A 144,179-nucleotide genomic window follows, 5' to 3' on the forward strand; every position below is an offset into this window, starting at 1 on the left:
TGAGCTGACCTTGCTCGCCCACCTTGGAGTTCCTTACCGAGTGAATTTTGCTCTCCAAGATGCAAGTTGCCGAGCTGACCTTGCTCGCCAACTTTGGATTTCCTTGCCGAGCTGATTTTGCTCACCAAGATGCAAGTTATCGTGCTGACATTGCTCGCTAACTTTGGAGTTCCTTGCCGAGCGAATTTTGCTCGCCAAGAAGCAAGTTGTCGAGCTGACTTTGCTTGCCAAATTTGAAGTTCCTAAACCGAGCTAAAGTTGAGTAATCTCATTCATGTTACAACATAAGGGATTTAAAGCGAACTACCGAGCAAAAAGTCTAGCCCGGCCTTGTAATGTAATTCTGGTCATGCGAATGCGGACGAAATTTAGGGGCAATTGAAAGGGGAGTTTTCTCCAAGCAAACAGGCTAAGCTAGTTGTGACTTGGGCCTTGCCGTGGGATTACGCGACCGAGTTGGCATAACCGAAAGCAGTTTGGCCTAAGTTATAGATCGTGGCTGAATTAGCCCGAGGTCTGGAAGTTGGACCGAGTTACTTGTTCGGTGTGGATCTTTTGCTGAACTAGGTGAAGCGATGGTTCTTCCGATCGGGCTAGATGCACCTGTTGCATACCAAAGCCAAGCAAGGTTAGCGGGGACGAATGAGTACGAATGAAGAAGTCAGCTAGATGCCCTAGATCTTGGCTGGTTGAGAGTAATGCGGTTCCAAAAGGCGAGTCAATACCGTTTGGCGGTTTGGCCAATGTTGTTTGGCAGTATTAACGCGTACACGTGTAAAGAATATAGAGGGCAGTTGTAGACACCCCATTTTTGACCGATCTTAAGACTCAGACGTCACCAGTTGAGCGCTCGGTGATGTTGCATATTGTACTCGTTCTGAGGTTTCAGAGTCTCGGCTGCGAGCCTTGCCTCCGACTTCGGGGCTCTTTTGTGCTTTGCCTCAGTTTGCGAACCAGGTCCTGTTTTCTCAGTTTTCTCTTCCCAAAGGGAGGGAGAGGTCTCGTTGACCATCTCTCAATGGCCGTAGGCTATGTTTCGTGGTCGTAGGCCATTTTTCCCATTTAGAGCCTGATTTTCGATTTTCGGAGCCGTCGGCCGTGTACCTCGGTTCGGGACCGCTTAACTACCTCCGTTTGCTCTGGGTTTTGGTACACATCTTATTTCCTCCCTTTAGAGGGACACTGTGGCCCGGGAGACCACCTTCGTGGTCATACGCCACTTCCGGTGCCTAACAGCCTGTTTTCCGGGCCCCGAACCGCGCGTTTTGGCCCCCGGACCTCCGTTTTGCATCCGTTTTGGTCCATTTTTGGTAGAGACTCTATTTTCACTGTTAAGGAGGTGGTAGGATGGTGGCCGGCCACCTCTTCCCCTGAAAAGCCAGTTTTCTCATTTTCTCTCTCCAAAAGCCGATTTTTTTGACAAAAAGCTGATTTTTCCCACTTTTGAGCCACATTTTCTAGCTTTTCATACCACCATTGTGATCTACTCATCTGGGAGGCCACCAATATGGGTAGGCCGACCAGTAATTCCTCTTGACCCTTTTGAACCCCTCTAAAAAGCTAGCTTTTCTCTCTCTTGGGTCACATTTTCTGGTTTTTCTCCACAGGGCTGTGTTCTACTCATCTGGGAGGCCACCTTTCTAGGTAGGCCGACCAACAATTGTTCTTGAACCTTTTGACCCCTAGTCGGCCGACCAGGGGGAGTGGCCGGCCGGCCACTTGAACTGGCCGGCCTGCTTATTGCTTTTGTCCCTTTTGAGTGTAATCCAACTGTGCCAGCTGGGGACCATTTGGTGCATCCTCCATACACGTATATGGAGGATTTTTGAAGCTTCCAAGAGAAGCTTTGGCCTCTCTTCTCTATAAGAAAGGCCCTCCTCTTCATATCTTAGGTTAGACACTTTTGCTTAAGGCTCATAACCTCCCTCCTCCATTGTTACTACTCAAAGCTCCAAAACCCTCACTTTCTTGGTCCATTTGCACTACAACCCTTAGCACCACACCTCCATCATCCATTCCAACACCTTGGAAGTCATTTGCAGAGGTTGAAAGCTCACCAACCTGGTCCAAAAGCAGCTGGAGGTCGGCTCTTCAAGGGTAAGTGTCCATTTCCCTCAAATTTACATTTTTTTGCATGATTGGTTAGCCTTATTTACAAGCATTTCTGGGATTCGACCCAAACTAGAAAGTATCTTTTTTTGAGCCCCTCTTCAACTTTGTTCAAGGGCTCTTTTTTGTTTGAGGCCTTTTTCTGCCCTATTTGCTCAATCTCTTTTTTAGGGCTGTTTTTGCATGATACATTAGCCTTATTTGTGAGCCATTTTAGACCTCGACCTAAACTGAAAAAAATCTTGTTTTGATATCATATTTATGTTTGATTAAGTTCTATTCTCTATTTGGGGTCATCTTTCCTTATGCATGCTTCATTCCTTCATGATTAAGGCTATGTATTAGAGCACTTGCATTGGCCATGGTTTGGCCTCTTAGCCACTGAAAGATGCATTTTTGAGGGCCAAAATTAGAGGGGGTTGACCCCCTCTCTTCTTGTCTTGTTTGGGGATCTTTTAGGCCTTCCAAAGGGACCCTATTTTGCATGCATCGAAGTCACTCTCTAGGCCTCATTCTGAGGGTTTTGAGGTCTGCCTTGGCTCTGTCTGAGGCCCATTCCACCATATTTTAGGTCTATGTTGCATGTGTAGACCAATCCCATTCAAGGCCCTTCAAAGAGGCCTTTCTTTGCATGTTCCCTAGACCAATTTCAGAGTCAATTTGGTGAGTTTTAGGGCTTTCATATTTGATTTCCAGAGTTGGTTGTTCCATGCTAAGTGTCCTTGATGTATGTGCTTAATTACCCCTTGTATGCCCTTCCAAAGAAGCCCCTCAATTTTGCACATGTTGGCTGCATTTCAGTGATTATTTGGACATATTTTGGCATGTTTTATTCACTGATTTTTTCTAGTTTGGTGAGATTTCATATGCTTCATATGCATGCCATGTAAACCATGTTTGCTAGTCAAAGTTGCATGCTATTTTAGTCCATCACGCTAGCATCTTTTGGTCATGCTTTGAACTAGAAATGTTTATGTTTTGGGACTACCTTGGCTCTGTCTTTGTGCTTCATGGTCAAATAATACATGCTTTGTATAGCTACAAGTCAATACATGTGCCTAGTTTTGAAGTTTCGGGGCTCATCTCATGCATCGGGTGCCATATATCCATGATTCGGGATCGTTTTGCATCATATTTCAGTGCTGAAATTTACATGTTTGAATGCCATGTTGCATGCCTTACCATGCCTTGTTAGAGTTGCACGTTGTGCCTTAGGTTCGGTCCTTGGTATTCGTGCATGTATGCATGCATTTCATTTGTCTCATTTTCATCTAACGGCTACTGATGTAAGTGTGGCTGAGGTCCACTCATGTTGGTGTAAGCCCATTATGCATTGTGTATGCCTTTTCAATTCATAGCATTGCGTATGCTAGGTTGCGTGTTAGAGCATTGTGTATGCCATTTCATAGCATTGCGTATGCTAGGTTGTATGTTAGTCGCATTGTGTATGCCATCTCATTTGTATCGTGTTTGGGATAGGAGTTAGCCCAAGCACGGGAAACGAGGGACGTTTCGTACTCTGAGTGACGGAACATGTCTCAATTCCCTGTCGCCGACACTTCGGATTACCCATGATAGAGTTTAGGTCTTGTTGTGTTTTCATATGCATTCATTTCATATTGAGTCGTGCAATTCGACTCCTCGGCCATCATGCATCGAGATGCGTGATTGGTGACACGAGGATCGAGGACTACACTTCCTGAAGAGTAGTCATGCATACATATGTGAAAATACTTTGCCATGCCCCTTTGTTGTTCTCTGTTGCAGCAAATCAGAAATCAGTGGCCTTCTGGAGCGTTGCACAATATTCCGAAAACAATTGTAAACAGAGGCGAATCGGGGCATCGCAATGGATTTCTGCGCCAGGCAATTCAAGCATGCATCATTCCATCATCCGGAACAGAGCTGAGGTAGTCCATAGGCTTACATGCTAGTTTATCGCTTCCCTAGTTAATTTGTTAATTAATTAGGGTTTTGTAATATTTAACTATTTATTCGGACTGTATATTATTTATTCGGACCCTCCGAGCGAGGGCGCAATTGTAATAAGTGTGCGTGTGTGTGATGTATGTCTTCCAACCCCACGTCTTTCTCCCTTTTATTTACCAGCTTATGATGGCTAGATTAGGGCATGTTTCAATTAGCATACAGTATGATAGCATGTTTGCATTTATTCATCTGTCTTGCATGCACCGGGCTCGGCGCATCATACTAACTGCATTTGTATTTCAATTCCGAGTTGAATACTTGTTAGTTGTAGCATTCTACATGTCATTTTAGAATAGCAGAGCCTATTGTAGTTGCATTTTGCATGTGTTGCATTAGGCATTTCTGTATAGTTAGGATCATGCATGGATTTCTAACATAGCTTCTGTTTTGGCTTGGAGTACTCGGTAAGTTTTATGCTTTAGCATCCTTGCATGTGTGTGAGTGACTGCCATGACAGCATGCTTACCATGAGGCTATGTGCTTATGTGATATACCTGCCTGAATACCTGTGGGTGAAGGTTAGGTTATTTGAACTGGAACAATTCATTAATTGGGAGTTTTACGCCCACTAGATAGTGGCAAAATCATGTTTTCTAAGCCCACCTGAGGGTGGCAAATCCACGTCTTAGCCTACTTGCGAGTAGCACCATCAAACCATTTTCAAATAAACAAACATGAAATGTTTTGTTCCACTTCAGGCGATCCAGTCTATACTTGTATACTCTGCGCATCACATAGTAAATCTAGGCTAATAACCGGAATAAAAACGCATAATGTTTTCAAAAGTAGATATCATGGTTAGTAGAGGCCGATCTTTGATCGGGCGGGAGAGGGTGCTCACGAAGTGACCTTCCCCAATCGTACCCAAGTTCTCGAGCCGAGGCAACTTTGGGGATGACGGACACGTGGCCTTAGGCAACGAGTCAGGGTTTCCTAAATTTCTCAAAATAAAATATTTAGGTAGCGACTCTGTATCTGGCAAAGCAGTCCATGTTTGGCACTTCTTTCAAAAAATCTGTTTTCAAAAATGATTTGTCGGATTTGGACTCTTTGATGATTTCATCGGTCTTGCATTGCACACTACGAGATTAGATACAGGACCGTGACATTGAGTCCTGAACTGTAGTGGGCCCAATGAACAAAACGGGGGGGATTCCCTTCTGGGGCGTTCGGGGACGTCTACAGTTTCTGGCGACTCTGCTGGGGATTTAGAGAACTTGACTCGAACTCATGATATCTTATTTTGACTACACTTATGTGTTTTTTCCATTGCATTTGCATTGGTGCGCCTAGGACACCGTGTTTGCCATCTGCTATTCCTGAATGGTTCGCCGGAGGCTGCGTGCCATAAGGCTGACCGGTTATGGGCTCTGCCAGTATGGGAACACAAACCCTGGTTTTACCAAGGCACCCTTTTGACCATTCGACCTAGTGCATATTCGGAATCCATAGTGACCATTCCAAGCTAGGACAGGTTGCTTACCCAATAGGCTGTTTGAAACCACTGTGTGCGTAGTGAAACCCTAGCTCCTGACAAAATAGGACAGGGAAACCCTACCCCAACATAGGGGTGTTTTGGCTCTTACTTGCTTGCTATGTGCTGTTAGAGTGTGTCTCTACAGGTTGTGTGTATCAGTTTGCAAGTCTGAGTATCAGGCCTGCGGGCATCAGTATTTTGGGGCAATCAGTTTTACCTGAGGGTATCGGTTTACAGGAAGAATTTTGGGCAGAATTCAGTAGAGAGCACGGTCATTCAGCTTTGCTCATATCTGTTTCGGTGAAATCGGGCTGAGATGCTGCCTGTTTTCTCTTTTGCTAGGTTGTCTGGGAACCATAGCTTCAGAAGGCTCTGATATCCCCCGGGTACATTGGACTAGTGCTAATAGACTTTGTTAGGTCAGAAATTCAATTTAAGGGCAACTAGTGTTCTTTCGCTGAGGCAAGACAAAGAAAGGCCAGTCGGGGCTCACCGGTTCATCTGATCCGTCAGTCGCCAATCACATCACCTTTGTTCGAACTCAGCAGACCGTGATGGCACAGGGTTCGAAAGAATTTGTGGCCGTGATAGCAGCGTTAAATCAGGGAACTGCCACGCAGGCCGAGACCAGTATTGAAACGCAGCGCCCATCTGGGGCATCTGCCTCACATCCAGCTTTGGGACCCCAGCCGAACTTTGACCCACTTTCGCCAGCTGAAGATTTGCAGGGTCCAAATCCTCGAGAAGGGTTGGCTCAAGCCCGAGTTTTCAGACCCCTGGTGCAGCCTAATGAGAGGCTTTATCCCCTTGATGTTAATGAGCTCGATCTGACCGCAGTGAAAATTACAAACCTTGAGAAGCAATTCAAAAAGGTACATGGCCTTAACTCCATTCCCGACATTGAGGATAGGTACACCGAGGTTGCCGTACGGCTCCCAGACAGATTCAAAATGCCACATATTGACCGTTTCGACGGATCTGGAGATCTTATGGTACATATCTGGCTTTTCTTGGATATCCTGAAACCGATGGGTCTGACTAAGCCATAGAAACTCTCTCTGTATAGAAAAACCCTGTCGGGTGTAGCAGCCACTTGGTATGCCAAATTGGAGGATACAGTGAAGTGAAACTAGGAAGAACTGGCTGAGGCCTTTGTCAATCAGTATTCCTACAATACCCAAGTTGAAATGACCATCCAAGAGCTTGAAGCAACTCACCAGAACCCAACAGAGCCTTTTGTGGAATTCGTTGCGAGGTGGAGAGCAAAGGCAGCACAAATGACAGATCGTCGCCCTTCTGAGAGGGATCAAGTGCAGATGATGGTGCGAAACGTCGAGCATGATATGTTGCAAAAGTTGATAGTCGCTCCGCTATTCACTTTCAAAAGTTTGCATGAACTAGGGTTTGAGATCGAGAATGCGTTCAACAGTGGGATCATTCCCAGAACAAGTGAAGCGACAAGGAGGGTGATTTCAGGGAGTGCCAATGCTGGTAGTAGCGCTATTCCCAAACCCGCAGAAATCAATACAATCGCCACAGCCAACCCTTTTCCCAATCCAAGCCTACAAACCGCCGGCCCAGCCCGAGCTCAGGGCAGAACTTTCACCCCTCTCTATATGAGCCTGACTAGCGCACTACAAGTCTTGATGAAAAGAGGGTATCTAAAACCCCTCGATCCTCAACCTCTGCCTGACCTACTCCCAGCCAGACATAACCCCTCCAAGTACTGTGTGTACCATTAGCAGCGCGGTCATGGCACCGATCGTTGTTACCGCCTTCGTCACGAGGTCCAAAATCTCATCGACGACCGGACAATAGCTCCACCTTTAGACCCTAATGACCTAGTACCTCATCCACATCTTAATCTAATCTATACACTGGCCGTCCCTTACGACCCCAGCATATACATCACCCCAGTCTATCTACCCAAGCCTGAGGTGTTTATCCCAGAAAGCATGGACTTATGCATGATGGGTGCATCTGAACCCCAATCATCTCAAACCTGTGACCCACCACTTCTGAGTTGATGAGAATGATCGAAGATCTTCAGAGAACTGTGGTAAACTTAGCCTTTGGAATTTTGGCTCCATCATCGACCACATCACAGGCTAGAAGTTTCAATCCAAAAGGCTCCTTAATCTTGGAGCAAGCTGCAACTGAAAAGGGCCAACCTGAAGCCATCTCAGATCTGGGTGTTGGCGTGTCGACAATAACTGGGCTCCGCTCGGATATAGCGACCCGATCCTTTGATAAAGTGGAGGCCAGTGGTAAGAACAAGGTAGGGGTAGACATTGATCCCCATGAACACCTCATATGGGATGTTGAGGCTTTGAAAGCCGAAGGACTGAACAAACAGCAAGTGATTGCAGTTGTTGCAAAGGCTGTGGATGACACTTTCGCTACTCAAGTTGGGGGCAGTCTGAATCAAAGGGAAAATCGGGAGAAGGGCCGTCATACCAGAGACGATCATGTTAGCTCTAATCCTCCACTCGGAAGAGATCAGCAAGCCAGGCCAGCACCTGCCAATCTCTTTTCTGGTGCGCCCAGCAAAAATCCACAAACCTTGAATACAAACCCTGAGGTCGGAGGGTCTTTCATGCCCTCTATATGCCTTTATCCAAAGCTCTCCAAATCCTTGTTGGACAAGGCCATCTCAAACCCCTTGAGCCTCGGCCTCTCTTGAACCCTCTTCCGGCTACACATGATGCTACCCAGTACTGCGCGTACCATCAGCAAACTGGCCATACTACCGACAACTGCTTTCGTCTTCGCCACGAAGTACAGGATCTGTTTGATAACGGGGTTGTCCTCCCGCCAAGCTCTACAAAGTCTATCGGCACTGGATCGGTGAACTTGGAGGATAATGTGAGTATGTGATCAGGGGATGAACCACCTACGGACGGCGCTCGATTAACTCCAGACGTGGGAATAGCACGCACTGTTCAGAGCAATATGCAAACACCAGTTTTTGTGCTTTCTAACTTGGGTATTGAGTCAGTCTTGTTGTTTTGTATAGAGTCAGACTTTTTGTTTTGGGTCTGTCTTGTTGTATCGAGTCAGTCCTATTTTGTTAGAGTCGGGTGATTTCGGGGGTGTTACCTCGGACATCACTTGCTTGTTTTGTGTTTGTCTTTTTGTTTTTTTTTTGAGTCTGTTTCTGCCTTGGAGCCAGTTGTGCCAACAGATTCTGATTGAAATAGCAGTGATTTTCGCACTCTTGTGTTTGCTTCTGCCGTGTGCTAGTTGAGCCGGGATTTGAATGAAACGGCAGTGCATTCCACCTGCTCTCTTGTGCCTTGAAATTATTGCATTGACCTAAGTTTTTCAAAACCTTTTTTGAACACTGCGGTGAAAACGAAGAGGAAGGAATTCCTCGGGTTTTGCAAAAATTTGATCAATTGAGAGAAAGAGAGGCATGCTAAGCCCTTAATGAATAAAATCATGTTTGTTAATGTGAGTATTGAGAAGGACCTTGGGCTGATCCAGATTGGTTCTACACTGTCTTCAGCACAAGCGATTTGTTGCTTTCTTAAAAAATTTTCAAAAAATGTTTTGCGCAGTCCTGCGAAGACCTGTGTGGAATCGCTCTTGAGATTGTGCAGCCTAGGATCGCTCTCAACCTCGAGACTCGACCCCTTGCTTTCAAACCTTGAACTCGAACTCAGAAAGTTCAAAGGTCAACCATAATGTAAGGCCTGAGTGGCCAGATTCGAAGCAGCCCTCGAACTAGAGGCAACAAAGTCAGATCAAGAAGGTCATGCGTCGTCAAAAGAAGCTTACAGAGCCAGATCAGAAGCACCCCTCTAACTAGGGGCAAAAAATGTCAGATGCACTCGAAGAGTCAAAAAGTATGATATTTCTCAAGCTAACAAAGACTGGCAAGAATGCCAAATCCCAGAAGGGAAGAAAGAAGAAGGTATTGCTGAAGGACAACTGAGTTCCGATCCACAACACTAGGGGCAAGTTCAACCCCCATGGAATGGACTCCTGCATCGTCAGCGAACAACAGTCACTCTCCTGGATTCAGACGGATTCGAGATCTCAGAACCATTTGCATGGACAAAGCTACACTTTTACCCTTAAGAGGCTCGCTGGGCCGAAAACCCGAAAGGGCGACCCAGGCAAAAGTTAGAGCAAGAAAAAAAGAAAAGAGAAAAGAAAAGAAAAAATGCAAAGAATGAAAAAAAGAGATAAAAAAAAAGAGAGAGAGAAAAATAAAAGAAAAGAAATGAAACGAAAAAGAATCGAAAAGAAAAGAAAAGGAAAACATAGCTCGCAAGGTTGAAAACCCAGAAGGGCGGCCTTGGCAAAAGTTAGAGCGCAAAAGGAGAGGTTAATACCCAAGTGTACCTTAAACCCCGAACTACGTAAGGCTTGATTCCCATGTTTGGGATACGTAGGCAACTCCATTCTGAAGTCCAGCCGCAAAACACTTCAAATTCGACTATGTCCATGTGATGGCTCTGATCATCTTCTGTATCCGAGAGTCTGGTTGTATTCGTCACTCTGAGGACTGACTACAATGCGCTGCGGTGTCGTTCAAACAAGGGGCAACTTTCCGTTGCCATGCAGTGTCCTTCAGATGAGGAGCAGTTCGCCATTGTTATGGATCTGAGGTTGTGCATCTCAAGAGTAGGTTTCGTGCTTGTTGAGCAGTGACCATTTGCAAAAACAGTTTTTGAAATTTTTTACTGAGGTTGACTAATTTTCTCAAAAATTGTTCTATCTTTTCCAAAAACTGGACCATTTCTTGGACCCAAAAAATGAAAATTTTCAGTGCTCACAGCCTGACTCGCATGATTTTCAAAATCAAAAAGTTGAACAAGCATGTTAATCTAACTCTCATATTGGTCAAAATTGTTTTAGTAGAAAGCCAAAACAAAAAATGGTCAAAATGATGAACTAGGGGCACAGTTGAGTCAGGTGTTCTGTCTTTTCCCCCATTGTCAACATACTTGCCAGAAAGGGCACTCTACTTGCCAGAAAGGGCACCACTGAAGCTGACGACAATGGGCAAAAAGCTCTCATATCCTCCAAGCAACGAGGTATCAAGCTAAGTGCGAAGCACGAACTGGAATGGGGCAAGATATTCCATTCCCTCATCTGGACAGATCTGATCACGTCCAAATTCCCCAGCAGAGCATCGTCAACCGATGTCAGCTGCAGATTTGCTACACACCCAGCTGTAGCACAGCCCCTCTAAGGAAGAAACTCACTGTTGCAAACAAGAAAGAGAATCTAGCAGAATGCTAGAGGCAAGAGCCCGCAACTTCTTGTTTATCCATCAACCACCCAGGGGAGGGATGAAAAAAAAAATGAGAGATTAAAGAATAGAGAGACGTGCGCTAAAAGAAAAAGTGAGGAAAAGGATTTTGTGAGAAAAGCCGAGCCTGAGGGCCGAGTGATGTAAGAATCACAAATAAGAAAGGGTGGGAAACAATACCCGGAGAAACTGGCTCCTCGTGCACCGAGAGGTCTCTTGCCTTTGTAACACAGCTGAGTGTTGTGTCTGTGTGTTTTGTTTGTCTCGATTCTTGTTTTGAGTCGTTTGAGTGTCAATAAATGTGTTTAGGTTGTTTTACCTTGTTTTTCCTTTGTTGAGTTGTGTTTAGGTTGTTTTACCTTTTGTTTTCCGTTGTTCAGTCTTTTTCGCTGTGTTCAGTCGTAGGCTCAATACCCGGTTAAGAATTCGTTTCTCAATTTCAAAAATCGTTTTGTGCTCAGAGTGCCGTGTCGTTCTCCACATTTGTGCAAAACAGGATTGGTTCTTTCATAAAGCCGTAGGGTTCAACCCAGGTCATGTCAGAATAGTAAAGCAAGGACCTATCTGAAGCTATTTAGGTTCCGGACTGCAAAGCAAAAGAAAAGATGGAAAATTTGGAGCATCTTAGTCTGTTTCAACTTCGGCAAATTCCAAGACTGCACTCCAAGTGCACCTTCTCAGGCCTCGCCATTTCTCTGGAGTATGTGTGTATCTCAACCCCAAATGTAAGCCTGCTTCAAGTCAGAATGGCAATCCAAGCAGCACTCGAGGGTTTCACATGCAGATGTTATCTCTCGCCAATATGAACAGGGTGTGCCCTTTTTGAGCTGAGTGTGTTGCGAAGTCCTCTAAGAGGCAAATCAGAGGCACCAGAGTATATATTTGATGCTCCTCTATTGCATAGAATGTGAACTTTCATATACACTGTTGTTGCATGCGTGCCATGCATCGTTATGATTCATGCATAGAATATGCTTGCTTTCGATTCCGCATAGAATATGCTTTGCTTGTCTCATACATAGAATATGTTTTCCCTGTTACGTAGAAAATGCCCTCGTACTTGCATAGAAGATGCATTTTATCGCACTGTTTTGTGCAGTTTACATTCGCGCTATTTTGCGCATCGCACTGTTTTGTGCAATTTATCATTCGCGCTATTTTGCGCATCGCACTGCCCTGTGCATTACATTCATTCGCGCTATTTTGCGCACCTCAATCGCACTATTTTGTGCAGTTTACATTCGCGCTATTTTACGCATCGCACTGTTTTGTGCAATTTATCGTTTGCGCTATTTTACGCACCTCAATCGCACTGTTTTGTGCAGTTTACATTCGCACTACTTTGCGCATCGCACTATTTTGTGCAATTTATCATTCACGCTATTTTGCGCATCGCACTGCCCTGTGCATTACATTCATTCGCGCTATTTTGTGCACCTCAGTCGCACTGTTTTGTGCAGTTTACATTCGCGCTATTTTGCGCATCGCACTGTTTTGTGCAGTTTATCATTTGCGCTATTTTGCGCACCTCAATCGCACTATTTTGTGCAGTTTATCATTCACGCTATTTTGCGCATCGCACTATTTTGTGCAGTTTGCATTCGCGCTATTTTGCGTATCGCACTGTTTTGTGCAGTTTATCATTTGCGCTATTTTGCGCATCGCACTGTTTTGTGCAATTTATCATTCGCGCTATTTTACGCATCGCACTGTTTTGTGCAGCTTACATTCGCGCTATTTTGCGCATCGCACTGTTTTGTGCAGTTTATCATTCGCGCTATTTTACGCACCTCAATCGCACTGTCTTATGCTTTGCATATTGCATCGCGCTATCTTGCGCACCTTACCTGCACTTGTTAGTGCATTGCATCGCGCTATCTTGCGCACCTTATCTGTATCGCACTGTTTTGTGCATTCACCATGCTCGTACTGTTTTGTACACCTTTAGCATCGCACTATTTTGTGCATCTTCTTAGCCCTATTTTGTGCATTCACTCTGTATCGCACTGTCTTGTGCACATTGTATTTTTGCATCATTCGCACTGTCTTGTGCACTCCTTGGTCTAGGAGACCTTAAATCTTCTAAAGGTGCAATTCCTTTGGTGTTTGTCGTGCCCGAACGACTTCCAGTGGTCTGGTATAGCCACCTGCTTGTGTTTGCGGTGAGTTCCTAAGAGACCAACTGAGACTGTGGAAACTAGAGTTCGAATGGCTCTTGCCTAGAATGCAAAGGTTCGGTATTTCCGAGACTAAAGTCTGGTTTAAATACCCAGGGGTGTATCCTCGGCTTGAAATCTGTATGGCAGTCCCATAGGTTGAGATAGCATGTGTATGCGCCTCAATTCTGGATACTGAGCCAACCTAGTATGTCACCCTGTTGGAGAATAGGGAAAGCTGCAACCATAGCCAGGGAGAAAAGTATCACTGTGGTTCAACTGAGAAGAAGAGGAAGATTCCTACATCAGCTTGAGGTAGGACATTGCCGAGGTAAGTCATTGCCAATTGCCCCTGTAAGGTACCTCCATTTTCCTAGCTATCACATTGCATTTTAGTCATTACAGTGCATTGCATAAATCCTGAATTTTCAAACTGGCTTCGCGTAGCGTATAAGTCCAATTTTCAAAACCGGCTTCGCGTAGCGTATAAGTCCAATTTTCAAACCGGCTTCGCGTAGCGTATAAGTCCAATTATCAAAATCTTTCTGCATATCATTTTGCATCCTGCCCCTGAACTACGTTGGTTTGATTCCTTGCAAAGGGATACGTAGGCAGCATGCGGGCACAACCATTTATTTATCTATAGTTTGTTTGTTTGTCCAAGTCTTCGGCCTTGTCAAAAATGGGTCGTCTCTGGGCTTTGACACTCACTCCCGTCACTTCTTGACTTCCGAGTTCTGTCAAAGAGGGGCAACTGTAGACACCCCATTTTTGACCGACCTTAAGACTCAGACGTCACCAGTTGAGCGCTCAGTGATGTTGCATATTGTGCTCGTTCTGAGGTTTCAAAGTCTCGGCTGCGAGCCTTGCCTCCAGACTTCGGGGCTCTTTTGTGCTTTGCCTCGGTTTGCGAACCAGGTCCTGTTTTCTCTGTTTTCTCTTTCCAAAGGGAGGAAGAGGTCTCGTAGACCATCTCTCAGTGGCCGTAGGCTACGTTTCGTGGTCGTAGGCCATTTTTCCCATTTAGAGCCCGATTACCAGTTTTCGGAGCCGTCGACTGTGTACCTCGGTTTGGGAGAGGGACACTGTGGCCCGGGAGACCACCTTCGTGGTCATACGCCACTTCCGGTGCCTAACAGCCTGTTTTCAAGGCCCCGAACCGCGCGTTTTGGCCCCCGGACCTTCGTTTTGCATCCATTTTGGTCCATTTTTGGTAGAGACTCTATTTTCACTGTTAAGGAGGTGGTAGGATGGTGGCCGGCCACCTCTTCCCCTGAAAAGCCAGTTTTCTCATTTTCTCTCTTCAAAAGTCGATTTTTTTGACAGAAAGCTTGTTTTTCCCACTTTTGAGCCATATTTTCTAGCTTTTCATACTACCATTGTGATCTACTCATCTGGGAGGCCACCAATATGGGTAGGCCGACCAGTAATTCCTCTTGACCCTTTTGAACTCCTCTAAAAAGCTAGCTTTTCTCTCTCCTAGGTCACATTTTCTGGTTTTTCTCCATAGGGCTGTGTTCTACTCATCTGGGAGGCCACCTTTCTAGGTAGGCCGACCAGCAATTGTTCTTGAACCTTTTGACCCCTAGTCGGCCGACCAGGGGGAGTGGCCGGCCGGCCACTTGAACTGGCCGACCTACTTATTGCTTTTGTTCCTTTTGAGTGTAATCCAGCTGTGCCAGTTGGGGACCATTTGGTGCATCCTCCATACACGTGTGTGGAGGATCTTTGAAGCTTCTAAGAGAAGCTTTGGCCTCTCTTCTCTATAAGAGAGGCCCTCCTCTTCATATCTTAGGTTAGACACTTTTGCTTAAGGCTCATAACCTCTCTCCTCCATTGTTACTACTCAAAGCTCCAAAACCCTCACTTTTTTGGTCCATTTGCACTACAACCCTTAGCACCACACCTCCATCATCCATTCCAGCACCTTGGAAGTCATTTGCAGAGGTTGAAAGCTCACCAACCTGGTCCAAAAGCAGCTGGAGGTCGGCTCTTCAAGGGTAAGTGTCCATTTCCCTCAAATTTGTATTTTTTTGCATGATTGGTTAGCCTTATTTACAAGCATTTCTAGGATTCGACCCAAACTAGAAAGTATCTTGTTTTGAGCCCCTCTTCAACTTTGTTGCAGGGCTCTTTTCTGTTTGAGGCCTTTTCCTGCCCTGTTTGCTCAATCTCTCTTTTAGGACTGTTTTTGCATGATACATTAGCCTTATTTGTGAGCCATTTCAGACCTCGACCTAAACTGAAAAAAATATTTTTTTGATATCATCTTTATGTTTGATTAAGGTCTATTCTCTGTTTGGGGTCATCTTCCCCTATGCATGGTTCATTCCTTCATGATTAAGGCTATGTATTAGAGCACTTGCATTGGCCATGGTTTGGCCTTTTAGCCATTGAAATCCAGTGGATTTTCAGTGTCTTTGATGCATTTTTGAGGGCCAAAATTAGAGGGGGGTGACCCCCTTTCTCCTTGTCTTGTTTGGGGATCTTTTAGGCCTTCCAAGGGGACCCTATTTTGCATGCATCGAAGTCACTCTCCAGGCCTCATTCTGAGGGTTTTGAGGTCTGCCTTGGCTCTGTCCGAGGCCCATTTCACCATATTTTAGGTCTATGTTGCATGTGTAGACCAATCCCATTCAAGGCCCTTCAAAGAGGCCTTTCTTTGCATGTTCCCTAGACCAATTTCAGGGTCAATTTGGTGAGTTTTAGGGCTGTCATATTTGATTTCCAGAGTTGGTTGTGCCATGCTAAGTGTCCTTGATGCATGTGTTTAATTACCCCTTGTATGCCCTTCCAAAGAAGCCCCTCAATTTTGCACATGTTGGCTGCATTTCAGTGATTATTTGGACATATTTTGGCATGTTTTATTCACTGATTTTTTCTGGTTTGGTGAGATTTCATATGCTTCATATGCATGCCATGTAAACCATGTTTGCTAGTCAAAGTTGCATGCTATTTTAGTCCATCACGCTAGCATCTTTTGGTCATGCTTTGAACTAGAAATGTTTATGTTTTGGGACTACCTTGGCTCTGTCTTTGTGCTTCATGGTCAAATAATGCATGCTTTGTATAGCTACAAGTCAATACATGTGCCTAGTTTTGAAGTTTCGGGGCTCATCTCATGCATCGGGTGCCATATATCCATGATTCAGGATCGTTTTGCATCATATTTCAGTGCTGAAATTTACATGTTTGAATGCCATGTTGCATGCCTTGCCATGCCTTGTTAGAGTTGCACGTTGTGCCTTAGGTTCGGTCCTTGGTATTCGTGCATGTATGCACGCATTTCGGTTGTCTCATTTTCATCTAACGGCTACTGATGTGAGTGTGGCTGAGGTCCACTCATGTTGGTGTAAGCCCATTATGCATTGTGTATGCCTTTTCAATTCATAGCATTGCGTATGCTAGGTTGCGTGCTAGAGCATTGTGTATGCCATTTCATAGCATTGCGTATGCTAGGTTGTATGTTAGTCGCATTGTGTATGCCATCTCATTTGTATCGTGTTTGGGATAGGAGTTAGCCCAAGCACGGGAAACGAGGGACGTTTCGTACTCCGAGTGACGGAACATGTCTCAATTCTCTGTCGCCGACACTTCGGATTACCCATGATAGAGTTTAGGTCTTGTTGTGTTTTCATATGCATTCATTTCATATTGAGTCGTGCAATTCGACTCCTCAGCCATCGTGCATCGAGATGCGTGATTGGTGACATGAGGATCGAGGACTACACTCCCTGAAGAGTAGTCATGCATACATATGTGAAAATACTTTGCCATGCCCCTTTGTTGCTCTCTGTTGCAGCAAATCAGAAATCAGTGGCCTTCTGGAGCGTTGCACAATATTCCGAAAACAATTGTAAACAAAGGTGAATCGGGGCATCGCAATGGATTTCCGCGCCAGGCAATTCAAGCATGCATCATTCCACCATCTGGAACAGAGCTGAGGCAGTCCATAGGCTTACATGCTAGTTTATCTCTTTCCTAGTTAATTTGTTAATTAATTAGGGTTTTGTAATATTTAACTATTTATTCGGACTGTATATTATTTATTCGGACCCTCCGAGCGAGGGCGCAATTGTAATAAGTGTGCGTGTGTGTGATGTATGTCTTCCAACCCCACGTCTTTCTCCCTTTTATTTACCAGCTTATGATGGCTAGATTAGGGCATGTTTCAATTAGCATACAGTATGATAGCATGTTTGCATTCATTCATCTGTCTTACATGCACCGGGTTCGGCGCATCATACTAACTGCATTTGTATTTCAATTCCGAGTTGAATACTTGTTAGTTGTAGCATTCTACATGTCATTTTAGAATAGCAGAGCCTATTGTAGTTGCATTTTGCATGTGTTGCATTAGGCATTTCTGTATAGTTAGGATCATGCATGGATTTCTAACATAGCTTCTGTTTTGGCTTGGAGTACTCGGTAAGTTTTATGCTTTAGCATCCTTGCATGCGTGTGAGTGACTGCCATGACAGCATGCTTACCATGAGGCTATGTGCTTATGTGATATACCTACCTGAATGCCTGTGGGTGAAGGTTAGGTTATTTGAACTGGAATAATTCATTAATTGGGAGTTTTAAACCCACTAGATAGTGAAAAAATCATGTTTTCTAAGCCCACCCGAGGGTGGCAAATCCACGTCTTAGCCTACTTGCGAGTAGCACCATCAAACCATTTTCAAATAAACAAACATGAAATGTTTTGTTCCAATTCAGGCGATCTAGTCTATACTTGTATGCTGTGCGCATCACATAGTAAATCTAGGCTAATAACCGAAATAAGAACGCATAATATTTTGAAAACTAGATATCATGGTTAGTAGAGGCCGATCTTTGATCGAGCGAGAGAGGGTGCTCACGAAGTGACCTTCCCCAATCGTACCCAAGTTCCCGAGCCGAGGCAACTTTGGTGATGACGGACACGTGGCCTTAGGCAACGAGTCAGGGTTTTCTAAATTTTCCAAAATAAAATATTTAGGTGGCGACTCTGTATCTGGCAAAGCAGTTCATGTTTGGCACTTCTTTCAAAAAATCTGTTTTCAAAAACGATTTGCCGGATTTGGACTCTTTGATGATTTCATCGGTCTTGCATTGCACTCTGCGAGATTAGATACAGGACCGTGACATTGAGTCCTGAACTGTAGTGGGCCCAATGAACAAAACGGGGGGGATTCCCTCCTGGGGCGTTCGGGGACGTCTACAGCAGTACAACCATGCGCCCAGGAAAGGACGAGCAGAGTAGCGCGCAGAGGCTATATAGACTGAGCGGCGCCTCCATATAAGAGGTCTACAATTTTTGGCTCTGAGGATTATCTCTCTTTTGTCTTCTCGCTCTTTTCTCTCTCTAAAAGGGTGCTAACTTGATCGTCGGAGGGGCTTTCCGGCATCACACCCGCTGGGCAGCTCACCGTCGTTGTGTTTTTAGGTTATTCGGAGTGAAGCATAGCTTGGACACGAGGTGTACGGACAGTGACGAATATTTGTTCCCCCTACAATATATATGGAATTGGGATGGTAAAAAGGAAAGACCTTGGAATTGAGGATCAGTTCAACACACACACACACACACAGATATATATATATATATATATATATGGGATTGGCTTGGCAAATTAATGGAATTAGGTTATGATGTAGATATAGGCCCTGTTTGGTAGAGCTGTGGGAAAGTGCTTATAGCTTATGCCTAAACAGCTTATAGCTTATAACTATGAACATAAGCTGATTTCTGACTTATAAATTAAGCATCTCCTGCCCCACTCAAAGAATAAGCTGATTTCTGACTTCCAAAAAGCTATAAGCTATAAGCTATAAGGTAAACCAAACACATCAAAATAGATTAAATTAACTTGAAAGCTGAAATAAGCTGCTTTTAAGTTCTGCCAAACAGGCACATAATGCAATTGGATAGCTTTTCAGTTCAACACAGATATATATATATATATATATATATGGAATTGGGTTCGCAAATTAATGGAAATGGGTTATGGTCTAGATACGATGCAATCTAGTTTGGGATATCTTTCGTCTTGTGTATTTGAAAACCTAGAACAATACTCCCAACATCTTCTTCTATTTGGAACAAAATGCTATATTTATATGTATACATAGATTATGCTTCTTCTCCATTCGTGAGCTTTTGCCGGTAGGATCACTTTGTTGCCATCGATAATACCAATAGGTTTCATCAGTAATGGTATGTTTTTTTGTGACATCGTTGCTGCCGACCTAGGTTTTTTGTTGCTGCTTTTAGTTTGCCATTGATTCCGAAGTCGATCATTGATTCTGACGATGTTTTTCTTTTTTCTGGTTAGCCCATTTTTCGGTGGTGTACCTTATCTTTCAAGCCTGACGCTGGTAAGTTTTCTATTTGCCCTTAATTCTGGTTTGTTGCTGGTGGTTGTTGTTGATTTCTGATGGCGTTTCTTTTATTTTGGTAGATTTGTGAACCCTAAATCTACCACTTCTTCTTTGGAAGAATATATATATATATATATATCTACCTTTTGGGTTTGTGAAAAGGAAAAAAGAATGAAGAAGAGGAGAAGGAGGACTGAAAAGAAGATAAAGATGAGAAGAAAAAGAAGATGAATATGAGGATGGGGTATAACTGTCAATTTACATATTTTGTTAACAGAAATTAGTGTGCACTTAAATCCAGTAACCACATGGGGATTATGTCTGAGTGTCAGGGGGTGATCCGCACCTGGCCCAAATCACAGGGGGATAAAGTGAAGTTTGTCCAAGAAATAATTTTGAAAAATCACCAAACAAACATACAACCAGATGATGGATCATAACTAAATATTACTTTAAAAAAAAATTAAGTTATAACTAAAATAACGATCATAATATGTCATAATTAATATTACAATATGTCATAACCAAGAGTTATAACTAAGCACCACTTAAATTATAACTAAAAGTATATTCAATCATAGTTAAAATAAAAATAAAATACAAATCTACTTTTTAGACTCACTTTATAAACTAATGATTTATCCAGAAGATGATTGGTTGATAATTAGAAAATTTTTAATTATCAACCAATAATTTTCTTGACAAATCACTGTACCTAGAAAGTAGGTTTAACTTTTGAGTTTGAATAACAACACAAGAAATCAAAATGAAATCATAACTAACAATGTAATATGTCATAACTAATAATATAATATGGCATAATAAAAAATCAAATATCATAATTAAAACATATAATATACAATTTTTTTTCTTAAGATATGTATTACAGGAATTAGGGCTGAGCAAGGAATCCGTGAAATCTGTAATCCGATCCAGTCCAGTCCAATCCGATAGGTTTGGATTGGTTTTTTGAATCCGCGGTTCGGTTCCGGATTGAAGAATTAAAAATCCGTAGTCCACGGATTGGTTCCGGATTGAACCCCACGGTTCCGGATTGGAACCGATCCGGACCGTATACAAATAGTCTATATTTTTATTATACATCCTCCCCCATAGTATCTTCTCTTATTCTATATAAAATTTAAACTCAAACCTAAAACCGTATAATATCTTATTTTATTACTTTTGTTTGTATTTTCTTATGGTTGTTTAAATTCAAGAACAATATGTCACTATTATAGAAAAACATGTTGCTATTATGGAAATGATATAGCGCTATGTTTATATTTTTATGAAATTAAAGTGTTATATATATATATATATATATTTTTTGTTATTTAATTATGTGAATCCGTGGTCCTAAACCGATCCAATCCGTATTTAAATGGATTGGTTCGGATTGGTTCCATGATTTAAACGGATTGGATTGGTTCCAATTTTTCAAGAACCGTAGATAACGGATTGGTCCTGGTTTTACCCAAATCCGATCCAATTCGGACCATGCTCACCCCTAACAGGAATTTACACATATGATTCTCTTAAGCGATGACACATGATACTCAGCAATAACACCTGATAAATGGGTTTTAGTAATAACAATACATATTGGTTAAAGTTAAAATAATATTTAAATTTTTGAAATTTAGAATACATTATACATATTCCTATAGACTTATATTTAGAATACATTATACATATTCCTATAGACTTATATATATTTTTATAAATTTTAATAAACTTTATATATATATATATTAATATTAACTAATGGAACTCAAGTTTGATTCAAGTGATTGTATCCTCGATTTTTTTTTTTTTTTTTTTAAATTTATCCAACCTCCCTTCAAAAAAAATTTAAATATCCAATAATAGTATTATTATTATTATTATTATTATTATTATTATTATTTTGGGCAAACGATATACATAATATTAATAGGTTAGTAGTAAGATTAGAACGAAAAGGCTGTTTGGTCCACCCACTCTAATCATGAACCCTGGCTTACGCACTATCCTAAAAAAATAGCTACATGAATCAATTGCCCCGTCCACTAACGTCCATTATTAGTATTATTCTTTCTTAATATATTATTAAGGTAAAATCGTATGAAGAAGAAAAATTTACGTAATCGATCCTATTTAATAGGATTTAAGGTTTAGTTTGATTTAGTTTGTTAAGTTAGAGAAAATCACTTCTACTAAATTGAGAGTAAGAATTTTGATTACTGAAAAACAATACTAAGGAATTATTTGGAATGTCCTAAATAAATGTACTTTTTGACTTTTTAGACTAAAAAGTAGAGGAAAAAAAGATGATTGTTTGAGATAACTTTTTGACTTTTTATGAAAAAATGTGTATTAAAATATTGTATAAAATAATAAAATTACCATTTTACCCCTAAATATATAATTGTCTACTGATAGTGATGGTACCGTCATGCATACGGTTGGCAGCAAGATGTATAGGACCAAATTGTCTACAGTGCTGTTCTGACTGGACGGTGTTGTTCAGCCCGTGGGGGCCCACCACAGGTCTCGTTTTGATAATCGGAACCGTTCAATATGTAGAATTCGCCGAGTACTATATTTTTGTAAAAAATCACGTTGATCAGATATCGATAGCTATCTGATCGGATTAGTTTTTTGTCAAACGTTACTTTGTGCACCGTCCATTTTTTTATACAAAACTAATTTGATCATATAGTTATTGATATCCGATCAACATGAGTTTTTACAGCCATATAATACTCGACGAGTTCTATATATTGAACGATTCAGATTATCAAAACGGGAGCTGTGATAGGGCCCATGTGCCGAATAGTGGTAACTTTTTGACTTGTACTTTTTTGTACTAGCAACACTGCAGACTGCACATCACTTCAGATCATCTTTTTGACTTGTACTTTTTTTTGTAAATTTATTTTTTATATATATTTTTTGTGAATAGTAATAACTTTTTGACTTTTTTAATAACTTTTTATCTTTTTTCATGGATGTCAAATCAGCCCTAAGACTTAAAAAAAAATTATTAAAAATTTTACATAATACTCATGTATAGATCTCAGACAATATGAGTCTCACAACCATATAAATATTACAACAATGCTACGCAACTCGAATTTGAGTTTGTCCAAATAGTCAGAGTTTTGGTTTGTCAGTCGTCCAGTCGGTCATTTGAGTGGTTGTTTAGGCGGTCGGCTGGCAACAAGGTAACAGTCGCTATCAACAAGAGTGACAATCGCAGTAGACAAGTATTGCACTAGTCGTACAAGCGGTCGACTGACATGTACAAATTCAAACAACTCGGAAAAACTCAAATTCGAGTTATCAAACATTATTATAAATATTAGTTCAAAAAAAAACTTTATTATAATTATATTATTTAGAATTTTTAATAATCACCTCATCAACTTTTTGTTTTGCCAACCTCAATCACCCTCCCTTACAAATCATCCTCCCTTCAAACTTCATTTAGCCCATTGTTACCCTCAAAACTCAAACCTCTCTATCTCAACATTTTTCTTCAAAATGGCTCTACCTCTCCTACTACCCATCTCAGTCCTCTGCATTTCCTCTCTTACCACCTCTACCAACGGCTCAGATTCAATCTCACACCGGGGCCCCGACCGCTCCCCATCGTCGGCAACCTCTACGACATAAAGAAGGTGAGGTTCCGGTGCTTTGCCGAGTGGGCAGAGGTCTACGGGCCAATCATATCGGTCTGGTTCGGATCAACACTAAACGTTGTCGTTTCGAGCTCAGAGTTGGCTAAAGAAGTGCTTAAAGAACATGATCAGCAATTGGCAGATAGGCATAGAAGCAGATCGGCTGCAAAGTTTAGTAGAGAAGGGAAGGATCTAATATGGGCAGACTATGGAGCCCACTATGTGAAGGTTAGGAAAGTGTGTACAGTTGAACTCTTCTCTCGAAAGAGGCTTGAAGCTCTCAGACCCATTAGAGGAGATGAAGTTACTGCCATGGTTGAGTCCATCTTCAATGACTGCAATAACAACCCTGGTATGGTTTTTTCTTTTTTTTTCCCTCTCTTTAGATTTGCAATTACTTTTACTAGCGATACATAGGATGTGAAAAAATTAATAACATATTATAAAACAATATAAATAGTTCGTTGTACTTTTTTTTTTTTTATATATACATAAACACAAAAAAGATTTAGATAAACAATTTAAGTCTCACAATTTCACTATAGAAACATGCAATTTATGTGTCAACTTCTGATTTATTACAAACTTAATCATGAGATCCAACTCTATTGTTAGAGCAGCAAACTTGGACGGGCTCAACCTAATCAATTCAATCCTAGTCTGAGTTTTTTATGGTTTGAACAACATATTTTTTTTAATTTTGGTTTGGAGTTAGGTAGAAATTTAAAAATCTGAATTAGATTCAGACTGATTTAAGTAGAAATACCAACTAACCCGAGTACTCAAAACCCAAATTGTACAGATAAATATATACAAATATTAAATTCAAATTATTGTTTACCCATTACTTTTTTAATAGAAAAAGTAAATTTCACCAACCGTCACTTTTAATTAAAAAATAATAATGTTTTTTTCTATTTGATTTTAACAAAAGTCACTTTTTAGGAGGTTAAGCCAAAAATGTTTTCACTATTGTAATTTGTTTAATTGACAATTGAGAGAGAAAAGAAAAAAAAAAAATTGGCAGGATCTATTATACTTGACAAGTGCTAAAAAATTCATATATTTTAAAAAAAATTTCTTTAGTAAAAAAAATATTTAATGTGTTTGGTTTCAGTTTTCTGAATACAATTTTCTAAAAATTGAGTTTTTTGTTTTTCGTATTTTTTTTGTTTTTGTTTTTAGTGAATATTTTAAAATTTTAAGCAATACTGACTTCTTTTTTTTTGTATTTTTAGTATTTAGTGGATTTTTAAAATTCACAAATATTACACTTTTTAAGTATATTTATGTTAGGTCTGTCTAAAAATTAAAAAATTTCTTAAAATATTAAAAATTCATTGAAAACAAAAAATAAAAAAATAGTTTTTTCTAAAAATCAAAACCAAGCAAGCTGATTAATTTTGTATAAAAAAAATTTACTACCTTCTAGTCTAGAAAGATATAAAATATAAAAAAAAATATAAACCACAAAAAAAAAGTATTTAAAACTTTTAATAACTATTAATAATTTGAATATATGTATTTAAAATAAAAATTAAATAAAATTATAATAGTTTTAGATTTTAAAGTGTGATTTTGAAAAGCTTGTCATCTTTGACATTTGAAAAAATTATAATTAGAAACATGAAAAAAAAAATTGTTTTAGAATTGTGAAAAAAATTTCCTTATTAGTCAACATTAAAATAAAAGAAAAAAAAAATGGAAGAACCAATGATGTTTAAACATATGTAATTTTACAATTTAAAAAATATATAATTTGAGAAAAATAGATTAAAATTTTTAACTTTAATTACCTTACAATATTATGCAATAATGACCTCTTTTGGAAAAGAGGTTATAAACAGTTATTTGGCTTTTAATTTCTTTTAAGTAATATTGCTTCTTTATTTTTTTACATTATTTTTCAAAAAAAAAGACAAAAATTTTTTTTAAAAAATTAACTTTTAACTTCCTTTTCAAAATAGATTTCATGTTTTTCTATCATAATTATCATCATTGTCTTGTAAAAAAATTTGAACGACAAGGTGGACATCATGGTCTTTTTTTTAACATAATAATATTGTGTAGATTTAGGAAAATTTTAATATACACACTCTTGAAAAATGTGTACCAAGGGTGGACATTTGTCGGGTCGAGCCGGCACTCTATAATAAGAGATTTTGTATCTGTCTGATCCAGCCTAACATCAGGTCTCTACATTTGCCCAAACCCAGCCCAGCGTAGCCCAGAAAATAATTATAAATTTCAAATCCATCCATCGGGCTATATATTAAAGAAAAATAAAATATTTTGTAATTAAATTCAATCACACGTTATATTTTTAAATAAATATATTGACATCATTGTAAATTGAATAATTTTATGTATAAATTGAAATATTTTTTAAATAAATTCCATCACACATCACCATAAATGTGAGTTTAAATCTCAACCAAAAAATAATTAATAATATATTATAATTAATTAATTAATTTAATAACAGGCTTGGCAAAGCCGAATTGAGTTGGAAGTATAAATCCCAAGTCCAAGCCATAAATACATCGAGTTAAAAATGTTAATCCAACCAGACTCTATAGGCTAAAACAACCTTTTCAAAACCTAAAAAAATAGGGGTGAGTCGGGTGGATTGGATGGGCCAACGAGCCAATATCCATCCCTAATTATGTCATTTTCTTCTTTAATTATAATTATTATTTTTTCTTTAGTTATGACATTATTTTAGTTATAATTATGATTTTTTTAATTATGACTCATATTATGTTTAGTCATGACATTTTTTTTAATTATAATTCAAAAAATCTAAAATTATATATATATTTTTTAATTACAAAATATATATAATACACACCATTTTCCATAGATTTAATATCCATCTATGACTTGTAAAATGAATAGATTAGTCACTGATAGGTGAACTCCAACAAAAATTTAACAAAGTTGAGTTTAAATAGAAATGCCTATGTTAAACTCCATTTTTTTATGGTTTAGCAGTGAAAATCAATGATCAAACATTTCAATAGGTACTTGCAAATAAAAATAAAAGAATAATAATAACAAAAAACATTTCGATAGGAATTTATGGAGGAAAAGGAAAAAAGAAAGAAAAAAAATGAACAAAATTTTAGTTTGTATTTATTCTTAGGGTAAATAACAGCTTGACTCTATGTGATTTATCTAAAACTATAGAGTTCTCATGTAATTTCATTTGTAACATTTAAATCTTATACACTTTATACTACATTGTAAGTTCTTACCGACATAACAGAAGTGCACCGCATTTTATCCAAAAAAAAAGAAAAAGAAAAGGAAAGTAGAGAGAGAAAAAAAGAGTGAAAGTTAGAGAGAGATTGCAACTGAGAGAGAAGAAGAAACATATATATGAACATGCATATATATATACAAAAAGAAGAAGTCTATGATTTCATTTTCTTCTATATCTAATAATTAAGAACTCTTTGGGTGGAGAAGTTATTTGGTGATCTTGGATTTGGATTTGGCTGTGTACGTGTGTTTTCTGATCTCTAATCATTCCATATATATATATATATAGTCATATGAACATGTATCTACATACTCTCACTTTATATTATTTTAACTCCATACTTGATTACACCTTCCTACTTTATCTTACACTCTAACTTCATATTTTATAAAGCAACCCATCTAAGCCAAAACCAGAAATCTCCAACCATTTTTCTAGCTTAAGAACCTCTCTCAGGTATATATGATTGGATGAACGTATATGTACATATAATTATATATATAGCCTGAACATATACATACTGAGAGGGGAGATTTGCGCCGTTAGTATGGCCGAGCTAAGATAGGGCGGGTCGTGACTGACCTCACGGCGCCGTGCTATTTCCTCTACTGAGACGCCCGGTGGGTCTGTTTTGCTCGGTCGAAAAGATCGGCTGACCGGGCGTGAACTAAGCCTGGCCGAGCTGCGACTAGCAAACATTTGGTTGGGCACACAGCCAAGTGGCGAGACCGGGCTACGAGTAGCTCGGGCTAAACTATGGACAAGTGAAGGATGGCACGTCTCTGACCGGTTAGCCGAGATGGACAGATTCCAAATAACCTCGGATGACGGTAAAACGGACGGAGGCCGGCATGCCTCGCGACCGGTATGCCATGATAAACCGGTCAATACCAGCCCGGCCCATGAGCATCACTCCTCTGCCCCTTTGCCAAGGGGCAGTCCGGTGGGGCATAGCTCAGTTGAGTGCCTGTGGTGACAGTTCTTCGCAAGAGATAGGCCGGTCATGGTACTCCGGTCAGGTGTGCCACCTGGGCCAATGGCGCGAGGGAGAGGACATCTGCTCCACGCGCGCCTCAATACCATTGGACAGTTCTGCGTGTACTGGTGGAAGGACTAAGCCTTTACACGCGTAAGATGGTGGGAGGCGAGCACTGCCACCTGTCCAGGGAAGGACAGCAGAGGTAGTGCGCGCGCAATCTTGAGGCTGCATGGCCAGCCTAGAAATATGGTGGAAGACGAACGTTAGAAGTATGCAACTTCTCCCCCAAAAAAGAAAGAAAATACTCTCTCTCTGTCTTCTCCTTCCCGAAGTGGACTGACTTGATCGTCGGAGGGTCTATCTGGCATACCACCGCCGGGCAGCTCACCGTTTCTGTGTTGCCAGGTAGACGCCGTCAAGAGAAGCGTGGAGCACAAGGAGTACGGAAAGCAGAGGATATTTCGCCCCCCTACAATTGGCGCCGTCTGTGGGAAGTTTTTGATACTCAACCCTTGTTTTTAGAGCTTCTTCAACCATTTCCATGGCCAACAATGGCGAAGCCCCACTGTCCGTCGTCGATGGTGTCACACCCGAGTACGTCCGCTTGAGAGAAGGTCCTCCGAATATTCCAGCCATGGCGGGCCTAGAGACTCATTCGCGAGATGCGCAAGACAAACGCGAGAGAAGTACTGATCGCTCGCAGAGTCTGGAGAGCCGCCGACGCCGGGGGGAGTCCCATGCACAGCGCCTGGAGCACAAACTCAAGGACCAAGACGCCCTCATTCGCAAGATGGCGGCGGAGATGGAGCTGCTGAAACGCCAGATTAAAGGGAAGGGTGTTGCTAGAAAGGGCAGCCTCAGTGAGCGCACCCCGTCCCCTCGTAGTAGCAGTCGCCTCCAGGGGAGGACTCACTCTCTCTCCATCAGCAGGAACTACGGGGTTGGAGATTCCGACCAAAGAAAGGGTAGGACCCTCTCTCGCGACAGCACCAACCGCCCCTCACGCCCGACGCCGACGTCGGGATCCTCTTTCTCCACACGTTCCAGGGACTTGAGGGATGCATTGGAGGAGAGGGCGCGCCGTCGGGAGGCTCGGAGAGTGCCGGCATTGCAGAGGTTAAGCGCTCCAGTTCGTTGTAGTGAGGAAGTGGCGATGCCAGCCCCCAAAGTGATGGCCCCTGCGCTGGTGGACAAAGAGCTGGCGCGACTTACAGCCACGCCGCTGTCTCCAGAGATTGAGAGTACGCCACTCCCCGCCGAATTCCACCAGCCAAAGTTCACTTTGTACGACGGCAAGACGGATCCGTACATGCATGTGAGCCATTACCGGCAAGTAATGGCTGGACACCGGAGCAATGACGCCTTGATGTGCCTCATATTCCCAGCAAGCTTGGGAGAGCTGGGTTTGAAATGGTTCAAAAGGCTCCCGGAGGGGAGTATTGAGGGATGGCAGCAACTAGCAGAAGCCTTCGTTACCAGATTCAAAACCAACACACGCACGCCGAAGGAAGTCGACCATCTCCTGGGTGTCAAGATGGAGTCTGGGTATTCGTTGAAGGCATACAATGCAAAATACTGGGAAACGTACAATGAGATCCTCGACTGCCCCACCAATCTGGCGATCACTCAATACAAACGGGGTCTCCCAGTTGGACATAGGCTGCGAGATTCACTCACGATGCGTCAACCCACAACCATGGAGTCATTGACGCAGCGGATCAATGAGCACATTCGCGTGGAGGATGATGCCGCCTTCGCGACCGAGAAGGCTAATCCAGTCGCGGCGGACAGAAGGGTGGCGGGGAAAGTTCACTCGGTTGGGCAGGAGGATAACCGCCCAAACAACCGGCCAAAAGATCAGTGTCACGGATCAAACCGTGATGACAGAAACAAGGGCCACCGAAACGATCGGGCTGACACTCCCCGTAATGCAGCGGAGGATGCCAAAAGAAAATTGAAGGCATGGACTGGAATCACCACGGTATTTAAAATCCCCATCTACCGCAATTTGAGCGAGATTCGAGGTGAACCCTTCATCGGTTGGCCAGCCAAGCTGGGGAGCGCGCAGAGGGGCTTCAATTCAAAATATCGCTGCACCTTTCATGAAGAACGGGGGCACCGAACAGAGGACTGCTTGCCGCTCAAACAACACTTAGAGGAGTTGGTGGCGGCGGGGCATCTTGACCAATACATAGATGAGGGCATCAAGGCCACCCCAGCGGACTAAGCCGAGCCAAACGGCCTGGCCGCCCTAGAAGTGCCCCCCGCAAGGTGTAATCAACGTCATCCACAGCATCATTGAACCGGCCAGGGTCTGCGAGCTGAGAGGGATGATCAAGAAGGCCGAGCACATGAGGGAAGTGCTCTCTGTTCAGCCCACTGTGAAGAAGGGAAAGACCGAAGAAAGGGACATCCTTTCATTCTCGACCAAGGACTTGGAAAGAGTTCAGATGCCACACAATGATGCTTTAGTAGTCACTCTTCGCGTCAAAGACTTTGACATCAAGAGAATCTTGATCGACCAGGGGAGTTCGGTAGAAATTATGTATTATGACGCGTTTGAACAAATGAAGTTGGAAGACAAGGACTTGGCCCCCGCAACATCCCCTTTGGTCAGCTTCAACTCACAGCCAGAATGGCCAGTCGGAAAGATTATTTTGCCGGTCAAAGCGGGATCGGTCGTAAAGCAAGTAGAGTTCTGGGTGCTCAAAGTTCCATCGACTTACAACCTGATCTTAGGCAGGGGTTGGCTGCACGCCATGCAAGCAGTTGCTTCGACCTTCCACCAAGTCATGCGCTTTCCGGCACCAAGCGGACAAACAGAAGAAGTTTAGGGGGACCGGGTGATGGCAAAACAATGCTTCGTTGCGGTAAATGGCAGCCGAGCGGCCAAAGGGTTCGTCCAAATGATTGAGGGGCCCGAGGGTAAAGAGGTCCTTGAAGACGTAGGGAGAAAGGCCGAGGAAAAATCGGTCGAAAATTTGGTGGAAGTGCGCATTGACGAGAACGATCCAACTAAATTCTTCCTCTTGGGATCATCCTTGTCTAGTTCCGAGCGGATGGATTATGTCAACTTCTTGGTTTCCAATTTGGAGGCCTTTGCCTGGATGCCTTACGACATGCCTGGCATCGACCCAAGCTTCATTTGTCATCAGTTGAATGTCTTTCCCAATGCACGGCCAGTCATTCAAAGGACGCGCTGCTCAGCCTTGCACCATGCTGAAGCAGTCGCAGAAGAAGTAAAGAGTTTGTTGGAAGCTGGGGCCATAGAGGAGGTGCAATACCCTCGGTGGATATCCAACACGGTGGTTGTTCCGAAGAAGAACGACAAGTGGCGAGTCTGCGTTGACTACAAGACTGTCAACCAAGCTTGCCCCAAGGATAGCTTTCCCCTCCCATGAATTGACCAGCTGGTGGACTTAACCATTGGCCATCAGAGGTTTAGCTTCCTGGACGCATATCGCGGCTACCACCAGATAGCCATGTATAAACCGGACAGAGAGATCATGTCGTTCACAACCCCCAGAGGCTTATATTGCTACAAAGTCATGCCGTTTGGACTAAAGAATGCCGGGGCGACTTTTCAGATGATGGTAACGAAGATGTTCGCTCCTCTTCTAGGCCGAACAATGAAGGCCTATATCGACGACATGGTGGTGAAGAGTAGGGAGAAGTCCCAACACCTCGCCGACCTAGCAAAAATGTTTGCCATCCTAAAGCGCCACAAGCTTCGTCTGAACGCCTCCAAATGCGCCTTCGGAGTTGGCACTGGGAAGTTCTTGGGTTTTCTGGTTACGAACCGGGGAATCGAGGCCGACCCATCACAAATCAAGGCTATACAAGACTTGGAGCGTCCCAACTCCACGAAGGACGTGCAACATCTTGCCGGGATGGCAACCGCGTTGAACAGATTTATCAGCGGGTCTTCTGATCGTTGCAGGCCCTTCTTTAAAACTCTGAAGTCCAAGTTCTTCTGGGATGACGAGTGCGATCTCGCATTAGCAGACCTGAAAGCATATCTCTCCTCAGCCCCTATTTTGGTCACACCTCAGCCGGGCGAAGAGTTGTACCTCTACTTGGCTGTCTCTCAACACGCAGTCAGCGCGGTATTGGTACGCACCGAAGGCATCCAGCACCTACCGATCTTCTATGTAAGCAAGACTCTTCTTCCAGCCGAAACGAGATATCTTCCCTTGGAAAAATTGGCGCTGGCCCTAATGATGGCGTCAAGAAAACTAGCACACTATTTTCATGCCCATACAATAGTTGTGTTAACCGAGTTCCCGCTTAAAGTGCTTTTTGAAAAGGCAGACTTCACTGGGAGAATTTTGAAATGGGCCATAGAATTAGGACAATATGACATCAAGTTCCGACTGCGCACCGCAATCAAGGCTCAAGCACTTGCCGACTTTGTAGCGGAATTTGCCCCTGGGATGCATCCAGTATGCCCGGTTGATTTGGTTGGTGCGGATTTAGCACAACCCGTGGTTCTGGCAACAGAAACAAATGTTGGTTCGCAAGCAGGAAAAGGGACGAGCACGACCGGACTAACAAAGTCCGACGATGATGAACCCAACCAAGACAAGGAAAGGGACCAGAATGAACCGATCAGAGTCTTGGAAATGAAAAGCTCCCAGAACCCCTCTGATTGCTGGAAGCTGTTTATTGGCGAGATGTGGAAGCTCTTCGTTGATGGGGCGTCCAACAAACATGGGGCCGGGCTGGGCATCGTGCTGAACTCGCCGGATGGGCTGATCATCGAGTAGGCAATTACACTCGGCTTCCCAGCATCTAACAACGAGGCTGAGTATGAAGCTCTCCTTGCCGGACTAAGAAGCGCGCTGAGAATGAAAGCCACAGCCCTTATGGTATTTAGTGATTCCAAGTTGGTGGTCAATCAGGTCTCAAGGGAGTATGAGGCAAAGGACGAAAGAATGGCCAAGTATCAAGCGCTGGTACGTGCAGAGATCAAGAAGTTCGCTGCAATAAGGTTGGAACAAATCGACCACGAGGAAAACAGCACGACTGATGAATTGGCCGGACTTGCTTCTGCTCAGACAGCTTTTCCTAACCCCTTGATGATAGAATTTTTACCCCGGCCAAGCGTTGAGGAACCAGAATCAGCCGAGGTACTTTGCACCGACTTGGGCCCTTCTTGGATGGATCCTATCATCGCCTTCCTGAAAGATAGAATTCTACCAGAAGAAAAGAAGGCGGCACACAAGATCCGAGCAAAGTCAGAGCGGTTTTGGCTCTCCCCGTCTGGGGCCTTGTATAAGAAATCTTTCACCGGGCTGTATTTGAAATGTGTCCACCCCACCAAGGTGGAGGCTTTCCTCTATGAGATACATGAGGGCATCTGTGGCAGCCATATTGGGGGCAGATCCTTGGCTTACCGAGCAATTTCTCAGGGTTATTGGTGGCCGCGCATACAGGCAGATGCGCAAAAATATGTTCGTAGGTGTGAGAAGTGTCAGAAGTTCGCCCACCAGATCCACCAGCCGGTTAGAGATTTGCTCCCTCTCACAAGTCCTTGGCCGTTCGCGCTTTGGGGGTTAGATATTGTTGGGCCACTCCCAGCTGCACCGGGCAACCGTAAGTTTTTCATCGTCGCCACCGACTATTTCACCAAGTGGGTTGAGGTTGAGCCACTAGCGACCATAAGGGAAAAGGACGTGAAGAAGTTTGTATGGCAAAACGTGATCACCCATTTCGGTATACCCAAGGCCCTCATCTCGGATAATGGCACTCAATTTGATGGTAAACTCTTTCGCGGATTTTGCGAAGAGTTGAAGATCGAGTTCTACAATTCGACGCCGGCCTATCCTCAGTCAAATGGTCAAGCAGAGGCCTCAAACAAGACCATCCTGGACGGGCTGAAGAAGCGGCTTGAGAAGGCTAAGGGCAAGTGGGCTGAAGAACTCCCTAATGTGCTCTGGGCATACCGCACTACGCCAAGGCGGTCAACCGGGGAAACACCATTTGCTTTGGCCTATGGCATGGAGGTCGTCATCCCGTTGGAAATTGGCATGCCAACCATCTGCTCTGAAAGTTTCTAGCCAGATCTGAATAATGAAGCGATGGCATTGGAGTTGGACCTTGCTGAAGAAAGGAGGGAGCGAGCATTGATCCACATAGCGACTTATCAACAAGAACTCTCCAGAAAGTACAACAAGGCTGTGCACCCCAGAATGTTCAAGATTGGGGACTGGGTATTAAGAAAGGTGCTTGGCAACACAGTGGTCCCTAGCGAAGGAAAGCTCGATGCAAATTGGGAAGGACCATACAAGGTGATTGGTCTTGCTGGTAAAAGGGCGTACCATCTGGAAGATATAGATGACAAGGCTGTCCCCAGACCATGGAATACGGCTAACCTTAAGGTCTTTTACTTTTAAGATGTAATTTGCTTGTGTTGTTTAGCTTTTTTAGACCTTTAGCCTTTTGGCACTTAATGTAAAGGATAGCAATGCTTTTGTAATGAAAAATAGCCCTCTTGTTGTTTGGAATTACATCTTTGTACAATGGATTCGCAAGGACGCAAGGCAATTATGAATACCAGGGGCAAAAGACCGACCTGAATGGGACCGGACTGATTTCCTCTCGTCGGAATGAATGCAGACCGCACAAACAGTTAGTGCATTGTCCGACGATGTAATTGGCGTATGGCCCCATTCGCATTAGGGCCGAGCTGGTTTTGCTCGCCCGGTTGAAATGTTGGCGTCATGACCAACTCAACTGAAACATTGGTGTTTTGCCCAGTGTAAGGGCCGAGCTGATCTTGCTCGGCCCAGTGGACATATTGGTGTCTTGCCCAATATGGAAAACGAGCGGAGTTTGCTCAGCAGAATCCGCAACGTTGGAGTTTTGTCCAACCGATAAGAAGCCGAGCTGAATTTGCTCGGCCTAAAAGAAATGTTGGCGGCTTACCCAACTTAAAAGGCGAGTTGATTTTGCTCGGTCACGTCGAAATTGCATGAAGTGTACAAACGAATTAAGGCCGAGCAGATTTTGCTCGGAAGAGTTAAAATGTCAGTTCATTTGAAAGTTCATGGAACCGAACTACTAGTTCTGACTAGAAAACGTTTGAGGTGATTTTAGCTCGGCAAACTGTACGGCACAGCCGACCTGGCAGTTGTGAATTCTCAACAATTAAATCAAGGAATCCATGCAGATGCAAACCGAACAGAAATAGAAGATGAGCAAGCAAAAAGTCGAAATCTTCATTGATAAAGGAAATTTAAGTACAAGACGGGGGGCATAGCCCGGTTACATAAAAAAAAAAAAAAAAAAACAGTCAATCCAACTCTACGTCAACCGTTTGTTCGGTGACTTGCACAGTTTGCTCGGCCTCTTCCACATTGTGCTCGGGCAGGTTTCCTTCGGCGCCATCGTTAGTGCCTTCCACCACGGCAACATCCCGATCAACCTCTTCCTCCGCATCTGGAGATGTTTCGGGAGGATTTTGCTTGGCTTGTTTCGCGGCGGCGGCTTCTTCCTCGGCCTCTTTCCTTGCCTCCGCGATGAGCCAGTTTTGGGTGGCCTTGGAGTACGCCTGCATGTAGACCGGGATATAGGCAGCAGGCGGATTGATGAACATGTCAGAATCCTGACCAAGACCAACTTTCTCCACGGCAGCTTTCCAGCCGCACTGGAAAAAGATGTCCTTGGTCGCTTGGACCTGCCGTTGTAGCTCTTCTCGCCCTGCGCGTATCCCCGGTCTTCTGCATCATCTACGGCCTTGTCTTTCTCGGTTTTGTGCGCATCGCGCAGTTTCCTCAGCTCGGTGAGATACCGAGCCTTCGTCAACTTCACTCCCCGAAGTTTGTCCTCGTTAGCTCAGTTAACCTTTTGGCTCAGGATATCTCGCTCGGCCTCAACCGCTTCCTGCGCAGCTTTAAGCTTCGCTATCTCGGCCTTTTGTGCCTTATTCTCAGCTATGGCATCCCGCAGGCTCTGCCGCACTTTGATCATTCGGGCGTGGGCCAAATAGTTCTTTTGCGCAGCCTGAAAACAAGTGAGAGATCGTCAGTATTCGAAAAACCGAGCAAAAATCAAGCAAACTGTCTGACATAAAAAATGGAGAACCTACTAGCACTATGGATTTCGCCGCCGAGCGGAGGACCTTGAGGTCAGAAAGCTCGTCGTGTTTTTTCATATCAGCGAGCAAGATCAACCCCTTGGTCAAATTGAAACCAAGAGAGTAGTCCTTGTCCGCGTAGACAGAGTCTTCAACAGAAACTGCTCGGCCCTGGTATTTGAACTCGGGCGCCCAGACCGGGGAGGTGGCTGGGCCCTTGGATTTGCCGGTCCGTGGTTGCTCAGTCTGGTCCCCGAGCTCGGTAGAGACGCGATCGGTAGAGTCTTCATCCGCCAGACGCGGCCCGGTTTGCTCGTTCCTCGGCCGCTTCTTGGACCGACCAGCCGGTTGCTCGCTGGCAAGCGCCAGTACTGCCCCTTCTTGCTGCACGGCGGGTGTGGAGGATGTCCCCCCGGTTGCCTCTAGTTTTTGGGACTCGTCTTCTTCCCCGGTGATCATGGACTTGATGGCCCTGATTTTCGCCATTTCTTGCACGGTGGTGAGTGGAATAAGCCTGATCGGTGGTAGGTTTGGATTCGGTTCTGGGGTTGGCGCACGCAGAAAATCGGTAACTCGGCTCTTGCGCAGCGCGGTGTAGTGATAGGTCTGTTCGAAGCCGAGCAATTTCGCAGCCTCCTTCTCCTCGGCAGGATGGCACAGCAGGGCTCTGATGGCCCCTTGGTTGGCCTGGTAGTAGTCTGCTGCTAGGTGCTTATCTGCAAAAAGAAGACAAGTGTTAGATCGGTATGGAAAGTAATTGATGCATAAAGAAAATAGTGCGGTCAGCCGAGCAACTCACCGGCACTGCCAAAATCCTTTCTAATATACCATCCCGGTATGGGTGCCTCGGTGTCCTCATAACGACCGGACACCCACAAGAAGTCGTCGTCGTTGGTCTCCTTGTCCGGGTTACCCTCTATTAATTTTGCTCGGCCCTTCTTCACTTTGAGGTACCAGCAAAGCCCGCTCTTATTTCTACTAAGACTATACTGATGGAAAATTTCGGCCAGACCAAGATTGAGACCGAGCCTCCGGTTCAGCTCGGTGACCCCGTTTATTATTTTGTAAGTGTTATTCGAAACCTGGGTCAGGCAAAGCCTTATCTGCCTCAAAAATTCGTAGATCAAGGGTTAAACTGGGAAGCGGAGCCCTCCCTCTACTATTGATACGACGGTAAAAGGGCACCGGTCTAGATCCCCCCAAGGGGTGTCTCCCTTTTTGGCGAGCTCTAAGACGACGTCATCTGGGATGTTGTACTCCCTTCGAAACTCCGCCATCGCGCAGGGCGAGCTAACCATAAATCGGTACTTCTCCATTTATCTCGGTTTTATTTGGTTTATTGACTATCTCGGTCAAAAAGGATGGTGTATTTGCTCGGACCTTGAGCTCTACCAATGATGGTTCTGGACTGGCCTGGACGGTCCTAGTGTGTTCTGCATGTTAAAAAATAATTCCAAGGGTTAGCACGGCATAAATTGCGCGGCCCCTATGGGAATTGGCTCAGTGAAGGGATTATTGGTGTTTGGCCGGTTCGACCCCTACCTCAGCTATGCTACTTGGTCGATTTCCTAGTTCGGTTCTAACTCTCCACTTCTGGCTCGGGTAAGGTCTAGAAAGGAGATTCAAAGAAGTTACAGCTCGGTTAAGGTTTGAAGTGGAGATCTCAAGTTTTAGCTCGGCGAGTTCCTACATACCGATCTAACTAAGTGTCTAACTCGGTTGAGACCTTAGCAATAAGCCGCAAACCATTTTTGATCGGTTGAAGGCATAATTACGGATCTAAATGAGCATTTAGCTCGGTCGTGCACAGTGTTCATCCTGTTCATCCTAAGTTCAAGGTTCGTTTGTTCGAACCAAGGAGAAACGGGGGCATGATGGTCCCATATTCCCATCCAGTCACAGTTTGCCCTATGATGTGCCAAGACCCCCCATCAAGGAGATATTGGAAGGTTCCAAGCAAAGAAAATAAAGAACGAAAGCACAAAAAATTGAAGAGCCTATAGGAAAAAGTAGTAAAGGGGTAAAAAAACTCACCAAGAACAGATGCGAAGTGAAGCAGTCCCCGCGAGCTTGAACGCAGCTTCAGGAGTAACAGAAACGGTGAGTGAAATGAGAGGCAGCAGCAACGGTGGTGAAGGAAATGGAGTTTATGAGGTTAGGGTTTAGGCTCAAAGGAAAATTGAACAGTAAGAGTCGAATTGTCCCTTCGTTTGTGCATAAAAAGGGGGGGAAAACCCAAACGGCTGCGCCGTTTGAATTCTGCGCGTGCGGAACAGCTGGTTGCACGACCCAATGGCGTGAAGCCACGTGGCACTGAGAACGCGTCTGTCAATACGATGGTATGACGCTTGACAAGACTACAGTGGAAATGACCGACCAAATGATATAGCTCGGCGACAGATATCGCCCCAATCATGCTCGGCCAGGAAAGGATGCAATTCACTAACCGTTGGCTCGGTCACGGAGATAATCCCAGTTACGATGACTCGGATGGGATTAAGGGGCAATTAAGAGGGGAGATTTGCGCCGTTAGTATGGCCGAGCTAAGATAGGGCGGGTCGTGACAGACCTTACGACGCCGTGCTATTTCCTCTACTGAGACGCTCGGTGGGTCTGTTTTGCTCGGTCGAAAAGATCGGCTGACCGGGCGTGAACTAAGCCTGGCCGAGCTGCGACTAGCAAACATTTGGCTGGGCACACAGCCAAGTGGCGAGACCGGACTACGAGTAGCTCGGGCTAAACGATGGACAAGTGAGGGATGGCACGTCTCTGACTGGTTAGCCGAGATGGGCAAATTCTAAATAACCTCGGATGAAGGTAAAACGGACGGAGGCTAGCATGCCTCGCGACCGGTATGCCATGATAAACCAGTCAATACCAGCCCGGCCCATGAGCATCACCCCTCTGCCCCTTTGCCAAGGGGCAGTCCGGTGGGGCATAGCTCAGTTGAGTGCCTGTGGTGACAGTTCTTCGCAAGAGATAGGCCGGTCGTGGTACTCCGGTCAGGTGTGCCACCTGGGCCAATGGCGCGAGGGAGAGGACATTTGCTCCACGCGCGCTTCAATACCGTTGGACAGTTCTGCGTGTACTGGTGGAAGGACTAAGCCTTTACACGCGTAAGGTGGTGGGAGGCGAGCACTGCCACCTGTCCAGGGAAGGACAGCAGAGGTAGTGCGCGCGCAATCTTGAGGCTGCATGGCCAGCCTAGAAATATGGTGGAAGACGAACGTTAGAGGTATGCAACTTCTCCCCCAAAAAAGAAAGAAAATACTCTCTCTCTGTCTTCTCCTTCCCGAAGTGGACTGACTTGATCGTCGGAGGGTCTATCCGGCATATCACCGCCGGGCAGCTCACCGTTTCTGTGTTGCCAGGTAGACGCCGTCAAGAGAAGCTTGGAGCACAAGGAGTACGGAAAGCAGAGGATATTTCGCCCCCGTACACATACATATAGTTATATACATATAGTTGTATGGACATATATATACATATAGTTGTATATATATATATAAATGTTTCTCCCCCTTTTCTCTCTCTCTCTCTCTCTTTCCCTTTTTTTTTCTTTTTTTTGATAAATTACAAATATATCCCTAAGATTTAATTAAAATACGAATCATCCCTATAGTTCTAAAAATTACATTTCATTCTTGAGATTTATAATTTTATAACAAATCTCTCATTTTATTAATAGATCATGAAATCAATTAATAGTTTTTAATGATATTAGAAATATGTTTCAATTAATAATTTAGGTAATTTTATTATTACATAGGAGAGTAATTATGAATTTTATTTTTTTAGTTAATTCTGTCAAATAAATTTTTTTAATAAAGAACTATTTATAATTTTTAAAATTACATAAGACAATCTGTATTTTAAATAAATCTCAAGGGATGTATTTGTAATTTATCTTTTTTTTATTAGGTGTTGCACAAAACGACATCGTTTTGTACACTTCTGTTACATCTGTGAAAAATTATAACATGATATAAAATCTGATAGGTATAAATATTACAAATAAAACTACAAAAACATTCCGTATTTTTTTTTTTTTTTGGTGGATAAATCACAAGGTTAAACTGTTGTTTATCCTTACTCTTAAAATAATTACCCTTTTTCATTTGTCTTTCTGTCTTTGGTCATCGTGACATGTGACCTGTTTTGAGTGATTATATGCCTACACGTAGTTGTACCAAAACGTTTGTTTTCAGGTTTATTATATTTTCTATCATTCAACTATATTAAAATTGTCTACTTAATTAATCGTTGAACTAGTGTACCAAAACATTTGTTTTCAGGTTTATTATATTTTCCATCATTCAGCTATTTTAAAATTGTCTACTTTAATTAAGCTATTGATTAAATTTAATAAGTGTTTAAATTATATAAATTAAAATTTATTTAATTTTTAAATTATCGATTAAATCTATTAAATTTTTAAAATATTTAATTAAAAATATTTAGTTTCTAAAAAAATTATAAAAATAAAATATATATGCTCATAAATATTATAAATTAGTAAAAGACCTTACTTAATTAAGAATTTTTTCAAAAAAAAAAATTTATTTTTATTTTGCCTTTAAAAAGTGAGCGTCAGTTCTTCTGATAAATATTCTTTATAAAGGTAAGGATAATTATTTATAGTATTTTCTTTCCTATTTTCTACAGCAACTACTTCCTTACCTTTATATTATATGCCGAATTTTGTTTATAATTTCTAAATTGATTGTGTTTAAGTTTTTAGTTAAGTTATTTTTAAAACTTGATTCATGCATTATTTTATTCTATTATTATTTGTCGCAATATATTATTATTATTTAAATTGTATAATTTTACTTCTTCAGTATATCTATTACTCGTATAATTTTATTGGCAAGACTGAGAAATCATACTCTTTTTAAAACTTGATTCATGCATTATTTTATTCTATTATTATTTGTCGCGATATATTATTATTTAAATTGTATAATTTTACTTCTTGAGTATATCTAATACTCGTATAATTTTACTGGCAAGACTGAGAAATCATACTCTAATGCTACCAGTGAAATAAAATGCTTTTTACAGACAAAATATAATTTTAATATTTTTTTGGAAGAAAAACTTAATTAGTTAGGATTTTTTTCTAATTTATAATATTTATAAGCATATATTTTATTTTTGTAAATCTTTCAAGGACTACATATGATTGAATTAAATATTTTAGAAACTTAAAACATTTAATTGATAGTTTAGGGATTAAATAGACTTAGATTTATATATGCACTTTAGAGACTTAGCAGGTGTTTGGAAGAAGCTTTTTTAGCTTTTTTGGCTAAAACAACACTAAAAGACAAAATAGGCTAAAATAATTAATAAGACAAAATATCACATCAAATCTATAGTCATTTTACTTTTTCTCTCATAAATATCACATCCAATTACAAAAAAATCCAACTATCTTCCCAAACACAAAAATTTTAACCTTTTAAAATAGCCAAAAACTAAAATTGCCTACTAAAATAACAACTTCCTAAATACCCACTTACCACATTGATAGTTCATGGACCAACGTGGATTTTTTAATTTCTAGATGCATATAATTCAACATAGTTGGAATGCTTGACAATGATGCAACTTTTTTCTCCTAAGCCAGGTTGTAATCCTACCTTATTTTTAATAAAAGTTTAGTTTGTTTTTGTTGCTCAAAAAAAAAAAAAAAAACGTTAATGTACCTAAAAAATAAAATATTTTTGAAAAAATACTTTAAAAATTCAATAATTACAAAAGAATATAAAAATATACTTGAATTTTTGTTTTTTTAAAATTTTTTTGTTTTTATAAATATTATACTTTTTAAGTGTATCTAGATTAGGTGTACCTAAAAAATAAAAATAAAGGCCTTGTTTGGTTTGTGTTTTCCAAAAAATTTTGGGAAAAATTCTCTACAAATAAGTTTTCGAAAGTAATCAAACCAAACAAATTTTTCTAAAAAAATTTCTCAAAACTTGTTTGGTTTACAAGTTTTCTAAACAAATCTCTCTCTCATACATATCAAATCAATCACTTTTTTCAAAACTCTCGCTCAAAATAATTTTCCAAAACATCTTTTGAAAAAAACCAAACCAAACAATTTTTCGTACTTTTTATCTCTAAAACTCATATCCCAAACTCAAACCAAACATACCAAAAATTCTTAAAACATTAAGGTGTCGTTTGGTAACACTTACGTTTTTAGTTTTTTGTTTATATTTACAAAAATTTAAAAAACTCAAATAAAAACTTGTTTGGTAAAATCTTTGATTTATAAATCAGTGGTCTCAGTTTATAAATTTGGCCAAAAAATGAAAATACAAAAAATGTGTTTCCATTTTGAGTTTTGAGTTTTTGTTTTTTTACCACCCAACACTAGCCACCACCCGCCATCATTTTCCACCACCGTCTTCGGCCACCACCACCCACTACCTACCACCACCACTCACCACCCACCTGCCACCACCACCCGCCACCCCACCCACCACCCACCTGATACCCACTCGTCACCACCACACACACCTCATCACCACCACCCACTACCCACCTGCCACCCACTCGTCACCACCACACACATCTCACCACCACCACCCGCCACCTACTTGCCATTACCACTCACTACCCACCTCCCACCACCATCCACCAACTGCTACCACCAGCCACCTGTCACCCACCCGCCACCATCACCCACCATCACCACCACCACCACCCACTCGCTACCACTTACCACCCGCCACCGTCACCCACCCACCCACTACCACCACCACCCGCCACCTACCTGCCACCACCCGCCATCCGCCACCCACCTACCACCACCTGCCACCACCTACCACCCGCCACCGTCACCCACCCACCCATCATCACCACTCACTACCCGTCACCGTCACCCACCGTCACCCACCCACCCGCCATCCGCCACCCACTTGCCACCACCACCCACCACCCGCCACCACCAGCCACTCGCTACCACCCACCACCGTCATCCACCCACCCACCACCACCTACCTGACACCACTACGCACCCGCCACCACCACCGGCCATCTGCCACCCACCTGCCACCACCACCCGCCGCCACCACCACCACCACCACCACCACCACCCGCCACTGTCACCCACCCACCCACCACCACCACCACCACCCACCCGTCACCACCCACCACCCACCGTGACCACACTTTCCACCATCGTCTTCCACCGCCACTTGCCACTAGTTGCCATTTCTCACTATTTTTTATATTTTTAAATTTTTTAAAACATTTTGTCAATTACCAAACGCGTTTGTAGTTTATATTTTTCTAAAAAAAAAACAAAAAATAAACAAAAATCAGTTTATAAAATTTTTGTAAATATAAACTGAAAACGTAAACGTTACCAAACACACCCTAAGATTTTTGACTAAAAGTAAAAAAATATGAAAAATAAAAAATTTAATCTTTTGAAAAATTAGCTCAATTTTGTGAAATCAATCAAGGGGATTTTTTTTTTATATAAGGAGTTCTGTCTTCACTAATGTCAGAAGTTCTGGTAGCACTTTCAACTCAAAAATGCCTAGGGTTATAGAATTAGAATACAGAATAATATATATATATATACATATAGGGAAAATTATTATAAATTTTTTTTTTTCTAAGATTTGATCTTTGTAACAATAAATTTTGAGTTTTTAATTTTGTAAATTTAAATTATTTATTTTTAATTTAAACCATCTACTTATTTTTGTTAAGTAAAATTATTATAAAAATTATATTAGATTTAATGACTAAAATGTACTTTTTGTGGCAATTTTACTTAACCAAAATAAACGAATGATTTAACTTGAAAATAAATGAAAATATGTTTTAAATTGATAAAATTAAAAATTAAAATTTATTTTATTACAAGACTTAAACCATGGGTTTTTTTCTTTTTTTTTTTGTAAGATTTATTTAAATATGAGCTACATCACATTCAAGATAGATTTTGACTACACAATGCATCTTTTTGTACGCATTTTGTGTTATAATTTTGTGCATTTAAGATTATTACTCTCTACCAGAGAGTGCAAACTATGGGGATTAGTAGGGATGGTCACGGACGGATTTGTCATTCCTGTCTCACTTCCACTTTCAAATCCCTTGCCCTGCTCCAATCCCGTTATAGGTAGAATTTTTCAATCTCATCTCTGCCTCCGCGGATATCCGACTAAATTTTAAATAGTTAAAAAAATAAAAAATCATTTAAATCTTTACCACACTAAATAATATCCGTTGTTTCCATATATATAAACAGTGAAACTTCTAGAATTATTATTTATTTATATTTAAACAGAATTACAAACTTTTAATATTCTTTTTCTATATCTAATCATATTATATATATATATATATATATTATTTATTCATATATATTATTAATTATATCATATCGAGTTTAGACCGAAAGATGTGATACTTGTCTCCGCCCCACCCTTGTTGCAAGGGACCATAATGTAATTAACCCCCACTTCCTATAAGTGTAGAATTGGATAAAATCTATCACATTCCGACGGATAGGAACAAGCCCACGAATCGAACTAAGATGGCTACGGATTAGGACTTTTAGGTGCACATAAAGCACAAAATGTCTTACTAGTGATGGGCTACACAATGTAGGGTCTATATAAGGCTCACTCTCTTATTATATGTTATTTATTTTTTGTGTAATTTTTTATGCGGGAAATGTTTCTAGTTTCATTTAAAGTGCGAACAAATTTTAAACAGTGATCATATAAATTGTTTCATCTTTTATTATTTTATTTTTTTTTAAATTCAAAAATCTCATTTTAGTGTAAATTATATAAAAGGTCAAGTACAAACGTCTGTGTGTTATGTGTTAAGAGACAAATGTAAATTTTTTTTCATAATGTTAAAATTACTAAACGTAACATTTAAAAAAAAAAATTCCTTAGTATCTTCTTTCCCAACGTAACAATCTGATGTAACACTCTAAAAACGTAACACTCTGATATATGACACACTAAAAAATCTTTAGTGTATTTTTTTCAAATGTAATAACGTAATATTCCAAAAAAACTAACACCCTAACGCAATACACTAAAAAATTCTTAGTGTTTTTTTTTCAAATGTAACAACGTAACATTTTAAATAAACTCTTTAGTGTATTTTTTTCAAACATAACACTTTAATCAATGTAACATACAAAAACTCTTTAGTGTACTTTTTTCAAATGTAACATTCTAATGTAACACTCTAAGGTCATGTTTGATTCAAAAGACTAATAGTGAAGTATTAATAATCCTATTAAATTAGTGTAGGATTCACTATCCAATTGGATTAATATCCATTGGATTAATAATCCCACCCCTACCCCATTACTAATAATCCTACAAATTTGTTGGATTAATTATCCATTGGATTAATAATCCTAAACCAAAATGTTAAAACAAACATGAGATAATTGGGCCCACGGATTAATAATCCTAATCCCATGCTCTAATCCACCCAATCAAACATGCCCTAAGACCCCATTTGTTTTAGGGTTAAATAGATGGGAGGGGATTGGGATAGAGGTGGGGTTATTTAGTGTTGTGTTTGTTTGTAGAGTTGAGGAGGGGATTAGGATGGAGGAGGTGATATAGATGGAGGTTGAAAGGGGGATTGAGATGGAGGAGGTGGAGATGGTATTAAAAAAATAGTGAGGGGATTAGAAATTTTTTTATTTTTTATATATTGGGAATTTTTTTTTAAATATTAATGTTTAATTTTTTATATTTTTTATTTGTTTTATTATTTTATATAAAAATAATTTAACAATTCTTATACTAACAACTATCATCAAAACAAACACATTTTACTTAATCCTCTCACTATCAATCCCCTCACTATTAATCCTTTCACCATGAATACCTCTGAAAACAAACGGGGCCTAATGTTATACCAGAAAATCATACTAAGAGAAATATAAATTTTCACGCTCGACAACTAATACTTCAACCACCAATCACCCCAAAGAGAATCTTTCACACCTCACATTTCTATTCTCATCCTAAAAATGAATAAAAAAATTAGAAAAATGAATCACAAAAGAGAATTTACTTAAACTCAAATGATACCTAATCAAATAAATATAACTTTTCAAAACAAAAATGACTAATTGAGTCATACGAAAACTCTTAACACTAAATGAATTAATATTCCTGCACATAGTGTCACGACCCAACCGCTGCCCCAAGGGATTAAAGTAGTGACCGACCAGTAATTTGAGATTACCAAAGTCCTGGCGAAAGCTAATAAATAAGAAAATATAACGTCCAATGAGTTGTAAAGACGTAAATGAACAAAACAAGCCCTTATATATGTTGATATATACACATGAGTCCAAACATTAAACTTATATACACATAAGTCCACGTCAAATTTAAGTACTAAAAACAAAAACAAAACTTAGGGATTTAATCCCAATAACAAAAATCAGTTCTATCAACAGTCATAATCACATATAAAACTTGACTCGGTATCACTCAAAACATTGAAATGCAAAAATAGAAGAGTGAATTCTAAATCACCCAAAAGCCTTGCAACTTGACCATTTAGAACCTCACGGTGAGGCATGAGACTTGGCTTGACAAAAAGAGATTAGGTCGACGCCAATAGTTTCGCTCTTGAGCTTGATCACCTACATATGTACATAAAATAGTGAGTTAGAGCCCAATGAATAACAACGGTGTAAAAGGGTAATGAATGACGTCCTTACAGCATTTAAAACAATCAATTATCATTAGTGAATCAGTTTCTCATTTCAAAATCAAATCATATTGTAATCATAGCAATCATGCGTGATACATCCATTAACAAAACAGTACAGTAGGTCTTAAGAGACTGAATAGTCATGTTTGATGGCCATCAATACAGTAAACAGTAGTTCCAAGATTTGAAACTAACAGAGATTTCTGTAACAGTAGCAGTAATAGTACAATAACAGATGTTATGGATGCCACGAATACATTTCACAAATAGGACAATTATTCATTAAGTTACAAAGCATCATTTCAGACACAGAGCATATTATGAGTTAGAAAATACTTATAATTTGAACATATTTTTACAAGGTTGTTACTCACAGTTAACTCCCTAAATCACGTGGTTAGGGTGTGGTGTCTGACTTACACAAACACATTCAAGCACAACATTCAAACCATGTTTAATTCATTCAGTCGGTTCTTAATCCTATTCAGCTCATTCGTTACTTGTTTGTTCGGTTATTTCTATTTGTTCTTTAACTTCTTTCGTATTCATGATTAGCATATGAATTTGAAATACACTTGAAAACCATGCAAATGGAGGCCCAAAAGTCTGAAAAATGGAGAGAAAACGAAACAGAGGCCAGCCTGAAATCCGCACATGTGGGAGCACTAGTCACACGTGTGAAACCACCACCGCACGTGCAATTAAAACAAATTGTGTGTTGTTTTGTGCCCTAATTTCCGTACGTGCAGGGCTCCAAGCCGCATGTGCCGTCCTGGGTAAAAACCTGCCTGAAAATTGCTCTTGCATTTAGAATTCAACCTTTTCAAAAACCAACTCCATTCTCATGTATTTCAAACCTTTAAACTCTTAAAAATAACTTGAATATGGATTTCCAACATTAATTACAGATCATAACTTTCAATACAAACTCAAATATCCCATTAAAGATCAAATTCTTTGGGAAAATTGTAGAATCATGAAACATAACTTCAAGAGCTTCAACTCAAGCTTATATATAGAAATTCCTTTGAAATCATGAGAGGCCATGCAAGAAAACAAGTTTATGATCATGATTTTCATGAACTTATGACATGTATGTTCAAATCTTGACTTGTTCCTACAATTCCTCTCATTTATGTTCATACACGTTCTCAACTCTAAACTTGTCATTAGAACTCTTAAATAACCATGAATCTACTCAATTTAAGCTTCAGTCTTTCAAGATGATAAGTGTCTAAGCCCTAATTTCATGAAATTAGCAAGAAATTCTTACCTTAAAGGGTTGATTTATAAAGATTTTGCTTGATTCCTCTATTTCCCCTTCTTTCCTTCTTCTTTTAGAGCTCTCTAGGGTTTTCTCTCTTCCTCTCAAATGTTGGACTCCAACCATATGCTCTAACTCTCTCTCTAACTCTTCTCTTTCTTTTATTAAATTGATGAGTGCCTAAAAACAGATGTAACTTATCTCTAATTTCCTAAGCTTGATTAATTACAAGGTTAAATTAAACCAATTCTCATTATAATCTAATTTAAATTAAACTAGACTTACTCACACTAATGTGAATTAGGCTCTAGTTTTCTATCCAAATATTGAATTTTACTCTTATGGTTTACTGATTCAGACAAGTTCAAATTTGTATTCTATTCACATCTGTTGACAATATTTTAATTCAAATCACACATAATACATAATCAATGTAAATCAGAGAATTAGCATGACTAAGTAAGGAAGTGGTTGTTACAACTAGTTTAGGCCTAGAATAAATTGCAAATTTAGCGACTAATGTATCTAAATGGCTTTAAAAATATTATGTTCTACATACAATTACATGCAGAAAATTATGAGAAAAGTTTATTAGTGAAGAAATATTTGGGAGCAGTAGTATTCAACAACATTACAAGACTTTGCATTTGGGAAACGATTTGTAAATTCAAAGGGTGATATGGATGAGCAAGGACTAGAATTCAAGGCGATTATAGCCAACGGCTTGAAACTTGGTGCGTCACTTGCCATGGCAGAGCACATTCAATGGCTTCGTTGGATGTTCCCTCTCGAGGAAGAAGCTTTTGCCAAGCACGGATCACGTAGGGATCAACTCACTTGAGCTATCATGGAAGAACACAGGCTTGCCCGCGAGAAAAGTGGTAGTGCCAAGCAGCATTTTGTTGATGTTTTGCTTACTCTTCAAGAAAAATATGATCTTAGTAACGATACCATTATTGGCCTCCTTTGGGTAAGTAGTCAGCCAGTTATAAAAATGTTGTAATTATCATATTTATGTACTAAATGGGACACACAATCATGTTTGTTACTATTTGAATTGTGACACATTCCGTAGTAAACAAAATAGGATAAGAAAATGTAATTAATTAATCCATTTTGTAAATTGATTTTTGCATGCATGCAGGACATGATCACAGCAGGCACCGACACAACAATTGTCTTAGTTGAGTGGACAATGGCAGAACTGATTAAGAACCCAAGAGTGCAACAAAAGGCTCAAGAGGAGCAAGACCGTGCAATTGGATACGAACGTGTCATGATTGATCCGACTTCTCAAACCTCCCTTACTTACAATGTGTAGCCAAAGAGGCATTAAGGTTACACCCTCCAACCCCATTGATGCTTCCCCACAAGGCTAATACCAATGTCAAGATTGGTGGGTATGACATCCCTAAAGGATCCATTGCGCACGTAAATGTATGGGCCATAGCTCGTGATCTAGTAGTTTGGAAAAACCCTCTAGAGTTCAGACCTGAAAGGTTCTTTGAAGATAATGTTGATATGAAGGGTCATGATTTTCGATTACTGCCTTTTGGTGCTGGGAGACGTGTTTGCCCCGGTGCTCTCACTACAAGAATTAACACTTTTGGCAACAAAAAAATTGGTCGCTAAAAGTCTATTTTTGGTCGGCAAAAGTTATCCGCGACCAATTTTTTTGGTCGCTACTTTGGTCGCCAATTGAGGGTCGGCAAAAGTAATTTGCGACCAAAATTTTGGTTGGTCGGCAAATGTTAGATTTGCCGACTAAATTTTTGGTCGCTAAATATTTAATTTCCGCGACTAATTCATTTTGTCGCGAAAACACTTTAGTCGCGAAAAGTGATATTTTCCCGACCAAATATCTTAGTCGCCAATTGACACATTTCGCGACCAAAAAGTTTGGTCGCCAATTGACACATTTTGTGACCAAAAAGTTTGGTCGCCATATGTTACTTTTCGCGACCAAAAGTTTTGGTCGGCAAAAGTGAGTTTCCACGACCAAGAGCTGTTTTGGTCGGCAATAGATGTATTTTTTGAGACCAAAACTCTTGGTCGGCAATTGTCATTTTTTGCAAAAAAAAATTATTTTGGATGTCGCAACTAATAAATTGGTCGCCAAAGCAGGAAAACAATACACCTGTAATTCCTAATAATTCATTCAATCCATAATAAACCTATAATTTTAAAGCATCATTCAAATTAATTGAATCATTAACATTCGACACAATACATAATTCATTAACATTCGACACAATACAACTATTCTAAGTTTTTATTCACAAGTCACATCCGTCTAGCATAACAATTTGAAACAAAACTATTTGTTATCCATGCACAGCTGTCAACAACTAAAACTACTAATATTTGTTATCCATACACATCCAACCAAAAATATTTAATCCTCCCAAAAATGCTTATACTGCCAAGTAGTCTTATACAATTTACCATGAGTTTTCTTCACCAGAAAATTGGCTTTCTAACTGAGCAAAGCTCCAAAAATTATAATTGAACCTGATCAGAAAATCCTGCCCCACGAGACATGACAATTGCCCATCTACTTCCTGCAGTAGCCATGGTAGTTACATAGAATCCTTCCCTCCATTTTTTATTTATCCACTTGAATGGAAATGACTCGCTCACTTTATAGGATTGCTGTAAATACTGGGTACCTAGGTTTTAAAGTAGTGAAAGTGAGAACAACAGTAAGTGAAACATTAGTAGAAAGGAACTAAAATAAATTATTGAAACATTAGCTTACCTAAAAACATCTGGCCGTTGATCATAATCAACATGTAGACCAGTAGAACCATCACGCCACCTGGTTGCTGCATGTCAAAATGTGTTGTCAGAATAATGAAAAACTGGCATAATTCAGTATCGTACTGTGTCTTATATTTGTACTGCAGAGAACAAATGTATATGGTAAAATTTACCCAATCCAAGGTCAACAAGAAACAGTTTTTTCTCATCAGGTGTCCCTGGCGGACCAAGCAAAAAGTTCTCAGGCTTTACATCTCCATGCACATATCTGCATAAAGTTGTAGCAGTCATATACAGACCATATACTTTAACAAGTGGAAATCGCTACAGCTAAATAATAATAATTGGATTCTAAGTTTATTTACAAACATAGAAAGGGGAAGAAAGAAAAACCTCTCCTCACATCAAGGGAAATAAAAAAGAATATAAGCAAAATTAAAAAGTAAATGGGGTAAAAAAAGTCACCCTCTGGAGTGCATCTTCTCTAATATAGAGATTGCTTCAATGGCAATGCAGGCAACCATTTCAATGGACTCTTTTGATTGAAGTGATTTAAGGGAGGGTTCACACCAATTATAAACTAGGAGTTATTGAGTTTGAACACCACTAGCAACACCTTACCTGATACATGTGGCTTGTGGAAGGTTTTGGCATTGGGTGATGGGATTACCCTACAAGGGTGGGGCCAATGTGGCCCAGCCTTTAAAGGTTTCCTCGTCATAAATAAAAATTAAATATATATATATATATATATAATCGGAATAGCTTATTACCTCCAGTACTGTGATTAAAAAAGTAGATGGAAAATTTCCTGGCCCTTGGTATTGCTTCTTGCAGAAGACTAAAATAATAGATAATAACCATGAAATCATACCACAGTATTCAACTAAATAGCGAGCCATCTTATGAAGTTTAACAGATTTCTTTACCACCTGCAAAGCAAGCAAAAATAGAACATTTTAGTTCTTACATGGGATGCCTTTATAAGTGGTAACATATATATAATAAAGCAATTTGAAATAACTACGAACCTATGGAATTATGCCTAAAAGCATGGTGAATAAGACAATTATGATCAAATCATTCCCAATTTTGATAATTAATAATTGATTAATTGATCTCAAACCAATTTCAATTTAATCAATCCATCAATCTCATCAAATTTGATAATTAACAATTGATTAATTGATCTCAAACCAATTTCAATTTAATCAATCCATCATTCTCATCAAATAGAGAACAACCAACTCTACACAGAATGCCCCATGCCCAACGCATTGTCTAATGCCCAATCCAACTGCAACCAACTTAATGTGATGATTGTGAATCAATATTTTACACAAATCAAAGCAACTTGTAACAAGCATGAGAAACAAAGTTAGAATTTACCTGAAGGATCAATTCCTTTGACTCATAATCCGAAAGCAGAGAGGCATAAAAAGCCAGTAGAATCTCAAGGATGTTGTTCCTGATATATATTTGAGCATCATCATCTGAATTTAGCCCAGCATACAAGAGACGAAGTATCCAGAGTCTGAGTGTCTTAAACTTCACAGTGCTGCTCCAAAAAAAAGTTTCAAAAAATGGTATACACTGCAACCAAAGTCGGAAAATACTATAAGAATTCAGAATTGATCGATGTTACACGCAGAAAGGACACGAATTATATAGCTATTTCTTAGTTAATTGAATATGACTCTTGTCAATGAATAATAGAAATGAATGAATTGCATATAAACCTTATAAGGCCAACTGCTAAACTAAATGACAATAGCATAAACTGATTCCTTGCAGTCAGAAAGCAGATACCTTCACATTCACCCTCGGAGAGCGCAACAAAAAGTTACTTATGGTTAAATAATGATCATGTGAAGAGTCCAGTAATATGAAAGAAGCCTCTGCAACAAACATAGCAATGATAGAGGGAATCCTCTACCAAGGATCTTCTATACCATTTTGCAAATACGTCAACAAAAGCCGAAGTCGCACTAAACCCTCCCTCTTTTGACACCTCTGTAATAAACAGTTAGAAATCGTTATGAACAAAGAACTTACAGATACTAAAGGAAAATTAATAACAAAACAGAGGAATTTTAAAGACCTTCACAGATAATTTGACGCATAAAAGAAAATTATGCATCTCTCTCTCTTTCTCTCTCAATGTGGGAAAGAAAGAAAGGCAGACCACATATGTTTACAACAATTAAGCTGAAATTTAAAATAAAATAAATTAAAAAAAAGGTTCCTCCAACACTACAAAATACTGGATGACAGCAGCTGGAAATGTAAATGACAAATACATTAACGTTAAGTCATTAAATGGAAACTTTTGTTTTAAAAGGTATGTATAGGAACTTATTTACTGATCGAACAAAAACAGGGGGGGCAAGAAGAAGCCATATTTGTGCATGTATATCCTTTCCTGTCGCCACGCCCGATCCACTTGAATCCACCCTTACTGCCTCCCAAACCCACCCTAGTCCCCCACCCCCACCCCTTCCCCTTAAAATACCCATCACCATTGCCACATTCTCTAATTCATTTTTCACAACCAATGTGGCGATGTGTATTTTAATGATTCATGTCAGGTGGTTGATTCGTGCGGAGAAGGAATCGGCACACTAAATATATGCACTAAACTTTTTTGCACTCACTCTGGTTCATATTATTTTCCTCTAATATGGCACTTATATATATGTGTGTGTGTGTGGATTTCCAACTCTCTGGACAAATTTTGTGTGCTTGCATGTGATGAAAGCCAAGGTGTTAAAGCTAGCAGAAAGAAGTGGATAGGGTGGTGGGAGAAGGGATGGGCAAAAATGCCTTTTTATCTATGATTTTGACTTAACAATAATTAAATTCTCATACATAGTTTTGTAGAATACTTCCCATTTTATGTACTCTCTCTCTCTCTCTCTCTCTCTCTCTCTCTCTCTTCCATTTTATGTACATAGAATATTTTCCTATACAAATTCTCTAAGTAACACATATGTATCTATGTAATTATGTATTGGCCAAAAAAAAAGATATATACAATTCTTTATTTTTTAGGCTAATATAAAAAAAATAAATAAATTAGAACTTCAAATTATCACTTGTACATTTATATAAAATGGGCCAAGCCTTGGACAGGCTGAGCTATTTATTGCCCAAACTCAGCTGAATTCACTTTTGGGCCTAACTTTGTCCAAACTCAGCCCGTTCCCAATTTAATATTGGCCTGGAATTGTATGGGTTGAACAGGCAGGCCTCAAGCTTAGTTGGCCCTATTGATTGATCTACTTATATGTATATGTAAGCATGCTTTTGCATAGAGCAAACTAGAGAAAATAGATCACCAACATAGAGTTGAGTTTTGGGGTGTAGTCAGATGTTTCCTACAAACTCCAAAACTTTGACCCTCCTAATGGTGTGTTTGGTTGGGGGATTTGGGGAGAGATTTGGAAAGGGAAAGGGAAAAGGTGTGTGAAACTATGTGAAATATAGGCATGATTTATTCACATTTCACCTACCTTTTCCATTTCCCTTTCCAAATCCCCCAACCAAACACAGCATAAAAGCAAGTGCTTCCACAATCGCACACTGAACGCTAATGCAGCCTCATTCCAGCTTGAATTGTTAACATTACACACACAATAGGAAGAACAAATAACAACCCAAATTTATGAAAAATTTTGCAGTACTCACAGCATATTCCATAAACAGCAATTTTGATGAAAGACAGAAGTACCTCTAATGCAGTCTTGAATCTTCCAAGAGCCTCATAACCCAATTTCCTCATCTCATCATGTGGTGAAGATATGCTAACGAATGCAATTGCGAGCAACCCTAAACTAGCAAACTCCATAGGCTCAATGTAACCCATTGACAGACTATGAATTGAGAAGCGCAATATGAAAACAGGATCATATATTCGTATTTTCTCAACATTTGCATAAGGTGTCTGCGTAGAATAAAATCAACAAATTAATCAGAATTGCAACTGGGCCATGGACAAGTTCATAATAACAATAATAACAACAATAATAATGACAATAACAAATTATATAAACAAATAGTTGAAAACTGCAGCATGCCATAAGAGGAGTTTTTGGGTGAATATGCCATAAGAGGAGTTCAGCTTCACTGTAGTCAGACAAATACCTCAGAATTATCATGCCGATACTTGGACAAGAATAAAGTTCCCTCACTCACAGTTCTATCATAAGAAAAATGTAGCATAGTAGTTGCACACACTTTGGGGTCAACAGGGAGGTTTTCCCTAAATTGACTTCTTCGGCGTTCTTCAACTGCTTCAACATCATTCATATTAACAAATGACAGATCCTGCTCCTGTTCTCGTTCTTTTCTTACTTTTATAGCAGCAGCTCTCCAAAGGTAATCCATCTCAGCAATGCTTCCAGAATTTGATTCATTAGCAGACTCAATTTCAAACATGAGATCATATATTTCCAAGTCAACTTCACTGAGTGTTGCACCATAAGAAGACAGAAGCAAGAAAACCAATTCTCTAGAATTCACACTAATGTCTTTTTTGAAATCAAAACCACACTGCTGAGACGTGAAATGAAACAGTGCCCTAAGTAACTTAACAACTTCCAACCGTTTCATGTTCAGTTCAGATGTATTTTGTGGACTCATTTCCATATTAAGTGCACTTTGATAAGTAGATGGACAACAAGTAATCTCAGAATGCTGGACATAGGCTTAACGATCACACCAAACTGAGAACCACCAGATGATTTGGAAACATAATGTATGGTAGGTGCAAACTGAGAGTGAGCAAGCCGCAACTGAAGCACTAAACTGTTTGAGTTCCCATCAGATAGCAAAGTAAGAACACTTCGTAGCATCTTCAGTGTTGCAGGATCCTCAAACCTATGAAGAAGAGACAATCTCACCAATTGTTCAATGAATGGAAGAGAATTCAATTTGATAAGACAATTATGCATCTCTCTAGTTAACTCCAGAATATATCTTAGAATGAAGGCCTCCAAAAACATGAACAAGAAATAGTTTGTGCCAATGACTTTTCCAGAGTCCTCAGACTTTGAGGGGAATTTCTTGACAATCAACTGCCAAGTCCACACCAATATGTTCATAAACCGAAATCTTGACGAGTCCTCTTTATTAGATCTCACTTCTGAATGAATCTCCTTCATATTCCCATCTTCCTCCGGCAGAGACTGAATCTGATTATCTGAACGAGTATTGTTAGATGTTCCTTTAACACATATCTGAACGAGGCAGTAAGTACAACCAGGCAGTAGGCAGAAGCATCACAAAGTCATCATCTGAACGAGTATTGTTAGATGTTCCTTTAATCACATTGCCCTTGCGAAGCAAATATTTATTCATCATATCTGAAAACAAGTTTCCAAAGACTAAATAATTAAAGGGGCTCACTTCAGTAAGATGAAACAATATGTTAGATCTAGTCATGTTAGTATTGTGGATGCAGCAAGAAAGTACTTTTATCGGAGTTTTTACTATCACCCTCGATATATCCATACTTAGAGGAATGTGCTGGTTTTGCATTACTTTATGTATGCTTGCGACATTAACAGTTTTCAACAAACATAGATCTGCAACATCTAGCTCAAAACCCATGGCAATTTCAATGACTTCAGAATAAATATTCTCAAACAGAAGAACATCAAAATTCTTTTCCTCCATTCCCCAAAACATATTGTATGATATTCGTTTAGTATATGGCTGCTGCAAATAAGCTGATAGCATATCAAAAGCACAATCAGCAATCCATAATCCAACTGAGAGAGCAGAAATTTTAGACGATACCTGAAGTGCATATTCACTATGGTCAATCCTAGAAAACATCCAAAGCACTAGTTCAAGCAGCTCAAGAGGGGATATGAAGTGAATCAAAGTGTGTAGAGTGTACAATGTAGGGGTAAGGGGCTTCAAATATTCAGTTTTTATGCAATGGATCTTATTTGAAGAATGGGGCCTTGGTAACAGTTCTGTTGGATGTCCAAACTCCCTAGTAAATGAGATTCATGAAGATCTTTCTTGGGGGAAAAGATTAGATGTATTACTTAAAAGAGAAGACATCACAATTCTGTTTACAGTGCCCGACACAGTTATAGTTAAGTACTTAAGCTAGAGAAAAATAGCTTATTTCCATTCTATAATCCATTAATTACAGTATCAAGAATCAACCCATTGAACTATGTTCAAAATAATCATCAACTGTAATTTATACATCCTATTTTCATCCCTTTCTTCAAACACTTCGTGCCCAACACACAATACTAATTGGGTTCCCAAGTCCGGTTACTCTAATCAGGGGCATCTGCGGCAGCGTTGTAAATTAAGAGCATGGAAAAGATGTTGAAGGGTAAATTTCCTTGGGCCGTTAAACCTCCTTTTCATGTCATAAATAATCTATTTTGTTTCAGGTTTGATCAGACTAGATGCCATTGATGATCATACTCATTAGCCTCCTAATTTCTTGAAGGGTTCCTACTAATTATAATCTTATGTTTGATGATGAAGCTGGTATTTAATCATTGGACTGGTACTCTGACTTCAGATCCAGTAAGAGATAATCCCCTTAGAGAAATGTGGAGATTTGATTTTAAAAATTTAGACAATAGAGACTAGGGGATTTGAGTACAAGGTGGCTAAGTGATACTACTGAGCTTAGATGTCATGGATAACTTCACATAATTATATTATTTGGAGTAAGAGAAACTTTAGGGAAGTAGGATGCAAAAATTATTAGTATTAGTTATTATTTTTATTAGATCGAAAAGTGTATCGGAGAAGCATTACAGGCACTCTTAGGATGAATGATATATTTGGACCAACTATCAGACTATCAAACTTGTGAAGCATGCTATGTGCAATTGATGTATGCTGATTAAAATGAAGGAGAGAGATTTAAGATTGCATATGCGAGGAAACATGTTTTTACTCTTCAAACAATGAATATCCAAGAAATATCATTTGTATGAAACGAGCACTATTAAGTTGATAATTTCACAACAGATAAGTGACCGGAAAAGTCAAAATACATTGGAATATAGATGCTTTATCTCAATATGCTTGTGTCATTCTTGTGCATAATCAGTGCTAATCTTCTCTTTATGCTTTGAAATGTTGATTATCCAAAAAACATCATGAGTATGAAACAAGCACTATTCAAGTGATAATTTCAGGACAAATAAGTGTCAAGGCAAGTCAAAAATAGGATGCCAGTATGAATACTAGAAGGGAAATGCTAAAATTGGAATATATGTAAAAAATGTATTGAAATATGTAAAAAATGTATAAAAATATTTAACAATATATAAAACATGTAAGATGTGTATTACCATTCTATTTTTTATTTTATTATATTTTTTGCATTATTTGATCCATAACCAACACCCCATTGGGCTGTGGCTAGCAGAGTCCATTCTAGAAATGGACTTAAGAGTGGCAAGATGAAAGAACAGTTAAGGAGATGTTTTTGGCCTGGGGTTGGACCATTCCAATCAAGGGCAATAAGATTGAACATCAATATACTGGGAGAGGAAATGCAATGCTAAAGTGAAATGTTGATTCAATCATTCAACAGAAAAAAAAAAGCTGTAGTTGAAGGCCTCATACTGCTTTCAAAATTCTATTCTCTCTTATTTTCTACTAAAGCTTTTATGAAAGATAAAATAGTTTAAGAAATAGGGTAGAACAAATCGCTGCTGAATCGAGCTCTCCGACAAAAAAAAAAATATTGAAATAGAGAAAATGACATATATATATATATATATATATAAACCACTAACAAGAACTAAAAAACAGAGACAAATCTAAAAGATTGATCATATTGAAGATCTACGTGCACATCAAACTTCAACAACAACAAATCACAAACAAATCGTCAAGATAGATAGATCATATTCAACTTTCATTGCAAAAATAGAATCAAAAACCACAATTCATAGCTTTCATACGCCAAATCAGATCATTTCTATTAAAGCTAAACCAATACAAACAACACACAGATTGAAATAGAGAAAAGAGATTGAAATTGATCGCACCTTTAGATGAAATCGAAATGCATGAAGCTCTGAGACGGCGTAGAGATCAAGCACAGAGAGAGAGAGAGAGATAAGAGGTAGGAGAACCGTCGTAGGATTAGGGTTTGATAAGAAGAGAGATCAATCATGGAATAGAAGGAAGGGATCGTGTATATACCTGAAGGATGAGGTCGTCGTAGATATCGATGATCTTGTTGTAGGATTTGGAAGCCATTGTGTCGCTGTGGATCGCTCACGATGGTCAGATCTCGACCTAGGACTCAAATCTGATTCAGATCTCGACGATCTTCTCGAATTCGGCGGAGGCACAGGCGGAGGAGAAGGAGGAGGATCATCGACGATGTAGATGTGGCGATCTGTGGCGATGGGGTGAGGTTTGGCGATGGAGGAGAATTTGAACAAAATGTTGTGTGTAATTGTAAACAGAGAACAGGGGTGGGCGCGTGATTTCCCTCTAAAAAAATTTCGCCTTTAACGACTAAATTCGTTTTTTGTCGCAAAATCTCAAATATATAACGACTAATTTTTTTAGTCGCCAAATCTCAATCAACGGTGACTAAAATATTAGTCGCTAAAAGTACTAATTTGGCGACTAATTTTTTTTGGTTGCTGAAAATAAGTTTTTGGCGACCAAATTTTTGGTCGCCAAAAAATATGTGACCTTCCGCGACCAAATTTGTAGTTGGTCGGCAAAAGCATACCACTTTCTGCGACCAACTCATTTTTTGGTCGCCAAAATATAACCTTCTGCGACCAATAATGTCACGACCCATATACCCGCCCCTAAAGGTTTGGGCATAACCTAAGCAAAACCTGACATAAAAACTGGTGTACACACCGTACGGGGCCTTATCGGAAGCATAAAATATTAATATAACAAAAATACAAGCATACTCCATTGAGCTATTTCTAATATGCCAGGATCTCATGCATTACATACATCATCAAAAGCGGATAAAGTTTAAAACTATATCCTTGGATATCGTGTATAACATATACATTTACAGTCCTAGCCCGATAATTGGGCATAACAAAAGGAATATAAAAGTTAAGTACAACATCCATAGGTGGCTCTCAAAAGCAGACCCATATCTTAGCAGCTTCACAAAAATAAATGGCCTGGTATGGTGCCTGAACATGTAAAGGTTGACAAAAGGGACAGCGTCAAAGTTAGGACTGACCCCCTGACTGATAACCTACAGAAACAGACATAATAGAGAGTGAGCCGAGCTCAATGAGTAGTAATACATAATGAACGACGTCTAACTTGAAACATAAATGCATTAATACATAGAAAGATGCAGCATGCACATGGTTTGTCTGATTCTGCGTTTAATTCATAATGGCCCTAGGTCTAATCCTATGACATAAGCATGTGGCTATAAGCCCTTGAAACATGATGGCACGAAGCCCTTGAACATATGGCACGAGGCCCTTGTAATACACTTGAAACTTGTGGCACGAGGCCCTTGAAAATGCACTTGAAACTTGTTTTAACACCAACATATCTTAAACATGCATAAATACATACATACTTGAGACATTAACATAATTGCCTTACATGCCTTGAAACATTGACATGATTACATAACATTACGTAGGTACTACTACTCACAGTGTTGAGGTGGCGTGTTGCTTCCTTCTGGAATGTGCCCTGCACACAATTAATACATTAGTTTCTTTTTTTATAAAGCATTTCCTGAGTCTTACACCTTGTATGCTTACAACCGCTTTAAAATCATCTGTAAAATATTCTAAAAATACCAGAGAAACAAGCATTCAAAGCTGAACAAACATTTAATTTTTCCTGAAAATGAGTCCTCCGCTCGAGCGTAACTTTGGCCGCTCGAGCGGACTGTAAATTGCACAAAACTGCTGAGAGGTGGTTTTTCCCGCTCGAGCGGGCTTTCCTACGCTCGAGCGGACCAAGCGAATTTCTGAAATTCTGGACTTCCATTCGAGTCCCAACCTGGTATTCACTCCATTTTTACATGCAACCCAAGGTTAGATTAATGCAATATTCCCACCTAACATCACTATAACATGGATTCTACCTTGAGTATCATAAATTAAACAAGATTAGGAGCTTCAACAAGCCATCTCCCTCTCTAATTCCATTCTTGGATTCAAGTTCTTCATATCCTTGAAACATAACACATAATATATGCATAATTCCATGAAGTGGTGATAGAAAACCATAGATTGAAGTATAATTTCATACCACACCCAATCTAGATGCCTAAGCAACCAATAGGGAGAAACCCTTATTAATCAAGCATGAATTAGACATGAATCAAACATACACATCAATTACAAACTCTAAGTGGCCATAACAAAAAGGATTTGAGCTTACCTTGAATTCAATCCTACACCTCTAACAATTTTGCCAAGCTTTCTTGTTGAATCCCTTCTCCCCCGATTTCTCCTCTTTTTCCCCCAAAAATGGTATTCACGTTTGTTTGTTTTTTGATCAAGGCTCCTAAAGGCTTAGAGATATATATAAGTAAGGCATATAAGACAAAAATGGATCGTTTAATCTTTCCAAAATTAAAATTTCGCGAACATGCTCAATATTACCTAAAAATTATGCTGATTACGGATATATAATCAATTTCAGCTAATTAAGCTGTTAAGGCTTCCAATTTCTAATTCAAACGTGTTAATGGTGACAGATAGTTTCCTTATGAGACAGATAGACATGCATAGACATGGATTTCACTTCCTTAATCATAATTTTTTTTTTTTTCACGGAACTACACAGTAAGTAAGCATTTAAAAGTATCAATCGAGGACTCAGAATATAACAGAAAGCATGTGCGAGGGTCGGGTTATTACAAATAATATTTGGTCGCCAAAAGTAATGATCATTCGCGACTAATTAATATTTGGTCGGCAAATGTCATTTTTTGGCGACCAAATTTTTTTTGGTCGGCAAAAGTAGTCGGCAAATGTGTGAATTCTTGTAGTGTGAAAACTTGTTTGGGCTTGCACCCCTCCATATTTGTGTAAATTTTTCTTTTTTATTTCGTTGTAAAGTAATTTTCCCAAAATTAAAAAGTCAATTAAAATAATTACTTCCTGAAACAACATGAATATCTAAAATAAAATCATAACATAAATACAATAATAAGTAACATTTTCCCAACAACAAAGGCATTCAATATCAAAGTGTACAATACTTTCATTGTATCTCCACTTTAGAAAAATAATTAAATAGGCAAAAATGGAGACAGCCCAATTGTAAGATTACAATGAAACTAAATAAAAGGCATCCCATTATTAAAAATGAGAAAGATGAGAGCCTTTTGAATTAAGGCTCCATTTGTTATTCAATGATATTCTACTATATTTAGAATAATAAAATCATCCAGATAAGTGATAAAGTTACAAAATTAAGGACAAAATTTACTTCACCTTGATGGGGTTTGGCTTGGAAATTATCTATTCCCATGTTGTTTAAAAATAGCAAAAGAGGTCTCATAAGATTTTAGATTAATATGTAACCTTAACTTTGTTAACAAGAAGTAAAAAAATACCTTTTACCCCATCAACTTTCTTCTCTTTATCTCTCTTCTATTATACACAATTTTTTAACATGCTCACATATTAACTAATTAAACCTTATATTAACCCAAATATCTATAATTTAATGACTTAATTTACTATTTAATCGTATGTGTGATTATACATATGTATACACACTATATATCCAAGCATAAAGTATAACTATTATATGCGACATACAATATACAATAACCCAAACCATTATATCCACATTCCCTCCGATTCTTAATTCTTATGAAATTCACATTGATCATAAACTTCACCTCCTCAAACTTCTATCTCTCTAGTTCCAGCAACACAAACACCCGTTGGTTACACACAGATACGTTGATCAGCTTGATCTCCTACACTACATTTTTCAAAGAGTCAAAATCGGGGATATTGGCAGTGAAATTGTAGTACTAAGGTAAAACAGGGTGGCGAGGATGGTGGGAGTGGAGAGAGGGAGCAAGGATCCTCTAGAGTGAAATTTCCCTAAAGTTTCCTAAAGTGCTACATTGTGTGGTTGAGATTTACTGGCAAGTCACATCAGAAAAATTGATGTGACTTGCCAGTAAATCTCAACCACACAATGTAGCACTCTAGGAAACTTTAAGAAAATTTCACTCTAGATGATCTTTGGTGGGAGAGAGGGAGTGGTTGAGGTATGAGAGATGACAAGGGTGGTCGGTTAGGTAAGAGACGGTGAAAAAGGAGGTGAATGGTAGTGACGGGAGGTAGCTAGAGGTCCTTGAAGCCATGTTTGATTCACAACACTAATAGTGAGGCTTTAATAATCCTATCAAGTTAGTGTGGTATTAACTATCTCATCCTATTCCATTACTAATAATCATACAAATTTGTTGGATTAATTATCCATTGGATTAATAATCCTAAACCAAAATATTAAAACAAACATAAGATAATTGGGCCACGGATTAATAATCTCAATCCCATACTTTAATCCTTCCAATCAAATCAAACATGCCCTTAAAGTTTTTAGTAGTAGGCTTAAGTTTTTCATAAGAAGATGGTTGGGAAAGAAGATAAAGATAGGGACATACTTGTCGTTTTACATTAAGTTTTGACTTTGATTGAATTTGTTTTCACGTCAACTCTCATCTTAGGGGTGTGAGACACAAATTCCGTTAAGTTAAATGAAATAAAATGAAAGTAAGGAGTTAGGATGTAAAATAATCAAAACCACTCGAGTGGGAATTGACTACTTTTAAAAAAACAAAGGGTGAAATGCTTTGAATCTAAACTACAAAAGCCTAAATTATTTTTTTCCTAAAATTAATTAACATAGAAAGATTCAAAACAACATAATAGCAGTGGCAAAAAAACATATCAAAGCAGTTGGAACAGATATAACAATGGTGAGTTTGTTAAGTTTTAATTTGGAAATTTGTATCAGACTGTTTGATGCAGCTTTTGCTTACAACTTAATAAGTAGAAATAATTTAAATAAGTTGAAAAAAACTAATTATCTACAAGAGGAGTGTTTTTAATTTTTATTTTCTAATTATCAACTTTTAACTTACACTAAACTACACTTAACGGGGCCCATGTTAACAACTAGTGCAATAGCCAACAATACCAAAACAAGGAAAATGGCAACTGCCTCACAATTAGAATCCAAACAAACAAACAACTAGAACAAAACATATTACCAACAACAATTTCAAAAGTTAATGTGAGAGGTAATATAATCTAAAATGAATAAAAAATTAAAAACTAACTTTTTACTAGGTTGTCAGAGCATCCTAAGTCAAACTATCAACTAACTAGTCTCCTTTGTTACCCCACACTGGGAGTCTCATTCGACATGCATTGATACTAAGGCCTCGTTTGAGAACAGACTACTAGTATGTTTGGGATGACTTTTTGACTTTTTACGAAAAGATGTGTAAAAAGTAGAGAGAAAATAGAATCTTTGACTTTTTTGTATGAATTGTTGACTTTTTGACTAATTTAATAACTTTTTGACTTTTTAACTAAAATGAAAGGTTCCCAAACGAGGCCTAAGGGTCATTCTTTGTCTCGAAGGCCCGCAACCCAACCCAAGCCCCTAGCTTTTACTTAGCTCAAGTTCGCATCCCAAGTAGGTTAGATTAGTTCAAATAAGGTTCAAAATGAACTTGGCCTTGGTATTGAAACTTGACCTGGCCTATTAACTTAGCCCATTGGCTCTTGAAAGAAATGTCATTGGCCAACAATTACTTTTAAAACAAAAAAGAAAAAAGTCCAAATAAAAAACTTAGAAATAGTCCCGAATCTGCAATCGTAGCTCCGACCTGCTAGCCCATCAGAGCTAAGGTCAATAACTCAACCTTAACAAAAAAATCTGAAGCAGTCTTGGACAATAATTTTGCAAGCCCAGCCCGATGCCAACCCTTAATTGACACCACACACTCAAGAATAAATAAATAAATGCACATAGAATGTTTAGAAAATACAATAATATGACCAAATTCATTTTGAACCTAACAAACAACACCATATTATTTTGTGAAAAAATATATATATTATGCACAATCTCTATAATTGTAATGAAAGTTCAGAATGTCGATAGTATATTAAGGCTATGTTTGGGAACAAATTAAATTAGTTTAAAATTTAATACATAAAGTCAATTCTTTCTTTTTATTTATTACACTTTTTTTTTTGTAAAAAATAAAAATACATATTTTTCTAATAAAAGTTAAATTACTTGTGTAAAAGTTACGATGGACAAAATATGAGATTTGCACTACTAAAATGAAAATTAAGAATTACTGTGATTAGATTATAATATTGAAAAATTTATCCATAAATCTCATATTCAAGAATGGTGATTCATTTAGTTTCAAAGATTCTTTTATAGATCAATTAATCTCGTTGATTTTGGAAAAGTGAATTTAATATATTCTTTGGAAATTAGGTTTACAGTTATATCTTTATTTCCATTACGTTCCCTTGTCCTTTAATTATGTTGAAAAAATAATGTATACAATCTATTATTTTGTAGGATTCAGTGAGAGAATCACAAATTATGTGACATTGAACACACTTTTGACAATGTGAGATTCAAAAACTACACCCACATAGACAATGTGACATTCAAAAACTCAAAAAATTTATAGTAATTTCCATATTACGTAGGTACTCATTCCGAACCCAACAATTAAAAATACAATTCTACTAGTACAATAAACAACACACCAACCTAGCCAATGTGGTTTTACACAACCAAAATAACATCACACCTGTGAACGTGTAAGTTCACACCAACAAATCAACACACCATCAAAAATTACACATTCAACAAAAATTAATTACATTACAAACAAAAATTTCATCATACAACTTAAAACAAGAGTGATAACCACACATCAATTAACCAACTACATGTTACCATTTTTTCTCCAATACACAAATTTTAGTCATTGATGAAATACACATTTCGGTTACAAATCAGTAAGCACATTCATCACACGCCTAACCAAAGAACCTAACAAAATGTGGGACAACAATGGTGTCACATAATTAAAAAATCACGTTAACAATTCTTAATTTTGTACTTCATTACACGTATCTATGGTCCTACCGACGTCTCAAAATCCACCGACGACAGCAGCTATGACTGAAATCAAACGATGACTGTGAGTGTGCGAGCACGAATGAATGTGGGAATGGAGGGAAGTAAAGGGTAGAAGGGGGATTTTGTTTCAAATCCGAATGTTATGATGTGGATTGCATTGTCAAACTCGCTTCTACAAATCCGGCGATCAGCAAAGTTGGCGCTGTGAAAGGGTTGAGAGACAGGCGGGAAAGGCTTTCGATCCCGAGTGCTATTCAGTTGTATGATCTTCAAGACAGGCTTGGGCTTAAACAACCAAGCAGCGTGGTTGATTGGTTATTAAATGTTACTAAGCATGAAATTGATGAACTCCCACTCCCACCAGGCTGCCTTTGGGCATAGGCCATCAAGTTATGGCTTAGGACCCCAAAATACACTCAAAAAGGGATCATTTCTATTATAGTTTAGTGTAATATATTAGGTATGTTTTATATCCAAAAAAAAATTAAAGAAAGCCCAAACTAACTTAAAATAAATTGACCCATTAAAAAATTGAAAGGCTCATTCAAAATTAAAAAGGCATATTCTCTCTCCTTATCTAATTCTTAACCCTAACTCTTAATTCAATTTTCTCAAAAATTTGAGAGAAGCTTCACAACAAAGCACTAACAAATTTCTCAAGAATTCAGAGTAGCAACACAACACAGGTAGGTCTTTTTTTCTATTCAATTAATTAAATATTTGTCTTGTCTTTTGCTCAATTGCTATTATAATATTGGAATTTATACAAATCTGCGTCATCAAGAAGAATTAACCATGTCACAAGAAAGATTGAATGGACTAACTTTGTTATCCATTGAAAATGATTTTGCCAAAAAATTAGATTATGCAAGTATGATTGATTTACTTGTTTCTAAAAATGCTAGAAGAGCGAGGATCAAGTGATACTTATTAATTGTTGTAATGTAATTCTGAGTATTTTTGTGATTTTGACACAAATCTTTTGTCTTTTACCTTCAAGAAAAATTTCATTTAATGAAAAAAAATATGTGAAGGACCTCAAATGATCTAGTGATATTTATTAGTCGATTATTGGCTTTGAACCCCGAAAATCTCAAGGCCGGGCTTGACTCCCACCACTGCAAATGCCAAATTTTGGACAAAATCATCAATAGAATGGTTTCTGTTATGGACATCTTCTTGTTTTGGAATGGACTGGGGCATGGAATTCTTCTGGAATATCAAAATGAGTACAATAAGGTAGCGTTTTGTAAAAAATTTTAAATATGATTTGAGAATAGGAGTTGTATTTTGAGTTTGTGAGTTTTGAAATTATAATTTGAGTGTAAAAAATTTGTTTGATTATAATTTTGAATAGAGTGTTGAATTGAGTTTTGAATTAAGTGTAGAATTGAATTTTGAAAGTTTGATGTGACATGTGAAATAAAAAAATTTATTTGGTTATGAGTTTTGAAAAGAATTTTTAAAACTTAATTCAAAAAATTATAACTCATAATTAAACACCCAACTCAAAACTCAATTGAAATTTTTAATCAACAGTCATAACCAAACTTTTTTTTAAATTCAATTCAAAAAACTAATTATTAAAAAAAAAACATTGTTAATCAAACTCTTTTTAAAATTTAATTGAAAAAATTAATGATTAACAAAAATTAGCAATCATACCTAAATTTTTTTCAAATTCAACTCAAAAAATTAATTATTAACAGAAATTTAAAGATAAAAAATTTTGTATTGAAAATATTATAAACAAAATAATTTAAATGTCACAATAAATATTCAATTACTGATCAAACCGAACTTATGATTGTATATTTGATTCGAATTATATTTTTTCTAATATTTTTCAATTCAATTTTTTTATATTTTTAATAATCATTGTTATTAAAAATATACTAGTTATTATATCATTATTATCAAATAAATGACCACAAAATTTATCAATATTATATATATTACGAGTCAAACAAAAATTAAAATATCATTTGATTAATATATATACAAAATTTAAAATATCATCAAAAATCTGTGAACCTATACCGTCTGAAGATGTATTATTGTGCCTCATAAAACATTAAAATAAGATTTATTGATATTTTAATGCTATGTTTGGTTAAGGTATTTGGAAATAGAAAAGGAAAATGTATGTGAAACTAGATAAAAGTAGGTATATTTTATTTTTATTTCACCTATCTTTTTTCTTTTCCTTTCTAAATTTCTTTTCAAATCTCTCAACCAAACACAGTGTAAGAAATTATTTAGAAAGTGTTAAATTAACATATTTTTTAATTTTTTATCAAAAAATTGTAGAATATGGATTAAATTTAAAATAATGTGGTAAAAAACTAATCACCTTGTTTGTTTTCACTTTTCAAAAAATACTTTTCCGAAAATTTTATTTTTTTATTTTCCGTATTTTTTTTGTTTTTATTGAATTTTTTTAATATTTTAAGTAATTTTTTTACTTTTTAGACACACCTAACATAAATACACCTAAAAAGTAAAAAAATTATAAAAAAAATCTTTTAAAAATTCACTAAATACCAAAAATATAAAAAAAAAATACAAGAATTCAGTACATTTTTTGTATTTTTATGTATTTATTAATTTTTTAAAATATTTTTTCACAAATTTTTTACTTTTTAGATAAATCTAAGTAATGTGCATCTAAAAAAATAAAAAAAAAATGTTTAAAATTTAAAAAATATTCACTAAAAACAAAAAAATACGAAAATTAAAAAAGTCAATTTTCAAAAAACTTAATTTAAAAAACTCAAACCAAATATACTGAATAATATGATCCAAATAGAATAATAAGCTAAAATACCACATAGTGCCAAACAAAGCCCACATGATACATAAGTTGTGCCCAATCTCCTACTCATTCTCTCCATCCCAGCCCCGACCCGAAGCTTCCTTTTTCCACCCTCTTCTACATACGCATATGTACATACTTGGGGAGGGAGGGAGGGAGAGAGAGAGAGAAATGGGTGTGGCGATTGTGGAGCCAAACACATGTATTCGGGGTTGCTGCCGGAGCGACTCAATTCCTCTGCATCTCCCACCGTCTTCCTACTCTCTCTTAAACCCAATTGCTCGAGGTATCAATCAATATATATGTGTGTATGTGTATTTGTTTTTGTGTTTCTCAATTGCAATTCGAAGAGAGCTTAATTTGTGGGCCTTTATTTGTACCCCTCTTTGGCTTTGCTCTCACATTGGCTTTGATGTTGTTGTGAATGTGAAACTGAATTGGTGTGTATTCATTCTGTTTCAGGAGCAGAAAGTGTGGTTTATGAAGCTGTTTTGGATGGAAACAAGGTTGCTGTGAAAAAACCCATTTTGTCTACCTCTGATCACATTGATAAATTCCACAAGGAATTGCAAATGCTATGGTCATTTCTACTCTCTCTCTCTCCATATATACAGTAGCTCATTTTGTCCTATTTAGCACACAAATATTCTCCACCTCTTCTCATTTTCTATCTCTGCCTTGTGCGAATTCCAAATTAGCAAAAGCCCTTTTTGTGTGTATATACATGTGTGTGTGTGTGTCACTATGTAAGTAACCAACTATAGTGCGATGATCAAGGCCTGCCCTGAGTTGTTGGAGCCCTAAGCGGACTCTTGAAATTGAAGCCTTTTATATATAATCATTAAAAAAATTGCATGTAAAATAGTAAGTATTTACATTATATATATATATATATATATATTTAAATTTGCTATTACCCACACAAATTTAGCTTGCAGATATAATTACTAAAATTTACTTACACAAATTAAGACACGAAGAAAAATCATTACAAGAGCTCAAAATGATAAGAATATTGCCTTGTAAGTTTTATGATTTAACCAAATTCTGTTTACAAAAAGGTATCAGTTAAATAATACCAAATAAAAATTGAACCAACTACAACAGTGTATCAGTTAAATATTACTTTTCTCACATTTTTTAATGCAAAATTACTAATTAAGCTTGCATAATCTATAAGGACCCTTTAGTTTAGGTTGTGAACTTAGATTAGTTGTACTGAATCCTTATCTTTGAGCCTACTAATGCTATAAGAGTTAAAATTAACTAGGGGCCCCTAAATTTTGTTAAAATTTGGAGGCCCATGGTGGTCTTGTCTCAAGGTTGGGGCTGGCCATGATGCATTTGGAGGAGAGGGATATTGGTTCTGGAAAAGGATGTTGAGGTGGTTTTAGGTAGTTTTACCATTTTATCATTCTGTGCAAATCAAAATCGAATCGAAAGATGTTTGAGCATGGGGTAATTCAGGCATACTAAAAATCTGTCAGGGACATCAATTAAGGTGTTACCTTCTAATAATAGTATAAAATATGCGCTTATATATGAATTTATGTGTGTAGATGTTTATGTTTGTGCGTTTGGTTTGTTTATTTGAATGTCTACATGTGATATGCGGGATTCTTTTTTGACAATTTGGTTATATGATGTGATGATGAAGCAAGTTAGATCATCCAGGAATTGCCACATTGGTTGCAGCACATGCAAAGCCTCCAAATTACATGTTTTTCTTCAAATTCTACGAGTCCCTAAATTTGGCAGAGAAACTACACGTGGAAGAGTGGAATCCAACTTTTGATCAAGTGCTCACCATCTCAGTCCAATTAGGTATGTCTTTGATGATCTTGGCTTCATTTGAGTTTGTTTTAATTTTGTGAAGTAAACCTTAATTCCTTACTCGTCATTGAAATTCTTTGTATTTTCTTTGTGATATTATGTGCAAAATTCATCTTATTAAGGGTAAATAAGTAGTATAGATTAGGCTAAACATAACACTCATAGACTCATAGTGTTTTATTACCTGTTATGATTAGTTTAGGTAATATGAAATACTTGAGATGATTCTTATAGGTGCTTAGTTCACATTGATGACATGTTAGTGATGTGGTGTAGATTTCAGGTTTAGGTTCCTAACTACTGTAAAGTTATATAGTGAATCTTTCCATTGGTGGTTTTCTTGCTTGAAGTCTCTTTTTACTTTGAGTGTTGCTAATGGTACTACTCATGCTCTGTCACAATTACTACAAATGATGAATTTTTGGAATTCTTGGACATTTAGTCTTTTTTGGAAAAACAATAAATAAAGAAATGTAGTAAATCCTTTAAATAGAACCTTCTATTAAACCTAAATTGTTTTCAAAGCATCTTTTCAATTCTGGACGAAAACAAAAATTTTAGCCCTAGTTTTTGTTTAGGTACAATTGAATGAGTAAAATTGTAACTTAAATCATAGATTTGTGTCAGGAGCAAAACTCCAACAACCCCTAGCAATAATAATAATAATAATAATAATAATAATAATAATAATAATATTTATCAAAAAAATAAATAATAACAATTATAAAAATTAAGCCATTAAACAATAAACACCTATGAAGTACGGTACTCCAAAAATGGTGTCGTACGAGTACTGGGTGCTTACCAGGTGCTGGTGCGGGTGCGGGTGCGGGTACGCGTACCGGTACGACAGTATGCGTACCAGGTACGCCGAATACATGTTGAGTATGGCTAATACATTTGAGTATGTCATGGTACGTTGTGGGTACGGCATGGGTACGACACCGGTACGGCGAAATGATTTTTTTTTTTTTTTCCTCAGATACTAGAATTTATTGCAGCCTTTATTATTATTCTTTCAATTTTGAAAATATCAAGTAATTTATTTCCAACACTTTTTACCTATGAGTCATGGTTTTGCTCTCTTTTGTATCCTGTTTTAGACAATTAAAAAAGAAAAAAAAAATTTGTATAACTTTTTAGACAAGTTGTTTTCTTTTTAGTTTTGATATTGAAATTTTGATTTGTATGTTGGATGTTTAACTATGAATTTAAAAAAAAATTGACGTAAAATTGGCATACCCAGCTGTACTAGTACACTACTTTTTTAAGAATTTGCCATATAGGTGTACTCGTATCGTACCCACACCCGCACCCATGCTTCATAGATAAACACTTAAGGCTGCAAATTACTATTTGACGATTGTCACCATCTAGAGGGGAAAAAGGTAAAAAAAAGAAAAGAAAAAAAAGATATGAAAGTCAAAATGTAAATGCTTTGGTATGTAACTTTAATTTGTTGATTAAGGTTGGAGTTTTCTATTTATTCGGGAGGTTTTTATAGGAACAAATGAAATTACAATGGACTTCATTTGATTGAAGGGTTGATATCATGTCTTTAAGAAATTAAGAGCATTCGAAATAGGCGCATGCCTCGGATGCGCTTCATTAATGTCATCTCACCTCAGGGATGGCAATGGATCGGGTTTTGAGTGTGAATTATTGCTTTTAAACTCAATTAATTTAGTGATACAATTTTATACTTTACTATAAACCTGACAGTTTTGACCTACCTACCGCTATAGTTTACCCTACCCTGGCACAAATACAATCGGGCTGAGGAATTTTGCCATCCCTCAGGTGCACCTTACTGCACTTTGTGCCTAGGTGCGTGCCTAAGCACGCTTTTGATAGCATTGGCTTAGATTTTACACTCATTCCATAAAACATACGGTGTTAGTGATTGAGGATGTGCAATCTACTACCATGTCGTGTTCTTAAGTATTGTTTTTTTCAACATATAGGAATTAGTAGTGTTTTTTGTCAATTTTGAATAGATTATTCCCGATGCATCTAGAGAAGGGAACCCAAACTTAGATTAGGTTATTGACCATTGACCAAAATAAAATAAAGAGATGAACTTATTGTTAAGTTTTAGCATGTTGCACAAGATTTATAAGAATGTCTAAACATATGAGTGATGATAATGAAGTATTTATGTCACGATGGACATAATGCTCTTCAAAATTTTGATAAATATCCTTGAATTTCTGTAAAACATGGGAATAGCTAACGTGGAATATGATTTCAAATTTTAAAACATTCATGAATAAATAATGCAAATAATATTAATTTTTCTAAATTATTTCCAACATCTCACCAATTTAACCTGCATGGATAGCCTAGTAGTCAAAGGAGTGAACTCTAGGATGAGATATAAACTCAGATGTTTTGGGTTCAGCTTTTGCTGGCATCTAGACCCTGTCTTGGAGAGGTTCTTCATCATCCAAAAGGAAAAAAACCTCACCAATTTTAAAATTTGGTATCGCTACTCAGCATCTTAGGTAGACTTACTTTCTCCTAATTAGATACCTCTTTATGTTTCAGCTGAAAATTCTTGGAATTACTTTATAGATTTAATGGTAACTACTGAACCTCTTCAAATTACTCGTCTCATTAATTTAGAAATTCCAAATTTGTTTGGTTTCAGCTCTCGCTTCTTCTTCTCTGTTTCTTTCTCTCAACATCTTCTGCTTCCTTTGTCTCTCTCTTCTCTGCATATTCTTCTCTTTTCTGCGTCTTCCCTGGTTCTTTCTCCTTCGCTGCATAGCTTAGCTTCGCTTCTTCTTCCTCTTCTTTACTGCTTTCTTCTTCTTCATCTTCCCAGCTGGTTTCTTCTTCCTCTCCTCTGTTGCTTTCTTTTTCTTCTTCTTCACTGCTGTTGCTTCTATTCTCTGCTTCTTCTTTGAATCTATTATCTACTTCCCCGCGTCTGCTACTACTTCTGCTACTGCTGATCTGCCTGTTCTCTGCTGTAGCTGTTGTTTTCTCTTCTCCCTAACTGTTGTTGGATCTTTCCTTTGTCACTGATGTTGCCTTCTCTCTTTCTTCTCTTCTGCTGCTGCTACTGATGATGATGATGATGATGAGGATTTCATCCGTGTCCAATTACTTATTTTGTTTACTCTTTGCTTGGTACCACATATGTGTTTTGATGGAATTCCTGTGAGAAACCAGTTTACTTGTTTGGGAGTTTGGGCTGAATGTAGTAAAGTTCTCCATTTGAGTTATATCACTTGAAATTTTTTCTAACTAAAGCCAAACTAAGCTAAATCCGAGTACATAGGAAGGAGAAACTTCGGAGCAATTTTTTGAAACATTAAACATCTCTTCAAACTCGAGATGGGTTTTCTCCGACAAGAGGGGTTTGATGTAATGTGGTCCCATAGGAAAAGATTGATTGCTGATTACTGGCATTGGATAAGCTTATTGCTGTATGTCTGTTCCTTTGTTTTGATTCTCTGTTTTATGAACGTATGATAAGGTTTTATGCTAAAGTTATAATGATCATGTTTCCTATTTTACAGCTAAAGCTCTGCAACATCTACATAAACTTGGGATTGTACACAGGGATGTAAAACCAGCAAATATTCTTGTAAACGCCGTCACCATTTTCTGATTTGTTTTGTTTTGTTTTGTTTTGTTTCTAATCTTTTTGTGGGTAAGATTTTGTGTTTCCAATTGAAGTGGTTGAATAATATGCTGCTGCTGCTCCTGTTTTTTTTTTTTTTTTTTTTTTTTCGTGGTAGCTTGATGAAAACCTTCGTCCACATCTGGCAGACTTTGGTTTAGCAGAATATAAGAAAGATCTTAAACGAGTTTCTATGGAGAACTGGAGATCATCTGGAAAGCCAACTGGTGGTTTCCATAAAAAGAATATGGTCGGCACACTCATTTATATGGCACCTGAAATATTGAGAAAGGAGATACATAATGAAAAGTCAGATGTATATAGTTTCGGTGTGACAATAAAGTAAGAGTTTGACATAAAATTAATGATTTTTCTATGCTCTCTGCCACTTTGAATTATAGCAAATTGAAATGTTGTTTTATCCTTTGTACCTGATGATGTGTTATGAGACGGACAAGAAGTTTTTTGAAATGCTATATGTTGATGACAAGTTAGTGATCGTAGAACCATGCCTTTGATACTGAAATATATAGCCTGCACCTGTGCTTGTGGACTCTAGTAGCTCCAAAAGGTTTATTGAGTTTGCTCTACTAATTGTTGGCAGAAATTGCAGGCTTTAGTAGCTAGTACCTTGTCAGTTAACATTCTTGAGAAGTTGATGACGGATCCAATGATACATGTTGGACATTTCATGTCAGATGCATGTCTAAATATGTGAGTATTTTTTTAGATCCGGACACATTTTGGACACTGGGGGGACACGTGTGTCCATCACTTAGGAAAGGTGATAGGATTTTGTTAGTTAAATTAGTTATTGGACAAAATATAGTGAACGTTATTAGTGCTTACGCCCTCTAAGTAGGATTAGATGATCAGACTAAGAGAGATGATTAGATGATCAGATGATCAGACTAAGAGAGATTTTTGGGACCAAATGGATGAGGTATTACAGAAAATACCCATATGAGAGAACCTTGTTATGGGTGAATATTTCAACGGCCATGCAGGAATAGATAAACTAAGTTATGAGAGGGTGCATGGTGGGTATGGTTTTGGTGATAGAATGAAACTGGAGAGAATATTTTAGATTTTGCGTTGGCTTCTGACCTAGTGGTAGCCAATACTATGTATAAAAAGAGAGCCATTAAGAGTGCGTCAATTAGGAGCCAAATAGAATACTTTCTAGTAAGAAAAGTGGACCACTTAAAATGCAGCAACTGTAAGTTGATTCCTAGCGAGAGCCTAACGTCTCAATATAGGATTTTTGGTACTAGATTTATGCTTTAAAGGGAAACACCAAGTTAGGAAGAATATTGGGCGCCGTAGGACGAGATGGTGGGGCCTAAAATGAGATAAACTAGAAATATTTAAGAATAGAATGGATGAAGAAGGTACTTGGGACTTGGAAGATGATGCTAACATTATGTGGAACTCGATGGCCAATTGTATAAGGAGAATCTCAAGGTAAGTCCTTGGAGAGTCGAAAAGAATGAGATCCAACTCTATGGAAACTTTGTGGTGGAGAGATGAGGTTCAAGCAGTAGTAAAGATGAAAAAAGAATGCTTTAAAAGTGGCAAAAGGATAGAACTGAAGAAAATCTTAAGAGTTGCAAGTTAGCTAATCAGGAGGTTAAAAAAGTAGTGAAAGAGACTAAGTTGAAAGCCTATAATGACCTATACACTAGACTAGATAGTAAGGAGGGAAAGAAGAAAATATAAAAACTTACTAAGATAAGAGAGAGGAAAATAAGAGATTTTAATTCGGTTAAGTGCATCAAAAGTGAGAACTCTAAGGTGTTGGTAAAGGATGAAGAGATTAAGAAGAGGTGGAAGAGTTATTTTGAAAAGTTGTTAAATGAAGAACATGGAGGAAGGTCAAAAGGGGAGGAAGTAGCCAGTAATAAGGAAAATCAAGACTAAGGCTTTAGGACCTTTGAAGTGGAGATTGCACTTAAGAAAATGAAATTGAATAAGGTTTTAGGACCCGATGATATCCATGTTGAAGCTTGAAAATGTTTGGGTAAGAAGGGGGTTGCTTGGTTGAATAGGTTATTTAACAAAATTTTGTTGACTAGAATAATGGAGTAGAGGAAGAGTATTTTAGTGCCAATCTATAAGAATAAAGGAGATGTCTAGAATTGTAACAACTATAGAGGAATTAAGCTGATGTGTTATTTAATGAAAGTGTGGGAGAGAGTGATGGAACATTGATTGCGAGATATAATAGAGATGTTAGATAATTAATTTGGATTTATGCTCGGTAGGTCAACAATGGAAGTGATCTATTTTTCAAGGAGAGTAATAGAAAAGTATAGAGCAAAGAAAAGAGACATTTATATGCTTTTTATTGGCCTTGAAAAAGCATATAATAGAGTCTCTCGGGATATGTGGGTGTTAGAGAAGAAAAGAGTGACAAAAGGTTATATTGATGTGATTAGAGATATGTATAAAGGTGTGGTAACCACTATTAGATTGTCGACTGGAGAGACAAGTGAATTTTCAATTACTGTGGGGTTACACCAAGGATCAACCTTAAGTCCTTATCTTTTTGCTTTAGTTCTGGATGAGTTAACGAGAAATATTCAAGATGATGTGCCATGGTGTGTATTTTTTTTTGCAGATGCTATCGTGTTAGTGGATGAGAGTAGAGGAGTTAACACTAAGTTGGAGACTTGGAGAGAAGCATTTGAATCTAAAGGATTTAGGATAAGCAGAAATAAGGCAGAGTACATGGAGTGTAATTTTAGTAATAGTAACAATGGAAATAGAGAAGTGAAGATTGAGAACCAAAAATTACCTAAGAGTGAACATTTTTATTATTTATGATCGATTATCACAACTAGGGAAGTTGGAGAAGATGTGGTTCATAGAATTAAGACATGATGGCTTAAGTGGAGGAATGCGTATGGGGTACTGTGTGATAAACGAGTACCCACTAGATTAAAAAGAAAGTTCTATAGAATGACTATTAGAATAGCGATATTGTATGGGATGGAATGTTGGGCAACTAAGAAACAACATATAGATAAGATGAGTGTTGTTGAGATGAGAATGCTAAGGTAGATGTATGACAAGACTAGAAAAGACAGAGTTAGGAATGAGTATATTTGTGAGTGGGTAGGAGTTACACCGATAGAAGATAAGCTGAGAGAGAATAGATTGAGATGGTTTGGTCATATACAATGGAGACTAACAGAGGTAGCAGTGAAAAGATGCAATATAGTGACGGTAGAGGGAAGTGTTAGGGGAAGGGGTAAACCTAGATTGACATGGGCTAGTATAGTAAATAGAGTTATGAATCTCCTTAATTTGACTAACCAAATGGCTTTTGATAGACTCGAGTGGAGAAGAAGTATTCATGTAGCTGACCCTATTTGATGAGACTTAAGGCTTGGTTTGGTTTGGTTTGGTTTGGTATTAATTAAAGTATTCATATACATGACATATAATAAATGTATAAAACTATTTATTTTGCAGGTGTCCTTCACGTGTTGCATCTTGCATTTTTTGAAATTTGTTGTGTTAGCATGTCCATGTCATATCTCTATTGTGTCTCTTGTCCATGTCCATACTTCTTAGAGTGTCTAATAATGGATTAAACACTATTTTCTTGGGCTGACTATTTTCATGTCGTACTTGTCAAAAAGCAAATAGAATGATTGGTCATCTTGATCATTCATGAATGCCTTAACTCACTTTATCTAACAAATTTCGTGGCAATGTAATAACAAGAAGGGTATGCATGTACTTTATATTGTTAGATTCGGGGATAACATTTCAATGCTAGATAGATGTATAGACCGAGTCTTTTGCTTTGTTATCTAGGTAGCTTATTTCTCTTACAGTCCTACCTTGTCGTAGAACTTGGGATTTGATAGATCATTATCATTTGCAATGACATGTAGAAGAATTTATCTTATATAATTTCATATAAACATGAAATTTGATTTCGATGTGTTGCAGTGAACTGCTTACTGGTGTTGTCCCATATACTGATCTTCGTGCAGAAGCGCAGGTTTGACTTTTTCCTTTACCTATAACTCACTGTTTACATGGCTATATGGCTGTTAAATTATCACTCATGCGAGTGGAGGTGTAGAAATGTGTGTGGGCCAGTAATAGCATAGATGAAGTAAATGTCTGAGGAGTTTGGCACCTCCTTGATGTTGATGTTACGTGCCCCGAAAGTGCTGGTGATGTAAGGGGTGCTAACTCCTATATATAAGAGGGGGGTCACAAGACCCATAACATATTTCCTAGATATTTCTGGATTCCATTAGGATATGCCACAACATGTGGCAGTGTATCAATCCCTTAGGATTTGCCTTGATCCCTGAGCATCCACACAAAAGGTCCAATGGTGTGGTATCTCTCTCTCAGTAAGGCTGGCTTAAGTGGCACTCACGGGGTTGTCATAGTGATCAACACTTTAGTCTCTAGCCACCAAACCACAAAATCTTCCGAGGTGCTATGTTGAATACTTCAGCATATATAAGTCCTGCCTCTTTGACTTGGCTATTGGACGAATGGCACAGTGTTACTATCGCAGAGTTGAAGGACATGTAGTTTGACCACCACGGTGATTAAGACAAGTGGAACACTTGAATCCTGCAGTTTAACCACAGCAGTATCAGGCAAGCGTGGCATGAACTCATTTTCTGGGACTTGGGGTATATCTCCTGCCACTCTGTGTTGAAGGTCATGTAGTTTGACCACCATGCTAAGCTCTCTCATTTTCTGCCACTCTGTGTTGTCCAATCTCATTTAACATCTAGTGGGATTTCTCTTCCTGCTTTCTAGATTACTTCTGATACCATTCCTCATTTTTCTTGTCATTCAGTTTATGAGCACACATATGTTCATGCATATAACTGCTTATCAGGGTTCAGGTTTCCCATATAATTTTCATGTTCTAAAAATTGTATTAAAAAAAAAAAAAAAAAAAAGGTTTCTGTTGAAATTAAGTTTCTTCTGGACATCCAATTCTTCACAGATAATATCTTACATCTTAATCTGACTGAATGCCCCCTAATCATTTGACCAGTCAACTATGCTTTTTAACATGGTTGTGCCTCATCAGTGCATCATGTGATCTGCTTGCAGGCCCACACTGTGCTGGAAATGAACTATACTGAACAGCAACTTACAGCAGCCGTGGTGTCTGAAGGATTGCGACCTGCTCTTGCTGGTCACAGCTCGTCTGCACCAACAGGTTTCCCGTCCTTGATACAGAGATGTTGGGATGCAAATCCCCAAAATAGGCCTTCTTTTGATGATATTATTCTGGAACTTGATCCCATCTTGGAATGCAGAAAGAGAGTAGAGGAAGACGAAAAGGAAAAGGCACTTGTTGAACCTTCTATCCCTCTTGGTCATGAGGGCATCCCGAGCCTTCTTGCTTATCAAAAAAGTATTAACTGGTTTACTGAGGGTGAAAACTTGTCAAAGAGATCTTGTCTCGCAGCTGATTCTGGTGTCAGAATTTGGCCTGATCCTTTTACTGATCCTTCAGCATACCATCCAGTGTTGTCTTGGGGATCCTTCGGTACTTGTGGGAGAAGGGAGACAATGGAGGACACTCACTTTCTTATGCCCCATATGTGCGGTGAGAAGGATATCCATGTGTTTGGAATCTTTGATGGTCATCGAGGTGTGTCATAAATTAAGAGCTACTTATTTTCATCCTATTGGTGTATTTGGGACCAAACTCAAGCAACAGTGGATTTTAATGAGAACTAAGGCTCATGTGGGTGATCACAATATTAATTAATAAACATTTGCTTGGGCATCACTTGAAGTGTTTCTTAATGAAACCAGAATGACATAGTGAGCATTACAAAGCCCAACTATTACAAAATGGAATTATTTTGGAAATTAGTTTTAAGAAATAAATGTTTAAATTCTTGAAGAATTCCTTTTTTTTTTAATAATTCTTTTTGGTTGTTTCCAAACATAGCCTATGTGTCATGCATTAGTTGCTCTAGATTACAATAAAAATGGCAAGATCAAATGCAGGTGCAGCAGCTGCTGAGTTTTCTGCTCGAGCTCTACCAGGATTTTTGCAAAGTCTTGGTTCCATAAAAAGGTTTCTTCCATTCTATTTTTCTTGTGGGCTCTTTACAGTCTATAATCTATATATGAATCTATTTGATAAGAAGTACATATTTTTATTTTGTATTTGATAACAATGCAGTCCGTCCGATGCATTACTAGAAGCATTTGTCAATACAGATGTTGCATTCAGGAATGAATTGGATTCCCATCGTAAATCTAAGAGAGTTATTCAGAAAGACTGGCATCCTGGTTGCACAGCCATCGTGGCTCTTATAGTCAGAAACAAGCTTTTTGTTGCTAATGCTGGCGATTGCAGGGCAATGCTATGCCGAGCTGGCAGTGCTTATGCTCTAAGTAAGGTGAGATCGGACTTGATTTATCAACTAAGTGACTGTGTAGTTGAAACATTCTATTAGAATAAAACATGGACCTTTTTTAACTTACTTTATTAAAAATTGTCTCCTTTGCTTACCCAAATGGGTTAAATTGTTCTCCAACTAATTCAACTTGATGCTGTAGGATCATGTTGCAAGTTGTCCTGAGGAGAGAGAACGTATTATCAGTGAAGGGGGACAAGTCAAATGGCAAGTTGACACGTGGAGGGTTGGGCCTGCTGCTCTCCAGGTTTTCTTCTTATCCTTTGCTTAACGATATTCTAGAAAAATGTGTAGACTATTGTCTTCTAATATGGTTGTCTATTGTGAGGAAGTATATAATATAAACTTATTTGTTTCGTCAAATTCTTTTTGCACCAAGTGTTAAGACACATGGACCACCACTACAACAAATATCTAGGGATATCTTGAGCATTATGATTACCAAAAATACTTATGATCACTAAAACATGAGAGAAAATATAAAAGGCGAGGAGTTGGTCCTCGCGTCCTACTCCAACTTCTGAGTAGGAGGCTCCTTGTGTCCTGCATCGGTTGGTAGTTGTATGGAGGGTTCATCAGTTGTCACCATGAAGAGGAACATTATGCAAGTTGGGCTGAAAGCATTCGATGTGGTTGTTGACGGGGTTGATCGCAAGAAGATGTGGGTCGCGAAAAAGTATAGATCTCTACAAAGATCCCTGATGTGGGGATTTGAAGTTCCTTTGTTGGCTCAAAAGAAGCTTCTTAATTCCTGAAGAGAGGTCTTTTGGGCAGTTTCAACCTCTCAGAGGGCGCATAGGCTTTTGGAGGTCTAGAGACTGGTGAATAGGAGTGGTTGCTCCTTGAGGTTTGGATTTTTGGGGCAAATCAGTGGCAGGTTGTCACACCCCAATTTCAAATTAGAAATCTAAGGCATGATGGTTAAGGGTTTAAGGCTAGTTAAGATTATTAAGTTAAAATAGTGAGATCTTCTATTGTAAGTTCATATTAGATGTGGACTGATTCAAAAGAGTAGGGTGATTGATGTATGTTTTAAAGCCTAATTTAGTGTTCAAGGGTTCAACAACAAAAATGGAAACGAATAGCAAAGAAAATGATTTAGATTTCAATAATAAGACTTGCTTCATATGTGTGTGTGTTTATAATCCTAGTGTATAAAAGTAGCACACACCGAACTCTCTTTCCTCCCTACTCAAATCCCATTACATTACACAAAAGAAATAGTGCAGGTACAACTTTCAGGTATATACATTACACTTTACAATCAGCTCACAACAGTACAATAAAAAATAGGGTAAATTACATTAAACCCCCCTCAACTATGACCTATTTTTGAGTTGCCCCCTTAATGTTTTAAAGGCAACACTTACCCCCCTTGAAGTATATGAATTGCAAAAGTCATTAACACTGTTAACAGAAATTATTAAGTTACCCTTTTACCCTTCAATTGTATTGCTACCAGACTACCATTATCTTCTTCAACCACTACCTAATTTCTTTCAAACCCTAATCAAATCAATTCAATCCCAAACCCTTAATTCCACAGTGTCTCCACAATTCCGATTAACAAACACTACAAATTCATTTGACAAAGGGAGTAAAGTCAGCCACTGTGAATCACCACAACAATCTCATATTTTTGCAGGACCTAATGATCAACAAAGGGAGTGAAGTTTGGGGGTGGCAATGGAGATAGGGGTGTTGTTTAAAGGCTTGGGGTTTTGAACTCATTGAAGAGAGAGAGAGAGAGAGAGATGAGGGGTTGGCAGTGGCTACAACAGCTTACGGCAATGGCAATGGCGACAACAGTGGTTGAAGACAATGGCCCACCTCTCTTCATCTCACTCGCCACATGCAACTCCTCTTCCAGCCTACACCAACTCCTTTTTTTTTCTTTCTTTAACCAGTGGCATCTCCTTCATTGTTCCTCCCTCCTCCCATCTCTGCACCACCACCTTATTTCCCCCACCACTCACCACCTCCCCTTTCGATTCCCACCAAGCCGAAACCCCTTCCCCACAGCCTCCCTCCCACTGATCAAACACCCCAATACACATTGAAACCCCTCAACACTAAAAGCCCTATATTAATTCAACATATGTCCACTAAAATCCCCCCACCTAATCAACGTATCACCATCAAAACCCTCAATTCTTTTGCTGTGAAACTTTTTTATCAAATCATAATGGCTTGGCTAATAAGGGTTCTCTAGTTGGTATTAGCCATGAGAGTTTCTGGTTCTGGGTTGGCATTTCTGGCCATGTAGAGTTGTTGGTTGTGTATATATATGCAATGTATGTATATATAATAAGGCTTTTTTAGTCATAAATTTTTAATTACAGTATGATACATTTATGCCAAATGACTACCGGTGTGATGACAGAAGAGGTTTAGAGTTACAAAACAAAACTATAAGCGGGTTGAGTGTTGAATTTTAAACATTGATTTTTAACTTGACAATGGGTCATAGTTGAGGGGGGTTTACTGTAATTTACCCTAAAAATATATATGTTGTTAGAATAGGAAATTGGTAGAATAGGAAATAATGAATTGTATTCTTATTTATTCCTTTTTTAGTTGCTCGAATTATGCCTGTTATTGATCAGAATTATCAATACAAAAAGGAATGAAGTTTAACTCATTCCCTAACTTTTTCTCTAAACCTACATATGTATTTATATATGTATGTATGTATGTATATATATTAATATAATTTACCCTAAAACATTGATTTTGGTTCTTTGTGTGGTGTAGCTAAAATTAAATACAACAATAGGTTGAGTATAGGAAGATTCATAATTCTCAACCAAACTTGCTAGCATGTCCACCAACAAAGCACACCTACAGTAGGCAAACATTTTTTCTTTAATTTGTTAAAGTTATATATTCCTTTATTTTTATTTTTCCTTCATGTCTTGTGAGGGCTTGAACCTTGCACCTTATCTTTTTGGGTATTAAGAGATAGCACTAAGCTAATAGCTGATATTTTATTTTTTTAATTCTAAATAATGAATTAGAAACAAAAGGTTGGTTTCTATTTAATGAGGTTTCTGTGAACTAGATTTAAAAAATAAAGAAACAAGAAGAGGGTGGGTGAACAGGAACACATGGTCCTGCGCGGCCCCACTCTTTTCCCGTGCTTCCAGTATTCAACATGATGTGAAAGCAATAGTCAATAATTTGTGGTTGAATTTGAAGTTTATTAATCACATTTTTTACAGGTTACGCGGTCTATTGGTGACGATGATCTGAAGCCTGCTGTGACTGCAGAACCTGAGATAACTGAGACCATACTGTTTGTAGAAGATGAATACTTGGTAAGGTCCTCTGATCTGATAATCTTCCGTTATCTGGGGTTTATTATTTGTGTGCTACGAGAAACTAATAAATGGATTTGTGGCTTCTAAATAGACTTTTATGTACAGTTTCCAGGGAAATCAGAAATTTTAAATGACTGCAGTTGCATCTGCTTTAATCACTTTAAAAGCATTAGTTCTATATGCCATTACCAAACACAATTTTCTGTAGTGCCTGGATGATCATAGCACAATTCATGTTCTTGCAATTTGAAATTTGTAGCCCCCCAATTTAGGAGGTCCCATACTTGGAAATGTTATTAGCAAGACAATAGAATAATCCTGAGATATATTATTGAAGTTTGAAATCTGTAGCCCTACAGAACAAGATTTTCTCCAAGTGTTTCTCACAAACACTCCATTAATCCCAAGAGTTCAAAAACCCTTTTACGAATGATGTGGAAAAAAAATAACACGAGGTTTTAGAACAATAAACTTTTAAGGAGTTGGATTTAAACAACAAAGCTCAAATGCAAAAGAATATGGAAGTTGAAGCTCAAAACTTGAAAGATCTTGATGGGTGTTACATTTAATCCTTCATCCCATGTTTGTAGACATGTAAAAATCTTGTTTTTATAGCCCTTCATCTCATTTTGGTCATTGCAGTGCAGTAAATGTGTCTCTAGCAGTTGAAACGAAGTAGCTGTTGCATATTTTAGAATTTAAATTTCGCGACGGAGTCAACTTATTTTGAATCTAGGTGAAATCTGAAGCTCTAAGAACTTTTCTTAAGGGATTCTACTTATTTTGTCAAGGAGTTGACTAATCCTTTTATCTGCACAACAACTGGAGTTCAGGGTCGACTCATTTATTTGAGGTCGACTCAAGACCTTCAATGGTTTTAAGATTTTCACGTGTTAGGCATCTTAAACTCATCCAAAACCCTTTCTAACTCCAAAATAATTTAGATAATGAACATTTAATCACAAAACAAATATCAAAGCCTTATTTTGAAGCTTTTTAATCTCAATCATTACAGCAGGAAAAATGTAAAACTTTTAAAACACTTGTACTCCTTTTGTAATGAATTATTCATCAAATACTAATGACAAAATCATGTTACATTCTCATATTTCATTAAGCTGTCCAATAGCTAACACCAAAGGATATTGACAATTCAAAGTACAAGTTTATCATTTGCTAGCCACTCACTAATTTTGTATTGTGAAATATCAAACATATATCACTGTAAAACACAACCAACAAAAGCATCATAGACAATATCAAAACTAAACCATAGGTCTAATTTCTCTTTCATTTGAAGCATTTTGAGGCTTCTTGAATTCAACCCTTATTCTTTTGTTCTTATTTTCTACTACATTCTTTTGTTATGTTTACAGTTGAAATAGAATACAAGTATCTTGGCAGACTAACCCCAAGGGGTTGGCCTGGTGGTCAAGACCTGGGCCTGGGGTGTGCTCCCTTCAAAATCTTCTAAGTGCAAACAATTTCTCGGGACCAGTTCATATGGGACTTTGCCCCAACCCCCCACTAGTGGATGGTTGGATTGGTCTTCCAGAGAAGTCGGTCTAGCGGGCCAGATGCTGAGTTATCAAAAAAAAAAAAAGTTATCTTGGCAGGCTTGTAATTATTCTAGTTTGTATTATGCTTTTCGTTTGTTAGTGCATAACACAGGTAGGCACTCAGATCAAACTTATTCAAAAGAGATCGTATACCACAATTTGAATGATTATGGTTTATGCCTTCGTTTTTTGGTTCTAAAAATAAAAAAATTCTAGCGACCTTGCCCTGTCTCTTCCCTCCCCATTCACACCTCATGGTTTCAAAGCATTGAAATAAGACAAAACAGGGAGGGTGTGGAGTAAGCCTAGAATGAGAGAGTGTTCTGACCATTGAACTTCCATAGAACTACATGTAAAGTGAGACAGTCTATACCTAATATTAGGAAGATAACCTCTCTAGTATATTGGGTTCTACATTCTGACTGGTTAGGTTTGAGATAAGATTATAGTGTTAAAGCTATCAAAATATATGGAGATCCCATAACTGAAGGGATTTGATTGTATCTCCCACTTTATATGTATGGTGTACCATGTAATCAAGAGGATTAAGTTGTGTGAATGAAAGATATAGCCCTCAGGGCTTTGTATGTGTGGACGTAGGCCAAGATTGACTGAACCACATTAACTTTTTGTGTTCTTTCTTCTCTCTATTCTATTTCTATTATCTCTTCATTTTCAACCTTCTTGTCATATTACCAATATCAAATGTTGACACCTCCATTCACATGCTTCTCATAGTTCTAAACTTGGGACTTATGTTCTTTAGTTTAGTGATCTCTAAAAAATGAACTTTTGAAGAAAATTACAGTGGCTGAAAAGGGGGGCGGGAAGTAAAACCCTAGATAATTTTGCGACCTTTTTGCTTTTCCCAATAATTCTTATATAATTCAAATGCTTATGATGTATGTTTCATTTGTAATCAGACCATTTTCAAAAAAAATCTTTATTTATGACGGATGGTTGTGACTTGTTAGCATATCACATTTTTGTAGAGAGAGTAACAATATGTGTTCGGTTGTCAGGTTATGGCTAGCGATGGGCTCTGGGACGTTATGAGCAACGCAGAGATTGTTAGCATAATAAAGGACACAGTGAAAGAGCCTGGGATGTGCTCAAAGAGATTGGCAACTGAGGCTGCTGAACGTGGAAGCAAAGACAATATAACCGTTATTGTCGTTTTCCTGCATCCTGTATCTACTGCAGAGAGGATTTACTAGGTTTGATGGTATTCTTATAGACATTGTTTTGTATGTATGAAATTAATTTTAGTGAGACATGAAAATGAACCAGAGGTGGTAGGAAAAGGTTTACCTCCTCGTCTTGTGGAAATTGTATGCACACATTTATTTTTAGTGGAAAACTACACAAAGCATATGCTTGTATTATTGGATTTCAATGCGCATATATGGAATAATATTACATTTATTTTTAGTGGAAAACTACACAAAGCATATGCTTGTATTATTGGATTTCAATGCGCATATATGGAATAATATTGCTAATAGATGTTTATTGTATTCAGCGTGCGCACACTCTCTCTCGGCTGATTTCCCGTACTGTGCCAATTTGACAACTTTATTCCCACTCTAGGGTGGGTTTTTATCTTTATTCCTATTGTAAGGCAAAACGGCTTTAGCAATGCCGTTTTCCAGAAAATTCTTTATGGAAAATTCAGAGGTTGTGCTCTGCTACTCTCTCTCTCTCTCTCTTGTCAATCTAGCAAAGTGTTTGGCATTATGGCATTACAAGGCCACAAACCTTGAGAAGCAAAGTGCTGGGGATAGTAGGTGACTGACACTCGCTTACAATTACAAGGATTGTTTTGAAGTAACACAATCCAGACCCATCCGACAACGATGTTGATCCAACACATGACCTACTCACAACACAATTCAATCTACATGCCGTTATACCCACAAAGAACACCTGTGAATCCAACTCTGGTGGATATGTCAACAACCTCGTATTCTCCAACTCCAACATTGTTGTATTACCACCACAATCCTTAATCTCTACCCTACTCTTGTACCCTTTTCTACTATCTTTCGGATCAACCAGTTCAAAGTTCTTCGATAGACACCCACAAATTGGATTCAGATTCGAACCATTGTAAATACAGATACTCACGTCTCCACAAATTTTTACCTATTCTCACGGTGCCCTCCGTCTTCTTGCTCTTCTTCTTTCTTTGTTCTCTACTGACTGAAAATGTGTTGTGTTGGAGGGTTGGACTATTAGAGCTAAAAAAAAAAAAAACAAAAACAAAAACAACGTGGGTAGATCACTTAAAACCCAATACAAACAAATAAATATATATATTTATAAAAAAAAAAAACGGTTTTTCTAAAACTGTATTATAAAACGACTTTTCTAAAATTCTTTTGTATTAAAGATATTTTTGGTCAAAAAATATTTAGGTTGAAAATATAAATTAAAAAAAAATTAGTGTAAAAATGGTTTTACTAAAATTGTTTTTAATTAATTAAAACTTAATTAAAACCGGCTTTTCCAAAACCGGTTTTCTATGTTCAAATTTTATTAGTATTTTAATCACAAAACAAGGCTTTTCAAAAGCCGTTTCTTGAAAAACGGCATTACTAAAACCGTTTTACCCTACAATGGGAATAAAGATAAAAACATATCCTAGAGTGGGAGTAAAATTGTCAGATTGGCACAATTAGAGAAATTAGTCCCCCCCCCCTCTCTCTCTCTCTCTCTCTCTCCAAAAAGGCATAAACACTTCATTTAAATTAAACAGTACTACATGATTAAGACAAGAATTTTTTATATGATAATATGACTCAAATCGTGCACGAAGTTAACTAGCTAGGATAGACTATTTCCTTACATGAACATATATATGACACGACTTGTTAGTATGAATATTAAGTAGGTTAGATTACTGTATAGAACAAAGCTGACACGAATAACCGATACAATAAAAAATTAGTTACATATTTTAATATTATTTAACATTTTTTAATTTCTTCTATAACTCCATCTAATTGCGGGAAGTATGTAAAATAAGATTTGAAAGCTAATCAAAGTTTTGATTTTGTTTTTAATTGAAAATTTATTTTTATCTACTATTTGAGTTAATCTAGTAAATATATATATATATATATATATAATAATAATAATAAGCTATTGTTTTTGTAAATTAAGAAAATCAAATTGAATTGAAATCAAATATTCTTATGAATAATTTCATTCAATATGGATTAATTTCATAAAATTAAATTGTGAAGAATTTTTTTTTTATATTTTTTGTACGCTTGATATTTTTAGTTTATGGTAAAATATTTTTACATGACACGTTAATACTATACGAATTGGATACAAATCAGAAATGACATGACACAATAACACAAAAAAATACATGAGTTAGGTTATTATTAAGATAATTTTGACACATCCGAAATATCACAACCCCGAAAGCATGCGAAGAAAGCAAGAAAACCTACATAATTATATTAGTAAAGCGTAAAGAGATTTCCTCTTCTTATTATCTTAGTATTGACCCTGAAACATTTGTACTAACCCAAATCCGGTTCATCCCTCTTTTGATTTATTAACTAGAGTTTCAGGCTTGTTGATATTATTATAGCCGTGAAAGGCCTCAAATGAGAGATTTTTCTTGCTTCACTCCCAGCATTGAAAATAGGCAGCCTTATTGTCAATATGAGCTCGTCCGAAGATCGTGATTTAGCTATTGCGAACTCCTCAGCTTTCCGCTAGACCCACCCTCTAGCTGTAAAAATTAATGTCTGCCATTTATTTGTTTCATAACCATCACTACTATATCATAATCTAGCATCACAAAATTTCTAAACAAAGACAACTACTATACACAATTCTAAAAACAAAAAAACAAAAAATAGCAACCACCATTATTCGTGATAATCAAACACAACTATAAATCATTAACCAAACATTCCTAATGTTATTTTGGTTAATAAATTTGGTTGGAGATTTAGCAAATGAAAGGGAAAAAGTATGTAAAATACGAATAAAATATAATTACATTTTATCTACATTTCACACAACTTTTCCTTTTTCTTTTCAAATCCTTACTAAAATTTATCAACCGAATATAACCTAAATATTTGGGGGAAATCAAAACAATACACTTTTGGGATGTTCTAAATAAGTGCACTTTTTTACTTTTTATAAAATATGAGTTGGGTATGGATTGAGTTTGAAGTGATGTGATAGAGAGGTGATATGACTTAAATAGGATAGTGACTTTTTAACTTTTTAATTTTTTTAGAGGATGACAAACAAGGACGGCAAGATTTTTTTTTACTCTAACCAGGGGCACGGCTATAAATTTTCTTGTAATTTGATTGTGCATAGCTTTAAACTATAAACAACCGAAATGATATTTGCAATGCTTTGTGATCGGGGAGAAGTTTGGTATTAAAATAGTTAAAAACTTATTAAAAAATCAAAAAGCTTAAAAGTCATATAAAAAATAAAAAATAAAAACTCATTTTTTATTTTTTTTGCATATTTTCTATAAAAAAATAAAACACTTTAATTTTTCACTTCATATTTTAATCAAAAAATTACTAAAAATAAATCACTTCCCAAAAGAAAATTAAAAGATGGGAAGAAGAGTAATGGTATTTGATTGTATTTGTACCAATGTAGTCACTATGTTAAACCACTTGCGTGGCTAGTTCTTTGGTCACTAAATCTCTCTTAAGAAGAAATTTTGAGTTTCACTCTTAAGAGTATAATAGGAGGCAAGACTTAGTGTTTGTTAGGAGAAGGTGTGAGTTCAACTCCCTTAGATGTTAATCTAATAACTAATTACTAATTTTTGCTAATAAGAAAATAAAAAATAAAAGCAGAAAAACAATGAAAAAAGAAGGGTTGACGATGGAAGAAAAAGTAAAAGGTGTGAGTTCAACTCCCTTAGATGTTAATCTAATAACTAATTACTAATTTTTGCTAACAGGAAAATAAAAAATAAAAGCAGAAAAACAATGAAAAAAGAAGGGTTGAAGATGGAAGAAAAAGTAAAATAAATGAGAAGAGAGGGGAAGGAAATAGCGAAAATATTGTACGTAAATATATTAAAATATACATTTTTATAATTATAAAAAAAATTAAAAAAAGAATATCATTAAATTTGCAATAATTTTCCCAATCAATATTAAAATAGATGTATATTTGCAAAACAAAAAATAGAAAAGAAAATAATATTATATAGATACTTTTTTCATATTATAGAACAAGTAGTGCTATATAAAAAATAAAAATAAAAAATTGTACACAAATATTGCAATAAAAACAAAATAAGTTATGCTATATGGGCGTAATTTTTATCATTGTTACATCATTTTGAGAGTAAATTTTATATAAAAATTATGGTGACATATCATTTTTCTTGTAAAAACATTATGTTAATTTGGACCTAAACGTCTAAAAATTCAAGAAATGGCTAGTGTACACACCGTTTAAAAAAAAAATAATCACACCATAAGAATCTCTAATTCTGACCCTTAAATATTTGAAAATTATTGTGTCCATTTATGTGTTTCACAACTATCACCACTATATCATAATCTAGCATCACTAAATTTAAAAATAAAGACGACCACCACACTCAAATAAAAAAATAAAAAACAAAAAAGGCAACCAATACACGTGATAATCAAACACCACTATAAATCATTAACAAAACATTCTTATGTATTTGGGGAAGAAAAAAAGATTGGGAACTCTAAATTAAGAGTTTTAATAGTTTTAATCGGTGTGTAGGTCTCATGTGATGTGATGTTTTGATTATGGTTTTTTTTTTTTTTAATTTCTCACATTATTAGTGTTCTTTTAGAACTCCCAAATTAAAGGGATGTATCATTGCTGATTTAGGAAAAACCAAATCTGTACATTTAATAATGCAGAATTTTCTTTACTCTAGTAGGGCCCACAACTATAAATTTTCTTGTAATTTTATTGTGCATAGCTCTTAACTATAAATCAGCCAAATAATGTTTGCAATGCTTTTGTGATTGAAAAGAAATTGTTTGGTGTTAAAATAGTTAAAACATACTGAAAAAAATAAAAAAGGTAAAAAAATCATATAAAAAATTTTTAAATTCTTTTTCATTTCTTTTACACATTTATTGTAAAAAAAAAATTGAAGTGCTTTAATTTTCCAAATACTTTAATTTTTTCACATCATATTTTAACTGAAAAAATTTACTAAAAAAATCACTTGCCAAAAGAAAATTGAAAGATGGGAAGATAAGATTAATGGTATTTGGTTGTATTTGTACCAAGTCATTGGTTAAACCATTAATCTAATCAAGGTGAGGGTGTGAGTTCTCCATGGTGTTAATCTAACAATTAATCACTAACTTTTGCAAATAAATAAATAAAAGCAAAAAAAACAATTAAAAAAATTAAAATTAAAGCAAAAGTAAAATAAATAAGGAGAGGGGGAAGGGAATGAGTGTAAAAATGGTCTGCCGGCCCGATATTCGACACTAGGGGTGTGCGCGGGTTGGTTATGGCCACGAAACCTCCAATCCGCCATCTGTCTGCCAGATTGGCGGATTGGAGAAAATCAATCCGCATCTGTCCGCCAATCCAGCGGATGTGGATTGAGCGGATTGGCGGTTTGGCGGATGGATGCGAATCGGTTTAGCGGTTTAAAATTTTATAAATTTTCAACATAATTTAACTCGTGCACTTCCTCAAAAAAAGAAGAAGAAAGTATTACAGTTAATGACTTAAAAATATATTACAATCACTGCATGCTTCATCCAAAGCAAAAAAGTTTGAAACTTTAGAATATCACAATTACTGCATGCCTCATCCACATACTATAATCACAACATGCCTCATCCACATAAAGTATTACAATCTGTGGTTCTTAAAATATAAAAACAATTCAAACCACCAAAACCATGAACAGAGTATTAGTAGAGATTGTATGTCTCTGTATTGTTACATCTATATCTGTTTTTGAAAACAAAAAGCAACCAGTATATATCATATTTTCTATTTATTATTTTTAGAGATAGATTTAAAAACCAAAAAATATAGATAAATAATACGTTTATTTTTTTCAATTTAAAAAAGATATTCAAGTTGAAGTTTTTTTTTAACAGAATATTTAAAGTCTTTTTTAATTGAAAACACAAACAGAATATTTAGACAAACTGAAAACACAAAGTCTTATAAATTACTAGGGGTGTTCGCGGTTTGACGGTTCGGTTGTGGCCAAAGGAATCTCAAATCTGCCATCCGTCCGCCAGATTGGCGGATTGAAGAAAATCAATCTGCAACCATCCGCTCGTCATCACGCATCCGTCCAAAATGCGGCGGATCGGTTCGGTTCGGTCAGTTTTGACGGATCGGTATATCCGCTGCTCACCCCTATTCGACACAACCCGACCCCCCAGTTTAGGGCTTGGTCCATGCTTTTTTGGGCTTGACCTAGCCTGAATAGCCCAACTTGAGGCCCAAACCGTCTGACGCCCAACATCACTTGCAAGCTAAGCCCAAGACCAAGCCCAAACCCAAGCCCAAGGTCTGATTAACCCTAGGATTGGACTTGGGCCTAGGCCTAAATTTTTTGGAATTGGACTGGCCCTGGTCTGACCCTAATTTTTGGCAAGAGCCTGAGCAGGACCAAGCTAGACGGGCCAAGCCAGGCCGATTTTACACCCCTAGCAAAGGGTCGTTATCTGTATATCTATTTCTAAGAAGCTTTTGATTACACCATATAAATATCTCTTTCAATTTATACATAAAAGTCATTCTTTATAAGGTACAACTATGTAATGTATAAAAAAAATTAACTATCGTCTTTTTTTATTGAAATAACGCAATAGTGAAATATATATATATATATATATATATATTAATCCACGATATCTCATGTAAGTTGTCCACTTCTAAATTCTCTTCTTTCTCTTTATCTTTTCTACATGACGGTCTGAAAGGGCTATGAATAACAAGACATCACATGCAAATGTTGTTAGGGTAATACTAAAATATGTAAACCATATGCGCTTTTGTTATTTATTTTTGTGGTATATATATTACATATTTTTATGATAAATATTATATATTTTTTGCCTCAAAGTGGCCAAAAATAAAATGGGGTTTAAAAAGCACCAAATGGGCTTAAAGAGCACCAAAGCGATACTGTTTGGCCCCATAACAAATTCGATTGTGCTCAGCAAGTACCCCTTCTTCCTAAAAGTTTGGGAGATTCTATTCTATGAGGTATACAACCCAAGAAAAGCAGAACTAATGGGAGCTCCATGGAGAAGAAGTGCAGTTGTTGATCATTTTTCATTTCCAAACCCTCTGGCTTCCAATGACACTGCCAACACCATCCCAACAGCTAGTCTTGTTTATCATCCATGTATCATAATATATACACATACATACTATATACATTGCAAAAAATGCATGCCTGCCTGAGACCCAACCCAACCAGGCTCAAGGCCTAACCACCCCCACCCCCCCTCCCCCTAGGCTAGGGCTTGGGCAATGTTTTTTCTAGCCCTACTTAGCCCGAAGCCCGAGCTGCTTGACACCCAATGACAGCTGGAAACTATTTTGGTGAAAATAACTAACTAAATAAATAAATCAGGCCAAACACAAGCCTATGCCCAGGTCCGAAACCCAATTACACTTGGGCATGGGATTTGACCTAGGCCTAGATTTTTACGAACTAGACCGACTCGATCTGGCCTGATTTTTTGCAAGAGCCCAAGCAGGGCCAGGTCAAATGGGCCTGGCTGGGATGATTTTAAAACCCTACTAAAGGGTCCTTATTTGTATATCTATTTCTAAGGAGCCCTTGATTACATCATATAAATATTTGTTTACATTTCAGTAGTGTTAGAGACCCCCACATGGGGGTGACCCCCATCACCCCCACATACACGTGGGGGGGTCAAAGAGTGGAGAACAAAAAATAAAAAATAAAAAAATTTTGAGCCAATCAAAAATCAGTGGGGGTGGTGGGGGTCTAAGTCATTTTTTATTTACATTTATATATAAAATCCTTTCTTTATAATGTACAACTATGATAATGTATAAAGAAAATAAAAATTTAACTGTCATAGCCTCTCTTTATTATTGAAATGACATAATAGTAAAATATATATATATATATATATATTAACCCACAATATTTCAGGTCAATTACCTACTACTAAATTCTATTTCTCCTCTTTATCTTTTCTACATAATAGTCTAAAAAGGTTATGAATTGACTAAGACTTCACATGCAAAAGTTGTTAGGGTAATGCTAAAAGGTGTGTACCATGTACGTTTTTGTCATGTATTTTTGTGAAATATAATATTTATTTTTATAGTAAATGTTACGTATTTTTAGTCCCAAGCAGCCAAGAATCCACAAAAATAAATAAATAAATATCTTGAAAAGCACACCAAAGCATCACCGTTTGGCCCCATAGCAAATCTTGCTATACTCACAGGTGCCCGTCCTCCCTATAAAGGTTGGGTGATTCTATTCTATGAGGCTCACAACCCATGAAAAGTAGAAGTAGTGAGAGCTCCATGGAGAAGAAGCGTGGGTGTTGGTCATTTTTCACTTGCAAAACCCTTTGACTTCAAAAGACACTTCCAACAGTATCCCAACAGTCAGTCTTGTTTATGATCTAGGTATAGTATATATTTATATTGCAAAACTGGCCTGACTAGGCCCACTAGGTCCAGTCCAGCCCAACCCTTTCGGACTAAAGCTTGGACCATGTTTTCCTGACTCAACCCTCCCCGAAGCCTAGGCCCAATGACACGTACAAGCTATTATGGTGAAAAAAATTAAAAAAATCAAGCTCGAATGAGAAATGACCAAAGCCTGTGCCCAAGCCCAAGCTGAGACCCAAAGCCTGATTATCCCTGAGCCTGGGCTTTGGCATGGGACTAGATTTTTAAGAACTAGACCTACTCGGTTCAACCCGATTTTTTGCGCGAGCCCAAGCAAGGTCAGGCTGTGATGATTTTATACTCCTAGGAACGGGTTGTTATCTGTATATCTATTTTCTAGGGAGTCTTTGGTTGCACCATATAAATATCTATTTTCATTTATATATAAAAGCTTTTCTTCATAATGTACAACTATGATAATGTATAAAAATAAATAAATAAATAACTATTATAAAAAAATGACTTGTTAAATTTATTTAATTTTCTCCTTATGAAATATAACATAATTTTCACAAAGTTTAAGTAAGAAATTATATTCGGTTAATCATATACTAAAACTAATTCAATTTTTTTTATCCACACCCTGGACCTCTAGACATAATTTTTCATTCTGCCCCTATTAACATCTACCTTAATAGCTCATGTTAACAAACTTCATAAATCAAATGCTAGTCAATAATGGAATGCTAAGAAAAAGAAATGGAAAATTCACATAGAATTTGTTCAATTAAATACATATGGAGACCATGGACTTTTGTAGAGAGTGATTAGACTAACAAAAAAAATTTGACGTAGAATTTGTTCAATTAGGTATACATATAGAGATCACAGACCTTTGTATACAGTAATTCGATTAACAAAAGAATTTGTTCAATTAAATATCTATGGAGACCATGAACCTTTGTAGATGGTAATTTGACTAACAAAAAACTCACATACAATTTATTCAATTAAATACATGAGGAGACCAGTGACCTTTGTGGACACTAATTTGACTAACAAAAAAATTGAAATAGAATTTGTTCAATTAAATACATATGGAGACCATAGATCTTTGTAGACAGTAATTTGACTAACAAAAAAAATTGGCATAAAATTTGTTTAATTAAATACATATGGAGTCCAAGGATCTTTATAGACGATAATTTGACTAACATAAAAATTGACATAGAATTTGTTCAATTAAATACATATGGAGACCACAAACCTTTCTAGACGGTAATTTTTTATGCGACCTACAAAATATTGATATGGAATTGTTCAGTTAAATGTATGCTATTAAGTATTAAACTATGTAACCCTTAGCTTGTTTATGGTTTGATTATCTATAAGGAATATGTGTAAATTTAAAGGTAATAAAAAGTTATATAATCTATCATAAGTGAAAATATTATGAGGGAAAGACCTTAACTAGGTTGCAAATGAGTAATAGTTTGTTCAACATTGGTTTGAAAACCTATTTATTTTCAAAGCATATTTAAACTTGGTTTGTTTACGTAACAAGTTTATCTTGAACAAATTTTTAACTAGTCAAATACGAGTTGAACTCGAGTAACTTATTTGTTTTATAGAGCACAAACATTTAACAGGGATCAAACTTGGCTTTATTTACATAGCAAGTTAATCTTGAACAAATTTTTAACAAGTAGAACTAAGGGTGCAACTTGGGCGGGCTCAACCCGAGCAACCTGAACACAGCCCGAATTATTTTAGGGCTTGGACAAGATATTTTCAAATTCAGTACAGATTTGGGCAAAAATTCAGAAGCCCGAATTAAATTTGGGCGGGCTTGGGCAAAAACGTCAAATAACTCAAGCAACCCAAAACTCGAATTATACATATATAAATATATAAAAAATTAAATATGCATATAAATTATTAGCCATTACATGACATTAAAGTAATTTAGATTATTAAATCATATTGAATATATATTATTATATATATAAATAACATAAAATCTTTCATTTTTTTATTTTCACTCATAAATTGTAATGACTACTATAGCGACATCTCTCTTACATTATATAAATTATTTGTTTTGATGGTAGAAATGATTTTCTATATAAAAAAAATGTAAATAAAGTTAAATTTTAATAATTTTTAAAAAAAATTAAAAAAAATGAAATTCATTTGCAATTTGGGCAACTCGGATAATTCGGGTTTAACTCGGGTCGGACTTGGATAGGCAACCTCGGGTTACAATTCGGGCCTTGGCAAGTCTCAGCACAACTTGAGCTAAACTTGGACAGCTTCCCAACCTGACTGAACCAGCCCGAGTTACACCCCTTAGTAGAACAAAAGTCAAGCTCAAGCAGCTTTTTTTAATAGTGCATAGTCAATAATAGGTTGTTTAAAATTGGCTTGAAAACTTAACAAAATTTAAAATGTGTTTAAAATTGGCTTGATTACATAAGGAGTTTTCGAACAAATTTTTAACGAGTCAAATACTAGTCAAGCACAAATAATTTTGTTTGTTTTACAAACCTAACTTTAATTAATATGTAATAAAAAAATAGTTTAATTTGATAAATCTAACTGGGGACTTTTACTTCCCTTTGGAATTGCCACTCTCTCAAGAAGAGAAAGACAACTTTAAAAAATTAAATTGGGATTATATAAGTATATAAGAACAAAAAAAAAAGTCACAAAATCACAAAATGACAAAATACATGACTTTTGATACAAAATTACCAAATTAACCCATATACATACAAAAAGTAAAAAAACATCATTTCCAAGTGGAGGGCATATTTGTCGTTTGGTAAACTGACTTTTTGACTTTTTTGACTTTTTTAGCCTGAGACTTTTTTGTTCGTTTGATTTTCTTGTTTGGCTTTCTTGGCTTTCTTGCATTGGAATGACAAATATGCCCTCCACTTGGAAATGATGCTTTTTTTACTTTTTGTTTGTATATGGGTTAATTTGGTAATTTTGCATCAAAAGTCAAGTGTTTTATCATTTTGTGATTTTTTTTTTGTCCTTATGTGCTTATATAGTCCCAATGTATTTATCAAACGATGGCTTATTTAATTTTTTAACCAAGTCCACAAAGAAGGAAAGCTACTATACCCACATAGAAAAGAAGGTGCAGAGAATACATTATAAGAATCCTAAATCTGCCTAGTCAGGAGGAAAGAAAAGATATCCATTTGAATCCTTGCTTATATAACCGTTGACATAGTAGAATGATAACAAAAATAATACATGTAATTGACCTTACTTAATTGAGACACAACTAAGTTTAGTTTGGTTAAGATATAAATTTATTTTCTTTATGGTAATATAAGTGATAAATAAGTTATAAATAAATTGGTAGATAGTACTAGCTTACCCATTACAACCCGACATTAAACATGTTACACATGTCAAATTAACCCAACACATTTTATTTATTTATTAATTAATTAGTTAAGTTGCTATTGAACCATTTTATGTAAGATATTCGTACGTCAACATGATCCTGCAAACCAGTTAATCGAACAGGCTTGACATTCCTAGACTATTCCAAATGAATCAAATAAATAAATAAATTACATATATGAAGAGTACTTTTTAAAGATGCAAATTAATATTTGGTTTGAAGTATTTATTTCAAGGGAAAAGGTGTTTTGAGGTTATGCTCAGACACGTGGCATGATATGATGCACTTAGATGTACGAATATGGTCCAAATAGGCTTTAAGTGATCTGGCATCTGAGCAATGCACAATTATCAGCGGCGGACTCAAGAAATTAAATCAGTGGAACATTTATTAATTATAACATTAAAAAATTTTACAAAAATATTTCACATAAATTTTTACGATTGACTTCAAGAAAAATAAAAAAAATAATAATGTTATTTGTAACTAGTTTAACATAGATAAAAAATAAATAAAAATAAAAAAATAAAATAAAATCATGGATATAAGTTTTGAGATAAATTATATAATGATAAAGTAATTTTTATACCAAATATGAGTAAAAATTCAATATACTAGTAATATTGCGTCATCATTGACATGTGATATCACCAATCAATAATAAAGAAATACATGGAGGATGAACAACATATGTCAAAATGTAACTAACAATCCAATAAATTTCATATCTTTATTGAGATTAAGGGGTTGTTTGGGATGACCTAAATAAGTGCACTTTTTGTCTTTTTACGAAAAGATGTGCAGAAAAGTAGAGAGGTGATGTAATGAAAAAAAGATAAAAAGATGGATTATTTTGTAGTAGCCAAACTTGACCTAATTATTTTGCATGTCAATTATAATAGACATCACCACTATATTGAAATTTTCATAAACAATAATAGGACTTATCATAGTCTCTTTATTTTCAATCAAAATAACTATTATTGTTATTATAATTTAAAAAATGTCATTGACATTTCACTCTAAATAATATTTTTATAATTTTTTTTATTTAAAATATTTTCTTTATGTTTGTAAATATATATATATCCAAAACTAAGGGTGGCACGTGACCCCCTAGACCCTCTTTGCCTCCGCCGCTGACAACTACTGATGTGGTTGGGCTTATGGGGCTTACTAATGGAGGTCATTGAGATGGTACTAAAAGGCTAATCTGGCATATCAAATTATATGTGGTTAGTTGATCCTTCTTAAGCTGAGTGTCCAAATATCGTTAGAGTTGTTAGACCCTTAGATAGTGTTCAGGAAGCTTGAAAGGCTAGCCAAAATGCCTTTGGAAGGTTCCTAAATTACTGTTAAAGAAACACCTTTGGGTTCAGATGGAGTTGAGCACGATTCTTATGATGTTAGAGAGGCATGTTTAACCCCTACCATCCTCTATTTTCATCTACGAAAGTGTACAGGTGGTCTTACACCCCAAAGAATGTGAATAATGCAGTTATTTAGGCTAAATATAACATAATATTAACAAAATTAGCAGAAAATAGCTGGTATAGTGCATTGTTAAGAACATATATATAGAATATGTTATTGTTGAAAACTATAATGTAGTGGTAGAGATTTAGCTGTAAAACTCTCGTAGGAACAAGGAGACTAAGTTCAAAGATTAATTCAGATATAAAACATATGCAAAAAATGGTCAAAGGCTTTGTTTTGCTCAAAAAGAACTCTGAAAGCTAAATTTGTAGAGAACTGGAGCTTCTACTATGAAGATTTTCAAGACAAAGAGCTTCCCAAATAAAGAAGAAGAAGAACCCCTTATTTATAGAGAAATAAGGCTTCTAAGATTTAGACAAATGTATAGAGCAATAATTGTATATAGATACTAATATGATATATGCAAAGTTTATTTCCATAATGGGAAAAGAAATTAGTCTTACCATCTATAGTAAAGCCTGGTTTGGGATTTTTAAAAAAATTCAAAAAGTCAAAAAGTTATTAAAAAAGTTAAAAAGTTATCACTATTTACTAAAAAAAATATTAAAAAATTAATTTTACACAAAATTATTACAAACTGAACTGACGTCTCACAGGCACGAGCTGACTTTTTGGGAAAAATTGCACAGGCGAGGTGCACAAATAACATGGTGATATTCGGCCCGTGGGGGCCCATCACAGGTCTCATTTTGATAATCTGAACCATTTCAATATGTACAACTAGTACTATATTCCTGTAAAAAATCACATTGATCGAATATCGCTAACTATATGATCAAATCAATTTTGTATAAAAAATGGATAGTGTTATAGTTAATGGTTGAAAAAAAATTAATCCGATCAGATACCTATCGATATCCGATCAATGTATTTTTTACAAGCATAGAGTACTCGACGAGTTCTACGCATTAAACGGTTCCGATTAGCAAAACAGGACCCGTGGTGGGCCTCCCGGGCCGAACAGCACCGTCCATTTAATGTCCGAAAATGAGGGAATCATCTTTTAGCCTATACACTACACGTCCCTTACCTCAGCCCACCGTACAACCTATTTTATTCCAATATTCCCTTATACACTAATTTATACAATTTTTTAATATATATTTTTTCATAAAAAGTCAAAAAGTTATCCCAAACAATCATATTTTTTTTCTCAACTTTTTAGTCCAAAAAGTCAAAAAGTGCACTTATTTAGGACACTCCAAACAATCCCTAAATTTCAGGAGTAATAGTTTTTTGTCACTACTACTAAATAGATTGAAAGATGGCTAAGATTACCTAATTAAACCTCCAGCAATGAGAAAGTGACACTTAAGAGGTGACTACAAACACCTCATTTTGACCAACTCTAAGACTTGAGCACTTTCTTTTGACTACCCAATGATGAAAATAATAATGTATTTCTCACATAATTCTCAGTAAGAAATATAGAATTTATGTTTCAGTTCCAACACTAAACCTGTTTTAGTCTATGTGTTTAAGTCTCGTTCAAAACTCTCTTTCGAAACCTTCTTTCCGCGCTTTGTTCCGAATATTTTCGTAGTTTTCCAAGGCTCACTTTTAAACTTCAAAATGAAAATTTTTCTGAGGAAATCGAGCAAAGAACAGTGTAGAAATAGGAGGAAATGATGATAATTCTATCGAAAAATCTTGTTTCATGCAAAATAGTCAGCCACGGCTAACTTTTTTGGCCGGCCGGCCAACCAATTAATTTGCTAACCAGCCAAGGTTTTTTGGCCATCCTGCCAATAAATTGGCCGGTCAGCTAATTTGCCCAGGAGAGTGGCAGTTTCGGCAGAATTCTTGTTGAAAGCGTGTGGGTCATGCCATTTCAGATCTTTTGTTAATACATTTATGCACGAGGAACACACCCACCCCCTCTATTATCCTCATTTGGCCTTTATTGTCAAAAAGGTGATTGTCTTTTTCCCAAAAGAGAGCATCCCATACAACCACCCTTGTCACCCCATTATACTTGTCTCTCACCTTGTCTCCCACCTCCTTAACTTGGCCTTCCATCATTGTCTATATGGAGGATCGGAGGAATGAATTAAACGAAAAAGAGAGAAAGAGAGAAATTTTCAACATTTGAGCTATAAGCTTCCACACACTGATATACCATCTTCCATATATCAAAACTAGTCTAGAAATTCTGTGAGAGCCATATTCTTAAGCCTTAATCCAAAAGAGAGTGAGTGTTGTTGAAATTAAGAAAAACAGAGAGTTATATAACTCTCTCCACACACTGTTAAACAACCCAAAAACGCCATTATAACTAGAATTTCAAATTTTTTAACTGAGAATTGAGAACATACTTCATAAACTTGAGGGTGATCAAAAGGAAGTTTAGAAATCAAATCCTTCCTTGGAAGGTAAATTTTACACAATTTTCATTTTCTTTTACTTTCTTGCATTTTATTTCTTATATTGTTTTTCTTACTTCAACTTCATGTTATAAACCTGTTGTAAGTTAACTGGAAGTGGTTAGTTGAGTCACTTGCATATTTTTTGTTTGTTTTTATGGTGTTTGAACAAAACAAAGTTTTTGGCCTGACCTGATTGGCCAACCGACTAACTTTTCACCGGCCAGCCCCCCTCTTCTGGGCAGAACCCAATAGCCTTCCGATGTCAAGCAAAATAGTCTTCCACGGTTCCAAAGCCCCCTGAAGCTCCTATTTTTCTTTTATTTTAGTTAGAGAGAGTTATGAGGATATTTTGCTGTAACATTTTTATTGCTCTTCCCCCCAAATCTTATTTGTAATATTCAAAACGTTGTAATAATTTCTCACTCCCGTTTCTTTCTATCCCATTCTTTTATTTGCTTTCCTTATCTATGCATAGTATATCAAGCTTGTTATCATATCCATGCTTTGTATCCATGTTTTATACCTTAAGATCTGGCTAAATTTGTATCTATGGGTTTAATCAATTATTATATGATTTTGTGCGCTACTTCATGTCTTGAAATGATTCACATTTCATATATTTTAGAAGCCGGATCTTTAGTTGCATTTCATGAGTGAATTGCATTAGAATCTTGTATATAGGATCTTGAATATAGGATCATGCATGTTTTATTAATTTTATTTTATAATTATTTGCGGGACATCGGTAAATATGCAAGTTTTTTTACTTTAACATCCTGCTTGTGTATTTTTCTTACTATGTTTAGCATCCTATCATGTGGATATGTGCTTATTTGATATAACTCTATGCCTATCAGTAGGTGAAGGTTATGTTGTTTAATTTGGAATAAAACTATTTTTTATGATTGTACTATTCAAAACATTTTCAAGATAATGAAATCAAACTATTCCAAAATGGACGACACAGTCTATATTTCCTTGCTTCACATTGTAAATTTTAGGATTTGTTATTAATAATCAGAATATGAACCTATGAAATTGATAAAATTCATATCATGGTTAGTAAAGGCCGATCTTTTGATCGGATGAGTGGGGGTGCTTAATTAATGATCTTTACCTCTCATACCTAAGGTTCTGAGCCAAGCATCCTTGGTTACGACAAATAGTGGCCTTGGCACAAGTCATAGGTTTCCTAATTTTCCAAAAACATTTGGTGGCAACTCTGAGATCTGATGAAGCAGTCCATTTTTGGAAAAAGAATTTATAATAAAATGGATTTTCTATAAAAGTTGTCAAATCTAGACTCTTATTTATGTTTCGCATTGCATTCGTGAGATTAGATCGAAGAAATCAAGAGTCCGAACTATTTAACACGCGTCATCGGGCATGTGTTACAGTGAGACATGTCCAAAGCAAGTATCCAAAAGTCCAAAGGAATGCTCAAGTACAACCAACTCATTGTACTCTAAATTCACTACCGAAGAATATATGTTTAGACTCCCTGAACACTCTTATGCCCTCCAGACCACTGGCTCCTGAAATTTCCCTATAAAGTGTGTTGGCAAAGTAGCAAACTAGCAAAAGATCACCAAAATTTATCTGGACCTTTGATTGAATGGGCAAAAAATGCTTTAGTTGGCCGAAATGGGCTAAATTATCGAAACTCCTCTTCCAAGGTTCTAACTAGTTGGGCTAGACCAAGGAGGGGATGGGCATTGTTCTGAAAGGCTTCCCATGTATTGAGAAAGACTAAGGTGCCAACTCATACAAGCTGATTCGGTTGTAAGCCTATGAACTGAACGTCAACATAAAACTAATTTTTGTATGTCTCATAATCGAAAATTAGTGGCATTTGTACTAAAGCTCCATTTGTTTCGGCCAAAGACGTTCTTCAAAAAATATTTTTCTACATTTTCTGGTATTTGGTATGACAAAAAACAAAAATTAATGGAAAACATTTTTCATGGTCAGTAAAAAACAAGTCTATTTGGGCGAAAAAAGTTTTACAAACTAAACTTTTATCAATGTCATCACCACATTACCACCACCACCATCACTGTGTAGGGGTGATTTCCGCACTATGAAGAAGGGTTGAACTTCGTGGATGAACGGCGTGCTTTGGGAATTGAAGATCTGCACAAAATAACAAACGGTGAGGCTGCCCGACCGGGGTTTGGTCAGAAACCCCTCCGATGATAGAGTCAGGGACTCAGGGAGAGGAAGAAGAGGGAATACAAAGAGTGTGTATGTGTTAAGTGTGTGGATTTCGAATCCCTTAAGGGTGAATAGTGCTCACCTTTTATAGGAGAAGGTTGCTTGTCCTCCAAGACCTTCTCTCTCCGCCATCTATCCAATGTGTCTTATTCGTGGTCGTCTCCCATTGGCGGAAGACGGCCACTCCACCTAACACTCGTGCAGGTCTGTTTTGTTTGTCTCATTAGCGGTCATTTCTTATTAGAGGAGGACGACCACTGACATGACACTCAGATGCAGGTCTGTCATGTGTGCGCCTTGTCCCTCTACACCTCCTCGTCTCCACGTTCTGGTCACACAGAGGGAGAGGAGCAGAGTTGTTTGTCTCTTGTGAGCCCAATAAAGATCTTCAATGAATTGGCTTTCTTTAATTTGGTCTACTCTAGAGTAGTTGTCCAACCAGGAGGTTCAACATGTTACTCAACCCACTTCGGAGTGGTTGGCTGCCCATCCAGGAGGTCCACCATGTTGCTCGGCCCACTTTGGAGTGGCATTCGTATATTGGGCCGAACTCCTATGATTGTCTTGCTTCGGAGCAAGTGTTGGCCATAGGACCGAGGTCCAACCTAGCCCAACCTCGAAGTGAGTATCGCATTAGGCCTAGCACCAAAACTTGATTTTTTACCCACTTCAATCACCATCTACGCAATTGCTGCTATCACCGCCACCACCTCCTCCTCTATCCTGTCACTGCTACTACTATCACCACTAATGCAAATATTAGTGCATTAGTTTTAAGAATGCAACCAAAAATGAGAAAATGTTTTCTATGAAAAACATTTTTTGAAAAAAGTTTTTCGCAAAAAAGATTTTTCTATTAAAAAATATTTTCCGTTAAAACGAAGGGAGCATAAGAATATGATGATTAAAAAGGCATTCACTTAAAAATAATATAATTATTATAAATTAAAGGTACTTGCTATCGTTGCAAAGCATGTTACGAATGATATTGTATGCTTTGATTATGTTTGAATGACAGAAATTTAAGAAAGAAAAAAATGAATGAAAATTCATTATCAAAATTACATTACTAGTAACAGATTGTCTTGTTGTTTAGATTAGTTAAAAGTAACAAAAATTGTCATGTTGTTTGGATCAATTAAATGTATTTTATAAAAAACAGACAATTTTAAAATTAATACCCAATTTTTCTTTAAATTCTTTTTATTATTTAAATAGCTAATTCCCTACAAAGGGGTCGGATTTCACCTTGTGAAGTTGCATCATTATTATTCCTTTTTTCATATATTTCTTGTGGGTACAAAGTTGCATGTATATTGACACTACAATATATAAGAGTTTTAGAAATCAAATTTTTTAATCTCTAAAAGTGAAAAAATTATTACAAAAGGTATTTAGGGACCAATTTCTATCGTCGTGAGGATAGTCGCTAAAATGTCGTCTTGAAAAGTCAAAAATAAGACTTTTAGTGACAAAATTTTGAAAATGTCACTAATAAATGCAGTATTAGGAACAAAATAATTTAGTCTTAAAATGGTTTATTTTTTGAGACAAAAAATTTGGTCCTAAAAAGATAATAATTATCATTAATGTCTAATTTTTATTATTAAAAATATAATAACGACACTTTTCGTAATGAAAATATTTGGTCCCTAAAAAATAATTTTATCCTTAAATTTTAATTTTTAAAATTTTAATTTTTTATAGTGTGATGAAAATGTTATGCTTAAATACTTTCTTACCAAATTTTCTTACACTAAATGCAATGATAATGGTCCTTTGTGGTTTTATTCAACCCAACACCTTTGTATTTAATGATATACATTTAACGTCAGTCAAAAAAAAATTTATTTCACCTTGGGAAGGATTGGATGAGAGTTAAGTGGGTAGGTAGGGAAGGCGATGTTCTGATGAGAAGTCAATTTAATTTTTTAATTCAAGTAAACATTCATTTTTATTCTCATCGTACCATTATTTGATTGATTGGGCTTGTCTGTTCTCTTCTCCCAAATTTTGGTCATTGTTTGCTTTGCACCTAAAATAGAAGTAAAATTTCAATAGGATGGTAATTATAAAACTATATATGATTTAATGAACTCACTATTAAGATATAATTAAGAATTTCAAGATAAATCTATAATTGTTACATCATATATATATATATGGTAGAATTTATTATGTTCCCATAGTATTTTATTATCATCAACTTTATTTGTCATCACGTGGTGGTGTTTATGTAATATAATGGGTGAATTATGCTAACAGTTCCTATAGTTTGGAATGTCATTTTGGTACTTTTAATTATGACATATTTGACCTTAAATTTTAAATCTTATTCCAAATAAGGATAATTGAAGATATCATCTGATTTTGCAAGGGCAAAACTATTAATTTGATAAAATATAACTAATTTGACAAAAATATATGTCAAAAAAATATTTTGGAATTTTTAAAAATTATTTCTGCCCACTAAAGATAAAATTATGTAAAATTGATAAATCTTTTATTTATTTATTTATTTTACCAAATTAATTTTTATTATGTGTTTCGATGATAATCATATAATGGGTGGTTATTTTTGTTTTCATTAAATTAGTTTATATTTTTCCAAAAGTCAAATATGGCGACAACTTTATATCATTATTAAACCAATCCATTAAATCAAAAAAAATCCAAAACTAAAAATATTTCATATATTAAACGTATCGATTACTTATTAAAAGTTTAACAACTACCCATTACATAATCATCATCTAAACATATAATAAAAATTAATTTGGTAAAATAAATTAATAAATGTCTAAAAGATGTACAATTTTACATAATTTTATCTTTGGAGTGTAGAAATAATTTTTAAAAAATTTTAAATATTTTTTTGACATTTATTTTTGTCAAATTAGTTTATATTTTATCAAATTAACGATTTTACCCTTGAAATTAAGTAATGATATCTTCAATTATCCTTATTTGGAATAAGATTCAAAATTTAAAGTGAAATGTATGACAATTGAAAAATCATAGATCAAAATGATACGAACCCCAAACTATAGGGACTATTAGTGTAATTTGCCGTAGTATTATTGTTGTATTAAATTTTTTCAACGGAAGGTGTACTAATGAATGAATTAATTTTGGTTGAAAATCAGCATTTATTTTATGAAAAAATAAAAATAAAAACTAGTTTATTAAAAAAAATACTCGTTATTTTTATTTGAATTCTTGTTTTTTGAGGCAAAAAAAATTTAAAATTTTCAAAATATTTTTGTGATATTTTATTTTTATTAAATTAGTTTCTAGATTTTCAAAAAAAAAATATTGGAAAACAAGTAATGAAAACTCAACCAACAAGAGTTAGGAAATTTTTTTAGCAGTTTTTTTTTCAGTGCTTTTTTTAATAATTTAAAAAGCTTCACACTTTTATGTTTCTAGAAATATTTTTTTCTAAAATCTGCTAAAGACAAAAAAGAAGTCAAAAAGCTTAAAATGTTGATTTTTTTTACTTTTATTTTTAGCTTTTTTTTTTTTACTTTTTTCAAAAAAAAAAATTACTTTTAAAACCTCTGAAGACAGACAAATTTGAAAAGTAAATTTTTTTTTGTAAATTTTAAAAATTATCACAAAATAAAAAATAAATTGAGTTTTGTAACTTCTCTCAAATAAAAATAAATGTGAAAAAGCTCGTTCCAAATTAAATATTATTTTGTTTATACATAATTTGTGAATAAAACCAATCTTAATTTTAAGTTTAATTTAATTAAAAATGGATGATAAATTTTATATTTTAATTATAAATTAGGGTGTTGCTAACAACTTCCCTAATAGCATCTCTAAAACTTAGTCAGTATTTCATTAAATTTAAATTTGATAAAATACGTTCTTTTTTTCCGATCCAATCATGGTGTCAAATCCATATCAAATGAAGACGAGGTTAGATTTTTATCAAATCAAAAGAGTATTTAACATTTCATTAAATTTCACAATTGACCTTTGGTGGACAACCAGCTGAACAACCGGGTGGATAATCGGCTTGAGAAAGTTTTGTTAAAAATTTGTTCTAATGAAACAATTGAGGCATAACATATCAAATCAAACTTTTACATAAATTTGATGAAATTTTTAAATAAGCATTAGAGATACTCTAAGGGTGCACGCGTGCGCACGCACAAAAAAAAAAAAAAAGTATAAAATCTAATACATTTTTTATTAATTTTATAACACTTTTCACTTATTTTAAAATATTTTTTTATTTTTTTTATAATTTCTAAAACACTTTTTACACTAAAATTCTGACATTAATTAATAAATAATGTTTGACATAAAAAGCTTGGGTTAAAATAGTCATAAAAATGTAAAATATGCTAAAAAATTAATAAAATAAAATATTATATCTAAATTATAATCATTTTATTTTTTTTCATAAAAATCAAAAAAAATATTAAAAAAATAAGATTTTTTAATTACAAATTAAAATAACTAAAAAATTAAAAAGGAAACTCACATCTAAGCCAGTGGATCCACTTAAAAAGTATACATCGTTTTCGGTAAGTGTTTTATTACACGTGTGATTCAAACTGCGTATAAAACCTTCTTCATGGCATTACGTTTCCGTCTCCGCACAGGTTTCAGGTTTCTTTACAAAACCGTCTGATTCTCTCTCTCTCTCTCTCTCTCTCTCTCTCTCTCCAAGACTTTCTCTCTCTAAACTCAAAACTCAATCGATCTCTCCACAATCAAACCATTCCCAAAAACCATCTCTCTCATACAATTCCCATAACCTTCGAAAAAAAAAGGCCTCTCTCTCTCTCTCTATGTATATAGAACACATGATTCAGGTGTGGTGTGTTCTTCACATTAGCCTCGTTTGTTTCTTGAATTTTTTTGTTTCCTTTCCCCTTTTATGACTCTCTCTAGGGATTTTATTTTAATCTTTTATATTCTACATATGTATATATATATATATATATTGTGTTGATTGAGAGCAAAAGCAAAACTCCTTAGGATTGTTTGTTTATGAAATCATTAATGTCTTCAACAGTGAAATTGTTGATTCTTGGACAGAGAGAAGATAGTAAAAAAGAAAAAAAAAGAAGAAGATCAAGACTATGGTCTGGGGATTATAATAGAGCTTGCCTTTTGATTTGAATTTGATCTGGACAATTGCACGAGCCAAAAAGCTGCAGGCAGTTACGTGGGTTTTTTGGGAAAACCAAAAATACTTTTACGGTCTACACCAACTCAGGTGCTGGCTTTATATAGTAGATAGATAGACAGATGCATATGTATGTATATTGTGTAGAGCTTGGGTTGAGTGTTGTTGATTTTCAATATTGTTGATATATTCACGCATTGATGCAATAATTCAGTTAGGCATTTATAGACAAATATTGGTTTCATTAGCAGAATATCTATGAGCCTTTAATTTATTGATTTCAGTGATCCGAGATAGGATCCTCTAAGCTGATTTTTCCTAAGAGTGATCGCATAGTGATTTTTTGTATGGTTGAGATTTTTTTTTTAAGCGACTATCAGTACTATTGTACCCTCAACTTTTTTAGAATTAAATCTCAACCATACAAAAAAATCATTTTAAAATATCAATACCCTCCACTTTTGTAGAATTAAATCTCAATCATACAAAAAATCACTCTAAGATCACTCACCATTTATTGATTTTCAAAGCAGTAGGTAGACATTGCTTGTCGATAATCAGTTCTACTTCCCAACGTCTAACTCGAAATCCATTCAATGTAGGAGTAGTAGGAGTTGTTTTGATTTGGTTGTTGTTTTGCTTCATCTACATGTTTGGGCACTGTTTCAATTTGTTCTAAGTGTTACTTGTAACAATCAAAACTAAATGGCGGTTGTTATTGATGAACTTGTGTTTTATGGAAATTTAGAAACGTTGGAATAATGCAATGTAGTTGAAAGTTTGACATTTAGCTGTACCTATCAAATTTAAAATTTTGTTTGTTCATGATTAAAATGTTTTGAATTAAAGAGAAATTTCAGTGGTTCGTCATTGAACTGTAGTGCCCAAGTGGAATGCAATGAAAAATGTGACATTTTTATTTTTTGTAACAATTTTCTTTTGAAAATTATTTAAGTTAGTTTGGATGGGTAGCTCAACTAGAGTCTTGTTGGAATAAACACTAGCTAAAGTGGTTAGGCAAAATAAATAACATATTTTTTGTGTACTTTTGCTACGCAAAATGCCTTGTAGTATTGGAGTTACTTTGGTAATTTCTTTTTTTGAATTGTATGTGGTAGTAATGACACTTGTTTCGATCATTGCAACGTTTGCATGATGGATGATCCCAGTTACATACCTGTTAACAGTGACTTGAACATTGGCATTGATGGTGACAATTGGTTAGCCGAATTAAAGTCTGATATTTGGTGTCTTGTACAGTTGAACATCAAGCAGGGTGGATCTGGATTTGTTTCTTTTTTTTTTTTGGATTTTGTACATAAATTGATTGGTTAGGTGTTTTCCCCTTTTATTGTGGTTTTCATTTTGTATTATTTAGCATCTTCTTGATGCTTTTGGTAATAAATTTATTCATCAAAAAAAAAGGTCTGATATTCAACCACAAGATAGAAATACAGAGTGAATACTCTTGTTTTTCCCTTGACAAGGATTGTAAACATGCATATGTACTTGTATGTGAACGTATTTTGAATGTGATTGATTAGTTTTCTACTCTGACTTGCTAATTGGGTTGTGTCTATTGGATGCCTACTATTAGATTTTAATTGATCTATGCTGAATTAATACTAGTTATGCATTTTCATGGGCATGCTTTGACTTGAAACCTGTTTTAGAGGGTAAGTAAGTTGCTGGTGATACATTTCATAATATGTGCCAATTGGTGGATTTTTTAATTTTTAGTCTATAAATTGTATCAATCGGCCTTTTTCAAAGAATCTAATGAAGTGGCCTCAGTAAATTGTCATAGAGCTTTTTGATTAGAGGTGAAATATGTGTTTGCCATCTAAGAATTTAAAAGATTTGCCCCAGGAATTTCTGAGATTTTTTACTTCAAATGCATTTGAAATTTATAAGAAGAAAGTATTTTGTATTTGTTCTTGAATAATCTGATAAAATTCTAATTATGGGGCTGGATTTTATAAATGCTTGTAAAGAAATGTTTCTAAAGTATATTATAATTGTTCATTCACAAATTCACCTAAAAATTCATCTTAGATTTCTACTTGAAATTTTGCCACTAATACAGTCAAAGGTGATTTTTTCCTTCCCTGCTGTAAAGTGAGACAAAATGCAAGTGAGTTTGCTGAAAATAAAATAATTAAATTCAATGGCCATAGTGGAATTTTGTAGAGTTATAAATGTTTGAGTATTATGTGAGGTGTGCTTTTGATTTTTTAATTAATGTTTGTTTTTGTAGAATATAAAAGATATTAATGTAGGAAATCTTTGACTACTCCGAGTACAGCAACCTTATGAATTGTTTTACAGTTTAAAAGCATGACAAAAAGTTGTGGATTTGGGGTTCTAATTTCTAAATGATTGATCTTTTTACAACTAGTAGTTTGAGAGCATAGCAGCAATTAGGTATTATTGTTAAATCAAAGGGCTAAGGGTTGGGGAAGAGGTTAGGGTCTATTAGGTCTCAACATGTAAGAGTTTCGGGGGCTGAATTTAGGCTATTCTGGGGCAGCAAGCAGATTAGTGGGATTGAAAAGAATAATCTCCCCCCCCCCCCCCCCCCCTCTCAAGTATTTATAATTTACAGCTATTGCTTCAGTAGATTAGTGATTCGCATTTTTTTGTCGTTGTTGTGTTATCAGTGCTTTATTTGTAGAAATTTCCATAGTTCTTCATCACTGATAATTTGTTAGACTCAGCATTGTATGAGTATTAATTTAAAAGATTAATTTCATGTTATTGAGGATTGCGTTTGCATTATGTATTTTTTGTATGCAATCATCAATTCTTTCTAGTTTATGTTGTGGAAGAATTGAGCTTTTTGCTGGGCTGTTTATTGAATCTCAGATGTCAATAATCACTTACCATAATATAATTTTTGCATTTACAGGATTGAGGATATTAGTATCCTGGTTTCCTTGGCTAACCCCAATAATCTGAGTCAACCAGATAATTTTTCTGTAAAGTTGGAGAAGAAGCTTTATGAAGATGCAGCAACCAAGGTGTGTTTTAGTTAAAGTCATCAGAAGAAATACCTTATTTTTTTAGTTTTCTTTTTGTTGTTCTATGTAAGAATTTATGTATTATTGATTGATGTTTTTGTATTACAAGATTGATTAATTACAATTCCTATACAATCTATATATAGAAGAAAATGTGGTAGTAGGTGTAGTGGAGGTGATAGTGGGTTAGGTGAAGTGGAGTGTGTGGTGAAGTGGAGGTAGGTGAAGTGGAGTGTGTAGTGGAGTAGGTGAAGGTAAAGATGGGAAATTCTAACAGCCCCCCGCAAACTCAAGGAGGAGAGAAACTAACCAACTTGAGTTTGGAGAGAGTAACAAAACAAGAAAATACAAAAAAATAAAAAAGGATAGGAGACACTGTATGGTCGTGTCAGACCGTTGGTGAAGACACTGAAAGGTGGTGTCATAACGTTGTAGAGGACACTGTATGGGGGTGTTATAACGGTGTAGAGGACACTGGATGGCGGTGTCAGACCGATGTAGAAGACAGTTTATGGGTCATGTCGGACCGTTGTAGAAGACAGTTTATGGGGTCATGTCGGACCGTTGTAGAAGACAGTTTATGGGGTCATGTCGGACCGTTGTAGAAGACAATGTTGTGACAGTTTACGGAGTCTTGCTGGACCCTTGTAGAAACTAACCGGAATCAATGTCGGGACAGTTTACAGAGTCTTGTCGGACCCATAAAGGAGCTAACCGGAATCAATGTCGGGACAGTTTACAGAGTCTTGTCGGACCCATAAAAAATCGCATCCTCAAAAGGTGCGCTCAATTTTTCAAAAGGCGTGCCATCAAAAGGAGTGCCCAATTCATCAAAAGGTGTGTCGGACATGATGGCGAGGCACGTGGGCGCCTTGGCTTGCGTGCCCGTTTGTCGGCTGGTGGCAAGAGGCGCGCGATGCGCGTGGCTGCCTTGGCTATTTAACCAAGGTTGATGCTGAGGCTGAGGCAGAGAAAAGCTGCGAAAATCCTCTGAAAAAAACTTCGTTGTGCTGAGAGAGAGAGTCTGAAAAACTCTTCGTTGTGCTGAGAGAGAGAGTCTGTAACACTCTAAGAGAGAGAGTCTGTAACACTCTGTTGCCTAGAAAATGGCTTCATCGTCTTCCCGCGGGCTGCTCACCCTCTTTCCCGACCTCAACGAGTCAACAAGAGAGACAACTGGTGCGGTGGCACTGGAACCTCAACCAAGCGCCCCGGAGTTTACTCCGTTGAACTTTCCGATGCGGTCTGTGGAGCAAAGAATGGCAGTGCAGTCGGATGTGGAGGCCAACCAGTATACTTTAAAGACATGTGTGGAAAGCATGACGGCGGTCACAAATTTGTCGAACCGGCTGCAGAGTAGGACAAATGAGGTGCAGCATTTAAATTCCCAGCTGGCTCTGCTCCAACGCATGTATAAGGATGCGCGAGCAGAGATCAGTGTGCTGAAAGCAGAAAATAAGGAGCTGAAGCGGAAGGCCACCGTGATGTTCTGATTTGGAGGGCCGCCATATGCGGCAGTGGAGGAGCAGGGAGTAAATGTGCTCGGTGGCGTGGGAAATCCGGAGGCAACACCGGCAAGGGCTGGCCAAGACGGAGGCAAGAAGAAAAGACCGGCGGCAGAGTAGAGAAGAAAATCCTGCCGGTGGATGTGGGTTTTTTTTTTTTTTTTTTTTTTTGGTGTAAAATTGTGATCGGGGTTGAGCCCCTGATATGAATAAAATGAGTTTGGTGTGCAGTTCGTCTTCTTCCTCTTGGTTTTTTTTTTTTTTAAGGTTGCCGCCCGCCGGAAGGCGAAGAACACCAAGATCTTTAACCTTGCTCTGATACCATGTAAGAATTTATGTATTATTGATTGATGTTTTTGTATTACAAGATTGATTAATTACAATTCCTATACAATCTATATATAGAAGAAAATGTGGTAGTAGGTGTAGTGGAGGTGATAGTGGGTTAGGTGAAGTGGAGTGTGTGGTGAAGTGGAGGTAGGTGAAGTGGAGTGTGTAGTGGAGTAGGTGAAGGTAAAGATGGGAAATTCTAACATTCTATTTAGACTGTAAATTGAAATATTTTGAGTGGTTATTTTCTTCCTATTAAGATTGCCAACTTTTGATATTCTTGAAGTGTATATGCACTATGGTGCTTTTCTTTCAATGTCTTTGATCAAACTAGCATATCTTTCTATCATTTGAACAATATTCTGAGGAAATGTTTTGATTTTTGCTCAAGGATTTGATGAAGGAATCCAACAAAACCAGTGATTCCAACGTGATTCAGAAGCTAAAAGTACATTTATCTTTCTGTTTTTTAATAGAGGAGAGTTAAAATGCAACTTTGCGATATCGGAAACTGTAGTATTCGAAATATAAGTAACAGATTGACAGGTTTATTAGGAAGAAGCAACTGGTCTAAGCCACCTGCAATAGTATTAGTGGTGAAACCTCGGAAGTTATGAACATGGACTTAGAGGGATGTGATGAACATAACTGTCAAAGGGAGATGAAAAACTTCACTTTTATCCATAGGACCTCAAAAAAGTCAAGTGGTTCTGCCATGTGGAAAGAACACTGATAATTACAGAATTGAGAAAGTGGCATGATTTAGATTATAGAGTGTTGCAAGGAAAAAGAAAATCAAAGCAAATATAGGTAGAGGTAGCAAAAAGACATCACACGGTATGTTGAACTGCATTATTAACTTTAATAGAGTGGAATGACAAAGATTCTTATAAAAGGCTCATAAGATAAAACCGACTCTTCTAAAGATTAAGGTGTAAAGTGAAAAATTAGGTATATCATTGATTGTTGGAGAGCTTGATATGCATTGTTGGGTCCCTTTTCTGCAACTTAATCTTTTGAGACTAGTGGTGATCTAATGTCCGAACTCAGGTTCAAGTCTCTCCATTTTCATTTGTTCCTCGTTTGCATTATACTTCCCTTTATGTTTGGATGATTGCTTCTCCATGTGCAAAAGGGGCTTCACATGAGGGATCACTTAAGCTTTTGGGACTAATAGTGATCTGACACTGACAACCCCCTCCCTCAACATAAAATTAGAAAAGAAACGAAGAACAAGTTTGGCCAACTCTCTCTATGAGTATGCCAAGCACGTCGATATTTATAGTTATCAAGGAAATGTCAGGATTTTTAACACAGGACTTCTCTCCTCTTTTACCATGTTGGCAAGCTACCCCCATAAAATTTTAAGCTAATAAAAAAGAGAGAACTATTTATAACATAACATCAATACTAAAAATGGTTGGGAAAAGACTTTTTAAGGACCTCAAAAGTGATGCAAGCTGTAGTGAAGAGCTCTTTGAAATTCATTGGAGGACTGAAAGAATCCCAACTCACCTGATAAGTAAATATACTAGGGGAGTACCTATTCCTACTAAGACTTGAAAGTTCCTAAACAATAGACTTTTCCAAACTGTCCCTTATCCTCTGGTCGAACAACCACCCTCCCCAAACCCCCAACCGACCATGACAGACACTCCCCGTGGCGGATTAGTTTTTTATATGATATATATGTGTGGCAGCCTCATTCCACCATGATACTGTGTCACACAATACTGTCAATGCATATCAAGTTGGGCTTGGGGTCTAATTAATTGGGTATTTGCAAGTCTCAAACTTTTTTATGGAAGTTACTGATGATGCATTTGAACTTTAATTAATTTTAACGAAAATCCATGGTTATTGGAATTCAGCATTTCGTTTATTCTGTCTAAATTTTATGAACTTTCTTTCTTTACTACCTTCCCCTGCCCCAGCCCTGGTATAATTTTTGGCTCTGCCACTTTAAGTACTTACTTTTCAACCATGTTACCTGGAGAACACAGGTAAACATATATTGTTGAATTTGGTTGAAAATCTGTAAGCATGTCAAACAAATAATGCATACACTGCTGCTAGACATCACAGCTCTCTATCGTTCATATTGACAATATGTCAAATCTGTTTAATTCTTTGTGCAGTCAGATTTTATGTCCAGAATATGTCAGAAGATAATGCCAATGGAAAGCTTGTATTATCATGGTAGCAGCGCTGCTTCGTCAAGTTCAGGTAACGAATGAGATACACATTATATTATGTGTTCGGTTATCAAATATTATTGTATAGACAACGAATAGACCCTCCTACTTTTGGAGGCAATTCTCAGATAAAACTTTTGATATTCTACCTCATGCCCATGATGCTTATTTTCAAACAAAATGACTATGAGGTTCCCATGGTAATTTCAAGTCCTGCAACTTCTCATGAATATGAATTGTACAACTTCAGTTGTTAGTTCCCATGGTAATTTCAGTCATCAGAAATTTTAAAGTTTTCAAATGTTTACAGTTCGCTGCTTGTTGCCACCACAAGCCCTCTAAAATGCCCGACAGCTGAAGTTATCCTTTTTTTCCTGTGAATAGGCTAATATATATGATTGTTCACTTGTTAGAGCCTCAAATGGTAAAGAGTTCAAAATATAGTTCTTTGTCTCTGATAGTATACATTTGCCACTAGAGTTTTTAAATTTATACTGTGGACAGTTGTTCAAAGTGGATAATGGGTAATGTCCCTGAGGCTGTTAAATTATGAAAACAAGGTTTTCACTCAAAATTCATATCAAGTACAAGACTCACCGAGATCTAGACACACATATCTTACTTACTAATCTGCTATCCACATCTGTCCAGTCTCACTTGTGCTCCATATCTTCACTAGCAGCGTCAACATGAACACAATCATAAAGTTCCAAGCTCGATCAATGAAACATGGAAACACCAAGTCTATATAGACCTAGCTATCTTCTTACAAAACATGAAAGATGTTTTGCATAATACTATATGCTCTCGAGCTCACCAAACAGTGGATAACCTAAACAATGAAGTATATGTCTCAATATATAGCAAAAAACAATCCTAAGTCAATGAGGAACCAATTTCCCAAGAAATTTACTCTAGACACGCAAGCCTATGTCAGCGTCTCCATGTCGTGCCGCGAGTATGTGTCTGTGCTTCCTAGGCAAAGCATGAGTTTTACTTTTCGAAGTTGAGTCTTTCTGTAAGATCAAGCTGAAGTCACCTTGATAATGATTCGCTATGGAATATGCTTAAGACTCAACTAAGCCTAAAAATAAAGTAATTTATCGGGAAAAGCCTAAAAATAAAGTAAAAATTACAAACTCAATTTTGGAATAAATTACCAATAAAATGACACATGGGAGTATCTAAACAATTTCCCTCACAATTCCTATATCTTGTAGAGTAGATAATTGATCTGATTACCTATATTATCTTCTTTTTTTTCTTTTTTTTTGGGTACATCGGAAATTCTATATTATCTTTCAATTGGTCTTTTCTTTGCTTTGGCTTTTATTTGAAATAGAATTAGATATTATGCAATCTGATGCCCCACACCAGCTTTTATATAACAATTCATGATAAGTTGCATTCATTTACTATGGTACAGTGTTCTGTTGTTTTAACATTGGCAAGACATTCTGTTGCAGATCTGGTTCAGACTACCAGAACAGAAACTGCTGGTCATGGTTCCAGCTTGCAAAATATGTCTGCATATTCTCATGAGCCTGTTGGCAATCTAGTTGGGCCAAGTACACAGTCAAGTATCTTTGCCAATATACATAGGGAGTCACCCAGGAGTCAGCCATTACAACAGGTGGTTCCCGAGCTCCAACACCAGCAGTTGCGGCAGCAGCTCTTTAAACAGAAGGTCCAGCAACCACATATTCAGCCCTCGCTAATGCAACCAAACATCCAATATAGTCATCATCAACAACAAGACCAGCAAATATTATCATTGCCAATCGAGCTTCAATATTCTCAGCAGCCGATGTTTACAACGGTTCAGGACCAACAGCAAACTGGGCAGCGCCAAAATGCAACAATATTACAACAGAATCATCATGTTGGACTGCTAGAGAAGAAGCAGCAGCTGCCATCATATCAGCAGAACATGTCAACCCCATTCAATCAGTCATTGGGGCTACAAAGTAATGTTTCTGGATTGCAGCAGCAGAAGCAATTCATTGGAGCACGATCAGACATGTTGAAGAGGCAGCCACATCAGCATGCATTGAACGTTCTTCAACAACCTGAGGTTGCAGCACCACAGCAAAGTGTCCATCAAACAACACAGCCAATGCAGTTGCATCAGCTAATGGGTCTACAAGATCAAAGAAATTCATTACAGGAAAGCATGCAGAAAAGGCATCATAATTCGGTGGCTTTGCTCCCTCAGAATGGTTTTATTGATCAACAGAAGCAAACAGAACAGTCTCAAAGGGTGCTTCCTCAAGCCTCATCAGGTACTTTTAAAAAAGTTAAATCATTGAGCAAAACTATTCTTTCTATTTTGTTTTGCAGATTCTTTCTGTAATTTCATATTTAAACATGCCTAGTTTTTTTAAGAACTGAGATGAGATTATACTGGTTGAGATAGTTGCAAAAATAGCAAGATCAAAGAAGAAAGATTTAATTGTTTGGCTGAAGGATATTGCAACTTTAATTGACAATATCCTTGTGGAAAACTTTATACACCAACATGAGAGTAGCTAAAAGAGGCAAAAGTCTATCAATAACTACAAAATGCTGCTTTGACATAAAGCATGGAAAAATCCACCATAAAGTTGGAAAGGTGGCTGTTCACAGCATGAGGTAATCTAGTAATTGCTTCCTGTGCATCCCCATAAACATATGTACGGACATTAGTATTAATTTCAAACCTTGATTATTCTTTGCAGTATTAATTTGGCAAATTGGGATATCTTTGTGCCTGACATGCATTACTTGTGTAAAAGTTTGCTCTAGTGATTAGTCCAACTCAAGCAGTTGTACTAATTGCTTTGTACTAATCCCAAGGGGTTGGCTTGGGGGTGTGCTCCCTTCATGGTCTCAAGTTTGAAACCTCATGGATGCAAATAATTTCTTGGGCCAGTCTATACAGGGCTTTTCCCTGGCTTTAATTGAGCCCCCCGCTAGTGAACAGTGAAATTGGTCTCCCGAATTAGTCGGTTTTTAGGGCCAAATACCAAGTTGTCAAAAATTTCATTGTACTAATTGCTTGAAATATTATATTTTGAATCATATTGTCCAAACCTCAATTTTAAGTATCTACATGGTGTAGAAAAAAAATTTTACTTTAATTTTCAGATATTCCCACTTCTCTTTTTACTATCCTTTTTAAATCTTTATGAATTTCTTAGTAGTGATCACTTTCCTTTTTGTGATCCTGTAAAGTCTTGGATAATATGTTGTAATCCATATTATTTGTTTCTCTTATAACAATGATAAGTTTTTCCTTGAAGCAGTATTCTACTGATGCAATATCACTGTCACGGAATAGCTTTCTCTTTCTATTTTTTTTACAGAAAAAAAAAAAAAGGGTTGGCTGATAAAATATTATTATCTCATTGTCTCTCCTGTAGCATCACTTGACTCCACATGTCAGATTGAATGTGCAGCTTTGGCTGATTGGCATGATCAGGGGTATCGCGAGGTATTTATTTATTTAGCTATAAGTTTTTCCAAAAAATAACTTACTAGTGATTGTAACAGGTAGAATTGGGTTATTGGATCTAAGCAGGATTTATAGCTACTGATTGTGGCAATTTTATTATTATTATTATTATGGTAAAAAATGGAAAACAGTACCTTAATGCAGTGAAATTAATGTGTGAATGAAGAGAAATATAAATGAAGGAGAAAAGAGCAACCTAGACAATGACAGTAGAGTTTCCTAACCAATCAATCACACTTTCACATCAAAGAAATCTTGTGATTAATGGCTCATTAGCTGTTGACATGCAGCCTAATAGAATATTCCCTTGTTTCCTTGTTTAGATTGGATTGTGATTGATTGATTAATTGATTGATTGTGATTCCTTAATCAGTCAATCAATCAATCAATATAAAAGGTGATTCCTTAATCAATCAATCAATATAAAATTTGATTCCTTAATCAGTGGCTTAAGGCTTCCTTTTGTAACAGTTAATTAATTAATATAAAAGGTGATGATATCATAATCATTACCAAAGCTTTGTATTCTCTTAAATTACATGGTATCAGAGCCAAAACCTTAAAAACTGCCACCCACGCAACCGCTGCCACCAACCAACCACCACCTATCACCACCCATCCTCCACCGCTGGTTCCTGAGTCTCTGTCGGAACCAGCCAAGGTCCCACAGAGCTGTTTTTGGTTCAGCCGAAGGCCCCTCTAGCCTAGTCGACCCTTGTGAGGGATGTCCTAACCTCTCTTTGTGTATATTTCAGCTCCTGTGGATGAGTGTTTGAGTGCTACCCATCTTCTGTTGCCCCAAGTTTCTTTCCTCTACTTTCTTGAACACAGTTCAACACTTGTTTTGATTAGAGGTTCATTTTTTCCGTATTTGATTTATTTTTGGGGTCCATAGATGACCCATTAATCTGATTGTTATGTTCCCATAGTGGTCTGTATGTGATTTTGCTTGTTCCAGCCTATTCCATTCCTTTTTCCATTCTTGTGATTCGTGCAAGATTTTTTGGGTTGAAATTGTAAAGTTCTTATGGTTGACCTAACTAGTGAATCCACCACTACTTCTCACCCATCTAAAGGGTTGAGCTCCAATCCAGTTATGACTACTACATCTGAGAACCCGAACCCTAGCCTCAAAATCACCACCTCTCTATTTAATGGTCATAATTACCTTTTATGGTCTCGACACTTTTTCTGAAAAGTAGGGGGAAGATGAGATGTGTTAATAGGAGAGTTTAAGCACCAGGTATTACGGATCCTGACTATGACCAATGGGAGATTACCAACTCTTTAATTATGGGTTGACTCATTCATTCCATGGTTCCTGAGATTGGTGAAGGGTACTTATCCATGAATATTGCCCAGGATATTTGGGAAGCAGTCGCTACTGCGTATTCTCAGAAAGGGAATTTTTTCTCAGTCTTTTGAGCTGCGCCGTTTTATTGAGCGCTCAGTACATGGGGAGCAGACAGTTTTCCAATATTACACCTTTCTCACTAATGGTTGGAAACGCCTAGATCATCTCCTAGATTACAAGCCTATCTGTACAGTTGACTCAGTTGATTACCAGAAGTTTTTTGCACAGGAGAGGGTCTTCAAGTTTCTAATATGCCTCAATGTGGAGTTTGATCCGGTCTGGAGTCGTGTCCTTGGCGTGGATGTTCTTCCATCTCTTCAAGAGGCCTTTGTATATGTACAGAATGAGGAAAGTCGTCATTCTGCTATGTTACCACTGGTTACTGGAGACCGTTCATCATTACTTTATGCTCCTTCTCGAGATGTGACTGGTTACTACTTCTTTCCCTTCCTTAGGGAAGGACACCGTATTTTGTGATTACTGCCGCAAGCTGCGGCATACTCGTGAGACATGTTGGAAGCTTCATCGGGCTCCATCAAGGAGTCGAGGTGATTGGTCTAGTACTAGAGGCAGTCGATCAGACCAATCTAGAGGACATGGCTCTAATCCACGAGCCCATCAATTTGGTGCTGTTGACACCCTTGATTATACTTCCTCTTCAATTGGTCCAACTTCTGATAGTTTATCTAGCATGACTTCTCCTGAGCTTGAGGATGTTTTGTGTCATTTGTTGGCCTGCCGGTCTTCTACTGCTCCCAGTGCATCTTCCTCGTCATTTGCTTGTTTAGGTAATTTAGCCTCTTCTTCTAGTGTTTTCCTTTCCCATAAGTCTTTGCCATGGATTATTGATTCTAGTGCCTCAGATCATATGTCTGGGTCTTCTGACGTTTTCTCAGCATATAAGCCCTCCTTAGGTCAAGACAAAGTTAAGATTGCAGATAGTACTGTTTCTTATATCTCTAGGAAAGATTTAATTCATGTCACCCCTATCTTACCTCTGTCTTCAGCGCTCCACATTCCCAATTTTCTGTTAATCTTCTATCATTGATTCTGGTGCCTCAGATCATATGTCATAGATAGTTTGTTACCTCTATCGATGATTTTTCTCGTACTACTTGGGTGTATCTCATGAAAGAAAAAGTGAGATTTTCTCTGTGTTTCAAATTTTTCATAAAATGATTTGTAGTCAGTTTGGGACCATTGTCAAAATCTTACGTTTTGATAATGGGGGTGAATATATCGATTCAGGATTAGAGAGCTATTTTTCCACTTATGGCATTATACATCAGAAATCTTGCACCAATGCCCCTCAACAAAATGGGGTTGCAGAGCACAGAATCGTCATCTTTTTTATATGGCTCGATGCATGTGTTTTTCTATGAGTGTGTCTCGGTCCTACTGGGGCGAGGCTGTTCTCACCACAGCCTATCTCATTAATCATCTTCCTACCCTGGTTTTGCAAAAACAAGCTCCACTTCAAGTCCTTCTCGGTTTAGAGTCTTTGTTTTCCATTCCCCCAAAAATATTGGGTTTTGTCTGTTTTGTCCACAATCATTCTCCTACTTGTGATAAGTTGGACCCTCGCTCTCTCAGGTGTGTTTTCTTCGAATACTCGCCTACTCAAAAGGGATATAAGTGTTATCAACCTTCCTCTCGTAAATGGTTTGTGTTTATGGATGTCACCTTCTTTGAGTCCCAGACTTACTTCTTGTCTTCTCCAGTGTCATAATCATCCTTTCAAGGGAAGCCTTAGTGTAAAGAGATTCCTATTGTCCCTGTTGCTCCTTTGGTGGAACTAGTTGCTCCTGCACCACCTATTACTGGGATTATAGAATCTAATGCCACCAAGGATAGGGAAGGGCAAGTTTATGTCAGGGACAAAGGCAAACAGAAAGTTACTTAGATACAAGAGACCACTTCTGCTCACCTATTGCCATCTCTTACTTCTGATAAGAGTTCAGATAACTTTGAACCTCTTGTTTCTCTTGAGTCTACTGATATTACTATTTCTGACACTACTGATCTTGGTATTCCAATTGCTAAGAGAAAGGGTGTGAGATCTTGTGCTCAGCATCCTATCTCAAACTTTGTGTCCTACCCTCATTTGTCTTCCTCATATAGAGCCTTTGTGTCAAACATTTCCTGTGTTAGTATTCCCAACCATTTTCAGAATGCTCTCACTACCTCTGAATGGAAACTTGCCATGATTGAGGGAATGAAAGCACTTCGTGCGAATGGCACTTAGGAATTAGTTGAGTTACCTAAGGGAAAACGACTAGTGGGATGCAAATGGGTGTATATAGTGAAGTACAAAGCAGATGGTTCCATTGAACATTACAAGGCTCGACTTATGGCAAAAGGCTTCACTCAGACTTATAGAGTAGACTATCAGGGGACTTTTGCAACAGTGGCTAAGACGAATTCAGTCAGAATACTTCTTTCTCTAGTAGCTAATTTAGATTGACCACTTCATCAGTTTGATGTAAAAAATGCTTTCTTACATTGTGATCTAGAATAAGAGGTATATATGGACATTCCTCTTAGTTTTGAGATCATCAGACAGAGGGTAAAATATGTAGTCTTCGAAAGTCGTTATATGGTCTCAAACAGTGCTTAAATATGGTTTCAAATAGAGTCAGACAGATCACACTTTGTTTGTGAAACATTCCTTACGTGATAAGACTACACCTCTCATTGTTTATGTGGATCATATAGTGCTTACAAGCGATGATAATGAGGAAATACGCCTGTTGAAGAAATATTTAGCTAGTGAGTTTGAAATCAAAGACTTCGGAAAATTGAAGTATTTTCTAGAAATCGAAGTTGCTTGCTCCAAGGATGAGATTTTCATCTCACAAAGGAAGTATGTTCTTGGCCTTTTGAAGGAACATGGATGCTTGGATATAAGGCATGTGATACCCCACTAGAACCTAATTAGAAACTTGGTGATGATGAAAGAGAAGCAGCTATTGATAGGGGGAATTATCAGCGACTAGTAAGTAAGTTCATTTACTTATCTCACTCTCGTCTTGATATTGCTATTGCTGTCAGTATGGTTAGCCAGTTTATACATGCTCCTTATCAAATTCACTTAGAGGTTGTTATGAGAATTCTGAGGTATTTGAAATCTTTTCCTGGAAAGGGTCTTTACTTTTCCAAACCTGATCACCTCAAACCAAGGTTTTGAAAAGCGGTTGCGGTCGCTGTAACGGTGGCGGTGCCGCGGTTGCGGTTGCGGGGTGTAAAGGCCGTAGCGTAACGGTTGCGGTAACCGGAACCGTGAATTTTTTTATTTTTCGCACAATTTGAAAAAAACTTACCGATACGCATATTTTTTTTCCATAATCATATTTATTGGGTTTTAAAATAAATATTGATCAATTTTTATAAATTTTTAAGTATGATTCAATATATTTCATATTTTTAAATCATTATAAACTGAGTTTTTTACATTTTATTTTACTAATTAATGACTTTATATGTCATAAATCCATATTACATGTGTGGTAAAAAAAAAATTATTGGAGTTAGACGTATAAATTTATTTTTTAATTGTTATACTTGTAGAAGCATATGCAAATTTTAACTTGAATAGTTTTTAAAAAATAAATTAGACATGCTAATATAATCATATAAAAATTAAAAAATAAATTATAAAGAATTTTTTTTTGGGGGGTTTGGATCAGTTGAATATTCATTCTTTTTTTAGATAACCTCTAAATAAAAATAAAATAAACTAATAAAAATTGACATGTGTAAAATATCTATTAATATATAATTATAGGTGTTATGTTTTCTAGATATTTTGTAAAAAAAATCAATCACTAATTATTATATATAAGATAAACCAAGACAAAAGTAAGAGAATAAATAAGAGTCTAAATATATATATATATATATTTTTTAATCAAGCCAAATCGATAATGATCACATTATTATTATGATTTTCAAATAATATATAGATAGATACATACAAACAAAATGGTTGACTGATAGTAGCTGAATAGAATATCATAGGTCTTACAGCTTCAACAATTCAATAACATATTATTCATCTTCCCTCTTCTCTCTCTATCACCTTTTCCCTATTTTCAATTTTTTTTTTATGTTTTTTTTTAAAGAAGCAGTTCGGAACCGTTACGTAACGGTACGTAACAGGCCGTTACGGCACCGTTACGACCGCTATAGCGGCCGCTACGGCCAACACACCTGTGAATCTCAATCACACTGCAAAAGCGGCCGTAACGGGTGGCGGTAACCACCAAAACCGTTACGTAACGGCGTTACGTAACGGTTGCGGCCGCTTTTTAAAACCTTGCCTCAAACTGGAAGCCTATACAAATGCTAATTGGGCAGGGTCAATAACTGATAGGAGATCTACATCAGGATATTGTACCTTCATAGGCAACAATCTTGTTACTTGGAGGAGAAAGAAACAAAATGTGGTGGCTAGATCGAGTGCAGAAGCTGAGCTTAGAGCTATGGCACGAGGTGTGTGTGAACTCTTGTGGGTCAGACTGTTGTTGAGTGATCTGGGGATGGGCTAGACAGACTCTATGTGGCTATATTGTGATAATAAGGCTGCCATCAATATAGCTCACAATCCTATTCAACGTGACAAGGCAAAGCATGTTGAGGTTGATCGCCACTTCATCAAGGAGAAACTCAGGAGCGACATGATATGTACTCCTTTTGTGAAGTCAGGCGAATGACTTGCAAACATCCTCACCAAGGGAGTTGGGAGTAAACTATTTCATGACATTCTAGGCTCTTGAGCATGCGAGATATCTTCGCACTAGCTTGGGGGGAAGTGTTAGAATATTTCTTTGTTTCCTTGTTTAGATTAGATTGTGATTGATTGATTGATTGATTGATTGATTGATTGATTGTGATTCCTTAATCAATCAATCAATATAAAAAATGATTCCTTAATCAATGCGTTAGGACTTCCTTTTGTAACAGTTGATTGATTAATATAAAAGGTGATGATATCATAATCATCACCCAAGCTTTGTATTCTCTTAAATTACACAACCTAGTGAAGAACCTATCCTAGTGCTAGAAACAATCTAGCTCAGCCATAAAATTAGAAGAAGATAGGAAAATTTTAAATATATATATATATATATATATGTATGTATACAAAGTCAAGTAGCCTTTAAAATTCACTGCTATAGCAGCATGAACTATGTAGCACAGAATACTGTAATCCATGAACAATAATAGAAGAAAAGAAAAGAGGAAGAAAACTAGGAATCACTACTACAATGCCTTAGGCATCACAATTAAATTATTTTGATATGATGTTTAGCATTTTTATAAAAAGTAAAAATTATTAATTTATTTTTTATATTAATTTGTTAATTTTATTGAATTTATATAAAATGTAAAAAAACAAGTCAATAGTAAAACATTAATCATGCTAAAATTTGGCACAATGGATAGCGCATCTCTGGAGTGAATGTTTTCTATTTATCATGCCAGTTTTAGCAACAAAAAAAATAGACAAGAGATTGTTGAAATTGCTCTACGTTATTTTATTCAAACTTGTAATGTGTTTCATGTGTGTCAAACAATAGACACGTGTGTCCCTCAAGTGTCTAAAGAATGTCTAGGTGTAAAAAATAATAAGCCATATTTGGACGTTTGTTTAAGACATGTCGGGAAGTGTTTGACAAGTGTTGGGGTCACACGGACATGCCCCTTTAGTAGAAGTGTCCATGCTTCTTAGCCTATATAAAAATTATAAAATACCGGATATATATAGTTTTATTTTTTGTTTATCCTTGTTCTTTTGGTTTTCATTTTGATGGAATATCCCAATTCCAACAAACCATCAACTCCTGAACAAACAATTAAAGCTGAACAAATATGCTAATTTGGTATTTTTTTATCATTTAAGTAAGTTTTTAGTGTGCATGTTTACATTTTAGAATTGAACTAAAATTGGCTCCCCTAACCCGCTCCCCAATAATCCTGTGGGGCACCTAGAAAAACGAAGAGAAAAGAAAGAAGAAACAACGAACCTACTCTTATTATTTGGAATACTCTTTATCATTTTATAATTTTTCTATTGTCTTTGCAGCTTGAATCCGTAAGGGATATGTACTTAACTGAAGTGATTAGGTTCTACAAGAGAATCCGTGAATTGTGTCTTCAGGTGCTCAATCTATTTTAATATTCTTTTTATTCGTACTGATTGCATCACCTGCTTCAACTTACTTGGCTCAAAACTGATGTTACTACCTGATTTATTTTGGCATCTGCATTTGCTGCTTTTCTCTTGTTTGATACTATATTTTCTTTTGCAGCCACCCAGTGCAGAGTTAGCTACAAAATACGAGAAAACTAGAATCTTTATGGAGAAAACAATTAAGTTCTTGGAAATGCCCAGAGCTGATATTGTTCGTTGCTCCAAGGATAAATTTTATCATTACCTGAAGCTGATCATATCTTATGTTAATTCATTTCGCAACAAGAACACTGTTCCTTCACAGCAGTATGGGCAACAACTGCAACATGGCAGTCAGTCTCAAATACCTCAGCTGCAGCAACAAATAAACATGAAGCTTCAGTTTCATTCGATGAGTCCAGGATTGACAGGTGTACCCTCTGGTTCACCTCAATTAGCAATGCAGCAACGGATTCCAAATTCACAAGCAAGCAAGATAAATTTACTCCATAATGGCTCTTTAACTGGTTCAGAACCGAAAAATGCTTGGAGCCCATTACAGCATGGTTCTACACACCAGAATATTGTGAGCAGGCCACAGCAGACCAACATAATAAATGCACTGCATAGTGGTTCTTTAAATGGTACGGAGCAAAGAAGTGCATCAGGTCCTTTGCGACATGGTGCTGTAAGATCTTTGTTCCCAAATATGATGAGCACAGTACAACAGACTAACTTTTCTCACATGACCATTGTGAATGCATTAGATCCTACCACGAGTTCCCTTCCATCAAGTTCTACTAACCCATTCCTGAACCTGAAGCAAGAACATAAGCATCAAACGATGCAGGCACAAACACTACAGCAACCAATGCAACAGCCATTGATTGAGCAAAAGAAACAGCTGAAGTTCATGCAGAAGATTTATGAAGTTAATGAGCCAAAGGTGGGTCGAGTAATAGGTTTTAGCTCTGGAGTGCCTCAGCAGTATCACTCAGTTGGCCAACAGATGGAATATTCTCCACAATATTTTCTGCCATCTACTCCTCATATGAACGTTGGTTCTCCTCAAACCTCTCAACATTCTTCTCCACACATTGACCAAAAAAATTTGTTGTCACCTCTATCTAGAGCCGGGACACCTTTGCAATCTGCTGCTTCGCCATTTGTTGTTCCTTCTCCATCAACTCCTTTAACACCATCTTCTTTACCACTGGATCCTGAGATACACTCTTCCGGCATTTCTCCTCTCTCAGTTGCAGAATATACTGAACACCCTCAAACCCCAGTTGGGGTAGCTGAAATCCAATCCCAAGCCACAATCCAAAACCAATTCCTTGCCATTGGTACACCCGAGATATCAGTCTCCCCCTTGCTTGCAGAGTTCAATGGTCCAGAAGACAATCACGAAACAAATGCCAAGGAATTGTCATTTAAGTGCTTACTTGAAGCGGTTTGTTCAATTGGCTTCTTTTCAGATTGCCCTATGTATTTTGAGATATGCATGTTTATAGTCATAAATATGACACATGAAGTTTTATCAATTTTGTTTATTTATTTTTGAGGCAGTGCATATGGAAGAGACTGTTATCAAACAGTTTTGGCCTCCATGAACAAGAGTTGTTTTCATGATTTATGTCCTATTATATGTAGTATGATCACCATTGTGTATGTGGTGTCAATTAGACCATATTGTGAGAGTGTCTATTTACAATTGTCATCACTAGAGATGTCTATCATTTTAGTTGTACGTAGTCCTCTATTAATAGCTAGAAATTGTGAATTCTGATGTTTATTTGCATTTTTTAGGTCAAATCAGTATCACCCAAAGCATTGAGTACCTCTGTACGGGACATTGGCTTGGTCATCAATACAATTGACAGGATAGCAGGAACAACAACCTATGATGAATTTGGAGTTGCTATTAGTGATGATTTGGCGGCTAACATAAGTCATTGTTTACAAGGAAGGAACTTCAGCTTGGATTGTGAAGGCACTTCATCAAAAAGGAAACGTCACATAAGCACAACTGCATCAGATTTCTTATCACTGCCTCTTAATGAAAATGATGGTCTCGAACGGTTATGTTGTCAGACACCGGACGTGGTCTCAAATGCAACATCTAGGATCAAGAGGCCCAGGATTGAGGTCTATTATCCACCCATGCATCATTAATTATTCAAACCAACGCTATTCATGAAAAATGATATGTGATTGAAGAATTGTCCTTTGATGTTAAACGGTGATTAGTTCTAGGATGCATGTGAATGGCTAAAAAAGTTTGGACCTTTATTGGCAATATCATTGATGCAAAGTATAAGAAGCTTAAAGAAAGCTAAACTCAAAGAAGTGACGATACTTGGACATTGGCATGATTTCATAGAGAAACTGATAGAAATCTTCTATAATTATGTTTCTAGTATTATTAGAGTTTTATTTTATTATTATTTTTCTATTTTCTAGGATTTTTAAGGTTAACAGTATTTTGGTAATTTTATATTTACTTACATGGGTTATATGGGTCGCCCATGGGTCAAGTTATTTAATTGAATTTTATTTATGTTTATTATTTAGTCTTAAATTAGTTTTGAAAGTTTAAGATATTATAGTAATTTCCTTTTTTTATTCTAATTGGTTTAGAAAGTCTCTAAAGTCTATATAAAGCCATGTAATGTCTCTAATTCAAGGGAGTTGTTTTTTAATAAAAAGTTGAGAGTTTTGAAGCTTGTTTAGGGTTTGTGTAATGCAACTCAACCCAAAGTGTGATGCCTAAGGCAATCTAGGTGCGATGCCTAGACCTATCTTCTTCTTTTCTTTTATTTCTTCCTTTAATTTCAGCACTTTCACAGCCTAATTACTGTACACGGGTACTGTTCACAGCACCTAGAACAGCCACTGTTTTGATCTCTTTCACCCGGTTTATTAATCCTAAACTAATTCATTCCATTCATTAATTGAAATCCTAAAATTCCTATTGAGTTTTAGCTTTAAGCAACCACAAAAACCCACAGAAAGTCTGTTTTACAGTTCTCACAGCCTGTCCCTAATTGTCCTGCATCAATTACAGATCTCAACCAACTTTTGAAACGAGCAATAGTCATCCGTTCACTTTCTACCACTCTAGATTTGATAAATAATTCATTGTTTTTTCTTGGATAATCAATCACGCACATATCACCTTGCTTAAGAGCATACAATTGATCAAGAAAATCATCTTGAAGATCCCTCAGACGAATAGTTTCTCTAAGAAGCGCTTTACCTTCTTCCCAAGTCAATCCACTTGTATTGGATCTCCCATAATGTGAAAACATCATGGCGAAACCTTAAGCTTTGATACCAAACTGATGCAGGACGATTAAGGACAGGCTGTGAGGACTGTAAAACAAACTTTTTGTGGGTTTTTATGATTGCTTAAATCTAAAACTCAATGGAATTTTAGGATTTCAATTAATGAATGGGATGAACTAGTTTAGGATTAATAAAACAGGTGAAAGAGATCAAAACAGGGGTTGTCCTGAGTGCTGTGAACAGTATCCGTGAACAGTAATTAGGCTGTGGAAGTGCTGAAATTAAAAGAAGAAATAAAAGAAAAGAAGAAGATAGGTCTAGGTATCGCACCTAGATTGCCTTAGGCATCACACCTAGGGTTCGGTTGCATCACATAAACCCTAAAGAAGCTTCAAAACTTTCAACTTTTTATAAAATATCAACTCCCTTGAATTAGAGGCATTACATGTCTTTATATAGACTTTAGGGACTTCCTAAACCAACTAGAATCAAAAAAGGAAACTACTATAATATCTTAAACTTCTAAAACTAATTTAAGACCAAATAAAAAATATAAATAAAACTCAATTAAATAACTTGACCCACAAGACGGCCCATGGGCGACCCATATAACCCATTTAAGTAAATATAAAATTATCAAAATACCCCTAACCTTAAAAATCCTAAAAAATAGAAAAATAATAATAAAATAAGACTCTAATAATACTATAAACATAATTATAGAAGATTTCTATCAGTTTCTCTATGAAATCATGCCAATATCCAAGGATCATCACTTCTCTAAATTTAACCTTCTTTAAGCTTCTTATACTCTGCATCAATCATTTTTTATCTTATTAATGTCTATCGTCAATGATAATAGCACCTTGCACAAATGTAATAGTCTCATAATGGATTCAAGGCATTTAGTGAAAAATTATGATATGCTCAGATTATGGTATTATCGGAAGGTGTTTTGGTTTACTGGGGAAAAAGATTGGCTTGGTGGTTAAGTGTTAAATCTTGATTGTGTTAGGAAAAAGACCATTCTTAGTTAGCAAGCCATTTTAATTCAGTCTTAGGAAAAAAGATGGAAAGAGATTCATTTCTTAGTTAGCAAGCCATTTTAATTAGATTATAATAACTAACAGATTATTTAAGATCAACTTAATGAATTTGTTTCTCTTTCGTGGCCAAGGTCAAATGGCTATTACATTTTTGTTGTTTTTTAAACAACATTGATCATTATGTTTTTAACCTTCCCTGTGAGAGCGTTACGACCCCTAAAAAGTGGACCTGTATACCTCCTTTGTGTAATCAATCTCCAACAATTCTGCTCCCTATTTAGTCAAAGTGGTGATACAAATTTCTTCATACACATTTACTTCTAATTCTACCACCCTTGTGCTGCCCCTCTTTCATCTTAATGTTCATATTTGTAGTTCATGGTATTTGCTTGTGTATCTCAGATAAGTATTTTAATATCTATTGTTGCAGCTCAATGATGCACTGTTGGATGAAATCAAGGAGATAAACCAGAAACTTGTGGAGACTGTAATAGATGTGATTTCAGATTCCACTGAATATGCTGCCAAAGGTGGCTTTGGTGAAGGAACCATTGTCAGGTGCTCATATAGTGCTCTAGGTCTTGGTGGAAATTTCAAGCAACAGTACTCTTCATCAAGAATGGTGGGATTCTTAAATTTGTGAATTCATTTGTATATTAAAATTATTTTCCTTTTGAATTCATTTGTATATTAATTATTTTCCTTTTGTCAACTTTTTCTAATAATGATTGTTTTTAATCTACTTGCATGTTGGCTTCGTTCTGTTACAGTTGTCAATACTCCCTGTTCAACTGCTTGTTCCTGCAGATTATCCAAATTCTTCGCCGATATTAGTCAATACATCGCCTATTGGCAAGAGGTGAGAGATTGAGGCATTTATGTTTTTCTATATGCATTGGTCTTCAAAACTAAGTGGTTGTGTCACACACATTTCTGCACATTAACCTAGATTCAGAAACACATCTATATCTATTATTTTTATGTAGTGATATCACTGAGATGTGATGTAAGAGAGTCCAATAACCATGCCAAATTTTATTTTTTCTATTGCTGATCATGTAATCCAACAGTATACAACAAAAAGGTAGACATGCTCAACCATGTGACTTTTTTTTAGTCTATGATAATCATTAAAAGACATATTTGAGTACTCATTTCTTGAAAATGATAATTTTTTGGATTTTGGATTTAGTTCGAGTCCTATCATAGTGACATAGATCTAAGTAAGGGTGGCAAGAAACCACTCAAGTTTGACACAACTTTTAGTAAGCCAAGTGAGCCAAGTGCAATTTCAGTTTTGTTCAATTGTAGTGGCTTGTCAACACTTCAAAATAAAATAAGCTCGGTTCAATTATTGTCAAACATATACTAATTGTTGGAAATCAACTGGAATACAATCTATTACTTGGTCTAGCTCATTTACAGGCCCAGAAGGGTTATGTTACAATTCATTCATTATGGGTATCTACTGGGAACAGCATGTATAATAATGTGAAAATAACTTTTGTGCGTTCTTTTCTCAATACAAGCAAACCAATCATTATGACATGACATTTTTTGGTCTACAGAGATGCTAAAGAATTGGAAAATCTGTCAGAGAGGGCAAGGTTAAGGTTCAGTTTATCACTTTGCGAGCTTTCGCAGCCCATGTCACTTGGAGAGATGGCAAGGACTTGGGATGTTTGTGCTCGCACAGTTCTTTCTGAGTTCGCACAGAGCATGGGAGGAGGCTCCTTCAGTACAACATATGGCACATGGGAGAACTGCATAACTGCTTCGTAAACTTGGGGCATTGACATCTGTAATCTTTCGCAACCAATGTCACTTGGAACGGTAATGTTATATAAACAGAATTTCTATACAAAGATTATATATAGAATGATGTGGCTCAATTATAGCGTTCATTGGAAATCAAAATGCCCACCACTATAAGTTATAATTACATAAATGTCATTGACATACATATTGTTCTGTATGACCTTTTTGTATGAAATGAATGTATAGAATTTTTCCACTTGGAAAGGTGGCTGACAACTTGGGATGTTTGTGCTCAGAAGTTTGCTCCAAATTTGGCGAAGTATTAGGAGGATGCTGCAGTTCAAGATATGGTTTGCGGGAAAATTGCGTAACTGCCGTTTGGCCAACTGCTGTTTGACCATCTTGAATGCCAACTTTGGTAAAGGTAATAAAAGTAATGAATAGAAAAAGGGGAAACTATGTCTAGTCTAAGTTGCTGGAAGCTTAGGTAGAGTTTGCTGATTTTAGGTAGATAGTGAGGGGTGAGTCATAACGCAGAGATAGCAAGAGTTTGTACATATGATCTTAGTTCTTCAAATATGGATAGTTTTTGGGCAATGCCATTAATAAAATATATACTGGGTAATTTTGATGTTCTTTGAAATTGCCCCTCACCTCTTCTCCCCTCCCCTATTTATCTCTCTCAGAATTGGTCAATTTTAAAGGGTAATTGCAAATTAGTGGGACTTGTAAAAAATAATTGTAAAAATATAAAGTTACAAGTTGGTCTGTGTAATGATGCAACTGAAACTTGTGACTGCATTTTTTTTGGAGCTTAGATTCCACTTGCAACTACATTCACTTCTTCCTATTTATTGTAATTCCCTCAATTTTAAGGGGTTGTTTGGGATGATCTAAATAAGTACACTTTTTGACTTTTTATGAAATATGGGTTGGATTTGGGTTGAGTTTGAAGTGATCTGTTAGAGAGGTGATGTGACTTAAATAAGATGATGTGACTTAAATAGGATAGTGACTTTGTGACTTTTTGACTTTTTGTCTTTTTCAAGACATGCCAAACTTGGCCTAAATATCTCATTTTATGACATGAAAGGCAAAGTTCTAACACTCATCTTAGCTAGACATGATTGAAATTCTTTAATATGTTTGGTATTAATGGAATGGAATGTTTATTTTGTTCTTTTTCCATATTTATATAAAGGTTCAAATGTCCATGCCATTGAAATGTTTGCTCTCACAATTCCTTAGCATTACCATTTCAATCTAGGAGTTAGCAAATGGACATTCCAAGTACGATGATCATATAATAGTCAAAAGGTCTTTCATGTGATTTTAATCATTTTGCATTTTATCTCTCTACCATTATTAATTTCGTTCATGATGTATTTAAAGGAGAAAAGGTAAGGAAATGCAAATGAAATATAATTATATTTTATAAACATTTTTTCTTTTTCTTTTTAAATTTTTATCCAAATCTATAAACTAAACACATCCTCGATTTGACAAAATTTGTGACATACGTGACTAATTTAAGAGCTGAAAGAAAAAATATATATATAAATAAAATCAAAATCAAAACACAATATAAAAAGACAAATATATTCGTTTTGTCATCTTTTTCTCCCAAAATTCTAATTCCAAACTTAAATCATCTTCTTTTCAAAAAAAACATACTTTTAACCTCAAACCCAGCCCTCTTCCACCATTGGGGCTACCTCTCCCGCCACACAACAGCCTCCCACTACCTCCTTCCTCACCCACAACAGACACCCTCTTTTCTTCTCTCCCATCAACAATCAAAATAATTTGAAAATTTTATTTTTAAAAAAACTCGGAATTTGAATCGTGTAACAAAATAAACCTTCAGTTTTTAATCTTGTCAATTTAAATATTAATCTTTTAGTAATTTGTTTTAAATCTAAATTATTCACCTATTTTCATTAAATAAAATAATCTAAAAATATATATTTTAGTCATTAAATTCAAATAAATGGGTATTTTAAATATTTATTGTACACCTACATTGAATTGAATTACTAAAAACATTTTTTTCAAACAATTTTACTCAATAAAAATGAGATATCAAGATATTAAGTTTTAAATTGATAAAATTAAAAATTAAAAATTTATTTTATTATAAAGCTCCAATTTTATTTTTTTTTTTGTAATTTTCCTTTTTTTTTTTTTTTTTGTATTGTCAATTGAAAAGGGTTGCACCAGACACCTTTAAAAGGAGTACACATTATATTCATTTTATACTACAATAATTTGTAATTAACACTGCAAAATGTCATAACAGAAGGATACTACAAAGTCTACTTATTATTTTGAGAATTAATTTTTGAGAGACTTATGTAGGTCTTAATAAGTGGATTTATTATTCAATAGGTTTTATAATAATTAATAATGTTTTTCATTAAATTTTATTAAAAAATGTCACTAATTATTAATTTTCAGCAACAGTTTAAAAATTTGTCAAAAAAAATGTTGCTAATTATAAGTTTTAGTGACAGCTTTAATAAATTATCATAAAAAAGTCATTAATTTTTAACTATCAGTAACAGTTTGCGAAATTCATCATAGAAAAAATGTCACTAATTTTAAGTTTTAGCAACAATTTATAAAAATCGTGACAAAAAAAGTCACTAATTGTTAATTTTTAACGACATGTAAAAAATCATTAGAAAAAATTATTTTTAACAATAATTTTATTAAGACTTATTTTTAATAAGATTTGATGGGAATTAAATCTAACTATTAAGATTTATTGATAATTTATCCCTAATTTTTTTTAATGACTTTTATGAAAAGATGTTTAAAAAATAGAAAAAATAGTTACTTTTTATAGTAATTTTTTTTAACTTTTTGACTAAAATAATAATTTTTCAAAATAGGCATTAGCATAAATATTAGGTTATAAGGTGTTAGTAATGTTAGGTTATGAGGCCAAACAAATCACCATTGTGAGTTCTGTAGACGGACCGATAAGACTGAAAAAAAAGAGTGGTGATTCATTCCACTAATTTTTGGACCACCAATAGCTCTAATAAGCTTAAAAAAAAAAAACAAACTCAAGCCAAAACATCACATCACTTTGGTGGGGGCCACTGTGCCACATCATTAGTGATGCTCTAGAGCTCCCAATTTAGTGCTCTAAAACATTATTCGAAAAAAAATTGATGAAACTAGGGTGATCTTTTTTTGTCCTTTTGTGTGTAAAAAATATAAGAGGTGATATGATTCAAAATAGATTAAAAACTAAAAGTTAACTTTTAGCTAGCTTCCCAAATCACTCCTAAATTGATCATTGAAAATCGATCTAAGTTTTCTAATTTTTTATTATTTTTTGTATAAAATACAGTCTATTATGATTTTAAGAAAATTTACACGAAGATCAATCCAACTGATTAAAATTTAAACTTAAATTCTTCCTATAGTCTAATTTGTAATTATTAAAAGATAAATAATTAATATTATAAATTAGTGAAAAACACATTTATAGGAGAAGTTATTTGGTTGTCTAGGGACATGATCATGTAGTGTGCATTGTGATTGATAAAAGGATATGTGTGATATCTGGAAGGAGTAAGAGTATTGTAATTAGTAGAGGAAGTAAGGCATGGTCATGTGATACTTAGGAATATTGTGATTGATAGAAGAAGTTGGACTTACGATTTGGTATTAGGTAGGCTGCAAATTCATGAACATACTTGTACGAGCGCGAAATAATCTTCTCGTATAATCCTGTTGGTCAAGTTTGCATTCCTCCAAACGTCGTCGCTTTACTTCCTGAAAACACAAACGTGAGTTAGCCGGCGGGTGTGTGCCGGATACCTCTCCAATGCCTAAGTCAGCAAAAAGACAATAGACAAAGAGCTCTGTGTTGTTGAGAATAAAAATTGTGACAACTATACATAGGTTTGTCATGAGCTTTTATAAATTCCACCTGGCACAATCCTAATAGGACTTCAACTCTCTTTAGTAGAGTCCTCCTAGGAATCAAAAAGATAATGCCTATCTTTTTACACTCTCCTCACTGCTTAACCAAGTGAGATGATCCTACCACGGTCTGGTAGCAAAACAACCGAGCTAACACCACCACGCTTTACGACAGATTTCTCCGAGCTCACCTAGCTCGGTTCCGCCTTGTCTTCTTACAACTCGGTTCTCTTCTCTCTGTATCTCGGTTCAGAACACTAAGACCAGTCTTCTGGCAAACAGCTCTGACAAAACTGACGGGATAAAGGACCGGGCTAAGCAAGCCATCACCACAGCCCATAATTCGGTCCATTTCCCATCTGGTTCCAGCTCAGCCCATGTACAAACATAAATTACCCTCTCAATTACCCCTTAATTCCATCTACAACGCATGATTTGGGATTATTCTTCTCCAGCCGAGCTAAAACATCCAAGTCAACCGAACTAAAATAAGTAACTCCACTGGGATTAAAATATTCAACCCCACCGAGATAGATAAGCTCGGCCTTCAACTCTGTACCTGCCATGACCGGTCGCTTCACGTACCTGACACCATGTCCTGTCTGTGACATATGGCACATGCCTATTGATTCTTCAAACTGTGACAGTTGTCCCACGTTTATCAAAAAACGTTTGAAAAGTCCCGCCGTTTTTACGCCTATTCAAAACCCATTTTCTGAATCTCACTCCCACTTAGGAATGGCAACGGGGCGGGGCGGGGCCGGGGATCGCACTCCCCGTCCCCGATCCCCGAAGCTACAAAACTCCCCGTCCCCGTCCCCGATCCCCGACGGGGAACCCATCACCCCCCCCACCCCCGCCCCCAACGGGGATCGGGTTTCCCCGACCCCGGAAAATCCCCGTAGCTCCCTCAACATCATTTTCATCAACATCATTTTCCTCAACAACATCATCAACGACAACATCATCAACCACAAAAAAAAATAATAATAATAATAATAATATAGAGACAAACATATTACAAACACAGTGACAAATACACATACATGTATATACAAAAATGGTGGGATCTGATCTTCTCAGATTTGAGATGTGAGATGTAAAATCTGCGGTGGTGTGGTGGAGATGGGATCTACTCAGATCTGCCCAGATCTGTTGTGGTAGGAACCGAAGCCGGAGTACGAAGGTTTGGCAGTGGCGCGGAGGAGGAGGAGGAGGAGGAGGAGGAGGAGAAGGCGGCGACGGAGGAGGGTGTGCGCACTGCTGCGGAGGAGGAGATGACGCCATCGCCACTGGGGAGAGGAGATCGCACCGTCGCCACGCCACTGCAAACTCGCCACTGGAAAGAAGAGAGTGAGAGAAGATAAGTGAAGATAAGTGAGAGAAGATAAGTGAGTGAGAGAGAGTCTTGACCCAAACATATATCATATATAATATATAATATTTAATATTTAAATAGAGTGCTCCTTTGTTGTTTCAACCAAGCCAAGCTGTAAACATATATATATATATATATAATATAAATCGGGGCTAACGGGGCGGGGTGCGGGGCCGGGGCCGGGCCGGGGCCGGGGAAGAAATGTGTATCACCGTCCCCGGCCCGAATGTCACCGGGGATTGAATTTCGAATACCATCCCCGTCCCCACGGGGATATTTTTCGGGGAAAAACCATTCTTATCGGGGACGGGGGGTCGGGTCCCCGTCGGGCCGGGTTCAAATTGCCATCCCTACTCCCACTGTTCATCTTCTTCACTTCTGTGCTTTTGAGACCTGCCCCTGCTTCTGTGTCCCTTTGTGCTCCAGCTTTTAACGCAACATTTGCTTCATTGCTTGGTGGGTTTATACACGCTCAAACTGGTAAGTTTGTTTAGTACCTCTTTCTAATGTTCCTTTTTATTTATTCTTATACTTTCAACACTTAATCTCCATATATGCGTGTTTATATACACTAGAGCGTTGAGCAAATACCATAAATCCAAAACTTTATGCTCAAGCTCAGAAGCACACCAACTGGATTAAAAAAAAATGATGTTTAATCCAAAGTCGTGCTGTAACCGAACTAGGTATTTGTTTAGGCGACTTTTAGGCTTGAACACGACCGAACTAAGAAATTGGTTATAACCTTGCATACTAACCATTAACCGAGCTAAAGGCCCTGAGTTAGCCCTTCTTCACGACCAAACTGAGAGCTCCCCGTCACCTAGATGTAGCCAAGCTAAGCTTTTACTATTCTTCTGTAAATTGACTATTTACTTAGCCCGGTCTAGTTGTCTGGGCATAACACTTCTTATTTCCCCTTTGCAGACTTGACTAGATTAGTCAGGCACACCTTTGCACCCTGTCCCTAGGCGGCTTTGCTCAACCAAGCCGACCAAAGCCTCAGCTACGCCGAGCTAGGCAACTTGTGAACTCCATTTATAACTTCTAAGTTAATATGGGTAAATATCGATTTCTAGTTGACTCCCCTGGGGCCATAGCCGAGTTTTGAAAGGACTACCAAATTCCTGACGATGTCTACCTCTCTTTAGCCGAACTAGATACCACGCCCTAGGGAAAATCGGGCTTTGTTCCTTTCACCGTAATATCAATAGTAGAGGTCGGTCTCCGATTCCTTGTACAGCCTCTGATATGTGAATTCCTTAGGCAAACAAGACTCTGCCCGACCCAACTCTCTACGAACACTTATAGGATAATAAATGGCATCGCCGAGCTAAACCGTCGGCTCGGCCTCAACCTCGGATTAGCCGAGCTATTCCACCAATATTTGCTTGGCCAAAATGATGACAATTGGGTGTATTATTTAAGGATAAGAAGAGGCCGAGAGAAAATAATAAAAAACACACCGGACAAAAATGTAAATGACGACGACTTCTTTTGGGTTTCTGGCAATTTCGAAGACCAGGAAGCCCAGATACCGGGCTACAACATTAACTGGAATAAAGGGACCGCTGGTAAGAATACTTCGTTTTAATTCTCTGTTTTTGCTTTGTTGTTTCAGGTTATAAACGTTCTTCGTGCTAACCATTGCCTTTCTCTTCATGTAGACTTAAACCAACTAAAATCACAATACCAATACGCCAACCAAGACGCTCTTCGTGCCACGCTCTGGTACCATCATCGAGGTTGGGTCAAGCTGCTTAACTTCGAATCGACCTACTGATATAGTGGAAGGAGGAAGACCAGAGTCACCGACTTCCTTCTAGAGCCTTCCCTAAAGCCTGATCCCACTCTTCCCTAAATCAACCTGATCCCCCTAACTGAAGAAGAGGGCGGTGTGAGCATTTATCACCGAATAGACCTCCGGTGAAGTGCAAACCGGGCTAGAGACGTTAGGACAACGTCGTAAAACCGTGGTTGCCCTTCTAACTGCCAGGGCAACCACATCTCGACCAAGCAAACGCGCACGCATTGCGTCGTCCAAACCACAATGTCTGGTCGATGAGGAAGACACCGTGCTCCCTAAGGCGACGCTGCCGAGCTTAGAGCCCATGCACTCTGACCGAGCAAGCCTTTTGGAATGAGCGCCATTAATGTCTTACAAGAACTGAGCTATATCTACCACGAATTCGGTGGTGTTGATAAGGACCATACCTTTGCCTTCAATCTGTCAAAGAATGTCTGTCTACTGCAAGACATGGAGCACCACGACCATCTGATTGAGCTGAAGGCCATTCGCTCGGCAACCAAATCGATGGTGTTTGTAAGTTCTTCCCTATACTTGTTTCAATTTGTAACAGTCTGTTTTCTCAGTTTTAACATAATCACTACCTCTCCTTTCTATAGGCCTTTTAGAAAAACCATGTCACCCATAAGTGCGTGCTGGAGCTTCGCAAGACAGCGCGGTCAGCCGTGGCAAACGCCAGCGCTAAGTTGGCCGAGCTAAATGAGGCCAAGCATAGGATTGCTGAGCTCCAATCTGAAAATGCACGGCTTACCGAACTGCTCAATGCAGCGGATGCCGACAAGCAAAAGGCACTGGTTGAAAGGAAAGACTGCTATTTGCGCGAATTGGCGAAGCTCGAAAAGAAAAAAGATGCTGAGATAGCCGAGCTGAAGAAGAGCGCGGAAGACGCTGAAGACCGTGGCTACAAATAAGAAGATGCCACGTATGTTTTGCAGTGTGAAGCTGCAAAAGATATCTTTTTCAAATGTGGATGGAAGACAGCCGTCATCAAGCTCAGTCATGGGCAAAAGACCGAGGTCTTTCAGAACCCTCCCCGTTACTTCATTCCAAGTTACATGGCAGACTACGCCAATGCCATCCAACAGAAGTTGCTCCAAGAGGGGGAGGAGGAAGAAGAATCCCCAGAGCCAAACAATGCCCCACCTGTTACCAATGATCACGGTCTCCAGACTACTCAGTCAGCTCGGGTGGAGCCACCAGTGCCAAGTGCGGTTAAGGGGGCCCCAATGACCGACCTATCTTAGGAAGAACCTGTTGAAACCGACCTACCGAGTGGCGAAGCTCGAGTTGATCTGGATGTTGATTTGGATGATCTTTTCACTTGATTTTGTTTTTTCTTTTGGTATTGTAACCAGGCTCAAGCCCCTCCCTTTGTAATGAACGTTTTGAAATTGAATGAAATCTGCTATTTTTCCAACTGTTTGTTCGGTTATTGTATTTCAATATTTTCTATGTTTTGCATCATTCCGACTACATGTCTAGCCAAACTAATTAGATTGGCTTTACTTGATCCTGCCAACCTTTTTTGGCCGAGATACGCATCTCAGCTGAAGAATCCAAAAAATCTGTTGGTCAAACTTGCTAACCTACTTTGGCCAAGATTGTTATCCCGGTCCAAGAGCTTGATATAATGTTGGCCATACCTGCCAACTGTCTTCAACCCAGATCTTTATCTCAGCTGAAGAGAGCTAAATGTTGGTCATACCTGCCAACCTTCTTCAGCCTAGATCCTTATCTCGGCTAAAGAAGAGAAAAAATATTGGTCATACCTGCCAATCTTCTTCAGCCTAGATCCTTATCTCGGCCGAAGAAAAGAAAATGTTGGTCATACCTGCTAACCTTCTTCAGCCTATATCCTTATCTAGGCTGAAGAAGAGAAAAATGTTGGTCATACATGCCAATCTTCTTCAGCCTAGATCCTTATCTCGGTTGAAGAAGAGAAAATGTTGGTCATACATGCCAACCTTGTTCAACCTAGATCCTTATCTCGGCTGAAGAAGAGAACTGAATGTAGGTTCATCCTGTCAAACTTCTTGGCTGCCCCTTGGCGGCAATAACTAAGAGCAACTTTTACAATAGAAAGAATTATGCTGAAAAAACTACTTGTTTTATTTGAAAAAGGAAAAATTACAAGTATTATGAGGAAAGGCTAAAAATAAAATAGTTTGAGATTAGCAGTATTCCATGGCCTGGGAATGGCCTTGTTGTCTCCATCTTCCAAGTGATATGCCCCTTTTCCTGCTAAACCAACCATTTTGTATGGTCCTTCCCAGTTAGGTCCTAACTTGCCATCTCCAGATACCAAAGTGTTGCCCATTACTTTGCGCAATACCCAATCTCTAATCTTGAATTGTCTCGGATGCACTGTTTTGTTATATTTTCTGGATAACTCTTGCTGGTATGAGGCAATGTGAACTAGTGCTTTTTCCCTTCTCTCTTCTACAAGGTCAAGTTCCAAGATTATGGCTTCTTCATTCAAATTTGGGTCAAAATTTTCACTTCTAATAGTGGGAAGGCCTACTTCCAGTGGGATTACTGCCTCCATGCCATAGGCCAAGGAAAAAGGTGTTTATCTAGTTGACCGCCGAGGTGTGGTACGGTAAGCCCATAAAACATGAGGAAGTTCCTCTGCCCACTTGTCTTTTGCTCTCTCCAACCTTTTCATCAAACCATCTAAGACGACTTTATTCGAGGCTTTTGCCTGGTCATTCGCTTGAGGGTATGCTGGTGTAGAGTTATAAAATTCTATCTTGTATTCCTCGCAAAAGCCTCTGAAATTTTTTCCATCGAACTGAGTGCCATTATCAGATATTAGAGCCTTGGGTATGCCGAATCGAGTTATGATGTTTTGCCAGACGAACTTCTTAATATCTTTCTCTTTTATCGATGCGAGTGCTTCTGTTTCCACCCACTTTGTGAAATAGTCTGTTGCTGCGAGAAAGAACTTTCTGTTTCCGGGTTCAGTTGGAAGTGGTCCTACTATGTCCAGACCCCACATTGCGAAGGGCCACGGGCTAGTTAATGGAAGAAGCTCTCTGGCTGGTTGATGTATTTGGTGTACAAACTTCTGACATTTCTCGCACCTATTCACATATTTCTCTGAATCTGCTTGCATGTATGGCCACCAATATCCTTGTGAAATTGCCCTATAAGCCAATGATCTTTCCCCTTGGTGGCTTCCGCATACACCTTCATGTATCTCAAACAAAAATGCCTCGACCTTGCTAGAATGGACACATTTCAGGTAAGGTCCTGTGAAGGATTTTTTGTACAATGCCAGTGATGGAAAAAGCCAAAATCGCTGTGATTTTGCTCTAATTTTGTTGGCCTCTTTCTTTTCTTCAAGCAAGATGCCATATTTTAAAAATGCTATAATGGGATACATCCAGGATGGACCTAGTTCGGCACAACATGTCTCGGCTGTTTCGGGTTCCTCAATACTTGGTCTAGGTAGGAAGTCGATCAATAATGGGTGTGGGATAGATGTATCTGCCATTGAAGCAAAACCTGCCAGATCGTCTGCTCTACTATTTTCTTCTTGACCAATTTGCTCTATCCGAACTACTTCAAACTTCATGATCTCCTTTCTGACTAACTCTTGGTACTTAGCCATCCTCTCATCTTTTGCCTCGTAATCGCCTGAAATCTGATTTACTACCAGCTGGGAGTCACTGTACACCATTAGTTCAGTGGCCTTCATGAAAAGAGCAAATTTTAAGCTTGCCAACAGTGCTTCAT

At 37.0% G+C, this 144,179-nt stretch overlaps 4 protein-coding genes, 1 non-coding gene and 1 pseudogene across 7 annotated transcripts; 3 read left to right on the forward strand and 3 right to left on the reverse strand.

Annotated features, from left to right (window-relative positions):
* The first annotated feature begins 22,888 nt into the window (after window positions 1-22,888).
* Window positions 22,889-48,976, forward strand: LOC114296177 (cytochrome P450 98A2-like; annotated as a pseudogene).
* Window positions 48,977-49,715: 739 nt separating this feature from the next.
* On the reverse strand, window positions 49,716-50,633 carry LOC145804522 (casein kinase 1-like protein HD16). Its single transcript, XM_082898701.1, has 4 exons — window positions 50,570-50,633; window positions 50,278-50,372; window positions 50,103-50,169; window positions 49,716-50,013 (listed from the first exon to the last, which is right to left on the reverse strand). The coding sequence occupies exons 1-4, from the start codon at window positions 50,626-50,628 to the stop codon at window positions 49,986-49,988; spliced, it is 249 nt and encodes an 82-aa protein (XP_082754827.1). The 5' UTR covers window positions 50,629-50,633; the 3' UTR covers window positions 49,716-49,985.
* Window positions 50,634-51,515: 882 nt separating this feature from the next.
* On the reverse strand, window positions 51,516-54,736 carry LOC114296183 (uncharacterized). The gene is made up of 4 exons (XM_028240459.2): window positions 54,248-54,736; window positions 53,835-54,047; window positions 51,914-52,117; window positions 51,516-51,697 (listed from the first exon to the last, which is right to left on the reverse strand). The coding sequence occupies exons 1-3, from the start codon at window positions 54,713-54,715 to the stop codon at window positions 52,037-52,039; spliced, it is 762 nt and encodes a 253-aa protein (XP_028096260.2). The 5' UTR covers window positions 54,716-54,736; the 3' UTR covers window positions 51,516-51,697; window positions 51,914-52,036.
* A 2,409-nt stretch (window positions 54,737-57,145) lies between these two features.
* LOC114296191 (U6 spliceosomal RNA) lies at window positions 57,146-57,250 on the reverse strand. The gene has a single exon (XR_003641135.1). It is a non-coding gene; the product is annotated as a U6 spliceosomal RNA (small nuclear RNA).
* A 10,878-nt stretch (window positions 57,251-68,128) lies between these two features.
* On the forward strand, window positions 68,129-86,279 carry LOC114263188 (protein kinase and PP2C-like domain-containing protein). Its single transcript, XM_082898700.1, has 12 exons — window positions 68,129-68,373; window positions 68,550-68,667; window positions 69,745-69,911; window positions 73,448-73,515; window positions 73,670-73,893; window positions 77,515-77,566; window positions 78,655-79,201; window positions 79,567-79,636; window positions 79,745-79,964; window positions 80,125-80,229; window positions 83,204-83,299; window positions 85,884-86,279. The coding sequence occupies exons 1-12, from the start codon at window positions 68,217-68,219 to the stop codon at window positions 86,076-86,078; spliced, it is 2,019 nt and encodes a 672-aa protein (XP_082754826.1). The 5' UTR covers window positions 68,129-68,216; the 3' UTR covers window positions 86,079-86,279.
* Window positions 86,280-108,619: 22,340 nt separating this feature from the next.
* On the forward strand, window positions 108,620-133,951 carry LOC114263189 (mediator of RNA polymerase II transcription subunit 15a). 3 transcript variants are annotated; one of them, XR_014346467.1, is made up of 13 exons: window positions 108,620-108,839; window positions 109,066-109,246; window positions 112,065-112,176; window positions 116,150-116,237; window positions 117,673-118,488; window positions 119,608-119,678; window positions 127,139-127,213; window positions 127,365-128,678; window positions 129,035-129,373; window positions 131,990-132,181; window positions 132,330-132,418; window positions 133,128-133,392; window positions 133,614-133,951. XR_014346467.1 is itself a non-coding variant. In XM_028203698.2 (12 exons), exons 4-12 carry the CDS (start codon window positions 116,159-116,161, stop codon window positions 133,339-133,341), a joined length of 3,189 nt encoding a protein of 1,062 aa, XP_028059499.2. In that variant the 5' UTR covers window positions 108,620-108,839; window positions 109,066-109,246; window positions 112,065-112,176; window positions 116,150-116,158; the 3' UTR covers window positions 133,342-133,470. The 3 variants fall into 3 exon arrangements, 1 of the variants encoding a protein (XP_028059499.2); XM_028203698.2 differs by lacking the exon at window positions 133,614-133,951 and having other exon boundaries at window positions 133,128-133,470; XR_014346468.1 differs by lacking the exon at window positions 108,620-108,839 and having other exon boundaries at window positions 109,043-109,246.
* Window positions 133,952-144,179: the final 10,228 nt, after the last annotated feature.

The sequence above is a fragment of the Camellia sinensis genome, chromosome 12, assembly GCF_055761805.1.
Source record: "Camellia sinensis isolate YWXY chromosome 12, ASM5576180v1, whole genome shotgun sequence".
NCBI classification, from domain to species: Eukaryota; Viridiplantae; Streptophyta; class Magnoliopsida; order Ericales; family Theaceae; genus Camellia; species Camellia sinensis.

Excerpts from the sequence above, each read along its gene's own strand:
- LOC114296183 (XM_028240459.2), bottom strand. The coding sequence starts at position 54,715 with ATGAAACGGTTGGAAGTTGTTAAGTTACTTAGGGCACTGTTTCATTTC. Across the intron at positions 54,048-54,247 it reads ATCGGCATGATAATTCTGAG|ACACCTTATGCAAATGTTGA; the intron begins GTATTTGTCTGA and ends TATTCTACGCAG. Across the intron at positions 52,118-53,834 it reads GATTCAAGACTGCATTAGAG|AGGTGTCAAAAGAGGGAGGG; the intron begins GTACTTCTGTCT and ends TGTTTATTACAG.
- LOC145804522 (XM_082898701.1), bottom strand. The coding sequence starts at position 50,628 with ATGGTTGCCTGCATTGCCATTGAAGCAATCTCTATATTAGAGAAGATG. Across the intron at positions 50,373-50,569 it reads GAGAAGATGCACTCCAGAGG|ATATGTGCATGGAGATGTAA; the intron begins GTGACTTTTTTT and ends AACTTTATGCAG. Across the intron at positions 50,170-50,277 it reads TCTTGTTGACCTTGGATTGG|CAACCAGGTGGCGTGATGGT; the intron begins GTAAATTTTACC and ends TTTGACATGCAG.
- LOC114263189 (XM_028203698.2), top strand. The coding sequence starts at position 116,159 with ATGTCCAGAATATGTCAGAAGATAATGCCAATGGAAAGCTTGTATTAT. Across the intron at positions 127,214-127,364 it reads TCCGTGAATTGTGTCTTCAG|CCACCCAGTGCAGAGTTAGC; the intron begins GTGCTCAATCTA and ends TTTCTTTTGCAG. Across the intron at positions 132,419-133,127 it reads ACATCGCCTATTGGCAAGAG|AGATGCTAAAGAATTGGAAA; the intron begins GTGAGAGATTGA and ends TTTGGTCTACAG.
- LOC114263188 (XM_082898700.1), top strand. The coding sequence starts at position 68,217 with ATGTACATACTTGGGGAGGGAGGGAGGGAGAGAGAGAGAGAAATGGGT. Across the intron at positions 73,516-73,669 it reads TAAAACCAGCAAATATTCTT|CTTGATGAAAACCTTCGTCC; the intron begins GTAAACGCCGTC and ends TTTTCGTGGTAG. Across the intron at positions 79,637-79,744 it reads AGTCTTGGTTCCATAAAAAG|TCCGTCCGATGCATTACTAG; the intron begins GTTTCTTCCATT and ends ATAACAATGCAG.